We start from the raw sequence: 144,179 nt of genomic DNA on the forward strand, positions 1-144,179 counted from the left end.
GTGTATCTCTTTCCCCTTTGTTCTATTACCAAGTTACATGTGTCTCTGATATTTATTCAATTGCTGTTAATTTCCTTGGGGCTAGGAAATCAATACTTTAACCTTTCTCCCAGCCGCAGAATCACCACTTAATGATATTTTTTTCAGTCACTCGTTTAACTATTCTATCTTCATCTTAAAATGTAGTAAATGTCTGGCACCTCTTAATATTCCCTCCACATCTAAATAACCAGGACATCTATCCAGAAGGAACCTGCAGAAGGTTTTCAGTGAGGCTAGGGGAAAGAAAGTAGACTTGGAGACAGATATATCTGATTTTTGTTTTTCTTTTGGTTGACCCTAACTCTGTCCTTTACTCCCCTGGGCAAGTAACTTCACTACTCAGGGTCTGTTTTCTCATTTCAAAAATTAAGATAAAAGTATTTACTACATAGGAATGATTCCATAGATTCTTCAGGATGACAGGGCGGGTAAAAACCTGTTAACACATCATTGCTACTCACTGTATGTCAGTCTCTCCCATTAAGCCACTACCACTTGCTTTCTATTTCTGGTCCTGTCTTAAAGAAGGACTATGTTGATATCTTCAATAGTTAAAAATTTTTTAAAAACTAATTTATAAGCAAGTTAAATTATTGGGTTTCAGTACTGATCATTATAAACTCAATTTTTTAACCAACATTCTTGAATCATCTTCCATTATTCCAGGCCCTTAAGCTAAAAAATGAAATGCATAATGTCTACTCTAAAAAAATTTATGTAGTATTGCAATCTTAGGACCTCTCTGATATACTTGGTACCACCAACAACTTGCCCACTTATTGAAATAATCTCCTCTCTTAGCCTCTGAGACACCATTAATTTTTCTTGGGGCTCCTCTTACCTAACTGACCCCAGTAAGAGCTAAAAATATAAGGACAAATATTTGGGGGTTCCTGTTCCTGGGAAGCACATATTTTTATTGCCTCTTTTCCTTCCTTGCCCTGGTTCACTTCCTTGTTTGGCTTTGGAGCCTATTTTCAATCAATATAAGCATCGCTTTTAATCATCACTCTCCACCTAAGGTGCTGTGTAAATCTTTGCTCCAAAACATGATTGTTAGCATTCACAGCATTTCATTTACCTGTCTTTCTTGTAATTCCACACAAAAGAAATAGCCTGAGTCTGTCTTTATTTGCATGCCTTAGATGGTTCTGTGGCTTTGAACTTGTGGCTTCATTATATTTATAGGTAAAGATATTTTGAGAGAGAGAGATTAGTTGTGAGCACAGCTCCTAATTACTTTCAGAATGGTGACCTCACAAATACTATTTCAGAAAGTATTGTGCAGGAGGGGAACCAGCATTCATAGACTGCTTACGGTATGCAGGCATGTACACACCAGGCTAGGCATCTTCACAACTCCTATGCCATCAAATCTTCATCAACTCTATAAACCGTAACTGGTTTTTTTTCTAGAAACAGGGTCTTATTCTGTCACCTAGGATGAAGTGCAGTGGTATGATCATATCTCACTGCAGCCTCAAACTCCTGGACTCAAGCCATGCTCCTGCCTCAGCCTCCTGAGTAGCTGGGACCACAGGCATGTCTCATGATGCACAGCTGTTTTTTTTTTTTTTTAATTTTTAGAGATGGGATCCCACTATCCTGCTCAGATTGGCCCCAAACTCCTGGCCTCAATTTATCCTCCTGCCTCAGCCTTGAAAGTGCTGGGATTACAGGTGCAAAAATATTAAAAATTCATTCCAGGTATGCACTGCTTGGATTTTTAGAAATCCACTCAACTAATGCCAGCTTCACCTATTCCTCACCACCATTTACCACCCACCTTAAAACTTTAGACTCTGCTCTTCTTTCTCCTTGTCCTATTTTCCCCCACCTCCTAGTAATCAGAAACAATAATAGTGCTCCTGCCTTTATCCTCCTCCACCACTCTAGCATTTGTGACTAGAGAACAGCCCTTTCTTCTTAAGACTCTCATTTTTGGCTTTCATTGGGAAATTATCTTCTTATGTCTGAGCCTCAATGTGCCTATCTACACCATGTTCCCGTCTGACGTATTGGATTAGATAGGTTTAATGGCCAGCACTACAATCTAGGTGTTTAAAATCACACCCTTCCCCCAACTTTTTAAATCTCCTTGTCCATTCCTTCTCTGTTATTGGCTTATTTTCTTCCTCTTGTCCCTTAACTAGGAAACCCTCAAGGTCTATTTCTCAGTGTAGTTGTTCTTTCTCTACACTTGTTCCCTTGGAAAATTTATTCACTTTTTTTCATAAAGTATTTGGAAGCAGCAAAAGCTTTTTGATGTCCTACAGGCCTGGATTTGAATTATCTTGACTTTGTCAAAATGAGCTAATATTTCTGACTCCGCACAACACACTCATAAGGTTGTCAAAAAGATAAAATGAAGTAATGTATGATTTCCCTTTGCAGAAACTCAACACATGTTAAATTATCTTCTCTCTCTCCTCTCATAATTACAAATCTATGATATCAAATCTAACTTTTCACTCAAGGTATGAGCTAATATTTCCAATTGACTTGCTAGTACCTGAAATTCAGCCCGTCCAAACCAGGTTCATTTTGCAGTTAAGAAAATGGACATTCAGAAGGGAAATGGTCTGAGATCCTGCAGCTCATATTGCAACCCACATCTATCTAACATTTCAACTTTAGGACAATGCAGTAATCTAGTACACATGTTGCTTCTTGAGTCCTAACTCTTTCTTGGAGTCTTGTCAAACTTTATTTATCATCCCCTCTTTTGAACTCCAACAGCACTTAGTGTCCTTGCCATATGACTTGGCACTTTGTTATGTGCTGGCTTGTACTATTCAGTAGTTTTTCTGTGTGTAAATCTTGTATTCACAACCAGATAGTAAGGCAGCAGCACGTTATTCCTTTCTCATCCTTCATGGCTCCTGGCAGGGTGAGAGTGAGGCACGTAAGAAAGTAAACACTTATAGACTTGACTAGAAAAAACTGAGGGGCAACAACAACCAGCATGGTAGGAGCTAGCATATGATCAAAGTTTAAGGAGAAGAGTTGGATGTAAGGAGATGGATACTATGCTTGGCTCCAAGAAGCAGATGAAGTAAGCCAAAATAAATTCTTGCTTCCCTCACATATTGTCTGATAGTTAGAGAATTGCAAATTATGTCTTTCCATAGGTTGAAGTAATCAGGAAGAGGTTCTTCAATAGGGTTTTTGGTAGAATTAAGAGAGTGCTTCCAGTTAATGTCAGAAGATGGGGAAAATCTATTAAGGTGACATAAATATGAATGGATGTCCTCATACCCAGCAGTAGAACTTCTGGCTACTGCACTTGGCACACTTTTAAATCAACTAGCTTTGGAGGACCAGGAACAGCTAGAAAGAAGTAGGAGTGGAATGTGGAGAACACTGGAGTTCAAGAACTTTTTCAAATACAAGAATGGAAGTGATTTCAAAAAAATTTAACCAGATGTTGGAGGAGAGAGGTGAAGTTCCTTTTGCTGTTCATGTCTGCTGCTTTCCTAAGCTCTCCACTTTCTTTCCCTTTGATGCTTCCTGCTCATCGTCCCTCTACCTCTGCTAATTAGGTGAGTCAAGGCCACAAAAAATCAGCTTTGCAGCTACTTGGGTGAAAGCATATAAATAATGGACCTGATAATTTATCTGTATATGTGACTTTTCATATTTCCTTATTTGCCTTCAGATAAGGCACCCACTACTCCACATTGGTAGTTTATGGTAGCAAGATTAATAACTACAAAATCCCACTTATCAGAACATTCTGCAATAACCTCGCATGTGGCCTCATAGAGACAAAATATCTGAGTATTTGTCAATATGTCTCTTGATAAACAGTTTAAAGAAGGAAGAGTACAGACTTTGAAGTCAGGCCAACTTAGGTTCTAAGCCTGGTTTCACCACTGGATGGTTTTTTAACCATGGGAAAATTATTTAGTTTATCCAAGTCTCTGGTCTTTATAAAATGAAAGGTAAAAATATTGATATTTCATGGAAATTATGAGGATGAAAGCAAAGTATGCACAACTTCGCACTTAGTAAGAGCACAATACATAGTGTCAAATATTTATTATGTGTTTCCTCTTGTTCTAGCCACTTTAAGAGATCAATAACAATAATAGTAATGATAATAAATAGCAAATGTTGAACTCTGATAAAGTGTCAAGCACTAATTTAAACATGTTGATAATCTTAAGAGCTAACAGTTATAATTATCCCAATTTTATAGGTGAAGTAATTAAGCCACAAGGAGGATAAATAATTTGCTTAAGGAACACAGCAAGTGGTCAAGACGAGATTGTGAGCCCTGGTAATCTAACTCTAAGATTAAATTTTTAATCACTATAGCACGCTTTAAAGGTTCAGAGTTATAAAGCTGCTGCTCCATTCTCATCATACATTAAACAACTAAGACAAAAGTTAATGTTGAATTACTTAGTACTAATTCCAAATGCAAATGGAGTTTAGAGAAAGTAAAGCTCACTGTAAGCTGTAATGTAGCTATGGGTTTTAGGGAATACTTCATATTAGAAGGAGCCTTAAAACTATAATCAGAATTTCATAATTTTAAGATTCGATGGAGATTCTCAGTTATTTTAAACAATAGGAAATTGAGGCCCAGAGAGGCCAAGGGGCTTCATTGGAATCACAATGACAAAATCAGGGTAAAACAGTTTGGACAATAAGAATTATGGACCTTTTGAAAGACAGGGTAACACTTATGTTTTCAGAGGGTCATATAACCAAAATAACTCCAAAAATGATTTCAGAATTAAAAAATTCTTTAGCCAATGAGGCAAGATTGCTCAGTAGAAGTGGCACACGGACAAATGGATGACAACTAAGTCTATGTATTGGTACGTTTAAGGGTATTAATATCCTGAGCACCAATTTACCAAATGATTTTTACCCTTTTAAATACCATTGTCCTGATATTGAGCCTTGAAGGACAACTTGAAGTAGATAAATGACTAATTTAAAATAGTAGGGAATCCAGGGTTATGAGACAGGTATCAGAAGTGGGAAAAGAGGTTTATTAAAGACAGAGAGTCTGCTACAATTATGTCACAGATAGTGAATGTTGGGAAGACAAGTGTGGACATGTGTGGCCCTGAGCAGGGGGCAGGTTGGAGGGTTGTTCTTCAAGTGCAAAAATTTTACTCAACTAGCTGTAGATTCACATGCAATTATAAGAAATAATACAGAGAGATCCTAATACAGTGTAATATTTCTTTATATTTTCATCCAATGGTAACATTTTGGAAAACTGTAGTACAATATTACAACCAGGATATTCACACTGATAACATTCAACTAATCTTTTTCAGATTTCTCCAGTTTTAATTGTACTCATTTGTGTGTATGTGTACTTAATTCTATTTTTTTCACATATGTATGTTTATGCACTCACCACCACAGTCAATATACTGAACAATTCCATCACCACAAGGATCACTCATATTGCCTATCATAACACACCTCTCTATCTTCTCCACACTTCAACCCCTGCCACTCAATGGCCACCTAACCTCTGGCAACAAATAATCTGTTCTTCATTCTTATGATTTCACCAACTCCAAAATGTTATATTAATTGAATTGTACAGTGTGACTTTGAGGGATGAGTTTTTGTCACTCAGTCTAATACCCTGAGAAATACTCAACTTGTTGATTTTATCAACAGTTTATTCCTTTTTATTGCTAAACTGTATTCCATTGTATCACTGTAACAGAATTTGATTAACCATTCATCCATTGAAGGAATTTTGGCTGCTTCCAGTTCTGACTATTATGAATAAATCTCTTATGAATATTCACATACAAGTCTTTGTGTGAATGTAAGTTTTCATTTCTCTAGGATAAATGGCGAAGTGTGCAATTGCTGGGTCATATAGTAGTCACCTATTTTGTTTTATAAGAGACTGTCAAGCTGTTTCTTAGAGTGGCTGTGTTACTTTACATTCCCACCAGCAATGTATAAGTGATCCAGGTTCTTTACATCTTCACCAGCATTTAGTATTGTTTCTATTTTTATTTTAGCTTTTCTGAGAGATGTATAACGATATCTCACTGTGGTTTTAAATTTGCATTTTTTAATGACAGATGATGGTGAAATATTTTCATCTGCTTTTTTGCCATCTTATCTTCTTCAGTGAAATGTCTCTTCGTGTCTTTCGGCTATCGTTTATTTGGATTTTTTTAACTGATTTTTGAGAGTTTTATTTTTTTGTGTATTCAATATACTACTTCTTTGTTGGATATGCACTTTGAAAATATTTTCCTCAATCAGTAGCTTTTATATTTATGGGCTTAATATAATCTTTTATAGAACAAAAGGTTTTTTATTTTAATGAGGCAAAATTTATCAATTTTTCTTGTTATGTAAAATGCTTTTGGTATCAGTATAAGAATTCTTTGCCTAGCCCTAAATTTTCAAGATCTTTTTTTTTTTTTCCTGAATGTTTTACAGCTTTATGTTTTACACTTAAGTCAGTGATCTATTTTGATTTAATTTTTATAGAAGTTGTGATGTTTATCTCAATGCTCATTTTTTTCACCTATCTATGTCCAATTGCTCCAGGATCATTTGTTGCAAAAGCTATCTTTCTTCTATGGAATTGCTTTTGTAATATTTGTCAGAAATCAATTGAGAATATTTCTGTGTCTATTTCTGGGTTCTCTATTATGTTCCATTCTTCTTTATATCTATCCCTCTGCTGTACCACACTATCTTGATTACTGTTGATATATAATAAGCTTTAATATCAGATAGAGTGTTTCCTCTCATTTCATTCTTCTTTTCCAATATTTCTTTAGCTGTTCAAGAGCCTATACCTTTCCATGTAAATTTTAAAATAAATTTGTCTGTCTAAAAACAACTTACTCAGCCAGGTGCAGTGGCACACGCCTGTAGTCCCAGCACTTTGGGATGCTGGGGCCAGGAGTTTGAGACTAGCCTGGCAAACATAGTAAAACCCCATCTCTACTAAAAATACAAAAATTAGCCTTGAGTGGTGACTTATGCCTGTAGTCCCAGCTAGTCTGGAGACTGAGGCATGAGAATCGCTTGAACCCGGGAGGTGGAGGCAGAGGTTGCAGTGAGCTGAGATCAGCCACTGCACTCTAGCCTGTGCAACAGAGTGAGACTCGGAAAAAAAAATAGAGAAGAAAAGACAAAAAAGTAAAATAAAATAAAATAAAATAAAAACAACCTGCTGGAATTTTATATGCACTGACTTAAACCTGAGGTCAACTTGAGGAAAATTGACATCTTTAGTTTGTTGAGTCTTTCAATTCAGGACCATGATATATATTTCCATTTACTTAAGTCTTTGGTCTTTTTCACCAGCATTTTAAAATTTTCATAAAGATCTTTAGGTGATTTGTTGGCCTTGTACTGTTATGTTTCATTTTATTTGAAGTATGTGTACATGGTATATTTTTAAACTGTGATAAAATATACATAACAAAATTTTACCCTTTTAATCTTTTTCAGTACATAATTCAGTGGCATTAGGTAAATTCACAATTTGTACAATCATCACAAATATCTATTTTTAGAACTTTTTCATAATCCCAAATAGAGACTTTGTAACTAGCAGCTCCTTATTACCCTTCCCTCCAGCCCCTGACAAACTCTATTCTACTTTCTATCTGTATGAATTTGCCTATTTTAGGCACCTCGTGTAAGTGGAATTATATAATATTTGTCCTTTTGTGTCTGTCTTATTTCATTTAGCAAGTTTTTGATGTTTATTCATGCTGTAGCATGCATCATAGTTACATTCCTTTTTAAGGGTAAATAATGTTCCATTGTAGGTACATACTACGTTTTGTTTCATTCAAAATGAATCCGAAATCTACCTTGTACTGTATTAGTTTGTCTTTGGTATCAGGATAATATTAGCCTCATGAAATGAGATGGAAAAATCTGTCTTCTACTTTTGTATGTCTGGAAGATTGTATAACTTTGGTATTCATTCTTCTTTAAATGTTTGGTAGATTTTACCAGTGAAACCATATGGGTCTGGAGATCTGAAAGGTTTTTATTATAAAATTGATTCATTGAATGGTTATAGGCCGTTTTAAGTTATCTATTTCATATTGGATGAATTGTGGTAATTTGTCTTTTTGGAAGATATTTTTTCATTAAATCCAAGTTGTCAAGTTTATGAGTGTAAAGTTTTTCATAGTATTTCTTAATAGCTTTTTAAAGATACAATTAACATATAATGCAATCCAGCAAATTGAAGTGTACAATTCAACATTTCTAGTACAGTAACAGATATGTACAACCACCAGTATGGTCTATTTTGGAACACTTTTATCACCTCAAAACAAACCTCTTAGCCTGTAGCTATCACTCCCAATGTCACGTCTCTCTCAGCTCTAAACAATCACTAGTGTAGTTTCTATCTCCATAGATTTGTCTATTCTGGACATCCCATGTAAGTGAAATAATGTAATATGTGGTCTCTTATGACTAGCTTCTTTCAGCTGGCATAAAGTTTCCAAGGTCCATTCCCTTGTTTTAGAATGCTAAAGCATTCCCTTGTTTAGCAAGCATTCTCTTGTTTTAGCAAGTATTAATGCTTCATTCTTTATTGTTGCTGAATGCTATTCCATTGTATGAATATAGCACCTTTTATTTAGCCACTTGCCAGTCGATATATAGGTTGTTTCCACCTTTTGGTTATTATGAATAATGCCTTTATAAGCATTCGTGTACAAGTGTCTGTGTGAACATATACTTGAATTTCTCATAGGTATATACCTAGGAGTGGAATTCTGGTAGTATGTAGTAGTTTTATAGTTAACGATTTGAGGAACTGTCAGATTGTTTTCCAGAGTGGCTGCACCATTGTGCATTCCCACAAACAGAATATGAGAGTCACTGTTTCTCCACATCTTGACCAATACCTCATACTGTCTGAATTTTTTATTTTCACCATCCTAGTGTATATGAGGGAATATCTTATTGTGGTTTGATTCACATCAAATAGTCCCTGATGACTAAATATGTTGATCATCTTTTCATGAGTTCATGGGCCATTGGTATAATATTTTTGAGAAATGTGTATTCAGACCTTTTGCCCTTTTAAAATGATGAGGGTTTTTTTTGTTGTTGACTTGCAAGAGTTAAGAGTTCTTTATATACTCAAAATACAGATCCGATATCTAACACATTATGTGACGATATTTTTTTTCCATTCTGCAGTTTGTCTTTTCACTTTCTTAGTAGTGTTCTTTGCATCATAAAAGATTTTTTAATGGCATCCAATATATCTCATTTCTCTTTCGTCACTTGTGTTTCGGTGTCATATTTAAGAATCCATTGCCAAATCTGAGGTCATGAATACATATGCCTATGTTTTCTTCTAATTGTTTTATAAGTTAGCTCTTACATGTAGATCTTGATCCATTTTGAGTTACTTTTGTAAACGGTGCAAAGTTGGGATCATTCTTTTGAATATAGATATTTAGTTGTCTTAGTACCAGTTGTTGAAAAGAGAATTCTTTCCTCATTAAATTGCAATTAATGCACCCTTATTGACAATAAATTCACCACAAACATGAGAATTTAGTTCTTGAATTTCAATTCAATTCCATTGACCTATATATGTGTCCTTTATGCCAGTACCATGCTGTGTAGACTATTGCTTAGTAGTAAGTTTTGAAATTGAGAAGTGTGAGCCATCTGCCTCTTTTCTTTGTCAAGATTTCTTTGACTATTCTGGGCCTTTTGCAATTCCATATAGATTTTAGAATCTGCATGTCATTTTTTTTATGAAGAAGTGAGCTGAGACTCTACCTGGAGTTAACCAAACTCAAGGAAATAGGCACAGTCCCCACAAGAGTGTCCCACTTCAAACATCATCCACAAGTTTGGGGTTCCCTAAGTGCCCTTATTTCTGAACAGCTGGCTGCAAATTGAGGAGTTGTTACTACTCTCTTAGGTTTGATAATTCACTGCAATCACTCAAATAACTCAGAAATGTACTCTACTTATTATTATAGTTTCATTGTAGTAAAAGGATACAAATCAGAACCAGCCAAAGGGAGAAGCTCTGGGAGGGTCCTAAATATAAAGCTTCTTTCATCTTCAAGGGCATAATATCCTTCGATCAAATTGATGAGTGACAATATGCAGAGTATTGTTAATCAAAAAGCTTGCCTAAACTTTGATGTCTAGAGTTTTTAATTGAGTTTCCATTACACAGGCATGGCTGATTAAATTTTTGGCCATGTGACTCAATCTCCAACCTTCTCCCCTCTCCAGAGATTGTACTCAAACCCCCTATCCCGTCACATGAGTCATCTTTGTAGTATAGCCTGCTCCCATCCTGAGTCATTTTGTTATCATAACAATCAAGAGACCCACCAAGGCTCAACTCATTAGCATAAACCATCAAGTGTTTTTTGAGGGACCTAGCATGAATAACAGAGACATTCCAAATAGCTGGGAAGTTCCAAGTGTTTGGAGGTTACCTCCAAGAACCAGTACAAAAGCCATCCAAGTTTTTTATTACATGTATTCTGATAGGGATAGTGTAGAATTTGCAGATTGATGTAAGAAATATTGCCATCTTATAAATATTAAGCTCTCCAGTCCATAAACATGGAAATATTTCTATTTCTTAAGATCTTCGTTAATTTATTTCAAAAATATTTTGAAAAAAAGTGTTTCTATTCCTTTGGATATATATCCAGTAATGGGGTAGCTGGGTCAACTGGTATTTCTGCCTCTAGGTCTTAGAGAAATCGCCACACTGTCTTCCACAATGGTTGAGCTAATTTACACATCCACCAACATTGTAGAAGTGTTCCTTTTTCTTTGCAACCTTGCCAGCATCTGTTGTTTTTTGACTTTTTGGAAACATGGAGGGGGAACAACACACACTGGGGCCTGTCCGTGGAGGAGTGGGGGAGAGCATCTGGAAGAACAGCCAATGGACACCAGGTTTAATACCTAGGTGATGGGATGATCTGTGCAGCAAACTACCATGGCACACATTTACCTATTTAACAAACCTGCACATCTTGCGCATGTACCCCTGAACTTAAAATAAAAGTTGAAGAGAAAAAGAAATGTTCACAGTATAGGTTTTGCATCTAAAATTTACTCCTACCTGTTTTTTTTATTTTTGATGCTATTGTAAAATGAAAATTTTTAAATTTAATTTTCAGATTTTTCTTTGCAATTGTATAGAAACACAACTGAGTTTTTACATTAATATTCTATTCAGTACTACACTGACAGCACTAAACAGGTCATCAACACAGAAAGTCAACAAAGAAACAACGGACTTAAACTACACTTTAGAACAAATGGACTTAACAGATATTTACAAAACATTCTACCCCCAAACTGCAAAATATATGCTCTCTTCATTAGCCTATGGAACATTCTCCAAAACAGATCACATCATAGGCCACAAAGCAAGTCTTAATAAATTTAAGAAAATCAAAATCATATCAAATACTTTCTCAGACCAACTGGAAATTAACTCCAAAAGGAACCACAAAACTATGCAAATACATGGAAATTAAATAATCTGCTCTTGAGTAATCTTTGCTCTGACAATTAAATCAAGATGAAAATTTAAAAATTCTTTGAACCGAACTATAACAGTGTCACAGCTTATCAAAGCTCTCCAATACAGCAAAAACGGGGCTAAGAGGAAATTTCATAGCATTAAATGCCCACATCAAAGAGTCTGAAATAACACAAGTAGACAATCAAAGCTCACACCTCAAAGAACTGGAGAAACAAGAAAAAAACAAACCCCAACCCAGAAGAATAAAATAAATAACAAATATCAGAGCTGAAGTAAATAATTTAAAAAATACAAAAGATAAAATAAACAAAAAGCTTGTTCTTTGAAAAGATAAATAAAGTTGATAGACCGTTAGTGAGGTTAACCAAGAAAAGAAGAGAGAATGTTCAAATAAGCTCAATTAGAAACAAAAAGGGAGATATTACAACCAATACTACAGAAATACAAAAGATCATTCAAAGCCACTATGGACACCTTTGTACACATAAACAAGAAAATCTAGAGTAGATGGATAAATTCCTGGAAAAAATACAACCCTCCAACATAGAATCAGGAAGAAATAGAAACTCTGTACAGACCATTAACAAATAGTAAGATTGAAACAGTAACAACAACAACAACAAAATTCCCAACAAGACAAGTCCAGGACCAGTTAGATTCACAGCTGAATTCTAACAGACATTTAAAGAAGAATTGGAACCAACCCTACTGAAACTTTTCCAAAAGATACAAAAGAAGGGGATCCTCTCTAAATCATTCTATGAAGCCAGTATAACCCTAATAACAAAACCAGAAAAGGATATAACCAAAAAAAAAAAAAAAAGAAAAAAGAAAAGAAAACTACAGATCAATATCCCCTATGAACAAGGATGCAAAAATCCTCAGCAGTTACTCAGTTACTAGCTAACTGAATCCAACAGCATATCAAAAAGATAATACAACACAATCAAGTGAGTTTCCTACCAGAGATAGTATAACATATGCAAGTCAATAAATGTGATATATCGTTTAAACAGAATTAAAAACAAAATTCATATGATCATTTCACTAGAAGCAGAAAAAGCATTTGACAAAAATCCAGCATCCCTTTATGATTAAAACCCTCAGCAAAATTGACATAGAAAGGGTATATCTCAAATAAATAAAAGCCATTTATGACAAACCCACAGCCAACATCATACTGAATGGGGAAATATTGAAAGCATTTCCCTTGAGAACTGGAAAAAGACAAGCATGTCCACTTTTACCACTTCTATTCAACATAGTACTGGAAGTCCTGGCCAGGGCAATCTGGCAAGAGGAAGAAATAAAGGGCATCCAAAAAGGAAAAGAGGAAGTGAAACTGTTGTTTTTCACCAATGATATGATCATATACCTAAAAAACTCTAGCGACTCATATGAAAAGCTCCTAGATCTGATACATGAATTCAGTAAAGTTTCAGAACACAAAATCAATGTACACAAATTGACAGCACTGCTATACAACAACAGCCATCAAGCTGAGAATCAAATCAAGAACTCAACATTTTTTACAACATGTGCAATAAATAAAATGAAATAGGCATATATTTAACCAAGAGGTAAAAGATCTCTAAAAGGAAAAGTACAAAACACTGCTGAAAGTAATCATACATGACACAACAAATGAAAATACGTCCTATGACATCAAAAAGTGGGCAAAGGATATGAACAGACATTTCTCAAAAGAAGACATTCATAGAGCCAACGGACACATGAAAAAATGCTCATCATCACTGGCCATCAGAGAAATGCAAATCAAAACCACAATGAGATACCATCTCACACCAGTTAGAATGGCAATCATTAAAAAGTCAGGAAACAACAGGTGCTGGAGAGGATGTGGAGAAATAGGAACACTTTTACACTGTTGGTGGGATTGTAAACTGGTTCAACCATTATGGAAAACAGTATGGCGATTCCTCAAGGATCTAGAACTAGATGTACCATATGACCCAGCCATCCCATTACTGGGGATATACCCAAAGGATTATAAATCATGCTGCTATAAAGACACATGCACACGTATGTTCATTGCGGCACTATTCACAATAGCAAAGACTTGGAGTCAACCCAAATGTCCATCAGTGACAGACTGGATTAAGAAAATGTGGCACATATACACCATGGAATACTATGCAGCCATAAAAAAGGATGAGTTTGTGTCCTTTGTAGGGACATGGATGCAGCTGGAAACCATCATTCTTAGCAAACTATCACAAGAACAGAAAACCAAACACCGCATGTTCTCACTCATAAGTGGGAACTGAACAATGAGATCACTTGGACTCGGGAAGGGGAACATCACACACCGGGGCCTATTATGGGGAGGGGGGAGGGGGGAGGGATTGCATTGGGAGTTATACCTGATGTAAATGACGAGTAGTTGGGTGCTGACGAGTTGATGGGTGCAGCACAGCAACATGGCACAAGTATACATATGTAACAAACCTGCATGTTATGCACATGTACCCTAGAACTTAAAGTATAAAAAAAAAAAAAAAAAAAAAAAAAAGACTACTACAGGGGAAACAGAAAAAAAAAAAAAAAAAAAGAAAGAAAATTTAACTCTAGATCCAAGTCACTTCTGACCTGACAGAGCTGAGCAGGCTTCTCTTCCGAATGACAGTGAGAGAAAACCGGTACCTGGAGTCATCTGGGGTTCAAATCCCAAATCTCCCACTTAGTCTCATTCTCTAATTGATAATATGCTGACTTCTATTTTAGGTAATGAAATGAGATAACACTAATTTTTGAAGTACTAACCAGTTGAACAGTATTAATACCAAGCAGGAAAACAGAATGTGGATCTATCCAGCTGTGTTCAGGGACAGGCCAATCTAAACTAAGCATGTCCGGAAAGCAAGAGGTGACATGAAGGACAATGTTGAGCATGGGTGTGTCAACTATTTACCAAGCGCCTATGATATGCCAGGTACTGTGCTAGCAGCGAAGTGTACAATTAGCTGAACAGAATCCTTGCCTTCAACATGCTAACCATCTAGTAAAACAATATCATATGGCAGGTTTTCCGCAGAGTTTCAGGTTAATGGATGGTCTGCTCAAAGGTTTGAAGAATACTGCAGTAAAAAATAATAGCTCTCTTAGTGACCAGCACTGCTCTAAGTGTTTTACATATATTCACCCGTTTAAGCTTTCAAACCATCCAATGAAGTAACTGCTATTATTATCCCTGATTTTACTGACAGACACAGAGAGGCTGAGTAGCTTGCTCAAGGTCACACACAGCAAGGTTTTTCAGAACTTTGCATTTTGAATTTCTTAAAAAGATTGGAGGCCGGGTGCGGTAGCTCACGCCTGTAATCCCAGCACTTTGGGAGGCCGTGGCGAGCTGATCACAAGGTCAGGAGATTAAGACCATCCTGGCTAACACAGTGAAACCCCGTTTTTACTAAAAATACAAAAAATTAGCCAGGTGTGGTGGCATGTACCTATAGTCCCAGCTATTTGGGAGGCTGAGGCAGGAGAATCGCTTGAACCTGGGAGGTGGAGGTTGCAGTGAGCCAAGATCGCAGCACTGCATTCAAGCCTGGGCAACAGAGTGACTTTGTCTCAAAAAAAAAAAAAAAAAAAAAAAGATTGGAATACAAATATTTCCCCACTTTTTTGATTACAGAAAATTTTATCTAATGGACCATTTCATAGAATCAATGTTTTAAAGAAAATACCAAGGAAAAGATGACGAAACAAGTAAAAGGAAAGAATAAAACTTTATTTCCAATTCTACTTTGCTGTATGTCATCAGCCACATTAAAGACTTAGCTTATTTCATTCATTTAGAGAAAGTTAAAGCCTCAGTACACTACCTCTATTGTCTTGCCTTTGTGCCCAAGGGTTAGACTATCACTTCTAACAGATTTGGGACTGAAAATGGTACGAAGATAGCACCATGGAACAGAAGTCAAGGCTGGCTTTTCAGCACACCTAGTAATGACTGCATCCTGGAGACGGGGATCATTACAGAGCTATAACTTAGAGAAGAAAAAGAAATCTGACAAGTCTTTTTCATAACAAGATCAAAGAGATTGTGACAGATTGTGAAAATACAGCCTTATTTTTCAAGTTGCTAATTTGTCTCCTTGCTGCTTCCCCGAGAGAGGCTGCTTATGAAGGGCCCTTTCATAGAGGAAGTTTAACAAGTGGTTGAGGATGACCTTCTCAGCTGAATGGTTTGAATGGCTTAACCTTGGGTGAGCAAATAGGGCTTTCATTGATTTGCAAGTGACAAGGTGCAAAGGGGAAAAGAAACATTTTTTTATTTGGAACCTGAGTTTTTAGCAACACAATCACAGGTCATTATGGGTTTCTTGAAAGTAAAGTAGAAGGTTACATAGGCAATTATGTATCACCTATACTCAGTTCTCAAACCCAGTGAATAATACTTGAATTTGAATGTTCTTTTATCCCTCCCCCAAATATAAATATTCCAAAAATAATCAATGGCAAAATGGTCAAATTGCTCATTACCTTGGTCAGACTTAAGCAGCTCCTTTTGTGACTCATATGACACATTTTAATAAAGATAAATTTCATAATACTAAAAAAAAAAGAAAATACGTCCTATGAGCATGGATAGGTAGAATCTATCTATATATATACATTTATTATACTTTAAGTTCTAAGGTACATGTGCAAGACGTGCAGGTTTGCTATATATGTATACATGTGCCATGTTGGTATGCTGCACTCATTAGCTCGTCATTTATATTAGGTATATCTCCTAATGCTATCCCTCCCACCTCCCCCTCCCCACAGTAGGACCCGGTGTGTGATGTTCCCCTTCCTGTGTCCAAGTGATCTTATTGTTCAGTTCCCACCTATCAGTGAGAATATGCGGTATTTGATTTTCTGTTCTTGCGATAGTTTGCTGAGAATGATGGTTTCCAGCTGCATCCATGTCCCTACAAAGGACACAAACTCATCCTTTTTTATGGCTCCATAGTAATTCATGGCGTATATGTGCCACATTTTCTTAATGCAGTCTGTCACTGATGGACATTTGGGTTGATTCCAAGTCTTTGTTATTGTGAATAGTGCCGCAATAAACATACGTGTGCATGTGTCTTTATAGCAACATGATTTATAATCCTTTGGGTATATCCGCAGTAATGGGATGGACAGGTCAAATGGTATTTCTAGTTCTAGATCCTTTAGGAATCACCACACTGTTTTCCACAATGGTTGAACTAGTTTACAGTCCCACCAACAGTGTAAAAGTGTTCCTATTTCTCCACATCAATTTGACTTATTTTTCTAACTGAATATGCTTTATTTCTTTCTGTTGCCTGATTGCCCTAGCCAGACCTTCCAACACTATGTTGAATAGGAGTGGTGAGAGAGGACATCCCTGTCTTGTGCCAGTTTTCAAAAGGAATGCTTCTAGTTTTTGCCCATTCAATATGATATTGACTGTGGGTTTGTCATAAATACCTCTTATTATTTTGAGATAAGTTCCATCAATACCGAATTTATTGAGAGTTTTTAGCATGAGGGGCTGTTGAATTTTGTCAAAGGCCTTTTCTGCATCTATTGAAATAATTATGTGGTTTTTGTCTTTGGTTCTGTTTATATGCTCCATTAAGTTTATTGATTTGTGTATGTTGAACCAGCCTTGCATCCCAGGGATAAAGCCCACTCGATCATGGTGGATAAGCTTTTTGATATGCTGCTGGATTCTGTTTGCCAGTATTTTACTGGGGAGTTTTGCATTGATGTTCATCAGGGATATCGGACTAAAATTCTCTTTTTTTGTTTTATCTCTGCCAGGTTTTGGTATCAGGATGATATTGGCCTAGAAAAATGAGTTAGGGTGGATTCCCTCTTTTTCTATTGATTGGAATAGTTTCAGAAGGAATGGTACCAACTCCTCCTTCTACCTCTGGTAGAATTCGGCTGTGAATCTGTCTGGTCCTGGACTTTTTTGGTTGGTAGGCTATTAATTATTGCCTCAATTTCAGAGCCTGCTATTGGTCTATTCACGGATTCAACTTCTTCCTGATTTAGTCTTGGGAGAGTATAAGTGTCCAGGAAATTATCAATTTCTTGTAGGTTTCCTAGTTTATTTGCATAGAGATGTTTACAGTATTCTCTGATGGTAGTTTGTATTTCTGTGGGGTCGGTGGTGATATCCCCTTTATCATTTTTTATTGCGTCTATTTGATTCTTCTCTCTTTTCTTCTTTATTAGTCTTGCTAGCAGTCTATCAATTTTGTTGATTTTTTCAAAAAAACCAGCTCCTGGATTTATGGACTTTTTGGAGGGTTTTTTGTGTCTCTATCTCCTTCAGTTCTGCTCTGATCTTAGTTATTTCTTGCCTTCTGCTAGCTTTTGAATGTGTTTGCTCTGGCTTCTCTAATTCTTTTAATTGTGATGTTAGGGTGTCAATTTTAGATCTTTCCTGCTTTCTCTTGTGGGCATTTAGTGCTATACATTTCCCTCTACACACTGCTTTAAATGTGTCCCAGAGATTCTGGTATGTTGTATCTTTGTTCTCATTGGTTTCAAAGAACATCTTTATTTCTGCCTTCATTTTGTTATGTACCCAGTAGTCATTCAGGAGCAGGTTATTCAGTTTCCATGTAGTTGAGCGGTTTTGATTGAGTTTCTTAGTCTTGAGTTCTAGTTTGATAGCACTGTGGTCTGAGAGACAATGTGTTATAATTTCTGTTCTTTTACATTTGCTGAGGAGTGCTTTCCTTCCAACTATGTGGTCAATTTTGGAATAAGTGTGATGTGGTGCTGAGAAGAATGTATATTCTGTTGATTTGGGGTGGAGAGTTCTGTAGATGTCTATTAGGTCCACTTGGTGCAGAGCTGAGTTCAATTCCTGGATATCCTTGATAACTTTCTGTCTCGTCAATCTGTCTAATGTTGACAGTGGGGTGTTGAAGTCTCCCATTATTATTGTATGGGAGTCTAAGTCTCTTTGTAAGTCTCTAAGGACTTGCTTTATGAATCTGGGTGCTCCTGTATTGGGTGCATATATATTTAGGATAGTTAGCTCTTCCTGTTGAATTGATCCCTTTACCATTATGTAATGGCCTTCTTTGTCTCTTTTGATCTTTGATGGTTTAAAGTCTGTTTCATGAGAGACTAAGATTGCAGCACCTGCTTTTATTTGTTCTCCATTTGCTTGGTAGATCTTCCTCCATCCCTTTATTTTGAGCCTATGCGTGTCTCTGCATGTGAGATGGGTCTCCTGAATACAGTAAACTGATGGGTCTTGACTCTTTATCCAAATGCCAGTCTTTGTGTTTTAATTGTACCATTTAGCCCATTTACATTTAAGGTTAATATTATTATGTGTGAACTTGATCCTGTCATTATGATATTAGCTGCTTATTTTGCTCCCTAGTTGATGGAGTTTCTTCCTAGCATCGATGGCCTTTACATTTTGACATGTTTTTGCAATGACTGGTACCTGTTGTTTCTTTCCATGTTTAGTGCTTCCTTCAGGATCTCTTGTAGGTCAGGCCTGGTGGTGACAAAATCTCTAAGCATTTGCTTATCTGTAAAGGATTTTTTTTCTCCTTCACTGATGACCTTAGTTTGGCTGGATATGAAATTCTGGGTTGAAAATCCTTTTCTTTAAGAATGTTGAATATTAGCCCCCACTCTCTTCTGGCTTGGAGAGTTTCTGCCGAGAGATCTGCTGTTAGTCTGATGGGCTTCCCTTTGTGGGTAACCCGACCTTTCTCTCTGGCTGCCCTTAAGATTTTTTGCTTCATTTCAACTTTGTTGAATGTGACAATTATGTGTCTTGAAGTTGCTCTTCTCGAGGAGTGTCTTTGTGGCGTTCTCTGTATTTCCTGAATTTGAATGTTGGCCTGCCTTACTAGGTTGGGGAAGTTCTCCTGGATGATATCCTTCAGAGTGTTTTCCAACTTGGCTCCATTTTCCCTGTCACTTCCAGGCATATCATACACACGTAGATTTGGTCTTTTCACATAATCCCACATTTCTTGGAGGCTTTGTTCATTTTTTTTTACTCTTTTTTCTGTACACTTCTCTTCTCGATTCATTTCATACATTTGATCTTCAATCGCTGATACTCTTTCTTCCAGTTGATTGAGTCGGTTACTGAAGCTTGTGAATTTGTCACATAGTTCTTGTGTTATGGTTTTCATCTCTATCAGTTCTTTTAAGGTCTTCTCTGCATTGATTATTCTAGTTATCCATTCATCCATTCTTTTTTCATGGTTTTTACTTTCTTTGCACTGGTTACGTAGTTCCTCCTTTAGCTCTCAGAAGTTTGACCGACTGAAGCCTTCTTCTCTCAACTCATCAAAGTCATTCTCCTTCCAGCTTTGTTCTGTTGCTGGTGATGAGCTGCATTCCTTTGGAGGGGGAGATGTGCTCTGATTTTTTGAATTTCCAGCTTTTCTGCCCTGATTTTTCCCCATCTTTGTGGTTTTATCTGCATTTGGTCTTTGATGATGGTGATGTACTGATGGGGTTTTGGTGTGGGTGTCCTTTCTGTTTGTTAGTTTTCCTTCTAACAGTCAGGGTCCTCAGCTGTAGGTCTGTTGGAGTTTGCTTGAGGTCCACTCCAGACCCTGTTCTCCTGGGTATCAGCAGCAGAGGCTGCAGGAGATAGAATATTGCTGAACAGTGAGTGTTGCTATCTGATTCTTTCTCTGGAAACTTCGTCTCAGGGGTGTACCCCACAGTGTGAGGTGTGAGGTTTCAGTCTGCACCTCGTGGGGGATGTCTCCCAGTTAGACTACTTAGGGTTCAGGGACCCACTTGAGCAGGCAGTCTGTCCATTCTCTGATCTCAACCTCCGTGCTGGGAGATGCACTGCTCTCTTCAAAGCTGTCAGACAGGGTCATTTATCTCTGCCGACGTTTCTGCTGCTTTTTATTTAGCTATGCCCTGTCCCCAGAGGAGGAGTCTACAGAGGCAGACAGGACTCCTTGAGCTGTGGTGGGCTCCACCCTATTCCAGCTTCCTAGCTTCCTGGCAGCTTTGTTTACCTACTTAAGCCTCAGCAATGGTGGGCGCCCCTCCCCCAGCCTCCCTGCTGCCTTGCAGTTAGATCTCAGACTGCTGTGCTAACAATGAGGGAGGTCACTCTGATGGTAGTTTCTTTTGCTGTGCAGAAGCTCTTTAGTTAATTAGATCCCATTTGTCAATTTTGGCTTTTGTTGCCATTGCTTTTGGTGTTTTAGACATGAAGTCCTTGCCCATGCCTATGTCCTGAATGGTATTCCCTAGGTTTTCTTCTAGGGTTTTCATGGTATTAGGTCTAACATTTAAGTCTCTAATCCATCTTGAATTAATTTTCATATAAGGAGTAAGGAAAGGATCCATTTTCAGCTTTCTACTTATGGCTAGCCAATTTTCCCAGCACCATTTATTAAATAGGGAATTCTTTCCCCATTTCTTGTTTTTCTCAGGTTTATCAAAGATCAGATGACTGTAGCTGTGTGGTATTATTTCTGAGGACTCTGTTCTGTTCCATTGGTTATATCTCTGTTTTGGTACCAGTACCATGCTGTTTATGGGAGAAAATTTTTGCAATCTACTCATCAGACAAAGGGCTAATATCCAGAACCTACAGAGAACTCAAACAAATTTACAAGAAAAAAACAAACAACTCCATCAAAAAGTGGGCAAAGGATATGAATAGACATTTCTCAAAAGAGAACATTTACACAGCCAACAGACACATGAAAAAATGCTCATCATCACTGGCCATCAGAGAAATGCAAATCAAAACCACAATGAGATACCATCTCACACCAGTTAGAATGGCAATCATTAAAAAGTCAGGAAACAACAGGTGCTGGAGAGGATGTGGAGAAATAGGAACACTTTTACACTGTTGGTGGGATTGTAAACTAGTTCAACCATTATGGAAAACAGTATGGCAATTCCTCAAGGATCTAGAACTAGAAGTACCATATGACCCAGCCATCCCATTACTGGGTATATACCCAAAGGATTATAAATCATGCTGCTATAAAGACACATGCACACGTATGTTTATTGAGGCACTATTCACAATAGCAAAGACTTGGAATCAACCCAAATATCCATCAGTGACAGACTGGATTAAGAAAATGTGGCACATATACACCATGGAATACTATGCAGCCATAAAAAAGGATGAGTTTGTCCTTTGTAGGGACTTGGATGCAGCTGGAAACCATCATTCTCAGCAAACTATCACAAGAACAGAAAACCAAACACCGCATGTTCTCACTCATAGGTGGGAACTGAACAATGAGATCACTTGGACTCGGGAAGGGGAACATCACACACCGGGGCCTATCACGGGGAGGGGGCAGGGCTGAGGAATTGCATTGGGAGTTATACCTGATGGAAATGACGAGTTTATGGGTGCTGACGAGTTGATGGGTGCAGCACACCAACATGGCACAAGTATACATATGTAACAAACTTACACTTTATGCACATGTACCCTAGAACTTGAAGTATAATAAAAAATAAAATAATAAAAAATAAAAAAAAAAACAATGAGGGAGGCTCCGTGGGTGTGGGACTTTCTGGGCCAGGTGTGGGATATAATCTCCTGGTGTGCCATTTGCTAAGACCCTTGGTAATGTGCAGTATTAGGGTGGGAGTTACCTGATTTCCAGGTGTTGTGTGTCTCAATTTCCTTTGGCTAGGAAAGGAATTCCCTTCCCCCTTGCACTTCCCAGGTGAGGCGATGCCTCACCCTGCTTCAGCTCTCGCTGGTCTGGCTGCACCTGCAGACCAGCACCAACTGTACGACACACCCCAGTGAGATGAGCCCCATACCTCAGTCGAAAATGCAGAAATCACCCGTCTTCTGTGTCACTCACACTGGGAGCTGGAGACTGTAGCTGTTCCTATTCGTCCATCTTGGTCGTTCCCCAGGAGTTTTCTTCTTGATGAGAGATTTGATCATAAGTAGATGTTGGATTTTTCAAATGCTTTTTCTGTGTATTTGATATGATTTTTCTTCTTAACCCTATCAATATGATGTGTTACATTCATAATTTTGAGTGTGAATCACTCTTGCAAACATGTAACATATAGCACTTGGCCACATTGTCTTTTTATACTTTGTGAATTCTATTGTTAACATTTTGTTGAAGATATTTGCATCTATATTCACAAGATATAAGGTCTGTAATTTGCTTTCCTGTAATGTCCTTATGTGGTTTTTGTATTATGGCAATGCTGGCCTCATTTAATGCATTGGAATGTATTCTTTTCTTTTCTATCTTCTGAACGAAATTGTGTAAAATTGGTGTTAATTATTATTTAAATGACTGGTAGATTTCTCTATGGAAACCATCCGGGCTTGAAGTTTTCCTCTTGAGGAATATCATAACTACAAATTCGATTTATCTAATAGATATGAGTATTCAGGTTTTCTATTTTACCTTAGTTGAGATTAAGTAGATTGCAATTGTTGATAAATTGATCCATTTCTTCTATGTTGTCAGGCTTATTAACATAAAGTTATTTTTAGTATTTTCTTATTATTCCCTAAATGCCTGCAGAATCTGTACTGAAGATTATCCCCAGCTTTATATCTCATAAAAGCGATTTATACCTTTTTGAGTTTTTGTTGTTGCAGTAGTTATTGTTGTTGGGGTTGTTTTTATTATTTATCATTCTAGGTACGACTTTATCAGTTTAGTGATATTTTTGAAGAATTAGGTTTTAGTTTTGCAAATTCCCACTATTGTTTTTCTGTTTACAATATTATTGACTCTGCTCTAATTAACTTTGTTCTGCTTGTTTTGAGTTTATTTTATTCTTCCTTTTCAAGTTTTTTAAGGTAGAGTTCTGGATTATTGATTTCAAATTTTTTCTAAAATAAGCATTAAGTGCTATAATTTTAATCTTTTTAAGGAGAATACATTTATTTAAAGACATACAACTGTGGTCTACACACAGTATAGATTTGATACATATTAGCTATTATCATCATATAGGCACAGTCCATATTTTTGTTTGCTCATACTCTGCCTCTCTGTACACAGAGAAGAGAGGTATACCAAATATGTTTTCCCTTCGTTGTTAATTTTATAACTTCTATTAATGTCCCACAACACAAAAATGAGGAATATAAGAGTAGTTAAAAAGAAGTTTATGTATACACATTCAAGATTTTTTTCTTAAAACAATCTGCTTTAAAGCTTGGAGTTGAAGAATAAATTGTGCCTAGAAGAGTAAACCTCGGTTATTTCCTGTGTGTTCTGAATGTCTTCTCTGTTACGGTTATTCGTTTTTAGATTGCATAGAAATATAGCTTGCATAGCAGCAAGCAGTAATCAGTACCTAGAGAAAGAGTGCACATCTCTTCTAAAGGACTCCCTTTCTCCATTTCTTTTTAATTGTAACTTTTACTGTAAGTTCAAGGGTACATGTGCAGGTTTGCTATATAGGTAAATTGTGTGTCACAGGTGTTTGGAGTACAGATTATTTCATAAAGCAGGTGATAAGCATAGTACTAAATAGGTAGTTTTGTGATCCTTAACTTCCTCTCTCACTCTATCCTCAAGTAGGCACCAGGGTCCAGGGTCTGTTGGGTTTTTTTCTTGTGTCTATGTACTCGGTGTTTAGCTCCCACTTGTAAGTGAGAACATGCAGTATTTGGTTTTCTGTTCCTGTGTTCCTGTTCTTCGAAAACATCACTAAACTGATAAAGTCCTACCTAGATTGATAAAGCTGGAGGATAATGGCCTCCAGTTCCATCCATGTTGGTGCAAAGGATATGATCTCATTCTTTATTATGGTTGTGTATTATTCCATGGTGTAACTGTTCCACACTTTAGTCTACTATTGATGAGCATGTCTTTCCTATTGTGAATAGTGCTGTGATGAATATATGAGTGCGTGTGTCTTTATGATAGAACAATTAATATTCCCTTTGGCATATACCTAATAATGGGATTGCTAAGTCGAATGGTCGTTGTACTTTGAGTTCCTTGAAAAATCGCCAAATTGCTTTCCACAGTGGCTGAACTGTGTTATATTTCCACGGGCAGTGTAAAAGCATTCTCTTTTCTTGGCATCCTTACCAGCATCTGTTATTTTTTAACTTTTTAAGAGTAGTCATTCTGACTTGTGTGAGAGGATATCTTATTGTGGTTTTTATTTGCATTCCTGTAATGATTAATGATGTTTAGCATTTTTTTCATATGCTTCTTGGCCATGTTTCTATCTTCTTTGAACAATTGGTTGTTCGTGCCCTTTGCTCACTTTTTAATGGAGTTGTTTGTTTTTTGCTTACTGATTAGTTTAAGTTCCTTTTGAATTCTGGATATTAGGCCTTTGTTGGTTGTATAGTTCGCAAATATTTTATCTCATTCTACATATTGTCTGTTTACTCTGTTGATAGTTCACTTTGCTGTGCAGATGCTCTTTATTTTAATTACATCTTATTTGTCATATTTGTGGTTATTACAAATGCTTTTGGCGGCTTCATGATGAAATCCTCGCCATGTTCTGTGTCCAGAATGATATTTCCTGGGTTATCTTCCAGAGGTTTTCTAGTTTTAGGTTTTACATTTAAGTCTTCAATCCATCTTGAGTCAAATTCTGTATATGATGTAAGGAAGGGGTCCAGTGTCAACCTTGTGCATATGGCTAGCCAGTTGTCCTAGCAGCATTTGTTGACTAGAGATTTTTTCCTTCATTGCTTTTGTTGACTTTGTCAAAGATCAGATTTTTGTTGGTATGTTGCATTATTTCTGGCCTCTCTGTTCTGTTCCATTTGTCTGTATGTCTGTTTTTGTATCAGTATCATGCAATTTTTGTTACTGTAGCCTTGTATAGTTTGAAGTCATGTAAAGTGATTCTTCCAGTATAATTCTTTTTGCCTAGTATTGCCTTTGTTATTCAGGCTATTTTTTGTTTCCATAAAAGTTTTAAAAATTTTTTTCTAAAAAAATGAGATTACACTCTTTATTTGTCCCTCAACTTAGTTTTCTTTTTGATGTATAGGAATGCTACTGATTTTTGCATATTCATTTTGTATTCTGAAACTTTCCTGAAGTTGTTTATCAGATCAAGGAGATTTTGGGTGGAGAATATGGGTTTTTTTTAAATATAGAATTATATTATCTACAGACAGAGATAGTTTTATTTTCTCTCTTTTTATTTGGATCTCTTTATTTCTTTCTTTTCCCTGATTGCACTGATCCGAATTTCCAGTATTACATTGAATAGTTGATTGAGATACAGGGCATCCTGGCCTTGTTCCAGTTTTCAAGGGAAATGCTTCCAGGTTTTGCCAATTCAATACATTGTAGGTTTTTCATAGATGGCTCTTATTATTTTGAGATATGTTCTTTCAATAACTAGTTTGTTGATGGTTTTCAACATGAAGGTCTCTGATGGAAATGGAGAGCTTGTTGGAAACTGGAGTAAACATCACTCTTGCTATGCAAAGAGACTGGCAGCATTTTCACCCTGCCCCAGAGATCTGTGGAACTTTGAACTTGAGAGAGATGATTTAGGGTATCTAGTGAAAGAAATTTCTAAGGAGCAAAACATTCAAGAGGAAGCAGAGTATAAAAGTTTAGAAAATTTGTAGCCTGATGATGCAATAGAAAATAAAACCCTATTTTCTGGTAAGAAATTAAACCTGGCTGCAGAAATTTGCATAAGTTGTGAGGAGCCTAAAGGTAATCACCAAGGTAATGGGGAAAATGTCTCCAGGGCATGACAGAGACTTTCACAGCAGCCCCTCCCATCACAGGCCCAAAGTCCAAGGAGAGAAAAATAGTTTCCTGGGCTGGGTCCAGGGACCCCTGCTGTGTGCAACATTGGGACTTGGTGCCCTGTGTTCCAGCCATTATAGTCATGGCTAAAACAGGCCAACATACAGCTCAAGTCATTGGTTCAGAGGGTGCAAGCCCCAAACCTTGACAGCTTCCATGTGGTGTTTGGCCCACAGGCGTGAGGTTTGGAAACTTCCTGCCTAGATTTCAGATGATGCATGGAAAGGCCTAGATGTCCAGGCAGAAATTTATTGCCAGGGCAGAGCTACCATGGAGAACCTCTGCTAGGGCAGTACAGAAGGGAAATATGAGGTTGGAACCCTCACACAGACTCCCCACTGGGGCACTGCCTAATGGAGCTGTGAGAAGAGAGCCACCATCCTCCTAACCCCAGAATTGTAGATCCACTGAAAACTTGCACCATGCACCAGGAAAAGCTGCAGACACTCAACATCAGCCCGTAAATGCAGCCAGGCGGGGAACTGTATCCTACAAAGCCACAGGGGCAGAGTTGCCCAAGGCCATGGGAGCCCATCTCTTGCATCAGTGTGCCCTGGATGTAAGATGGAGTCAAAGGAGATCATTTTGAAATTTTAAGGTTTAATGTCTGTCCTATTGGATTTCTGACTTGCATAAGGCCTGTAGCCTCTTTGTTCCGGCCATTGCTTTTATTTGGAATGAGTGTGTTTACCCAATGCCTGTACCTCCATTGTATCTAGTAAGTAACTAACTTGTTGTATTAGTTCATTCTCATGCTGCTGTGAAAAAATACCTGAGGCTGGGTAATTTATAAAGAAAAGAGGTTTAATTAACTCAGAGTTCTGCAAGTCTAGGGAGGCCTCAGGAAACTGACAATTATGGCAGAAGGCACCTCTTTACAGGGTGACAGGGGAGAGAATGAGTGCCCAGCGAAGGAGGAAGCCCTTTATAAAACCATCAGATTTCATTAGAACTCACTCACTATCATGAGAACAGCATGAAGGTAACCACTGCCAAAAATCAATTACCTCCCACCCGGTTCTTCCCATGACATGTGGGGATTATGGGAACTATCATTCAAGATGAGATTTGGGTGGGGATACACCCAAACTACATCAAATGTTTAGCTGTTAATATGAGATCTTTATAATCTTTGATATGAGCATTTAGTTCTATAAACTTACCTCTTATTATTGCTTTAGGTATGTCCAAAAGATTCTGATAAGTTTTAACTTTGTTCCATTTCGAAGAAATTTCTGACTTCTAAATTTTGTTGTTTACTCAAAAGTCATTGAGGGACATGTTGTTTAATTTTCACGTAATTGTATGGTTTTGAAATAATTTTCTTAGGATTAATTTTTATTTTTATTGCACTGTGGCCTGAGATACTTGGTGTGATTTTGGTTTTTTAAAAAATTGCTAGGATTGTTTTATGCTGATTGTGTGGTTGATTTTAGAGTATGTGCCATAAATAGGTGAGATAAAAAATGTTTTGTTGTTTTTGGGTGGAACATTCTGTAGACGTGGTATTTTATTTTTTTATCTTTAATTTTTGTGGGTACATAGTGGATTTATACATTTATGGGGCACATGAGATGTTTTAATAAAGGCATGCTATGTGAAATAAGAACATCAAGAAGAATGAAATATCTGTCCTTTCAAGAATTTACTTGCTGAGTTGGAAAAAATCCAATTAAACTCTTTAAGTTATTTAAAAATGTACAGTTAAGTTATATTTGACCATGGTCACTCTGCTGTCCTATCAAATAATAGATCTTATTTATTCTTTCTATTTCTGTTATATCCACTAAGCATCCTACCTCTCTTCGAGCTCTCCACTATACTTCCAAGTCTATAGTAAGCATTCTTCTACTCTCTATGTCCATGAGTTCAATTGTTTTGATTGTTAGAGTCCACAAACAAGTGGAAATGTGATTTGTGTGTGTGTGTGTGTGTGTGTGCGCGCGCGCCTGGCTTATTTTACTTAACACAATGATTTCCAGTTTCATCCATGTTGTTGCAAATGACCAGATTTCATTGTTTTAATGGCTGAATAGTACTCCATTGTGTACCTCTCTCCCAGCTCTCCACTACACTTCCCAGCCTATAGTAAACGTTCCTCCACTCTCTATGTCCATGAGTTTAATTGTTTTAATTGTTAGATTTCACAAATAAGTGGAAACGTGATATTTCTCTTTCTGTGCCTGGCTTATTTTACTTAACATTATGATCCCCAGTTTCATCCATGTTGTTGCAAATGACCAGATCTCATTCTTTTAATGGCTTAATAGTACTCCATTGTGTATATGCACCACATTTTCTTTATTCATTCATCTATTGATGGACACTTAGGTTACTTCCAAATCCTAGCTATTGTAAACAATGGTGCAACAAACATAGGAGTGCAGACATTTTTTGAAATAGTGATTTTTTAATATATTATTTGCAGTGGAATTGCTGGATCATGTGATAGCACAGTTTTTAGTTTTGTGAGGAACCTCCAAACTGTTCTACAAAGTGGTGAAATAATTTACATTCCCAACAACAGGGTACAAGGGTTTCTTTCTCTCCATATTCTTATCAGCATTTGTTATTGCCTATATTTTGGATATAAGTCATTTTCACTAAGGGGAGATGATATTTCATTGTAGTTTTGGTTTGCATTTATCTGATGATCGGTGATGTTGAACACCTTTTCTTATGCCTGTTTGCCATTTGTATGTCTTCTTTTGAGAAATGTCTATTCAAACTTTTTGCCCATTTTTTAATTAGATTATTAAACTTTTTCTATAGAGATGTTTGAGTTCTTTATATAGTGTGGTTATGAATCCCTTGTCAGATGGGTAGTTTCCACATATTTTCTCCCACTTTGTGGGTTGTCTCTTTACTTTGCTGTAATTCTTCTTTTCTGTGCAGAAGCTCTTCAATTTGATGTGATCACGTTAGTCTATTTTTGCTTTGGTTGCCTGGGCTTGCAGGATATTGCTTAAGAAATCTTTGCCTAGACCAATGTTCTAGAGATTTTTCCTAATGTTTCCATGTAGAAATTTCATAGTTTGAAGTCTTAGATTTAAGTTTTTAATCCATTTTGATTCAATTTTTGTACGTGGTGATAATGGAAGTCTAGTTTCATTCTTCTGCATATGGATATCCAGTTTTCCCAGCACCATTTGTTGAAGAGACTGTCTTTTCCCCAGTGTATGTTCTTGGCACCTTTGTCAAAAACAAATTCACTATAGGTGTGTGAATTTGATTATTGGTTCTGTATTATGTTCCATTGTCTTATATGTCTATTTTTATGCCAGTGGCATAATGCTTAGCTACTATAGCTCTACAGTGTAATGTAAAATCTGGTAATGTGATTCCACCTGTTTTGTTCTTTTTGTTCAGGATAGCTTTGGCCATTCAGGGTCTTTTGTGTTCCATACGAATTTTAGAATTGTATTTTCTATTTCTTGTGAAGAATGTCATTGGTATTTTGGTAGTGATTGCATTGAATCTGTAGACTCCTTTGGGTAGTATGAACATTTTAACAATATTGATTTTTTCGGTCTCTGAACATAAAGTATTTTTCTTTTTTTATAAATTTCTCAATTTCTTATATCAGTGTTTCATAGTTTTTATTAAAAGATCTTTTACATTTTTGGTTAATTCTTATGTATTTAATTTTATCTGTGGCTACTGTAAATGGAATTATATTTCTTATGTCTACTGCAGATTGTTCACTGTCGGTGTATAGAAATGCTACTGATTTTTGTATGTTGGTTTTGTATCCTGCAACTTTTCTGAATTTGTTAATCAGTTCTAACAGTGTTCTTGTGAAGTCCAGAAAACTTTTGAATTTTTTATTTTTCAAATATAAAATTAAATCATCTTCAAACAAGGATAATTTTAATTCTTCTATTTCAGTTTGGAAGCCTTTTATCTTTTATCTTGTCTAATTGCTCTAGCTAAGACTTTCAGTACTATACTGAGTAATAGTAAACTAATAGTAAAAGTGGGCATCTTTGTTGTGTTTCAGATGTCGGAGGAAAGGATTTCCATTTTTCCCCATTTAGTATGATACTAGCTGTGGGTTTGTCTTACACGGATTTTGCTATGTTGAGGTATGTTCCTTCTATACCTATGTTTTTAGGGTTTTTATCATGAATGGATGCAGAATTTTATCAAATGCTTTTGCAGCATCAATTGAAATGTTCACATAGTTTTAATCCTGCATTCTGTTCATATAATATGACACATTGATTGATTTGTGTATACACACTTGTGTCTTAGGGGTAGATCCCACTTGGTAGTAATGAATGATTTTCTTTTTTTGTTGCTGTTGTTTTTTTTTTATTATTATACTTTAAGTTCTAGGGTACATGTGCACAACATGCAGGTTTGTTACATATGTATACATGTGCCAAGAGGGATAGCATTAGGAGATATACCTAATGAATGATTTTGTAATGTATTGTTGAACTTGGTTTTCTAGCATTTTGTTGAGAAAGTTTGCATCAATATTTACCAGATATATTGGCCTGTAGTTTTCTTTTTTTGATGTATCTTTGTCTTCTTTTGGTATCAGCTTAATGATGAAGCCTCTTAGAATGAGTTTGGAGGTATTCTATCCTCCTCTATTTTTCAGAATAGTTTGATTAGGATTGGTCCTGGTTCTTAAAATGTTTGATAGAATTCAGCAGTAAATACATCAGATATAATAATATTCTAGGGGAGTTTTTTTTTTTTTCTTCAGTGCTTTATTTATTTATTTACTTAATGAAATGGAGTCTTGCTCTGTCACCCAGGCTGGGGTGTAGTGGTGTGATCTCAGTTCACTGCAACCTCTGCTTCCTGGGTTTAAGTGATTCTCATGTCTCAGCCTCCATAATAGCTGGGATTACAGGTGCCTGTGATCACGTCTAGCTAATTTTTTTTTTTTTTTTTTTTTTTTTAGTGGAGACGGGGTTTTGCCATGTTGACCAGGTTGGTCTTGAACTCCTGACCTCAGGTGGTCCACCTGTGTCAGCCCCCCAAGGTACTGGAATTACAGGCCTGAGTCACCACACCCAGCCTCCTTCAGCACTTTAAATACGTCGTTCTACTCTCCTAGTCTGTAAGGTTTCCACTAAAAAGGCTGTTGTCAACCTTACTGGAGCTCCATTGTATGTTATTTGTTTCTTTTCTCTTGTTGCTTTTAGGATCCTTTCTTTATACTCGATATTTGGGAGTTCAATTATTAAATGCCTTGAGGTAGTGTTGTTTGGGTTAAATCTCCTTGATGTTCTAAAACCTCCTTGGACTTGGACACTGATATCTTTCTCTAGGTTTAGGTATTGCTCTGTTACTATATATTTGAATTAATTTTCTACCCCTATGTCTTTCTCTACCTCATTTTTAAGGCAAATAAGTTTTAAATTTGCCTTTTTGAGGTGATTTTCTATATCTTGTTTGTGCTTTATTGTTTTTCTATTCTTTTTTCTTTTATCTTTGACTGTGTATTTGAAAATAACCTATTTTTTAGCTCACTAATTCTTTCTTCTGCTTGATCCAATTTGTTATTAAATAACTCTGATGTATTCTTCTGTATGTTAGTTGCACTGTTCAGCTCCAGAACTTCTGCTTGACTCTTTTTGATTATTTCAATCTTTTTCAATGTATCAGATATAATTCTGAATTCCTTCTCTCTGTTACCTTGAATTTCTTTGAGTTTCCTCAAAACAACTATTTTGAATTCTCTTTCTGAATGGTCACATATCTGCATCTCCCCAGGATTGGATTATTTTGTTCCTTATTTAGTTTATTTGGTGAGGTCATGTTTTCCTGGATGGTGTTGATGTTTGTAGATGTTTTTCAGTGCCTGAGTATTGAAGATTTAGATACTTTTTGTACGCTTTATTGTATGGGTTTATTTGTGGCTGTCTTCATTGGGAAGGCTTTTTTTGATATTTAAAACGATTTCTGTTTTGTGATCTAAACCGTGTCTGCTTTAGGGGGCACCACAAGACCAAAAACACTGTGTTTCTTGCAGACCCTTTGATGGTTTTGGACAAAATCTGTGAGAATTCTCTGGATTATTAGGGAGAGACTCTTGTTCTCTTACTTTTTCCTAAACAAATGAAGTCTTTTTTTCTGTGCTGAGTCACCTAAAGGTGAGGATAGAGTGACACAAGCATTTCTTTGGTGACCACCACTGTGAGTGTGTTGGGTCAGACCTGAAGCCAGTATGGTTCTGGGTCTTTACCTAGGACTGCTCTAAGCACTCCCTGGCTACTGCCTATGTTCACTTAAGTTGCTAGGGCTCTACAATCAACAAAAGACAATGCCAGCCAGGATTATGTTTTTCCTTCCAGGGTGACAAGGTCCACCAGGCCCTGGGTGGTTCCAGAAGTGCAATCAGGGAGTCAGTGACTAGAATCAAAAACCTTAGAATTAAGTCTGGTATCCTGTTGTACTGTGGCTAAGCTGGCACCCAAACCACAAAAGGCAGTTCTTCCTACTCTTTCCTCTACTTTGCAAAATCAGAAGAGCCTCACTAAGTAGCCACCACCACCCCAGTCAATGAGGACTACTTCCAGACTACCACTGATGTTCCCTTAAGGCCAAAGGTTTCTTAAGTCAGCTTGGGTGACTGCTGCCTTGCCTGGGACTCATTCAGGGCAGTGAGTAGCCCTCTAGTCCAGGGTAGGTCCAGAAATGCCATCAAAAAGTCAAGTTCTGGAATGGAGGAATGCAAGTTTCCACTTTGTGTTCTGCCCCTCTGTGACTGTGTTGGTACCTGAGGCCAGCAATCCACAGAGGCTTACCAAGGCTGATGTTTTAGTACCTGGTTATTGCTGATGGTTATTCAGGGTCCAAAGGCTCTTCAGTTAGCAGGTGATGAATGCTTCTAGGATAGGGGCATTCCCTTCAAGGCAGCAGGTTTATTTCTTGCCCAGAGTGTGACTAGCAATGTCGTCTGGGAACTAGGGCCTGGAATGGGGGCCTCATTATTCTCACCACTGCCCTATACTGCTGTGACTGAACTGGTATCTTAGATGCAAGACAAAGTTCTCCCCACTATTCCCTCTTCTCTCCTCAAGCATAAGAAAGGGGTCAATTTTGGAGTGGAAAAAGGGGTCTCTTTTGGAGCCCTGAGCTGTAAAGCTGGAGTTAGAGGAGGGGTAATGCCAGTACTCTCTTGGCTGCCCCAGCTGGTGTCTCAGTATGTCAAGTGTTGTCCCCATTCCACTGTGTCTGGGCCAATTTCAGTCCTAGGACTTGCCTAATACATGCAGTAGTCCTTATAGCCTAGAATACCTTTCAAGTTTACTTAGTGACCAAGAGTACTTTGGCCCTCAGTGGTCAGTATGGCAGACACTTACGTTCAGATAGCCTGCATTGGTGATTCCCCTCTTGCTGGGGCTGATTTAAATGCTCTCTCTGTGGGCAGGCATCAGCTGAGTTTGGTCTGGCTTTTCTTTCTGCTCTAACAGAGCACCAGTGAGTTCAGTGCCTTACACTTTCCAGGTTCTGTTTCCCCCACTGCCCAGAGATGCTTCCCCAACAGGTCACCACTTCTGGGGGTGGGGAAGGTGTGGCATCCACAATTGAGCAGTGGTTTTTTTTTTTGTTTTTGTTTTTTTTCCTATCTCTTCAGTGCCTCTTTCAGCAATATAAAGTTAAAACCAGGTACTATGAGTGCTCACCTGATTTTTTGTTCTTATGAAGTTTCTTTTCTTCCTTTCTTTTTTTTTTCCCCCTGCATATAGATAGTTGTTAACCTGGTGTCTTTGCAGGGGAACAATTGGTGGAGTTTTCTATTTTGCCATCCTGCTCTTCCTCCTGTAGATGTCTATCGGTTGCATTTGGTCAAGTGTCACGTTCAAGTCCCAAATATATTTGTTTGTTTCCTGCTTCAATGATCTAATAGTGTCAGTAGGGTGTTGAAGTTTCCCACTATAATTTTTGGACATTGAAGTTTATTCCCAGGTATCTAAGAACTTCCATTCTGAATCTGAGTGCTCCTATGTTGGATGCATGCATATTTAAGAAAGGTCTTCTTGTTGAATTAACCCTTATAACATTATGTAATGCTCTTCTCTTTATTGCTTTTGTTGGTTTATCATATGCTTTGTCTGAAATTAGAATAACAACCTCTGTCTTTTCCTCTTTTCCACTTGTTTGGTAAATTGATCTCCATTTCTTCACTTTAAGCCTATGTGTGTCATTGCATATGAGATGAGTCTTACGAAGAAAGCATAACTTTGGGTTTTGCTTCTCTATACAATTTACCACTCTGTGCATTTTAATTGGGGCATTTAGCCCATTGACATTCAATGTTAGTATCGATATGTGCAGGTTTGATCCCATCATTGTATCTTTAGCCAGTTTTGTTTTACGTACATAATTGTGTTTTTGTAGTGTCAGGTAATGATCTCTTCATATATAGAACTCCTTTAGGGGCCTCTTATAGGGCAATTTTGATGGTAACAAATTCCCTGAGCCCTTCCTGGTCTGAAAAGACTCTGATCTCTTCTTCACTTATGAAGCCTAGTTTAGCTGGATATAAAATTCTTGGTTGTAATTTTTTGTTGTTATTAATGCTGAATATAGACCCCCAATCTTTTCTGGCTTGTAAGATTTCTGCTGAAAAGTCCACTGTTAGCCTGATGGGTTTTCTTTTGTAGGTAACCTGACCCTTCTCTCTAGCTGCCTTTAACATTTTTTCTTTCATTTCCACCTTGGGGAATCTGATGACTATTTGTCTTGGGGATGTTCTTCTTGTGTAGTATTTCACTGGGGAGATCTGCATTTTTCTAAATTTAAATGTTGGCCTGTCTGGTAAGGGTAGTAAAATTCCCATGGACAATATTCTCAAGTTGCTTGATTTCTCTCCCTGTTTTTCAGGAATGCCAATTTTCATAGATTTGGTCTCTTTACATAATTCCATATTTCTCAGAGGTTTTGTTCATTTTTGTTTGTTGTTTTTCTTTACTTTTGCCTAAGTTATTTCAGAAAACCTGTCTTGGAAATCTGAGATTCTTTCTTCAGATTTTGTTGATTCTGCTATTAGGACTTGGGTTGTGTTCTAAAATTCTTGAAGTGAGTTTTTCAGTTCTATCACTTCCATTTTCATCTTCTTTACTTTTTAAAAAATTTTATTTTTTTAAAAATGGAAACATAATAATTGTAACTATTTATGTCATACAGTGTGACTTTATTTATTTTATTTTATTTTATTTTACTGTAAGTTCTGGGATTCATGTGCAGAATGTGTAGGTTTGTTACATAGGTATACATATGCCATGGTGGTTTGCCACACCTATCAACCTGTCATCTAGGTTTTAAGCCCTACATGCATTAGATATTTGTCCTAATGCTCTCCCTCCCCTTTCCCCCCATACCCCCGACAGGTCTCAGTGTGTGATGTTCCCCTCCCTGTGTCCATGTGTTCTCATTGTTCAGCTCCTACCTATGAGTGAGAATACGTGGTGTTTGGTTTTCTGTTCCTGTGTTAGTTTGCTGAGAATGATGGCTTTTAGCTTCATCCATGTCCCTGCAAAAGACATGAACTCATTTTTTATGGTTGCATAGTATTCCATGGTGTTTATATACCACATTTTCTTTATCCAGTCTATCATTGGTGGGCATTTGTATTGGTTTCAAGTCTTTCCTATTGTAAACAGTGCTGCAATGAAAATACCTGTGCATGTGTCTTTATACTAGAATGATTTATAATCCTTTGGGTATATAAGCAGTTATGGGATTGCTGGATCAAATGGTATTTCTAGTTCTAGATCCTTGAGGACTTTCCACACTGGCTTCCACAACGGTTGAACTAATTTACATTCCCACCAACAGTGTAAAAGCATTCCTAATTCTCCGCATACTTGCCAGCATCTGTCGCTTCCTGACTTTTTAATGATCACCATTCTTATTGGCATGGGATGATATCTCATTGTGGTTTTCATTTGCATTTCTGTAATGACCAGTGATGATGAGCCTTTTTCATGACAGATTGCAAAATTTTTCTCCCATTCTGTAGGTTTTCTGTTCACTCTGATGCTAGTTTTTTGTGTTGAGCAGAAGGTCTTTAAGTTTAATTAGATTCCATTTGTTAATTTTGGCTTTAATTGCAATTGCTTTTGGTCTTTTAGTCATGAAGTCTTTGCCTATGCCTCTGTCTTGAATGGTATTGCTCAGGTTTTCTTCTTGGGTTTTTATGGTTTTGGGTTTTATGTGTAAGTCTTTAATCCATCTTTAGTTAATTTTTGTTTAAGCTGTAAGGAAGGGATTCAGTTTGTGTTTTCTATATATGGCTAGCTTGTTTTCCCAACATCATTTATTAAATAGGGAACCCTTTCTCCATTGCTTGCTTTTGGCCTGCCCTACAAGGAGGGGAAGAACTCCTGAAGGAAGCACTAAATATGAAAAGGAAAAACTGGTACCAGGCACTGCAAAAACACACCAAAACATAAACACCAATGACACTATGAAGAAACTGCTTCAACTAATGTGCAAAATAACCAGCTAGCATCACAATGACAGGATCAAATATACACATAACTATATTAGTGCTAAATGTAAATGGTCTAAATGTCCCAATTAAAAGACACAGCCTGGCTAATTGAATACAGTCAAGACCAATTGGTGTGTTATATTCAGGAGACCCATCTTTCATGCAAAGACCAACATAGGCTCAAATTAAAGGAATGGAAGAATATTTACCAAACAAATGGAAAGCAAAACAACAACAACAACAACAACAAAAGGCAGAGGTTGCAATCCTAGTCTCTGATAAAACAGACTTTAAACCAACAAATATCAAAAAAGACAAAGAAGGGCGTTACATAATGGTAAAGGGATCAACATCGCAAGAAGGGCTAACAAATCCTAAAAATATATGCCCCCAATACAGGAGTATCCAGGTTCATAAAGCAAATCCTTTGAGACCTACAAAGAGACTTAGACTCCCACAAAATAATCATGGGAGACTTTAACATCCCAATGTCAGAATGAGACAGAAATTTAACAAGGGTATTCAGGTCTTGAACTCAGCTCTGGACCAAGCAGACCTAATAGACATCTGTAGAACTCTCCACCCCAAATCAGTAGAATATACATCTTCACATTTATTCTAAAATCGACCACATAATTGGAAGTAAAACACTCCTCAGCAAATGCAAAAGAACAGAAATCATAATAAACAGTCTCTCAGATGACAGTGCAATCAAATTAGAACTCAGGAGTAAGAAAATCACTCAAAACAGCACAACTACATGGAAATTGAACCTGGTTCTCAATGACTAGTGGGTAAATAACAAAATTAAGGCAGAAATAAAAAAAGTTCTTTAAAACCAATGAGAACACTTGGACTCGGGAAGGAGAACATCACACACCGGGGCCTATCATGGGGAGGGGGGAGGGGGGAGGGATTGCATTGGGAGTTATACCTGATGTAAATGACGAGTTGATGGGTGCTGACGAGTTGATGGGTGCAGCACACCAACATGGCACAAGTATACATATGTAACAAACCTGCACGTTATGCACATGTACCCTAGAACTTAAAGTATAATAAAAAAAAAAAAAAAAAAAAAAAAAAAAAAAAAACTGTGAGAACAAAGAGACAATGTACCTGAATTTTTTGGACACTGCTAAAGCAGAGTTAAGAGGGAAATTTATAGCACTAAAATGCCTGCAACAGAAAGCTGGGAAGATCTACAATTGACACCCTAACATCACAATTAAAAGCACCAGAAAAGCAAGAGCAAACAAATTCAAATGCTAGCAGAAGACAAGAAATAACTAACATCAGAGAAGAACTGAAGGAGACACAGACATGAAAAACCCTTCAAATAAATCAATGATTCCAGGATATGAATTTTTAGAAAGATTAACAAAATAGATGGACCACTAGGTAGACTAACAAGAAAAGAGAGAAGAATAAAAAAGACTCAATAAAAAACGATAAAGGGAATATCACCACTAATCCCAAAGAAATACAAACTTCCATCAGAGAATACTATAAACACCTCTATGCAAATAAAGTAGACAATCTAGAAGAAATGGATACATTCCTGGACACATACTCTCTCCCAACACTAAACCAGGAAGAAGGCAAATCCCTGAATAGATTAATAACAAGTTCTGAAATTGAGGCAGTAATTAATAGCCTACCAACCAAAAAGAGCCCTGGGCCAGACGGATTCACAGCCGAATTCTACCAGAGGTACAAATAGGAGCTGGTGCCACTGATATTTTCATATGGATTGCATTGAATCTGTAGATGACTTTGAGTAGTGTGAGCATTTTAACATTGTTTATTCTTCCAATCCATGAATATGAAATATTTTTCTACATCTCGTGTGTTCAATTTCTTTCATCAGTGTTTCGTCAGTGTTTCATAGTTCTCATTTTAGAGAACTCACTTTAGCTAGTTTGTAGGTATTTAGTTTTATTTGTGGCTATTTCAAATGGGATTACTACTTTTTTTTTTTTCAGAGTGCTCATTGTTCACATATATAAATGCTACTGATTTTTTGCATGCTGATTTTGCATCCTGCAACTTTACTGAATTTGTTTATCAGTTCTAACAGTGTTTTGGTGAAGTCTTTAAGTTTGTCCAAATGTAAGATCACATCATATGCAAACAAGGATTATTTGAGTTCTTTCTTTCTAATTTGGATGTCCTTTATTTCTTTATCTTGTCCAAGTGATCTAGCTAAGACTTCCAATAATATGTTGAAAAATAGGGTGAAAGTTTGTATCCTTGATGTGTTTCAGCTCTTGTAGGAAAGGCTTTCAGTTTTTTTTCTATTTGGTATAATACCAGAGATTGGTCTGTCATATACAGCTTTTATGTGTTGAGGTATATTCTTTTGAAATCCAGTTTTTTTTTTTTTTAGGGTTTTTATCATGAAGGCATGCCAAATTTTATCAAATGTTTTTCAGCATCAATTGGAATGTTCATATGGTTTTGTCCTTAAATCTGCTGATATGATTTATCACATTGATAGATTTACATATATCGAGCCATCCTTGAGTCCCAGAGATAAATCACACTTGGTCATGATGAATGATCTTTCTAATGTATTGTAGACACTAGTTTGCTAGTATTTTGTTGAGAATTTTTGCATCAATATTCATCAGAAATATTGGCATATAGCTTTCCTTTTTGATGTGTCTTTTCTTTGCTTTTGATATCACAGTAATACTAGGCTTGCTGAATAAGTTTGGAAGTATACCCTTCTCATCTATTTTTCAGAATAGTTTCATTCCTCTTTAAATATTTGTGGAATTCAGCAGTGAAGTCATTGGGTCCTGGGCTTTTCTTTACTGGGAGACTTTATTATGGCTTCAATCTTGTTATTATTATTGGTCTGTTCAGGTTTTGAATTTCTTCGTGGTTCAGTCCTGGTACATTGTATGTGTCTAGGAATTTATTCATTTTTCTCTAGATTTTCCAATTTATTGGCATATAGTTTCTCATAGTACTCACTAATCATCGTTTAAATGTTTGTGGTATCAGTTGTAATGTCTCTGTTTTCACCTCTGGCTTTATTTACTTGAGGCTACCCCTTTTTAAGAAGTTAATCTGACTAGAGGTTTGTCTACTTTTAAAAGTCTTTTCAAAAAACCAACTTTTCATTTTATTGATATTTCTAATTTTTATTGAATTTTATTTGTTTATGCCTGATCTTTTAAATTTCTTTTCTTCTATTAATTATAGGTTTGGTTTTCTATTGATTTTCTACTTCCTTAAGGCACATTAATAGGTTGTTTGTTTGAAGTTGTACTTTTTTTGATATACATTTTTATAGCTATAAATTTCCATCTTAGTACTGCTTTCACTGTATCCCATAGGTTTTGGTATGTTGAGTTTTTATTATTTAAAGAATTTAAAAAATTTCTTTCTTAACTTATTCATCGATCCATTGTACATTCAGGAGCATATTGTTTAATTTTCTTGTGTTTGTAGAGCTTCCAAAATGTCTCCTGTTATGGATATGTAGTTTTATTCCATTGTGGTCAGAGGAGGTACTTCATATTTTTTAAAATTGTTTTCAGCATTTTAAGACTTGTTTTTCCATATGGTCTACCATTGAGATTGATCCATGTACTGAGGTGTAGAATGTGTATTCTGCAGTTGTTGGATAAAATGCTCTGTACATATCTAGTAAGTGTATTTGTTCTGAAGTATAGATTAAGTCCAATGTTTATTTATATATTTTTTGTCTAGAAGATCTGTCAAATGCTGAAAGTGGTATGCTTAAGTCTCTAGTTATTATTGTATTGAGATTTATCTTTCTCTATATGTCTAATAATATTTCCTTCAAATATCTGAGTGTTCCAGCATTGGATAATATAAATGTACAATTGTTATATCCTTTTGCTGAATTGACACTTTTGTCACTATATAATGACCTGTCTCTTATTACAGTATTTGTTTTGAAATGTATTTTCTCTGATATAGTACAGCTACTTCTGCTCTTTTTGGTTTCCAATAGCATGGAATATATTTTTTCATCTCTTTATTTTCAATTTACGTGTATCTTTACAGGCGAAGTGTGTTTACTGTTTACTAGAAATTATTCGGTCTTTTTTTAAATTCATTCGGACATTTTATCTCTTGATTGATTATTTTAATCCTTTTACATTAAATGTTATTATTAATAACTAAGAATTTTTTCCTGCCAATTTTTTTTTGTTTTCTGGTTGTTTTGTACTTTTTTTCTTCCTTCCTGTCTTCCTTTTATTAAAGGTGATTTCCTTTGATGATGTGACGTGATTTCTTGTTTTTATTTTTTGTGTATATGTTGTATATTTTGATTTGAGGTTGCCATGAGGCTTGCAAATACTATCTTATAACCCATTGTTCTGAACTGATGAAAACTTAACACTGATTGCATAAGCAAAAAAGCAAAAAGAAACCTAATAAATACTCTATATTTTATCCCCATTTCCAAGCTTTTTAACTTTTCGCTATTTCTCTTTATGTTTTATTATACTGTGTATATGTGTTGAAAAGACGTTGTTATACACTACAATTACAGTGTTATAACATTCTGTGTTTTTCTCTGTGCTCTTACAAGTGAGATTTGTACTGTCTGATGATTTCATCTTGTTAATTAACATTGTTTACTTTCAGATTTAAGAACTCCTTTTAGCATGTCTTAATAGGACAGGTCTGGTGTTGATAAAATCCCTTAGCTTTTGCTTGCATGGTAAAGTCTTTATTTTTCCTTCATGCTTAAAGGATATTTTCACCATATACATAAACTTCTTATACTTGCATGTTGATATATTTTTGTAGGTTTGGGAAATTCTCTGATATTATTTCTTTGAATTAACTTTCTACCCCTATCTTTTTCTCTACTTCCTCTTTAAGCCCAAAAACTTAGATTTTGCCCTTTTGATACTATTTTCTAGATCTCGTAGCCTTGCTTTGTTTTTTATTTTTCTTCTTAATGCCTTTTTCTTTTGTCTCCACTGACTGCATATTTTCAAATAGCCTGTGTTTAAGCTCACTAATTCTTTGTTCTGCTTGATCAGTTCTGCTATAAACCAATTCTGGGAAACAGGGCCAACATGGTCGATTAGTAGCAGCCGTGGTTCGTGGCACTCATGGTGAGGAATGAAAGGGAAGAGTCAATACAGCACCTTCAACTGAAATACCCAGGTTCTCAGATTGGGAATAATTAGGGAAACAATTTGACACATGGAGAAGGAATAAGAACAGAGTGGGACGATGGCCTACCTGGGAGAAACATGGAGCCAAGGGAACCCACACCTCCAGCCAAGGGAAGTGGTATGGGAGAAATTGAGGCAACTAGGGTCTGGAGCGGATCTCCAGCAAACCGAAGCAGTCCTACAGAAGAGTGGCCAGACTGTTAAACAGAAAAACAAGTCAACAGAAAACAACAACAACAAACACAAAAAACCCCATCAAAAATCAGAAACCTTGAAGATCAAAGGTATATAAGCCCATAAATATGAGAAAGAACCAATGCAAAAACACTGAAAACTCAAAAAGCCAGAGTGCCTCTTTTCCTCCAAATCACCACAATACCTCTCTGGCAAGGGCTCAGAACCAGGCTGAGGCTGAGATGGCTGAAATGACAGAAGTAGGTTTCAGAAAGTGGGTAACACCGAACTTTCCCAAGCTAAAGGAACATGTAGTAACCCAATGCAAAGAAGCTAAGAATTATGATAAAACAATACAGGAGCTGAAAGCCAAAATAACCAGTTTAGAAAGGGCAATAACTGACCTGTTAGAGCTGAAAAACACACTACAAGAATTTCACAATGCAATCACAAGTATTAATCACAGAATAGACCAATTAGAGGAAAGATTTTCTGAGATTGAAACCTATCTATCTTTCTGCAATAAGACAAGCAGACAAGAGTAGAGAGAAAAGAATGAAAAATAATAAAGAAAATGTCCAAGAAATATGAGATTATGTAAAGAGACTTAATGTAAGACTGAGTGGGGTGCCTGAAATTGATGGGGAGAATGGAACCAAGTTGGAAACATACTTCAAGATATCATGTAGGAGAACTTCCCCCATGTATCAAGACAGGACAGTGGTCACATTCAGAAAATGCAGAGAACCCCAGGAAGATACTCCATGAGAGCATAATTCCCAAAACTCATAATCATCAGATTCACAAAGGTCTAAATGAAATAAAAAAATATTAAGGACAACCAAAGAGAAAGGCCAGGACTCCTACAAAGTGAAGCCCATCAGACTAACAGTGGACATCTAAGTGAAAACTCTTCAAGCTAGAAGAGATTAATATTAATATTTAATATTCTTAAATAAAAGAATTTTCAACACATAATTTTATATCCAGGCAAACTAACCTTCATAAGTGAAGGAGAAATAAGGTCCTTTTCAGACAAGGAAATGCTGAGAGAATTCGTGACCACCAGACCTGCCTTACAAATCTCCTGAAGGAAGCAGTAAATATGGAAAGAAAAACCTATTACTAGCCACTTCAAAAACACACTGAAGTACACAGATCAGTGGCACTATGAAGCAACCACATAAACAAGTTTGAAAAATAACCTGCTAGCATCATGATGACAGGATCACCTCTACACATAACAATACTAATCTTAAATATAAATTAACTAAATGCCCCAATTGAAAGACACAGAGTGGCAAGAAGGACATTACATAATGGGAAAGGGTTCAATTCAATAAGAAGAATTAACTATCCTGAGTGCATATGCACCCAACGCAGGAGCACCCAGATTGTAAAGCAAGTTCTTAGAGACCTTGAAAGAGACATAGACTCCCACACAATAAAAGTGAGACTTTAATACCCCACAGACAATATTAGACCGATTACCAAGACAGAAAATCAACAAAGACATACAAGGCTTCAACTCAGCTTGGAATGACGTGGACCTAAAAAATATATACAAAACTCTCTACCACAAAACAGCAGAATATATGTTCTTCTCATCACCACACAACACTTACTCTGAAATTGATCACATAATTGGAAGCAAAAGATTCCTCAGCAAATGCAACAGAACTAAAATTATGACAAACAGTTCCTCAGACCACAGCACAAATTAGAAATCAAGATTTAAAAATGTACTAAAAACCACACAACTACATGGAAACTGGACAATCTACTCCTGAATGACTCTTGGGCAAATTATAAAATTAAGGCAGAAATCAAGAAGTTCTTTGAAAGTAATGAGAACAAACAGACAATGTACCAAAATCTCTGGGATGCAGTTAAAGCAGTGTTAAGAGGGAAATTTGTAGCACTAAATGCCCATAACAAAAAACTAGAAAGATCTCAAGTTAACAAGCTAACATTACAACTAAAAGAACTAGAGAAACAAGAGCAAACAAACCCCAAAGCTAGGAAAAAAAAAGACTTAACCAAGATTAGAGCTGAACTGAAAACGATAGAGACCCAAAAAACACTTCAGAAAATTAATGAATCCAGGAGCTGTTTTTCTGGAAAAAAACTAATAAAACAGATTGGCCACTAGCTAGACTAATAAAGAAGAAAAGGAGGGTGAAGCCATTGCCCCACCCTGCTTTTCTTTCTTATCCATGTGTCAAGTTGTTTCCCTAATCATTTCCAATGCAATATTCTATATATTTCAGTTGAAGGTGCTGTATTCACTCTCCCCTTTCATTCCTGTCCATGAGAAGATTCAAATAAACACAATTAAGAATGATAAAGGTGGTATAACCACTGAACCCACAGAAATACAAACAGCCATCAGAGAATACTATCAACACTTCTATTTACATAAACTGGAAAATCTAGAAGAAATGAGTAAGTTCCTGGACACATACACCCTCTCAAGACTGAACATGAATGAAACTGAATCTCTGAATACACCAGTAACTAGTTCTGAAATTGAGGCAGTAACAAATAATCTACCAGTCAAAAAGAAAAAAAAAAAAAAAAAAGCAACCCAGGGCCAGATGGATTCACAGCTGAATTCTACCAGAGGTACAAAGAGGAGCTGGTTCCATGTCTACTGAAACTATTTCAAAATAATGAAAAGGAGGGACTCCTCCCTAACTCATTCATTGAGGCCAGCATCACTCTGATACCAAAACCGGGCAGAGATATGACAAACACAAAAACTTCAGGGCAATATCATTGATGAACACTGATGCAATAGTCCTCAACACAATACTGGCAAACCATATCCAGCAGCACATCAGAAAGCTTATCTACTACAATGAAGTAGGCTTCATCCCGGGGATGCTACGTGTGTTAAATACATGCAAATCAATAAAGGTGATTCATCACATAAACAGAGGTAAAGACAAAAACCACATGATTATTTCAAAAGATGCAGAAAAGGCCTTTATTTATTTATTTATTTCCCATTTCCATAGGTTACTGGGTCACAGACAGTGTTTAGTTACATAAGTAAGTTCTTTAGTTTTGATTTATGAGATTTTGGTACACGCATCACCTGAGCAGTATACACTGCACTTAATTTGTAGTCTTTTATCCCTCACCCCATTCCCACTCTTTCCACCAGAGTCCCTAAAGTCCATTTTGACATTCTTATGCCTTTGCATTATCATAGCTTAGATCTGACATACCAGTGAGAACATACGATGTTTGGTTTTCCATTCCAGATTTACTTCACTAAGAATAATAGTCTCCAATCTCATCCAGGTCACTGTGAATGCCAGTAATTTATTCCTTTTCAAGGCTGAGTAGTATTCCATAGTATAAATACATACCACAGTTTCTTTACCCAATCATTGATTGATATCCATTTGGGTTGGTTCCATGGTTTTGCAATTCCAAATTGTGCTGCTATAAACATGTGTGTGCAAGTATCTTTTTTTCTTAAGGGGAATATCATGTGCTTAATTTTAATTATCATTGAATATAAGGCACTACTCTAAGAAGTGAAAAGAAACTCAATAGTTCTTCATGTCACTATGAAATAGGTATTATTGGCCTCATCCTCATTTTACAGAGCAGAAAATGGGAAAAGGAGATAAACTGATTTTTTGTAAGACCAAAAGATAATTATATGAGCTTGAGGTTGAAGCCAGGTAGTCTACCTGAATACATTTCCTTAGCCCATGCTACAATCCCTCTGCTATAGTGTGCTGCCTAACTGGCTCACTCATCTCTAAAAAATTTTCAGATCAATCTTGGAATAAAATTCAGTTTTAGATCACAAATCAAGTAAAACCCATCAAACATGATTTTACCCTGTACTGTAAAGTTGAAGCACTTATTCTTCAATTTCTCTTTCTGCTTATCAAAAAAATAACTGGATAAACATTGGACAAAATCAAAACTGGTGAATAAAATTATTATTATTTTAAACAAATAACTTTTTTTATTATTTTACTTTAAGTTCTGGGACACATGCAGAGAATGTGCAGGTTTTTTACATAGGTATATCTGTGCCCAGGTGATTTGCTGCACCCATCAACCTGTCATCTATAGTAGGTATTTCTCCTAATGCTATCTCTCCTCTAACCTGCCCACCCCCTGACAGGCCCTGGTGTGTGATGCCCCCACCCCTGTATCCATGTGTTCTCATTGTTCAACTTCCACTTATGAGTGAGAACATGGGGTGATTGGATTTCTGTTCCTGTGTTAGTTTGCTGGGAATAATGATTCCCAGCTTCATCCATGTCCCTGCAAAGAACATGAACTCATGTTTTTTATGGCTGCATAGTATTCCATGGTGTATATGTGCCACAGTTTCTTTATCCAGTCTATCCTTGATAGGCATTTGGATTGTTTTCAAGTCTTCGCTAATGTGAACAGTGCTGCAATAAACATATATGTGCATGTATCTTTATAATAGAATAGTTTATAATCCCTTGGGTATATACCCAGTAATGGGATTGCTGGGTCAAACAGTATTTCTGGTTCTAGATCCTTGAGGAATTGCCACACTGTCTTCTACAATGGTTGAACTAATTTACACTCCCACCAACAGTGTAAAAGAGTTCCTATTTTTCCACATCCTCACCAGCGTCTGTTGTTTCCTGACTTTTTAATGATCGCTATTCTGACCGGTGTGAGATGGTATCTCACTGTGGTTTTGCATTTCTCTGATGACCAGTGATGATGAGCTTCTTTTCATATGATTGTTGGCTGCATAAATATCTTCTTTTGAGAAATGTCTGTTCATATCCTTTGCCCACTTTTTGGTTTTTTTTTTTTTCTTGTAAATATGTTGAAGTTATTTGTAGATTCTGAATATTAGCCCATTGTCAGATGGATGGATTGCAAAAAATTTTTCCCATTCTATAGGTTGCCTGTTCACTGTGATGATAGTTTCTTTTGCTGTGCAGAAACTCTTTAGTTAAATTAGATCCCAGTTATCAATTTTGGCTTTGTTGCCATTGCTTTTGGAGTTTTAGTCATAAAGTCTTTGCCCATTCCTATGTCCTGAATGGTATTGCCGAGATTTTCTTCTAGGGTTTTTATGGTTTTAGGTCTTGCATTTAAGTATTTAATCCATCTTTTTGTATAAGGTATATACAGTTAATTTTTTGTATAAGGTGTAAGGGAGGGGTTCTGTTTCCGTTTTTTGCCTTTGGCCAGCCAGTTTTTCCAACACAATTTATTAAATAGGGAATCCTTTCCCCATTGCTTTTTTTTTGTCAGGTTTGTCAAAAATCAGATGGCTGTAGACGTGTGGCATTATTTCTGGGGCTTCTATTCTGTTCCATTGGTCTATATATATGTTTTGGTACCAGTACTATGCTGTTTTGGTTACTGTAGCCTCATAGTGTAGTTTGAAGTCAGGTAGTGTGATGCCTCCAGCTTTGTTATTTGTGCTTAGGATTGTCTTGGCTATACGTGCCCTTTTTTGGTTCCATATGAAATTTAAAGTATTTTTTTTTTCTATTTCTGTGAAGAGAGGCAGTGGTAGCTTGATGGGGATAGACTTGAATCTATAAATTACTTTGGGCAGTGTGGCTATTTTCATGATATTGATTCTTCCTATCCATGAGCATGGAATATTTTTCCACTGGTTTTTGTCCTCTCTTATTTCCTTGAGCAATGGCTCATAGTTCTCCTTAAAGAGGTCATTCACATACATTGTATGTTGTATTCATAAGTATTTTATTCTCTTTGTGGTAATTGTGAATGGGAGTTCACTCATGATTTGGCTCTCTGTTTGTCTCTTATTAGTGTATAGAAATGCTGGTGATTTTTACATGTTGATTTTGTATCCTGAGACTTTGCTGAGGATTCTTATCAGCTTAAGATTTTGGACTGAGATTATGGGGTTTGTAAAATACACATTCATGTCATCTGCAAACAGAGACAATTTGACTTCCTTTCTTCCTATTTGAATGCCTTTTATTTCTTTCTGTTGCCTGATTTCCCTGGCCAGAACTTCCAAAACTGTGTTGAATAGGAATGGTGAGAGAGGGCATCCTTCTCTTGTGGCAGTTTTCAAAGGGAATGCTTCCAGCTTTTGCCCATTCAGTATGATATTGGCTGTGGTTTTTTATAAATATTTTTATTATTTTGAAATACGTTCCATCAATACCTAGTTTATTGAGAATCTTTAGCGTGAAAGGGTGTTGAATTGTATCAAAGGCCTTTTATGCCTCTATTGAGATAGTCATGTGGATTTTGACATTGGTTCTGTAATGTGATGGATTACATTTATTGATTTGCGTATGTTGGACCAGCCTTGCATCCCAGGGATGAAACTGATTTGATTGTGGTGCATAAGCTTCTTGATGTGTTGCTGGATTTGGTTGGCCAGTATTTTATTGATGATTTTTTCATTGATGTTCATCAGGGATATTGGCCTGAAATTTTCTTTGTTGTGTCTCTGCCAGGTTTTGGTACCAGTATCTTGCTGGCCTCATAAAATGAGTTAGGAAGGATTCTTTTTTTTTTTTTTTCTATGCTTTGGAATAGTTTCAGAAGGATTGTTACCAGCTCCTATTTGTACCTCTGGTAGAATCTGACTGTGAATCGTCTGGTCCTGGGCTTTATGTTGGTTGGTAGGCTATTAATTACTGCCTCAATTTCAGCACTTGTTACTGGTCTATTCAGGGATTCGACTTCTTCCTGGTTTAGACTTCAGAGAGTGTATGTTTCTATGTATTGATCCATTTCTTCTAGATTTTCTAGTTTATTTGCACAGAGGTGTTTACAGTATTCTCTGATGGTAGTTTGTATTTCTGTGGGATAAGTGGTGATATCACCTTTATCATTTTTTATTGTGTCTGTTTGATTCTTCTCTCTTTTCTTCTTTATTAATCTGGCTAGAGGTCTATCTATTTTGTAATCTTTTTTTAAAAAAAAAAACAGCTCCTGGATTCATTGATTTTTTGAAGAGCTTTTTCATGTTTCTGTCTCCTTCAGTTCTGCTCTGATCTTAGTTATTTCTTGTCTTTTTCTAGCTTTTGAATTTGTTTGCTCTTCCTTCTATAGTTCTTTCCATTTTGATGTTAGTGTGTCAATTTTAGATCTTTTCCACTTTCTCCTGTGCCTATATAGTGATATAAATTTTCCTCTTAACACTGCTTTAGGTGTTCCAGAGATTCTGGTATGTGTATCTTTGTTCTCATTGGTTTCAAAGAACTTTTTTATTTCTGCCTTAATTTTATTATTTACCCAGTAGTCATTCAGGAGAAGGTTCTTCAGTTTCCATGTAGTTGTACAGTTTTCAGCGAGTTTCTTAATCCTGAGTTCTAATTTGATTGCTTTGTGGTCTGAGAGACTGTTCATTATGACTTCCATTATTTTGCATTTGCTGAGGAGTGTTTTTCTTCCAACTATGTGGTCAATTTTAAAATAAGTGCAGTCTGGTGCTGAGAAGAATGTATATTCTATTGATTTGGGGTGGAGAGTTCTGGAGAACTCTATTAGGTCCACTTGATCCAGAGCTGAGTTCAAGTCCTGAATATACTTGTTAATTTTCTGTCTTATTGATTTGTCTGGTATTGACATGTGTTGTTAAAGTCTCCCACTATTACGGTGTGGGTGCCTAAGTCTCTTTCAAGGTCTCTAAGGACTTGCTTTATACATCTGGGTGCTCCTGCATTGGGTACATATATGTTTAGGATACTTAGCTCTTCTTGTTGCATTAATCCCTTTACCATTATGCAATGCCCTTTTTTGTGTGTTTTCTGACCTTTGTTGGTTTAATGTTTGTTTTATCAGAGACCAGGATTACAACCACCACTTTGTTTTGGTTTCCATTTGCCTGGTAAATATTCCTCCATTTCTTTATTTTAAGCCTACGTGTGTCTTTGCTTGTGAGATGGGTCTCCTGAATACAGCCCATCAGTGGGTCTTGACTCTTTATCCAATTTGCCAGTGTGTGTCTTTTACTTGGGGCATTTAGCCCATTTACATTTAAGGCTAATATTGTGTGAATTTCTTCCTGTACTTATGATGGTAGCTGGTTATTTTGCCTGTTAGTTTATGCAGTTTCTTCATGGTGTCGATGGTCTTTTAAAATTTTGAATGCATTTGCAGTGGTTCTACTGGTTTTTCCTTTCCATATTTAGTGCTCCCTTCAGGAGCTCTTTTAAGGCAGGCTTGTTGGTGACAGGACCTCTCAGCATTTGCTTGTCTGTAAAATATTTTATTTCTCCTTTTCTTGCGAAGCTTAGCTTGGCTGGATATTAAATTCTTGGTTGAAAATTCTTTTCTTTAAGAATGTTGAATATTGGCCCCTACTCTCTTCTGGCTTGTTAGGCTTCTGCAGAGAGATTCGCTGTTAGTCTGATGGGCTTCCCTTTGTGGATAACCCGACCTTTCTCTCTGGCTGCCCTTAACATTTTTTCCTTCATTTCAACCTTGGTGAATTTGATGATTATGTGTCTTAGGATTGCTCTTCTCGAGGAGTATCTTTGTGGTGTTCTCTGTATTTCCTGAATTTGAATGTTGGCCTGTCTTGCTCGGTTGGGGAAGTTCTCCTGGATAATATCCTGAAGAGTGTTTTCCAACTTGGTTCCATTCTCTCTGTCACTTTCAGGTACACCAGTCATAGGTTTGGTCTATTCACATAGTCCCATATTCGTTGGAGGCTTTGTTTGTTCCTTTTTATTCTTTTTTTCCTAATCTTGTCTTCATGCTTCATTTCATTAAGTTCATCTTCAATCTCTGATATCCTTTCTTCTGCTTGATAAATTTGGCTATTCATTCTTGTATATGCTTCACAAAGTTCTTGTGCTGTGTTTTTCAGCTCCATCAGGTCATTTATGTTCTCCTCTGAACTTGTTATTCTAGTTAGCAATTTGTCTAACCTTTTTTCAAGGTTCTTAGATTCCTTGAATTTGGTTAGAACATATTCCTTTAGCTAGAAGGAGTTTTTTATTACCCGTCATTTGAAGCCTACTTCTGGGAATTCGTCAAACTTGTTCTCTGTCCAGTTTTGTTCCCTTGCTTGTGAGGAGTTGTGATCCGCTGGAGGAGAAGAGGTGTTCTGTTTTTGTTTGTTTGTTTGTTTGTTTTGTTTTTGAATTTTCAGCCATTTTGTGCTGCTTATTCCTCATCTTTGAGGACTTATCTACCTTTGGTCTTTGACGTTGATGATCTACAAATATGTTTTTTATGTGGATGTCTTTTTTGTTGATATTGATGCTATTCCTTTCTGTTTGTTAGTTTTTTCTTCTAACAGTCAGGCACCTCTGGTGTAGGTCTACTGGTGTTTGCTGGAGATCCTCTCCAAATCTTGTTTTCTTGGGTGTCACCAGCAGAGACTGTAGAACAGCAAAGATTGCTGCCTGTTTTTTTCTTGGAAGATTCATCCCAGAGGGGTACCCGCCAGATGCCAGCTGGAGCTCTCTTTTATGAGGTGTCTGTCGACCTCTGCTGGGAGGTGTCTCCCAGTCAGGAGGCATGGTGATCAGGGACCCACGTGAGGAGACAGTCTGTCCCTTAGAAGAGCTCGAGCACTGTGCTGTGAGATCCTCTGCTCTCTTCAGAGTTGGAAGGTAGTAAAGTTTAAGTCTGCTGAAGTTGCACCCGCAGCCGCCCCTTCATCCAGGTGCTCTGTCCCAGGGAGATGGGGGTTTTATATTTAAGCCCCTAACTGGGGCTGTTGCCTTTCTTTCAGAGATGCCTTGCCCAGAGAGGAAGAATTTAGAGGGGCAGAATGGTTATAGCAACTTTGCTGCACTGCGATGGGCTTCACAAGTATCTTTTTTTATAATGACTTATTTTCCTCTGGGTAGATACTGAGTAGTGGAATTGCTGGATTAAATGATAGTTCTACTTTTGTTCTTTAAGGAATCTCCACACTGTTTTTCATAGTGGTTGTACTAGCTTAGATTTTCACCAGAAGTGTAGAAGTGTTCCCTATTCACTGCATCCATGCCAACATCTCATTTTTGATTTTTTGGTTGTGGACTTGCATGAGTAAGTTGGTATCACATCGTGGTTTTGATTTGCATTTTCCTGATCATTAGTCATGTTTATCATTTTTATGTTTTTTTTGGACGATTGTATATCTTCTTTTAAGAATTGTCTGTTCATGTCCTTAACACGCTTTTTGATGGGATTGTTTCTTTCTGGATGATTTGTTTGAATTCCTTGTAGATTCTGGATACGGCCCTTTGTTAGATGTATAGATTGTGAAGATTTTCTGCCACTCTGCTCACTGTTTCTTTTGCCATGCACAACTTTTTAGTTTAATTAAATTCCAACTATTTATCTTTGTTTTTTATTTTTTGTTTTGTTTTTTGTTTTTGCTTTTGGGTTTTTGGTCATAAAATCCTTGCCTAAGCCAATGTTTAAAGGGGTTTTTCCAGTGTTATCTTCTAAATGTTTTAGTTTCAAGTATTAAATTTAAGTCCTTAATTCATCTTGAGTTGATATTTATATAATGTGAGAGGTGGTGATCCAGTTTCACTCTCTTACATGGGGCTAGCCTGTTATCCCAGCACATTTGTTGAAAAGGGTGTCCTTTCCCCAGATTGAGTTTTTGTTTGCTTTGTCAAAGTTCAGTTGGCTGTAAGTACTTGGGTTTATTTCTGATTTCTCTATTCTATTCCATTGGTCTGTGTGCCTATTTTTATACCAGTACCATGGTGTTTTGTTGACTATAGCCTTATTTTATAGTTTAAAATCAGGGAATGTAATGCCTCCAGATTTGTTCTTTTTGCTTAGTCTTGCTTTGGCTATGCCGTCTCTTTTTTGGTTCCATATGAGTTTTAGAAATTTTTTCGAATTCTGTGAAGAATGATGGTTGTATTTTGATGAGAATTGCATTGAATTTGAAGGTTGCTTTTGGCAGTATGGTCATTTTCACAATATCGTGTCTACCCATCCACGAGAATGGGATGTTTCTATTTGTTTGTGTCATCTCTAATTTATTTCAGCAGTGTTGTGTAGTTTTCCTTGTAGAGGTATTTTGTCTTCATGGTTATGTATACTCCTAAGTATTAAAAAAAATTTTGCAGCTATTGTAAAAAGGGTTGAGTTCTCGATTTGATTCTCAGCCTGTTCGCTGTTGGTGTATAGAAGAGCTACTGATTTGTGTACCTTCGTTTCATATTGGGAAACTTTGATGTATTATTTTATCTGTTCTAGGAGCATTCTGGAAGAATCTTTTGAATTTTAAAAGTGAAGAATCATATTATCAGCAAACATTAACAGTGTTACTTTCTTGTTACTGGTTTGGATGCCCTTTATTTCTTTTGGTTTTCTGATTTTTCTGGCCAGGAGTTCCAGTACTGTGTTGAAGAGGAGTGGTGAGAGTAGGCATCCTTGTTTTGTTCCGGTTCTCAGAGGGAAGGCTTTCAACTTTTCCCCATTCAGTATTATGTTGACTGTGGGTTTGTCATAGATGGCTTTTATTACCTTGAGGTATTTTCCTTGTAAGCCAATTTTGATGAGAGTTTTAATCATAAAGGAACCTGGACTTTGTCAAATCCTTTTTCTGCATCTGTTGAGATGTTCATGTGATTTTTGTTTTTAATTCTGTTTATGTGGTGTATCACATTTATTGACTTGTGTATGTTAAACCATCCCTGCATCCTTGGTATGAAACCCACTTGATCAAGGTTGATTATCTTTTTGATTTGTTGTTGGATTTAGTTAGCTAGTATTTTGTTAAGGATTTTAGCATCTATGTTTTTCAGGGATATTGGTCTATAGTTTTCTTTTTTGATTGTGTCCTTTCCTTGGTTTGGTATTAGGGAGATGCTAGTTTCATATAATGATTTCAGGAGGGTTCCCTCTTTCTCTATATTGTGGAATACTGTCAGTAAGATTGGTACCAATTATTCTTTAAATATCTGGTAGAATTCTACTGTGAATCCGTCTGGTCCTGGACTTTTATTGTTGATAATTTTTAAATTGCCATTTCAATCTTGCATCTAGTTAGTGGTCTGTTAAGGGTATCCAAGTCTTCCTGATTTAAGCTAGGAGAGTTTTATCTTTCCAGGAATTTATCTATCCCTTCTAGGTTTTCTATTTACATGTGCATAAAGGTGTTCATAGTAGCCTTGATTGATATTTTGTATTTCTGAGATGTCAGTTGTATTATCTCCCATTTTATTTCTTATTGAGCTTATTTGGATTTTCTTTCATTTCTTGGATAATCTTGCTAATGATCTATCAATTTTATCTTTTCCAAATACCAGCTTTTTGTTTCATTTTTCTTGTGTATTTTTTGTTTGTTTATTTGTTTTAATTTTATTTAGTTCTGATCTTATCTTGGATACGTTTTTTCTTCTGCTGGGTTTGGATTTGGTTTGTTCTTGTTTCTGTACTTTCTTGAGGTCTGACCTTAGATTTTCTGTTTGTGCTGTCTCAGACTTTTTGATGTAAGCCTGTAGGGCTATAAACTTTCCTCTTAGCACCACCTTTGCCATACCCCAGAGGTTTTGATAGGTTGTGTCACTAGTTAATTTAGAAGAATTTTCTAGTTTCCATCTTAATTTTATTCTTGACCCAGTGCTCACTCAGGAACAGGTTATTTAATTTTCATGTATTTGCATGTTTTTGAAGGTTCCTTTCGGAGTTGATTTCCAGGTTTATTTTACTGTGGTCTTAGAAAGTGCTTGATATAATTTCAATTTTCTTTAATTTATTGAGGCTCATTTTATGGCCTATCACATGGTCTACTTTGGAGAAAGTTCCTTGCATTGTTTAATAGAATATGTGTTCTGTGGTTGTTGGATGAAATGTTCTGTATATATTGGTTAATTCCATTTGTTGCATGATGTAGTTTAAATTCATTGTTTCTTTGTTGACTTACTGTCTTGATGACCTGTCTAGTGCTGTCAGTGAAGTATTAAAGTCTCCCACTATTATTGTGTTGTTGTCTGTCTCATTTCTTATGTCTATTAGTAATTGTTTTATAAATTTGGGATCTCTAGTGTTATTTGCATATATGTTTAGAATTGTGGTATTTTCCTGTTTGATGAGGACTTTTATCATTTTATAATGTTCCTCTTTGTCGTTTTAAACTGCTTTTGCTTTAAAGTTTTTTTCGTATGATATAAGAATAGTTACTCTTGCTTGCTTTTGCAGTAGATAGTTGGTTAGTGAATTCTTACCCATTCTGCAATTCTGTATCTTTTAAGAGGAGCATTTAGGCTATTTACATTCAATGTTAGTATTGAGATACGAGGTATCATTCTATTCATCAGGCTATTTGTTGCCTCTATATGTTGGTTTTTTGTTTGTTTGCTTTGGTTTTTTAAATTGTATTTTTGTTTTATATGTCCTGTTAAATTTATGCTTTAAAAAAGTTATGTTTTGATGTGTTTCCAGGATTTGCTTCAATATTTACAGCTGTTTTTAGCAGTTCTTGTAGTGCTGGCTTGGTAGTGGCAAATTCTCTCAGCATTTATTTGTTTGAAACAGTCTGTATCTGTCCTTCATTTATGAATGTTATTTTCACAGGATACAAAATTATTGGCTGATAATTGGTTTGCTTTAAGAGGGCCATAATCCTTTCTAGTCAGTAGGGTTTCTGCTGAGAAATATACTGTTAATCTGGTAGCTTTTCCTTTGTAGGTTACCTGGTGCTTTTGTCTCACACTTCTTAAGATTCTTACCTTCTTCTTAACTTTAGATAACCTGATGACAATATGCCTAGTTGATGATCTATTGGTGATGAATTTTCCAGGTGTTCTTTGTGCTTCTTGTATTTGGATGTCTAGGTCTCTAGCAAGGCTGAGGAAGTTTTCCTCAATTACTCCCCCAAATAAGCTTTTCAAACTTTTAGATTTCTTTTCTTCCTCAGAAATGCCAATTGTTCTTAGGTTTAGTCATTTCACATAATCCCAGACTTCTTAGAGGCTTTGCTCATATTTTCTTATATATATTTTTTGTCTTTGTTGGATTGGGTTAATTCAAAGACCTTGTCTTGGAGCTATGAATTTCTTTCTTCTACCTGTTTGATTCTATTGCTCAGACTTTCCAGAGCATTTTGCATTTTTATAAGTTCAATAACTGATTTTATATAACTGATTTTATAATAACTGATGGTATTTTGACACTAGTATGTGGTTCTTGGAAACTCTTAGGGTGTCTGATGTAGTTTTCCAAGCTGAACTCTATGAGAGACTCAATGGAATAAACATCCTCTTTTTTGAGGCCTGTCTTAAGGAGGCAGCTATGGTATAGTGGACAGTGCTGGGCCTCAGAGTCAGACAGTCTTGGGCTGAAATTCAGCATATCACTTGTGGCTGTATATTCACAGAAAAATTATTAAACCTTTGTGAACTTCAGTTTCTTCTTTTGTTAAATAAAGATTGTAAAGGATGCCTACCACCTAGGAATATCATGAGTATTAAATAAGACAAAGTATGGAAGTACAAAAGCACATGAGCAATAATCACTAAATATTGGTTTTTCATCCACCTTCTCTTTCACTGCACTACTCCTTAGAAAGGCGCTCTTAAGGAAGGTAATTCGCTCCCACTGGAAACCACAAGGAAGAAAGGCTTTGTAGAAGATAGCCAGATGACCGCACAGCTGCCCTCAGTGGGGATCCATTTTGTCCATACAGGCAGCATGTGAACTCCTAACACTCATGTGTACACAATTTCTGAGGACTTAAAAGACTAACTGCTGGGTATACAGAAACTTGCCAATCACACTGAGAACATAAAATGCAGCAGTATCATACCAGCCCAGAAATATGCAAGTGTTTTTAGTCCCCAGTGAAAAGGTTATTAACAATCACCTAAGAATCTTGTTTGACAGTTTGATAACTTGTCTGCTGCTTTGATCTATCTATTCACAGAGATCTGATTCCCCATGTCCTTCTGGGGTATAGAGTGGGGACTCACTGCCTTTTGACAGGCACAGACACACACTGAAATGAACTCCAAAACAGACAGGGGTTGCCTAAATGCTAACCCTTTCTATGCCTTTATTGTCATTTATAAATCAGAAGATTCAATTTCTCCTACTGTACCACTATTCATAATTTTATCAAATGAGAATGCAAGGCCCAGTTAGGATTTTAAAAATGCCTTTTCTCAGAGGCATGATAAATACACAAGCCCTGGCCTCTTACCGCCTGGTAATTCCAGTCACTTCTCCCCCATTCTGTAGTGGTTCCCTCAACAAACCCTTCTACAGCCTGTGATAGTATTTCCCAATATATCTTTTCCTATACACACCCCTAAGCCTTAGTGGTTTCCTCTGTCCTTTCTCCTTTGGTTTGAGTGATACCTTCTAAGTCTTCCTCCTCTAAGTTCTGCCTAGATGCTTTCTCTCCCTCTTTTCTCTAGGCTATGTAGGGTGTAGAGAGACTAAAAAGAAGAGAACTGAATAGGACTCAAGTTGTGTCTCTTTCTTTTGCACTGAATTGAGCAATTAAGTGGTGTGTGTGTGTGTGTGTGTGTGTGTGTGTGTGTATGAGAGAGAGAGAGAGAGAGAGAGAGAGAGAGAGAAAGAGAGAGAAAGAGATTGATTATGGAATCAACCCTGGTTATGAATGTTTTTTAGAAAGTAAATTAGTAAAGCAACAGTAGTCTACTCAGAGATGAGTAATCATAGAATATTTTTTAAAACAGCTTTATTGAGGAATATTCTACATATTATAAAATTCATTCATAATTTCATGTATACAAGTCAATGATTTTTATACACTTTATTGTGTGGGGCAGATATCACCATAACTAAATTTTAGAACATTTTTATCCTTTAAGTAAGATCCATCATGCCTACTAACATTTAATTTTTTCTCTCATGGCCATTCCAAGGCAACCATTAATCTACATTCTGTCTTGATTAGCATGCTTTTTATGGACATTTGATATAGATGGAATCATACAATATATGGTCTCTTGTATCTGACTTATTTTACTTGACATGATTTGAGGTTCATCTACAATGTATCATGTGTCAAAAGTTCAATATTTTTTACTGCTGAATAGTATTCTATTATATGTATATACCACAACTTTTTATCTATTCATCAGTTGATGGACACTTGGGTTGTTTCCACTTTTTGGATATTATAAATAATGTTTTTATATTTGTATACAAGTATTGTGTGTACATATGTTTTTGATTATATTGAGTATATATCTAGGAGTGATATTACTGGACCATACTCTAGCTTTAGCTTTTAGAGAAACTGCCAGACTGTTTTCAAAAGTGGCTATGTCATTTTATAATTCTACCAGCAATATATGAAGTTTCACATTTCTCCATATGCTTGCCAGCATGTGTTGTTGTCAAGATTATAGAATATTAAAGATGGAAGGAAACTTGATTTTCCTACCTCTTAAATTATAGTAAAGTATAGCATTCAAAATTAAATAGTGTCTCTTTAGGTGGTCTCTTTCACTTGGTAAGATTATCAACACAAATACAGGCCCTGAAAGGGTAAGGCAGTACTCTTAACAAGTCTAGCTAGAATATGCTTGTATTTTAAGAAATTATGAACAAAATGAACATACACACACACACACACATACAATCAAATTCCTAAAGATTTTGCAGACCTCAGAAGACGTACACAGTTCCCTTAGGACCATGGAACCCTGTGTGATAAGTATTAGTTTAGAACACAACAGTTTCTAGGAGATTCTTATCTCAGAGAAGAATATAAATGGCATAAACAATTTCAGAAAAAGAAAGAGAGCTTGTACTATAACCCAGATCTCCTGTGTGACAAGTCAGTGAATTCCATCACTACTGATGTCACGTCCAATGATCAGAAACACATTTTTTGCTGTGCTCACTGAGAAAAGACACACGAGCAAAATGATTCACCAGGTTCTCTGAAAGTAGAGGAATAAACAAGGTGTTTGGATATATTTATGTTTATTGGCCAATATGAAATGTTTGCAGAGTATCATAAACAAACACAGCCATGTCACTATCTACACATGTATATAGCTCAAGATTTAACAAAATCTCTATAAACCATTTATGAGAAAAAAATAATTAAAATGTACCAATATTCAATGTAAAACACCGAAGACCTAGCTAGTAAGGTGAGGTTGGTAGGGAGGAGGGAGACAGAAGGGATTATGATCTCAATGTGACAGGGCTGTATGTTGTGGAGGGGTATGCTGTAGTGCTGAATCCTTTCCTAGCCTGGATCTGAGAATCTTGGAGGAAAAAATTGTTTTCCCAGACTCACTCCTGTCAAAATTCAAGTCAAAGTATATGGAGAGAAAAACAGTAATCCAAAAAAAAAAAAAAACAAAAAAAAAAAACAAAAAACAAACAAACAAAAAAAACAATTCATTATCAGCAAATACCTCCCCTTCCTTACAAACAAAAACTACATTTTTTTTTTTTTTTGGCTAGTTCATTTAGAGACAACTTAACTACTGTTTAGGCTCAAGGTATGTTGAATATGTTTTTATCAAATGTACTTTGTGCTTCCACTAATAACCCCTTTGTAGAAAGATACATAAAAGCACAGTGCTCAAAGAAATAAGTCTCAGCATTGAAAAGGAAATCTGTAAAAAAAAACTCTCCTGAAGCAAATACTCAACTATGACATTTGCCCTGGCCAAACAGAAATTATAAAGAAAAACATCCTTCAATTCACCTTTACCCAAAATACCCTAAAATGCAAAGCCAATTGCCGCCTCCAATTGCTGAACCTCAAAAAGTTGGCATTAAGGTGATGCTGGGTATGACTTGGGCTGTTCACATAACATTCATGCCATGAGCAAGCACACTGAAGAAGGTTTACTCTGTCACTTTATCACATTTTTGTTGTTATTATTATTATTATTACTGTGTTACAATCATTATCTTTCCTCTAGAGTGGCAGTGTTAAATGTGAGCTTGAACCACTGCCAGCCACATGGCAACCTTTGAATACCTGCAGTCTGCTCAAATCCAATAATCCTCTGTCTGGATACTACTTCTACCAGAAGGTATAAACACGATCAGTGTAAGCCAGTGAGATAAGAATAACCTGTTGCTGTTGCAGAAAAAAAAAAAAAAAAAAAAAAACAAACCCAAAACAGCAAACCTAAAGGCCAAGGCCTAAAACCTTGGTTACCACATATTTGCTAATACCTGTGTGGGGCCAGACTGCTTGCTTGGTACCGGCTTGTATTTCAATTGCATCTAATCCTCAGTCCAGTACAATGGGACCTTTTTGCTTTTTCTCAAGTGCTTTTAGTAATCTGATCAACTGGTTGCCCCAGGGGCCCTTAATCAGTGTTTGCAGATGGACTAACCCAAAAGATGTATTTAATAAAATTCTAAAAGCAAAACTCTTGCTGTAGAGAACACTCTTTTGCCAGAGCGAGAACCTGGTGATGAAGTGCACATTCTGTCTAATGTACTTAATAAACCACCTAATACTTGTGGGACAGGAACTAGCTGTACAAGTTTCAGACAGATTCTCAGGTAATAAAGAATACAACCTCCAAGGAGCTTGTTTTTCTCTGAGCATGAGATGTATAGGTGGGAGCTAAAGGCAAAAAGACGATTGAGAAAGAATCAAAGGGGAACAGTGGTGAGAGAGCTGGGATTGAATTGACATTTCAATAGAAAGATGCATACTCAGATGTCCTTAAATGGATTGGGGGCTGTCTTTGAGGGACTGCTTGGGTGTAGTTTGGGGAACCCAGGCCCCAGAAGGAAGATTATTTTGACTCAGAAATGTTCTGTAAGGTTCCAAAATGGCAAACTTCAACCCTTCTCCCTGCTGAGGGTGGTGAGCACCTCAAATACAGGGTGAGGCCCCGGGGATCTAAAGGGAAAATGTTTGCCCTGCCTCATGCTGCAACGCAGCAGTCTGAGACATGAGCTTGGGAATTATGGCACCAGCCTCCCCCAAGATAGATATTAATACGTGTGTGTGTGTATGTATATGTGTGTGAGAGTGTGTGTGTGTGTGTGTGTGTGTGTGTGTGTGTGTGTATGTTGAGGAGGGAGGCTGTGTGGAGGAGCTAAAAGGGGAGAAGGGCTTGATTTTGTCCCTAAAGTGCTAGGTAGATGTGCTGACACAATTTTGAGAGGCTTACCTGACCAAAAATGCGGGCATGGAAACTCTACCTCATTCACTGTCCTCTCTCCTCTTCTCTATAATCAAGTTGAGCTAGGAACATGTCTGGTAGTCCCATGAATGTGGAATCTGGCTCCCCAGACTACAACAGGGAAGCAAGAAATGCTCCAGATCAGTCCTGGTGAATGGGACAGGATATGCCACATCTGTAGAGTATTCTGGTGGTATGGGACAGGATATGCCACATCTGTAGAGTATTAGCTCTTGCGGACACCCCATTTCAGGCCCCTGCTGCTGTTGTGGTATAGCAACAAGGAAGCAGAGTCCAGAGAGAACAACTGGCTGCCAGGAGCCAAAGAGACTTAGGGAGGGAGCAGATCAAGTTAGAAACATGTGGGTAAATGTCACGAGTACCCTTCTCTCTCTACCCCTCCAAATATCACAGGTTAAGCCAATGGTTGAGGATGTAATAGCAGAAACACATTACTTAGATAGGGATATGACAATTCTACCCTATTCTACATTGGTGAAACCATTTATCCTGAAGATGGGTTTAGTTCTAAGCTCCACATACTTTAGAAGAACCTAAAGTGGTATTCTCCAGAGAGGCAATGTTGTCTTCAAGCCTCTGCAGGGCTATCTTAAAGCACAGGAAACTGATGAGGTCTGTCTGGCACAAGGAACAGAGCCAGGATGGATAGGCGGGTACTATAGGGAAAGCTCTTTCTTACATTGAGCTCAAATCCACCAGTCACAATTGTATATGTTGTAATATACATTGAGTAGTAGTCAGCCCTCTGCCACCTCAAGTATGTGAGCAAGGACTACACAAACTCTTAGTGGGGATATTATAAAATGAACCCAAGCCTTGGAAAAAGAACTGGACTAGATAACCTTGAAGGTACCTAAGTTGACTGATTTGATATCAGTTATAACTTTCAAATTTGATATCACTTGTGACTTTCAAATGTACATTTGTTCACATTTTCTTAGGTTGGATGCAGGGAGCAGGGAAGACATTGGGAGAGCTGAAAATGTATTAACTGAAGAAATACAGAATTGAACAGTGCAAGATATTTGGTTAGTTGAAAACTGGGAATCTACCTACTCTTCTACCTCATGCTACGTAAGCCTTTGAGAAACCAACATTGGCTATCAAATGGTTGCAATGGTGGAGTTGGACCAACTCTAAAATGTAGTTCTTGCCCAGTTCTAGCCCACTAATTTGCTCTGTGACTTTGAGAAACTAACTTTCCCTCTCTGTGTCTCAGTTCCTGCCTCTGTAAAACGTAAAATGAAGGGATATACGCACAAGGTTTGTATAGTTATTAGGGAATGGAGGTTGATTTGAAATGTAGGGTTTCCAGATGACAAGGCTTGTATATTTTTTTTTCTACTGTGCCATATTGCTTGTACACATAAAGGGAGATACCTGAATATGACCATTAGATAGTGGCGCCCTGAGACAGCTTGAAAAAGGCCAGAATGGAGAGACTGGTGTCATGACAACCTTGCCAGTTCCCTGACAGCTGCAGACCCAGAAGTGTGATATCTATCTGACTTAAAAGTATAGCATCACCACTGTTGCCCCTCCACCCACAAGTGTTCCTAGCTTGCTGCTGTTCCTCCACTCCTAGTAAACAATAATATTCCAGAGGGGAATTCCTTGAGGCTAGTCCTTAATTTCTGTTTTGTTTTCTGTTGTTGTTTTTATTTTTTCTGATCCACCTTTCCAGCTCACCTCATTAGAGTTAAGGGCTGGGAACTTCAAAGGTCACATTGAGCTCCAGTCTGTCTCCAGTGCTTTCGGTTGTGTTTCCCCTCAAGGTCTCAGCTCCAGTATAGGAGGCAGAGCTGGAAAACTTTTGCAGGTCCAGCTCTGTGCATTCGATGGGGTTGTGGACCCAGTGGGAGTGGCTCTCTGAGGCGCAGGAGGCCGTGGTAAAGGAATCCTGTGTGGGGAAGCCACTAGTCGAGCTGCAGTCGTCCTCGAGGATAGGGTTAAGTGGCTGGGTCTGAAAGATGCTCTCACTCATTTGGGGCTCAGGACTGGTCTCCTTGCTGGGTGCCATGGGGAAGAGAGATTCCTCCTCTGCTGTTTTATCAGCCTGAAACTTCAGCGAACCTCCTGCACCTCGAAGCAGAAAGCCACTGGGTTACCCAAAAGCAGGGGCTCTTCTCAACTGGGCACTCGGTACTGAGCACAAGATAGGGAAAAGTCTGGGAGCTGATTCTTCCCTTCCTCTCCCTGGGCACTAGAGCACGTAGCACCAGGCTGAGGTGACACAGTTCAGAAACATACTTACATTCGGGTATCAGATTGAGGCTACCTGGTACTGGATCAGGTAAAATAATCAATTTCTCTAGAGAAAGGGACACCTTTGTGGGAAACAGGAATTTGATACCGTCTCCCTTGCCATTTAGTCTGGTCTTATGTCTATGTACATTAAGTTATATGGCAAACTAGACTCTGCAGATGGAATTAAGGTTATGGATCTCAAAATAGGTAGAGAATCCTGGATTACCTTATGGATCCAATGTAATCCTGTGTCCCTAAAAGCAGAAGAGGAAGGCAGAGGAGATAGAGAGTATCAGAGAGATGTGGCATGAGAAGAACTCACCATTGCTAGTTTTGAAAATAGAAAGGGGCCATGAGTCAAAGAATGTAAGTGGCCCTAGAGGCTTACAGCTGGCAAGGAAATGGGACCTAAGTCCTTTAACTGCATAGACCTGAATTCTGCCACCTTTGTGCATGATCAAGCAAACAGATTCTCTCCCAGAGACTCCAGAAAGAAACACAGCCCTGCTAATATCTTAATTTTGGCATTGTTTGAGACTCTAAACAGAGACCAAATTGAGCCTACTGAACTTCTGAGCTATGGAAACTGTGAGATAATAAGCTACTAAATGTGTGGTAATTTGTTATGGCCATGATAGAAAAGTAATACCCCCTTTATGCATGGGTCCAATTCAACATCAGGTCACAAACTGAGAACCTATGGGATGTGTTTGGCCTCTTTGCTTTGGTTGTGATTTTGTTCTTTATTCAAATTCATTGACTATGTTTTACACAATTTCAGTAAAAAAAAATCCAGATTTCTAAATTCTCTTGAAAATGTAGAAGATCTTGCAACATTAAATTTTTCCACGTGGTTACAAAGAGCTGGAGCCAAGTAGTGGGATTCCCCTTTTGATAAGGGATGTGCTCTCTAGTTTGCCACAGTTGCTACTTTTCTCTCTTGCAATCTTACATTGGATCTAATTCACACATACATCTCATCCCTGTATGTGTGTAAGTCAGTGACTCCTGAAAAACAGTTTTCCAAAGTGAGGAAATGTTTAGCCTTCCTACCCCTTATAAAAACAGTGAGGAAACTGCCTGCCTTCATATTCCAAGCAGGTTACCACATTATTATCTTCAGGATACAAGGAGAGCAGAAAAGGGTTACCCATCTCTCCTCTCCTGAAGCAGCTCTCTGATATTCTCTCCTTTTCATCTTCTTGACCCTGGAGTCCAAATGCTTCATTGTTCATGTTTCATGTCCACACATCCAGGGCCTAAGCAACAACTCTTATCTGGGACACTGGCCTCCAAAGTCAGAAACAGGAATGTCTACCCTGAGTCACAGTATCCCAGGAGCTAGCAAGAAGTAGACTTTGAGAAAAATCATAAAGGGACAACAGTGTTCCCCGTGTATCCTGCAGCCCATGAAATGCTATATTCATCTCCAATTAAGCCAGGGCACAACCAAATATACCTCTTGGGCTTTTCAAGATCAACTGCTAGGCCCCAGAGCCAAACTGACTAAGGCAAATTTACGTTAGCAGGATCTTCCCACACAAATACTGCTGCTTTGGACACAAAGATGAAAAGGAGTCCTTAGCACTCTTTTATCTAGTGAACTTTATCCTCCCTCTTATAAATCAACTTCATTCTCTGATCTGAGTTCCTGTTTCAGTGTCCCTGCCTAACTCTCAGTTCCCTTAATGGCACTGAAGCTGCACTGAACCTTGGTACTCTTGGCTGGAGTTCTAACTCTTTGCCTGGTCCTGACCAGCCACCTTCCCACCTCCTCCATCTTTTCCCTCAGTGAGCTGGATTTTCTGTCCCCCATTCTTGTCTAGTAGCTAAAGTTGTGCTTAATAGAAATAACAATGTTATTGTGACTTTAAATATGATTTTCCATCTGGAATTTTGCATGGCCATCTGATACGGACTGGACTAGACCTCTTGGACATCAGTATTATCTGAGGGAAAAAGTCTAGGTTTGCCGACTCCTCTGGACATAGGGCTTTCAGTTATCCCCATTTGTGAAGTTATTATACTAATAGCAGTTGCCTTAGGCCTCAATCACTTTTATTACAGTCGTATCTCAGATATAGCCGAGCCTTCCTCATTCATTACATGCTTTATAATTTATACCTACTAGTATAGATATAAAGAATTGGAAAAAATCTCAGAAATCAACAAATCCAATCCTGTCTCTTATCTTAAAGATTAAGAAGAAAGAGGTCTGAAGAGGCTAGATGACTTGTCTAAGGTTTCATGGTGATTTAGAGGTAGACGTAGAACTTAGGTCTCCAGATTCCTTTCCTGAGGGGTTTCCCACCATACCATGTTCCTTTAAAAACCCCTGAAACATAATGAACCAGGTCTTCTAAACTCTCAGGGTTGGCTTCAGTAATCTCTGAAGTCCCATGCTTTCTATTGCAGCCCCAGATAGTTCCCCAGGCCAACAGAAGACTATTCATGGGGTTTTCAAGCATAGTAGAAAAGGCCCATTATCTCTCAACCCCAGAACATTCCTCTATTCTGCCAATAAGAGCCTTGTTCCTGATTCATGTGAAACATGAAACAGCCACCCTTACCACGCTGGCAATGTCTGTTGAAGAACTGCTTGCAGTAGAGGAAGAAGAGCCCCAGGAAGGCCAGGGTAAACACCACTAGCAGGCTGCTCACCAGTGCAACAAGTGCGGCCTCCTGAGGGGGCACTGTGGGTGCATCTGCCTCCACTAAGCTCAACTGGAAGGCACCTGTGAGACAGAAAAATGGGGGAAGTCAGTTAGTGTGGGCAGTAAACAATCACACTGACCCTGGGCCTGGACTTCCTCAGGCTGTCACCCTTCTCCCTAGGGACTTCCCCAATTAGGGTGGCTATGCTCATTTTGCTTCTTTCTAGAGCAGACAAAATCATGAAGAACAAGGCAAAAGAATTTGTATATACTGCTGGTATGTACAAATTAGTACAATTAATCGAAGATGCACATATCCTATGATATTTCTATGCCACATCTAATTATACAATCCAGATCAATGGAAAGAAGCTAAAACATTCATCAGTAGAGCACAAGATAAACAAATCATGATATAATCCTAAAATCTTACAACACTTAGAGACCTTTATGGATCAGTATGAATAATATAGAGGGGAAAAAGAAAGTTGAGAAACAGAACATAGAGCTTGATATCGCTTCTATAAAACATTATAAAATACATAATAATAGCATATATCGGTTATGAATATGCACATATATCACAAAAGAACCCAAGTATTAAAACATTAGTGGAGAGTATGGCAGAGGCATGGTGCTCACCAATTATCCACATACTCCCATGTGTTCCCCTTATGCCCTTGCAGTAAGGCCATAAGAGTACTTCTGGCCAATGAACTGTGAGTTGAAATGACATGTGTCACTTCCAGACTGAGGCAGTTAAGAACCAATATGTCTCCTCCATCTCTTCCCCTGTATCATCGACCTGGAAGACATATGGTCTAGAGTGCATGGTCAAATGATGTAGGAAGGCCTTTGCACAGTAAAAAGAATAAACTTTTATTGTATAAATTCACTGAAATTTTGCAGTTTGTTTGTTACTGTAGCATAGCCTACCAACAGAATACATACAATTTCAGGATAGTGGTTGTATCTGAGGAGGTAGGGAGGTAACAGGACTCTGCGAGAATCTAAAAGAGAATTCCATTACCTCTGTGGAATCTTCATTCTTTTAAAAAATCTGAAGCAAATATGCAAAAATGCTATGATTTATTAACTTTGGATAGATGCTGGGTAATTGCATTTTAATTTTACATTTTTCTGCACTTAAAAAATATTTCTACATGTTTGAAATTTTTCATGATTTAAAAAATATATCACTAATTTTAAAATAGTAAGTAAGCAAATAGATGGTAGACAAAAAAGACAGACGACCTGATAAATGGATAGTGATATAGGCATAGATTGGACCCTGGTTCTTCATTCAGCCTCTTACAATTCCTCAGCTCTAAGGGCTCCTATATACTTTGTATAATAGTAATACCTCATAAGTGTACAAATATTATAATTTGTAAAGTGCTTCCTAATATCCATTTTATCATTAGACCTAGACACCCACCACAGAAAGTATGAAGAAAAATGATTATCATGACTCACCCTTTTTTCAGAGGTGGGAACGGAGGTTCAATGAGATTGAATGATTTGCACAGAGTTGCAAAAATCGTATGTTGTAAAACGAGAATTCTAATCTGATTGCCTTGCTACTCTACTCTACATGAAAAGGTATGAGGGGATAGGGGAAGTATTTACTACCCTATCTTGATGCCACCCCATGGAATGTGGAGAAAAGGGAAGAAGAGAACTGGGTACACACATTGAACTTCAGAAGTGGGAGTCTGCTTCGTGCACGGGATGCACTCTTGCTCCTGCAGGCCTCCAATGCGTGTCTTTCGGTAGAACCTGTGTTCAGAGCAATTAGGAATGGCAGGGTGATCAAACAAGCAATGCACGTGGACCAGTTCGTCCTGGGAAAGCAGCTCCTAAGAATCTTGCCAACCTGAAAGTAAGTGCCCACCCCTCATTCTGAGTTATCTGCCTCTGTGTCTTATTCTGACTCAGAGACCCAGACAGACACTCTACTTCTTCCCCCATTCATCACACCTTGTAGCCAAAAGGAGACCTAATTCCACAAGAGAGGGGTGCACTGCTTTGCTACCAAGTACATCATAGCTTCTTTTAAGTCTACAGTGAGATTTACCTTGAACTTTGGTCTTCGGCTGAGAATGATGATGAAAAAGCTGTCAAGTACTCATCTGTGACTGACAATGTGCTAAGCACTTTATAGAGGGATCTTGGGAAGACACCACTTCTCTCTTCTTGGAGCTTAAACTGAATATTATGTTGATAGGTAGAATACTTCAACTAGGTTCTGAGAGTTCAGGATGGGAGAGATCTCCAACAGCTAGAAAAGCCCAGACAAGCTTGGTCTCATAAAGCAGGCTCACCTGGGCAGACAGTCCCCACAGACAGCATTAGAGGTAGCTGTGCAGTTGACCTTCTGAACACGATTGATGACAGCACAGGTGATGCAACTCTGACATCTGTGGTGGCCCCAACTGCTTTTGTACCTGCGAGGAGGGCAGGCTGTGCAGTAGGCATCTCCACCCTCTCCATAACCACAATCCTGTAGAGAGATGGGAGGTGTTAATATTGCTTTATAGGAGCTTGGAGATGGGATCACCTGTAGGACAAGTGAACATGCACAGAGTAGTATTTTTCAACTTGCAACCCCATTACTAAGTCATAAAACCCATTCACTAGCTTCCAGCCAGCATTGAAAGATAAAATAAAACAAAATAGAATAATATCAACTATAAGAGTATACAGAATGAAGTAAAGCTAAGTATTTGTATCAGTCAGCATAAGCTATGCTGTAGTATGGCAAAAATCAAACCCTAAATCTCAGTGTCTTAAAGGAATAAAAGTTTATTTCTCACTCATCATATTTGCCTACCAGGGGGTTCCTGAGGACTCTGCTGTACATCATCCTCAATGGGGTACCCAGGGTTACAGAAGCTTTATTTTTGTGCTTTTATGATTGAAACATTCTGAACTGTGTACAAGCTCTTAACGTTTTCCCCAAAAATGACCCATATTGCTTTACTCACATGTCCTTGGCCGTACATATCACATCATCATTAATAACTACAAAAGGTACAAGAAAATGCAATTCTACAATGTGACAGAATGTGGGGAGCTGAAATATTTGACAAATAGTCATAAGCACTACCCACATCAGTACTGTTTTATAAAAGTTTTCTAGATAAAATGCATGAAATTATACATTGAGTTGTGACAAAAAGTTATTTCTTACTCTAGGTCATGGTAAAAAAATGTTTGAATGCCAATGGTATAGATGAGAGGCAAACACTCTAGTTGGCTGTTATCTCAGCTCTGGTACTAAGTTTGGCCATACTCCTTCCCCCCAACCCCCAATTTCTGGGCATCAGAAGTCCCAACACTGAGTAAATTGGAATAAATCTTGTCTAAAGATTATTAAAGCTGACAGCCTAACCCCAACAGGAACAAGGTGCCTGCCTGATACCAGTCACAGCTCTTTCTCAAAGAAACAACTCTAGTTGTAGAAGGATATTAATTGTATGCTAGTTGTAGCAGAAGCTGGCTGGTTGTTCACTTAACCTATTTTTTTATTTCTCCTGGGAACACCACTAGCCTAAATTCTTTAACTCCACTGCAATGAAGTGGGGGCATGTGCATCATTTTTAGCCAATGAAATACGGATACTAATATTGTTTGCATTCCCAGGCCTGACTCAAAAACATGTCCTGTGTGATACTTAAATTTTCTTCATACATTCATTTTCCAGTGCCTGCTGACACCGCTGGAAACCTTGGAATAAATATATTAAGAATGATAGAGGAAACCAGATAAAATGGAGGAGTGGGCAGCTTCAAGCTCTTATGCCCCCAAGGAAACACAGAAAAACAAGCAGGAACTGGCATAATCAATGTTGTCAGAACTCTGGAAAGCATTCAAAGGCTTACATGAATCATGTAAATGTTAAATCAAGAAAAAGCCACTTGAAAATAATAGGAAAGTAGTTTTCTGCTATTTTTACTTGTACTTGTTACATCCCTCACCGCAGAGCAGTGGCAATCCTAAAGTAGTGTAAGTCTTAAAGTAGTCTCAGCCTGTATTCCTAGTGTGAGACCTCAGTACCTGATTCCAGAGTGAGCTAAGCAAAACTTATTGACAAATTACTGTGTATGTCTGTCCTAACCTCTTTGAGGGCTATTTGACGGCCTGATATAAGGTATTTATGTATGTTCTACTCGATTCAGAATGCAGATTGGAAAAGTGATGGGCACTCTTTCAAGATGCTGCAAGACAAACTAACAAACCACAATGCCTAAGGCAATGATTATGGATTAAGAAATAAAACAGACTGTCTGAATCTGGAAGCAAAAGCTGGACGGGGGTTCCTTTAGAAATAAGGACATTCAAAAGTATCCACGTGGAGGAATTTAGAAAGGTATGTGCATACAAGACACATGCTCACAAAATACTAGTGGAGACCTAAAGCTTACATGTCAGGCTGATCCCTAAGTTAAGTGCACATCTGGCTAACTGTTTAAGGAGTGCCTCAGCACAGAGCCAATCTAAAAATGTGATAGAAGTGTGTGACTATTTTTTCTTTTGGTGGTTGTTGTCATTTTTTAACTTTTAACATTCAATGAAATTGCTGTCCAAACATTAGCTGAACATGAGCTAAATTAGCATAGGTTTCAATGACGATGCACGACAAAAAATAGTCCCTACAAAAATAGTTTGGAAAAACACCTAAACAAATGGAGTGCTAGCCTAGGCAACATGGCAAAGCCCTGTCTCTACCAAAAATACAAAAATTAGTTGGGCATGGTGGCATGCACCTGTGGTCCCAGCTACTCAGGTGGCTAAGTTGGGAGGATCGCTAGAGCCCAGGAAGTGGAGGCTGCAGTCAGCAATAACCATGACACCACACTCCAGTCGGGGTGACAGAGTAACACCCAGTCTCAAACAAAATAATAATAATAATAATAATAATAATAATAACAGAAGGACTACTATAGCCTTCAACAACACAAATCTAGAAAAAAAAAAAAACAAAAATAAACAAAAATGAAACAGGTAAATGTGAGGAAAAGGGGGAATCTAACTTCCAGAGTTACTTCATTACAATACAAAACTGCCCAGTTTTTAACAACAAAAAGTAAATCACACAGTGTAAAAAGAAACAGGCAACTGTGGCCCATTCAAAGGAACAAGAAAAAGAAAGAACTGAGACTATTCTTGAGGAAGCCCAGACATTGCACTTAGTAGACAAAGACTAAAAGAACCGTCTTAAATTTGCTCAAAGACAAACATGGACAAAGAATTAAAAGAAATCAGGAAACAAATGTATAAACAAAGTGAGAATATTGGTAAAGAAAAATTTTAAAAAGGAACCAAACATAAATGCTGGAGCTAAAAAGTAAGATAAATGAAATGAAAACTTCACTAGAGAATCTGAGTAGGTAAAAGAAAAAATGAGCAAACCTGAATGTAGGACAATTTAAATTATCAAGTCTGAGGAGAAGAAAGTAAACAGAACATAAGGAACTTGTGGAACATCATGCAGGTGACCAATATATGCATTACGGGATTCCCAGAAAAAAAATAGGGAGATGAGGAACGAGAATGACTATTTGAAGAAATAATGGCTTAAAACTTCTCAAATTTGATGAAAGACATAAATTTACCCATCCAAGATGCTCAAGAAACTCCAAGCAGAGTAAACATAAAGAGACCCGTGCTGAGATACCCTATCAACAAAATGTTTATAGTTGAAAACAAAAAGAAAATATTGAAAATGAAGAGTGAAATTATTTGTCAAGTAAAGGTATTCTCAGTAAGATTCAAAGCATATTTCTCATCACAAAGTGCAGAGACTTAAAGTCCGTGAGATGACATATATAAGTGCCTAAACAAATAAACTGTTAACCAAGAACTCTACATATAGCAAAAAACTTCTTCGAAAATAAAGGAATAATTAAAATATCCCTAGATAAACAACAGCTGATTGATATCACTAGACCTGACTATAAGAAGGGAATCCTTCAGGCTGAAATGAACAGACAATGGACAGTAACCCAAAGCCATACAAAGAGTAAATATCTCTGGTAAAGGTAATTGCATGAAAAAATATGATTCCACTTATATGAAATATCTAGAATAGGAAAATTTGTAGAGATAGAGAGTAGAGGCTATCAGGTACTTTGGAGAGGGAGAAATTGGGTTATTGCTTAACACATATAGAGATTGTATTGGGGTAATAAAAAGTCTTAGAAATAAAGGGGTGATGGTTGCATAACATTGTGAATATGATTAATGCTACTGAATTATACACTTACAGTGGCTAATACAGCAAATTTGAGATTATATATTTTACCATAACCTTAAAAATCATAATGCAGTATACAAAAAAACATGAATTGTAAACTTACATGGGTGAATTGCCTGGTAGGTGAACTGTAGTTTAATAAGGCTGTTTAAAAAATACAGAGCTCCCATAAGCCTGGCTTCCTCAATGGCTGAGAAGAATCCTCCTACTCCCCAACATGGATTGGAATTACATTCAGGAATAAACCCTTAACCTGTTATGTCACCAAACTTTAGTATTTGTTACAGCAGTTAGTATTACCTGAACTAATATTTAAGTTATACTTTCCCAGGAAATGGAAAAAGTGAGCATCAGGCAGGCTCTAAATACTCCTGCCATTCTGTCCCTGTGTTTGCCCACTCAGGTTTTACTCAATGCCTTGCAGCCTCACTCACAATGATCCCATCTGCCAATGGGATCTGATATGAGCGCTAGCCATTTTACTCTAAGTTTCTTGAAAAGGCAAAGGGTTTCTTGTAATCTCTGCTAACTTATGTGCACCATTGGAATGCTGATAGCTTCCATATCTGCTTAAAACAGTGAGCTGAGGGTCAAACTATTAGGAAATATAATGTAGTGACGAAAATCCCTGATCCACGGTAATGAAGACCTATCTGTAACTCCCACTTCTATCACTGACCAGCAATGTGACCTTGGACAAGTCATTGGGCCTGAATTTTCTCATCAATCCAATTGTAAACAATGCTATCTAACTTACAGGTTTGTTAAGATTACATGAGCTGACCAAATGAACAAAGGGAATATCTCAAAGCAATGGAGAATAGCTGGTTTTTTAAATAGGTTATGTTGTATATCTGAATGACAGTATGAAAAATGATAAAATTAGATACATTCCTCACACTATACACCAGAGTAAATTCAAAATAGATCAGAAATTTATAGATAAAAATTAAAACCAAAAAGTACCAAAACAAAATATAAGTAAATTTCTCTTTAATCTGGGAGTGGAGAAATTTTCTCTAACTGCAATTCAAAGTCCAGAATCAATAAAGGAAAGATAGATAGATCTAATTACATAAAAATTTTACAAAGTTTCAGGGTAAAAGATTCATAAGCAAAATTAGAAGATAAATAACGAACTAGTAAACAGATGTACACCATATCACAGACTAAAGATTTATATTCCTAAAATACAGAGCTAGTATAAATTAACAACAACAACCTTATAAGAAACTAAACGTACATTCACAGAAAAAGAAACACAAACAGCTCTTATTTAGATAAAGGATGTCTCTTAACCAGATACACACACACACACACAAACACAGAGATACATATATAGCTCTGTGTGTGGGTTGTGTGTAGTGCTTGTCACCATGCCTAGAACATAATAATCCTTCAACGAACAGATGAACTTTAGGTATTGTTCTTCTGGAAAGCAAGTTTTTATTCTGTCTATAGCAATGGAATCAGAAGACCTGTGCCTGACTCCTGACTTACTCACTTGCTAGAGAAGGAAATGACAAAAGCAAGCAAGCATTTATTGAAAGTTAACCAATAAGTTAAGTGACTGATTGATTGATTAATTGGTTAGCACTCCCTTTTATTTTATTGGTTAACTCAGAAAACATTTTTGAAGCAACTACAATGTGTGAGGATGCTATTCTGAATATTGTGACTAAATAATTGAATCAATCATACAAAACTCCACACACTCATGAATGTATATACTTGTTTATTTATAAAACCTTATAAGGGTGCATTATAATCCATGTTTCACAAATAAGCAAAATTGAGGCACAAATTGTTTGCCTGAGAAGCCTCTTCCCCATGGGCCTGAGATTCCCCACCCACAACTAGAGACAATAGGCTACAGGGGGCACCAGAGATTCTACCATAAGTACCCAGCTCAAATATTTCTTTGTCCTGTGGGTCTGAGATTCTTTTCCCCCACATAGGAACAGGTGGCTGGGGTATATTGGCAAGTGGTATCCTACTAATAATAAGTAGTACAGTATGGGAAATGTTCTTTGACTCCACAACTCAGACACTTCTTTATGCTGACCTAGATGGACCAGTGACCTGGCCCAGGAAATCTTCTATACCTGAGGCAGCAAAGATAAACCCCACAGATTACAAATCACACTACAAAGGTCCTGGAAATTAAATAGTCTTTAGAACTGCAGCTCACAAACATAGGCTAAAACCTGTATGCTAAACCTAAACAGATGGCTGCCTGATAAAGTAAAAGATTTAAATAGGACCCTGAGTCTCCTGACATAAATGACAAAATGTCAAGAACTCAATGAAAAAACACCCATGAAAATAAGAATAAGGAAAATCACAACACGAATGAGAAAAGTCAATTAACTGACAGCAACTCTTAGATAAAGCAGATGTTGGAATGATTGAACAAGGATTCTAAAGCACGTATAATAACAATGTTTTTAAAAAACAATTTAAAATTCTCTTAAAAATAGAAAACCTCATCAAAGAAATAGAAGTATTTTTTTTAAAATAAGCAGATGGTAATTATTGAAAATAAAATGACAGAAATTTTAAAAACTCACTGGATGGGCCCAGTAGTAGAGAAGAGACAGATGACAGAAACAGTGAACTTGAGGATAGAACGATAGAATTTATGCAATATGAACAACAGGGAGAAAACGGCAAAATAAAACAAAATGAACAAAGCCTCAAGAACAAAATATAAAACAATCATATTCTCAGAATCTTATGAAAATAAAAATTTTAAAAATGTTTATCTAAAAATATTTTCAAACAAATTGGTAGAAAACTTCACAAATTTGGTAAAAGACCTACAAGTTAAAGAGGATTAACAGACCCCAAATAGAATAAATCCAAAGAAATGCACACCAACACACATCATAATAAAACTTTTGAAACTAAAGAAACTAAAAAATATTGAAAATAGCCAAGAAGAAATGACATCATCTATAGAAAAACATCCATTCAAATGATACGACAGTGTGTTTCTATCAGAAACCATGGAGGCCAGAAGGAAGAACTACATTTTTAAAGTACTGAAATAAAAAATACCGCCAACTGCAAATTTATATCCAGTGAAAGTATCCTCAGAAATGAAGGTACATAAAAACATTCTCAGGCAAAGGAAAACTAACATAATGAGTTGCTAGTAGGCCTACCCTTAAATAATGCTAAAGGGAGTTCATAAACAGAAATGAAATGATTTAAAAAACAGTGGAAGCGATAAAAGAAGAAATCTTGGTGCATCAGGAAGGAAGGAACACTGGGAGAGAAAAAATATGGGTGTATAAAATGCACTGTCTTTCTCTTCATACATTTTATAAATCACAGTTGATGATTAAAGCAAATTTAACAAAAATTATATCTGATATTTGTGACAATGATATTTAAAAGTGGGGAAAGTAAAGGAATCCAAATGGAACAGATATTTCAATACTTCACTTGAAATGGCAAAATGTTAATACCAGCTGACAATGAAAAAGTAACGTGTTAGTTTTTCATGTAATATTCAGAACCACCTCTAATAAAATGATATAAAGAGATACACTCAAAAAAACTACAAATAAATCATGATGAAATCTCAAGCAAAATGTTCATGTAACACACGAGGAAGGCAAGAAAAGAAAAATAGAGGGACAAAAAACAGAGAAAACAAACACAGAAACAGAGAAAGCATTTTTTTCATGTGTCTGTTGGCTGTATGCATGTCTTCTTTTGCGAAATGTCTGTTCATATCCTTTGCCCACTTTTTGATGGGGTTGTTTGTTTTTCTCTTGTAAACTTGTTTGAGTTCTTTGTAGGTTCTGGATATTAGCCCTTTGTCGGATGAGTAGATTGCAAAAATTTTCTCCCATTCTGTAGGTTGCCTGTTCACTGTGATGGTAGTTTCTTTTGCTGTGCAGAAGCTCTTTAGTTGAATGAGATCCCATTTGTCAATTTTGGCTTTTCTTGCCATTGCTTTTGGTGTTTTAGACATGAAGTCTTTGCCCATGCCTATGTCCTGAATGGTATTGCCTAGGTTTTCTTCTACGGCTTTTATGGTATTAGGTCTAACATTTAAGCCTCTAATCCATCTTGAATTAATTTTCGTATAAGGAGTAAGGAAAGGATCCAGTTTCAGCTTTCTACTTATGGCTAGCCAATTTTCCCAGCACCATTTATTAAATAGGGAATCCTTTCCCCATTTCTTGTTTCTCTCAGGTTTGTCAAAGATCAGATGGCTGTAGATGTGTGGTATTATTTCTGAGCACTCTGTTCTGTTCCATTGTTCTATATCTCTGTTTTGGTACCAGTACCATGCTATTTTGGTTACTGTAGCCTTGTAGTATAGTTTGAAGTCAGGTAGCGTGATGCCTCCAGCTTTGTTCTTTTGACTTAGGATTGTCTTGGAGATGCGGGCTCTTTTTTGGTTCCATATGAACTTTAAAGCAGTTTTTTCCAATTCTGTGAAGAAACTCGTTGGTAGCTTGATGGGGATGGCATTGAATCTATAAATAACCTTGGGCAGTATGGCCATTTTCACGATATTGATTCTTCCTATCCATGAGCATGATATGTTCTTCCATTTGTTTGTGTCCTCTTTTATTTCACTGAGCAGTGGTTTGTAGTTCTCCTTGAAGAGGTTCTTCACATCCCTTGTAAGTTGGATTCCTAACTCTTTTATTCTCTTTAAAGCAATTGTGAATAGGAGTTCATTCATGATTTGGCTCTGTTTTTCTTTTATTGGTATATAAGAATGCTTGTGATTTTTGCCCATTGATTTTGTATCCTGAGACTTTGCTGAAGTTGCTTATCAGCATAAGGAGATTTTGGGCTGAGACAAGGGGGTTTTCTAAATATGCAATCATGTCATCTGCAGACAGGGACAATTTGACTTCTTCTTTTCCTAACTGAATACTCTTGATTTCTTTCTCTTGCCTAATTGCCCTAGCCAGAACTTCCAACACTATGTTGAATAGGAGTGGTGAGAGAGGGCATCCCTGTCTTGTGCCAGTTTTCAAAGGGAATGCTTCCTTTTTTTGCCCATTCAGTATGATATTGGCTGTGGGTTTGTCATAAATATCTCTTACTATTTTGAGATAAGTTCCATCAATACCAAATTTATTGAGAGGTTTTAGCATGAAGGGCTGTTGAATTTTCTTAAAGGCCTTTTTCTGCATCTATTGAGATAATCATGTGGTTTTTGTCTTTGTTTCTGTTTATATGCTGGATTATGTTTATTGATTTGCGAATGTTGAACTAGCCTTGCATCCCAGGGATGAAGCTCACTTGATCATGGTGGATAAGCTTTTTGCTGTGCTGCTGGATTTGGTTTGCTAGTATTTTATTGAGGATTTTTGCATCGATGTTCATCAGGGATATTGGTCTAAAATTCTCTTTTTTTGTTGTGTCTCTGCCAGGCTTTGGTATTAGGATGATATTGGCCTCATAAAATGAGTTAGGGAGGATTCTCTCTTTTTCTATTGATTGGAATAGTTTCAGAAGGAATGGTACTAGCTCCTCCTTGTACCTCTGGTAGAATTCAGCTGTGAATCCATCTGGCCCTGGACTTTTTTTGGTTGGTAGGCTATTAATTATTGCCTCAATTTCAGAGCCTGCTATTGACCTATTCACGGATTCAACTTCTTCCTGGTTTAGTCTTAGGAGAGTGTAAGTGTCCAAGAAATCAACCATTTCTTCTAGATTTTCTACTTTATTTGCGTAGAGCTGTTTATAGCATTCTCTGATGATAGTTTGTATTTCTGTGGGGTCGGTGGTGATATCCTCTTTATCATTTTTTATTGCATCTATTTGATTCTTCTCCTTTTCTTCTTTATTAGTCTTGCTAGTGGTCTATCAATTTTGTTGATCTTTTCAAAAAACCAGCCCCTGGATTCATTGATTTTTTAGAGAATTTTTTTTTAGTGTAGTTTTATTATTATTATTATTATTATTATTATTATTATACTTTAAGTTCTAGGGCACATGTTCATAACGTGCAGTTGTGTTACATATGTATACTTGTGCCATGTTGCTGTGCTGCACCCATCAACTCGTCATTTACATCAGATATAACTCCCAATGCAATCCCTCCCCCCTCCCCCCTCCCCCCTCCCCATGATAGGCCCTGCTGTGTGATGTTCCCCTTCCCGAGTCCAAGTAATCTCATTGTTCAGTTCCCACCTATGAGTGAGAACATGCGGTGTTTGGTTTTCTGTTCTTGTGATAGTTTGCTAAGAATGATGGTTTCCAGCTGCATCCATGTACCTACAAAGGACACAAACTCATCCTTTTTGATGGCTGCATAGTATTCCATGGTGTATATGTGCCACATTTTCTTAATCCAGTCTGTCACTGATGGACATTTGGGTTGATTCCAAGTCTTTGCTATTGTGAATAGTACCGCAATAAACATACGTGTGCATGTGTCTTTAGAGCAGCATGATTTATAATCCTTTGGGTATATACCCAGTATTGGGATGGCTGGGTCATATGGTACATCTAGTTCTAGATCCTTGAGGAATCGCCATACTGTTTTCCATAATGGTTGAACTAGTTTACAATCCCACCAACAGTGTAAAAGTGTTCCTATTTCTCCACATCCTCTCCAGCACCTGTTGTTTCCTGACTTTTTAATGATTGCCATTCTAACTGGTGTGAGATGGTATCTCATTGTGGTTTTGATTTGCATTTCTCTGATGGCCAGTGATGATGAGCATTTTTTCATGTGTCTGTTGGCTGTATGAATGAGAGAATAAAATACCTAGGAATCCAACTTACAAGGGATGTAAAGGACCTCTTCAAGGAGAACTACAAACCACTGCTCAGTGAAATAAAAGAGGACACAAACAAATGGAAGAACATACCATGCTCATGGATAGGAAGAATCAATATCGTGAAAATGGCCATACTGCCCAAGGTTATTTATAGATTCAATGCCATCCCCATCAAGCTACCAACGAGTTTCTTCACAGAATTGGAAAAAACTGCTTTAAAGTTCATATGGAACCAAAAAAGAGCCCGCATCTCCAAGACAATCCTAAGTCAAAAGAACAAAGCTGGAGGCATCACGCTACCTGACTTCAAACTATACTACAAGGCTACAGTAACCAAAATAGCATGGTACTGGTACCAAAACAGAGATATAGAACAATGGAACAGAACAGAGTGCTCAGAAATAATACCACACATCTACAGCCATCTGATCTTTGACAAACCTGAGAGAAACAAGAAATGGGGAAAGGATTCCCTATTTAATAAATGGTGCTGGGAAAATTGGCTAGCCATAAGTAGAAAGCTGAAACTGGATCATTTCCTTACTCCTTACACGAAAATTAATTCAAAATGGATTAGAGACTTAAATGTTAGACCTAATACCATAAAAACCCTAGAGGAAAACCTACGTAGTACCACTCAGGACATAGGCATGGGCAAAGACTTCATGTCTAAAACACCAAAAGCAACGGCAGCAAAAGCTAAAATTGACAAATGGGATCTCATTCAACTAAAGAGCTTCTGCACAGCAAAAGAAACTACCATCAGAGTGAACAGGCAACCTACAGAATGGGAGAAAATTTTTACAATCTACTCATCTGACAAAGGGCTAGCATCCAGAACCTACAAAGAACTGAAACAAATTTACAAGAAAAAAACAAAGAACCCCATCACAAAGTGGGCAAAGGATATGAACAGACATTTCTCAAAAGAAGGCTTCTCTAGGTCTTTTAATTGAGATGTTAGGGTGTCAATTTTAGATCTTTCCTGCTTTCTCTTGTGGGCATTTAGTGCTATAAATTTCCCTCTACACACTGCTTTAAATGTGTCCCAGAGATTCTGGTATGTTGTATCTTTGTTCTCATTGGTTTCAAAGAACATCTTTATTTCTGCCTTCATTTCGTTATGTACCCAGTAGTCATTCAGGAACAGGTTGTTCAGTTTCCATGTAGTTGAGTGGTTTAATTGAGTTTCTTAGTCATGAGTTCCAGTTTGATTGCACTGTAGTCTGAGAGACAGTTTGTTATAATTTCTGTTCTTGTACATTTGCTGAGGAGTGCTTTATTTCCAATTATGTGGTCAATTTTGGAATAAGTGCGACGTGGTGCTGAGAAGAATGTATATTCTGTTGATTTGGGGTGGAGAGTTTTGTAGATGTCTATTAGGTCTGCTTGGTGCAGAGATGAGTTCAATTCCTGGATATCCTTGTTAACTTTCTGTCTCATTGATCTATGTTGACAGTGGGGTGTTGAAGTCTCCCATTATTATTGTATGGGAGTCTAAGTCTCTTATATCAATGATTTTTTAAATACTCTGTTATCTACTATATGTCTGTCTACTTAGGTTTCTTATGTGAGTAGACAAAGAACAATAAATCATAAGTAGAAAGAATAGAAAGAGAAACAATCAGAAGCAGATCACAAAATTGGAAAGGCAAATGGGCAAATAAACACAGTAAAGTTGGTACATTTCCCCTATCAAATAGAAAAAAAAGTAAAACCAAAATTCTCATAAAGTCCTCATAAATTAGTAATTAATATTAAAAGGAAGGCATAAAATTAATTGATGATGAAAATATGTATTATTCATTTGCGGTTAGGCTTCTGGGACATAGGGATTTGTTGCGGGAAGCCAGGGACCCCGAACAGAGGGTCGCAACAGGAATTCTATGCACTGTTGAAAATAAATGTAATGGTAGTGGAAACTGTCATAAACAAAATTCAGAAGTATTATCTGCTGATCTATTTCAAGAGTCTTAAAATCGTATGCATTATTTAGCTCGGCAATTATATGTCAAGAAAAATGTCCTGAGGAAATGGTGTTAATTTTCTGCAATGATTTACTTACGGTGATGTCTATAATTCATAAATAAAATTTAAAAGTAAATAAAAGTAACTTTGAAAAGGGCTGTCAGATGCTTCTAGCTGCTTATTCGAACAATTGCCCCTCTTTCTCCTTACTATGAAAACACTGATTTCATTCTAGGTAGCATGATGACCAGCCTCCAGAACGGATTCTTGATTGGTCTTAATCATACAATCCCATTCTCATTGGCTAGATACTTATTTCCCAAACTCTATTCCAGTTAGAGATAGCTACATCACCCAGTTCTGGACCATAAGATATAAGGAAAAATCTGTTGGACAGCTTCTGGGAAAAGACTTCTTCCCAAAAAAAGGCAAGCTATTTTGACCTTGCCCCTGATTCCTGACTTTGACTATTGTATGAAGATATGATGCTTTGAGTTTTGCAATCATGAGGCCACAATAATGAGAACAAAACAGCAAGAGGTCCAAAATTAAGGATGAAAAGGGGCTGAGTCCTTGATAACATTGCTGATCTGTCCAACAAGCAAAAAGACTGCCTGTCTCCAGACTTCATTATGTAAATAAATATACTTATGGTTCGTGTCATGGTTAAATTTTATGTTACTTTCAAGTTACTACATCTTAATTGATTCTGAGGTGAAATAATTGGCCCACAGCAAAGATGGGACTCATGCCCATGTGTATCTATATTACATATATATAAGCTTTAATATCTATTTTAATGTCCAGCATGACCTAACCTCTGGCGATCTTTCCTTGGTACTGTGATCCTTTATCAATCATGTGGGTACCCCACTGTGGGACATATACCATGTGTAAAAACTTAAAATTAGTGCTTGTATCCCTTGATATGCCTGTGCCTTATTCTCTTCATTTTTAAAAATACGAAGGTAGGAATAAAGTGGGCTAGATAATTACTATGTTGTTTTCCAGCCACAGGTTCCTGTAACTGCCCAACCCAAAACCCTCCAAAGAGCTCCTAGTGCACTTAGAGAAAAAGGAAAATTTCTCAAAGACCTCAAGCCGCTATCTGGTCTGGTCCATACTTTTCTCTCTGATCTCTTTGTATACCACCGTCCCTCTCATTCACCATACACTCATTGCACTAACCTTTCTCCTTTTCCTTCAAAATGCTTAGTTCATTTTCACCTTGGGACTCTGCACTAGTATCCTCTCCCCAGAAGGTATCTCCTTAAGGAGACCTTTCCTTGTTTCATAATCTGAAGTAGCCACCCAGTCACCCTAATTTTATTATTCTCACATCTTCACATCTAGATTCTTCATTTATCTTTGTATGTGTCTCAATTATTATTTTTTCACTAATAATAGAAGGTAAGGTCCATGATGGCAATTAATTTTGTCTGTTTTGCTATATCCATGGGGTCTACAACCATGCCTGCCACTTTGTAAGTGTTCAGTAAGCAACTGCTGAATGAACAAAAATTGCATAAAATAGGGTGTGAGTATGCAGAAACCATCTGATAGCTGCTTGCTTCTGGCCTCTGTAGCCCCAGCTGCAGCCAAAATTTAATACCACCCCCAGGTTCAGGGACCAACAAGGGACCTGAGGAAAGAACAGTTAAGCAGATCCAGACTTGAAAACAAGTAAGTTACATAAAGTCTCTGCCTTGCTGCTCATTTTGTTCTGATCTTTACCTTTAATTGGGATTTTAGACCCTCCCTGGTTCCCTATCCCTAAATTCTCCATTGCACAGCTTCCTCAGTAGTGCAGACCCTCTAGAACAGAGGCCTTCTTGATTCTTCTCTCTTTCTCATTTCTAAGACCTGATATCTGGCTCTTGAACACCATGTGGTTGTGCCTTGCTTTAGTTGACAGATTTCCTTAATGCTGAACAGTCCTCATGGGTCTCTGCATTACACATCTCTTCTTGAAATACTCTGTTATCTCATGGAAACTTCCCTTGACCCTGATCCTGCTAGGCTGACTTCGTGCTGGAATCATGACTGCTATTGCATAATCTGTGGATCCCAGGTTTTACCTGCTAAACTGGATTAGTTATAAGTAAGGCTGACTCCCCTAATCTTGGTCTCTTTCAGTTGCCGGGCTGGTTCCTAAGATGCAACAAAAATAAGTGTACTGAATAGGAGAACTTACCTTGGATAGCTCCTGTCCAGGACCACACCGTTGGCAGGTGACACACCGTCCCCATTGGTCCCAGTACTCATTTTCTTGGCAATCCATGGTGGGAAGGCTGTGGGTACAGAACACAAGAACTAGAAAGCTAGTGGGAAGGGACTATAATTAGTGATTTCCATGTCACTTGGCTTCTGGGTCCACTTAATCTAGTATCTAGATCTGAGATAGTAGGGCCGAGGAAGCCAACACAAAGGAGTTAATGCTTATATAGCTCTGACCATGTGACATGAGCTCTAGTAAATGCTTTGCATGTAGTAACTCATTCAATTCTCAAGACAATCATATTAAGAATTATTGTTAGCTACATTTTACAGATGAAGAAACTGAGGCAAAGAGACCAAGCAATTTGCTCAAATTCACAGTCAGTGGCTATACCAGAAGCTGAATTTGTAAAGAGAATAATAAGACAAGGAGTTGGCTTCTGCCCAGGGGGTAAAGAATAATCACAATCCATCATGTGCAAACAGATCATAACAATTTAGAAAGTACTTTCACATCCATTATTATTTGATCTACACAACATCCATGTGAGGTAAGCAGTATAGGGATTATCATCTTTATTTTATAATTGAGAAAGCTGAAACATGGTTTCTCTTTGCCAACAGTGGCCTCAGTCCCTCTGAGGACCAATAGCTGCCGTAGCTTCTGTCTTAGGCAGAATGGGAGAGTAGAATGGCCCAGCATGTAGACATATTTTGGTGCACAAAGGTGCACAGAAAGGGAAACATTACTCAGATAATAGTTCTTGGAATACAGATGTATATAGCAGTAGAGCTGGCCTTGGACTGAGAATTAGGATATATAGATTCTAATCCTGGCTATAGGACAGCAAATAATCCTGTTGCTCAGGAGGAAGGGGTTTCCTAGTACATGGAACTTTCAGTACTAAAACTGGAATAGTTCTGGGCAAAGTGGGATGGCTGTTCACCACACCTGGCTCTTACCCTTTCAATCTACAATCTGGGATGGATCACTTTATCTTTTCTGGCCTCAGTTACTTAATCTAAGCAAAAAGGATAGTATGTTCTTCACCTACCATATATAGCTCTTGGGAGGGTTAAAGGAGCTAAGGTCCATCAAGCCATTCTAAAGAGCTATACAAAATAAGACAGAGTTAAGTATGCAGAAAGGTTATCTTTTACAAAGAGGAATTTTAATGAAGGGGCTCAAGTAATTCATACAAGGGACGTATCCTACTCAAAGAGAAATGCAGCATGAAGTTCTTTTACTTACTCATGACTTCATACTAGGGTGAATTTCAAGTGGTTTCCAAAGGTGCCAAAGTCCTAAATGTATACTCTTAGTCAGAAGAGAGGAGAGTGTACATGTGTACCTTGAGAGACCACCACTCCTCCACTCAAAGGTCCCCCAAAAGCGATAGGTTAAGTAATTCTAGCTGGCATTCCATAAGTGCACCTTTTTTCCATCATCAACTTGGCCATTCTTTCCCATTCCTTCATTCCAAAGAAAGTGGGCTACAAGATCCATATTTGCATAAGATAAACATACTGTCTTCTGTGCTGATTTGATCGCTGGCCCATGGTGGTGTCCTCAGTAGGCATGCTTCCCTCCCCTTGCTATGCACTCTTCTCATTGAGAACAAAAAACATCTGTATTCTCATAGCCTTCATGACCAGGAAGTTAAGCACCACAGTAACAGGGCCAGGATACTGCTCTGGACAACTTTCTCATGTCCCTTTTTGCCCACAAAACAAAAAAACATTGGTAAGAACCAAGAAGTAGCCCTCCTCTTGAGCTAGGTTCCCAGCATAGGCATTTAAAATATCCAGCTGCTGCTGGCATTTGAGGGTCTGAGACATCCTATTTCATTTGGTTTCTAGAGCTCCACCCACCTAATAAACATCATGTGTCCTAAACTCTGACATGTCTCTCTAACCATGGCTTTGAAACCTCTGTGTAGGCAAGGCAGGCTCAGTGCCAAAACCCCATATCAAGACTTAGAAAATGAACAGATGGCCTTTCCCTCCTGTCTGTCTGTCTGTCTTTCTTTCTTTCTTTCTTTCTTTCTTTCTTTCTTTCTTTCTTTCTTTTTCTTTCCTTCCTTCCTTCCTTCCTTCCTTCTTTCTTTCTCCTTCCTTCCTTCTTTCTTTCTTTATTCTTTCATTCTTTCTTTCCCTTCCTTCCTTTCTTCTTTCTTTCTTTCTTTTTTTTGATGGAGTTTCGCTCTTGTCACAGTGCAATGGTACAGTCTTGGCTCACTGCAACCTCTGCCTCCTGGGTTCAAGTGATTTTCCTGCCTTAGCCTCCCCAGTAGCTGGGATTACAGGTGCATGCCACCATGCCCAGCAAATTTTTGTATTTTTAGAGACAGGGTTTCATCATGTTGGTCAGGCTGGTCTTGAACTCCTGACCTCAGGTGATCCGCCCACCTTGGCCTCCCAAAGTGCTGGAATTAAAGGAGTGAGCCACTGTGCCTAGCTTTCCCTCTGTTTTTCTCATACTGTTTATTCAAAGCATACAAATTAAATTATCTTTCATTAGAAACTTAACAAATTGACTTTGTTAAAGACAACAAAATCATAGATTCTGGACTCTTTTGAAGAGGTCGAGGAGTATGTGTAAAACTACCTAATAAGGGTTAAATGTCATTACCTAGGGACAAAGTCAGACCTTACATGAATTTTTCCCTGTAATCAGCAGTTTCCTGTAGTATATGTAACTGCTTTTAAAACGAAAAAGTAAGAGAGAGTAATTATGTTTTCAGAAAATTAGAGTTACTCTGAGGTATTCCATACCGCAGCTAGACACTCTTCCAAAGTATCACAAAGGATGTGGCTGAATCCTCTAAACTTCTGGCTAAGTTGGCAATATACACAGACCTATACAATTCCCAAAAGTAGAGACCGCTGCATGTCCAGTGCCTAGCCCTGCACCTGGCACAGAGTGTGTACCTCAACAGTGCTTACTAATTGTTAGCTTGTCAACATGCCACATTCCCTGGACTATGGTTAACTATGCATATGAATCTAGCAACATAGATCATTTCTCTTTCAGATAATGACTTTCCAAACAATAGTAGTAATCTCATATCAAGAAAAGAGCAAAGCTTTTAGTTAGGAACATGTCAACTTGGGTTTGAATCTTAATTCTGCATCCTCAAACAAACGGTTTTACCTTTGTCAGCATCAGTTTCTTCATCTGCAAAATGGAAGTTTAAATAATATACTACACAGTAATTTATAAAATTAAATGCAATAACACATGTTAAAGGACCAAGTATAGGGCTTGATACATATGAGACATTTGGTAATTAGCAGATTCCCTTTCTTCTTTCCTCTTCAGAAGAGTGAGGTTTATAGTAAAAGGAGTGCACATTTGTCATTCTTGGGATGTGTGGGGAAGAAAAGGGAAAGGCACCGAAGCTTCTTCATTGACCTTTCCAGCTGGAGCATGAAGGCCATGTTTAAGATGGGTGCCACTATAGCAGTTTCCTCCTTATTAATCGCAACCACCAGTTACCTGATGCTTAAGGAAAAGATTCTTTATGATACCCTCAGTACCTAAGCCATCTTGGCTAAAATAAACATTGTTTGTTCTAAGTGTTTGCTGGATTTTTTTCATCAACGCATTTCTGTATAGGATTAACTTGGTCGACAAACATTTGGAAACTTTTCTGAGACAATTGCCTTTGAAATGGAAGTGCAAAAGAAATAAAATCAGATTTGCAAATAAGTGAGGATGTTATTATGGACTTTATGAAATAGCACATCATGTTCCACAGAACAGTCCCTCTCACCTCCACAACCTAAGGTTGTGGCTGCTCAAGAAAATTTTTTTCACCCCAACTCTGACATGGGGTTGTATTCTCTTTACATTACTGAGGGTTGGGGAGAGGAAGGGAAGTGGCAGATGCCTCTTGTCTCAATCCCATGGAGTATAACACATGATGGAGTTCTGATTCTGCTAAAGTCCATCACCCACTAAGTTGTACTGTTTGTCAGCTACACCCTGAAATACTTTCTCCAACTTCCCAACTTTCCCAGAGAATATCTGATCTGTGTAACTCAGAAGTTACACAGATGAGGTAATGTGGAAGTGCTCTAAAAATTAATGTGGGTAACATGCCGAGATTTTTTGTCTGTCTGTTTCTGATTGCAGTACAACATATACATAGTAAGAAGCACAAAGATTAAGTAAACTAATAAATTTTTACATATGTACATGCCCATGTAAACACCACCCAGATAAATACACAGAACCTTTCTATTACCCCAGCAGGCTCCCTCATGCCCCTTCCTAGTCAATATCGCCTCCTCCCCAGGTAATTACAGCACTGGCTTCTATCATTACAATTAGTTATACCTGTCCTTGAAATTCACATAAATTTAAATCATACAAGATGTGCTCTTCTGTTTCTGGCTTCTCTTGCTAAATATAATGTCTGTGATAGTTATCCATTATGTTTTGTGTAGAACATTTGTTAATTACTATTGTTGTGTAGTATCCTATTGTATGGATATACCACAATTTATATATATTTTTTGCAAATATTGGGCTGCTTTTAATTTGATCATTATAAATTGAGTTGCTATACTATGGCTGATGGATTTTTTAAAGAATGCCAAGAAAATTCATTGAGAAAAAAAGTCTTTTCACAAAAGGGTGTTGGGGAAACTGGATATCCACATGCAAAAGAATCAAACTGGACCCCAACCTCACATCATATACAAAACTAAGTCACAATAGACTAAATCCCCAAATGTAAGAGTTAAAACTATAAAACTCTTATAAATGTTTTCTTATAAGAAAATATAATAATTCTATAATTAATATTTTTCTTATAAGAAAATATAGGTATAAATTTTTGTGACACTGGCAGTGGTTTCTTAGATATAGCAACGAAAGCACAAACAACAAAAGAGAAAAACAGAACAATGACATGTCAACAAAATTTAAAAGTTAAAAATGTTTGTGCTTCAAAGGACACCATCAAGAAGGTGAAAAGACAATCCACATAATGGGAGAAAAAAATTTTCATATCACATATCTGATAAGAGACTTGTATCTAGAATATACAAAAAGCTCCTGCAAATGAAATATAAAAAAGACAGATAATTTAAAAATGAGTAGAGAATTTGAATAGATATCACTCTAAGACTTACAAATGGCCCATAAATACATGAAACGATGGTCAGTGTTATTACCAAAATAGGGAATGCAAATGAAAACCACAATAAGATAGCACTTTATATCCACTACCAAAAACAAAAACAAAATAGCCTGCCAGGCATGGTGGCTCACTCCTGTAATCCCAGCACTTTGGGAGGCCGATGCAGGTGGATCACCTGAGGTCAGGAGTTCAAGACCAGCCTGGCCAACATGGTGAAACCCCGTCTCTACTAAAAATACAAAAATTAGCCAGGCATGGTGGCAGGCACCTGTAATCCCAGCTCCTTGGGAGGCTGAGGCAAGAGAATCACTTGAACCCGCGAGGCAGAGGTTGCAACGAGCCGAGATCGTGCCATTGCACTCCAGCCTGGGGGACAACGATGTGGAGAAGCTGAAACCCTTGTGTATTGCTGGCAAGAATACAAAATGATGCAGCCCCTTTGGAAAATAATTTTGTAGTTCCTCAAAATGTTAAACATCATGTTACAACATGATCCAGCAATTTCACTCCTAGGTGTAGATACCCAAAAGAATTGAAAATATATGTCCATACAAAAACCTGTAAACAAATGTTCCTAGCACATTATTTATAATAGCCAAAAAGTGGGGAAAATCCACATGTTCATCAGCTGACAAATGGTAAACAAAATGTGATCTATCCTACAATGAAAATTATTCAGTCAGAGAAAAGAATGATGTGCTTAACATATGCAGTAATATGAATGAACCTATGAAATGTCCAGAATAGGCAATCAATCATAAACTAGCTTTAGTGGTTATCAGGGCCAGGGGAGAAAGGGAAATGGGAAGTGACTACTTAATAGGTATAAGTTTCTTTCCAGGGTGGTGAAAAAGCCCTGGAATTAGATAGTGGTGATGGTCATGTGACTTTGTGAGTATGCTAAAACCAGTGAATTATATACTTTAAAAGGGTAAATCTTATAGTATGTGAATTATATCTCATTTTAAAAGATGGTTCTTTAGCTTCATTTAATACTTTGAATTTATTATTCCAATAGGATACGTTTAAGTTAGCCCCCACAAAAAATGTTAAAGCTGCTATGAATATTTTTATATAGGCCCCCAAATATAATTTGATTCACCCAATTTCTCACCCAAACTTATCCAAGTATGTATTGTATATACACTGATTGTGTTTACAAGGGGCAACAAGTGGCAATGTGACTAGAGTTATCTCCTTATTTTGCCTGTCTGTCATGTGGCTGCTCTTCACACCCATCCCCCGTCCTGATTCCTCAAAAAATAATGTAGAAGATTAAGAATGCAAGCAGACAGGGAAGAGGAGAAACAATACAGCTGACATCAATACTAATCCCCAAATTAGTTCATCATGCACTGAATAATTGATGTCGGCCAAGTTTCTGCTGGATGTGAGGTACCCAGGCTGCTGGGGGTGCAGCTGCTTCTTGCTGCAGCTTGTGGCTGTTGCTCTTCTCAACTTGCACACCTGCCTGTAGGGTGAAACATGCTCTTTCTATATAGTATGGGTAGGCAGTACAGAAGGACAAGTCTAAATTAAGGACTCAGCACTTCAGGATAGTTGCTTTGCCTGGACAGTGCAGGAGGTGTGAGATTAAAAAGGGTGATGAAGACAGCAGATGGTCTCCTTGCCTTGCCCATTCCTCTCCTGTGAGCCCATCCATCCACCCATATGCACAAGACAAAATCAATGCAGTTGCTCAACCTAGCCTTGAGAGCACTGCTTGCTGGAAAATCAAGCTTCTAAAATGTACAGTGTCATCATTTCCAGATGTCTGGCTTGTAATTCAAATGTTGCTTTACCTTTTGGTGTTGGCACTCAGCCTTTCCCTTTTCTGATCTGACCCAAGGTCACTTCTATCCAAAGTTTATATTGTCTATAACCTCCTTCCAAACTATCAAACATCATATCTTCCTTCTGCCCCACTATTTGTAAAGTTTGCGTTTCCTGTATTATCTCGGCATAGTGGATGGTCCTAGTCCCAGCTCTGCCACCAGGAGAATATTCCTTCCAAATGCTGGAGTCAAGTTCCCCATTCATACCACGAGGGAGTTGGTTTGGCTAATCTCTTCTCAGTCTTGGTTGCACCTTAGGAGTACCAAAAAACAGTGACACCTGGGTCCCTCCCCTAAGATTCTGTTGTAGTTGGTCAAAAATGTGGCATGAGCACGTGACATTTTACAGTTCACCAAGTGATTCTCATGGGCAGTCAATGTTGAAAATCACAGTTTTAAGGGCTCTTTTAGCTCTGACCTTGTCTGTTTCGCCTGAAAATAAAGTGCAGTCAGAAAAAAAGGTTTTTCTGTGTCTCTCTCCCATATTGAGAGAGAATCTGTGCAGGGAGAAACCTGGGGCCTACCCATTTTTTTCTAGGGAGAATAGAAAATAAAGATAAAGGGGATAAAACATGTTAGATCATGTCATTTCCAGCCTCAAAAGCCATTGATGGCTCCGCTTTCATTCATAATAACACACAAGTCCTACACAGTTTTGGTTGTAACTTCAAAAATGAATGGGTATGTAAAAACATAAAATATACACAGTGATGTATGGCATATAAAATTAAGTTCTTATAATGGCCAATGGAGACCTTAGATGATATGCCTACCTCAACTTCCCCCATTATTTCTTGACCTTATGTTCTACTACTCTTTTCCTTATTATCTTCACTCGAGCCATGCTGGCCTCCTTGTTGATCTTCAAACTAACCAGAAATGCCTTCACCTTAAGGCCTTCACATCTGCTGTTCACTCAAGCGGGAATGTTTTTCCCCAGATATCTGCATGGCTACCTCCCTCATCTTCTTCAGTTCTTTGTTCATATACAGTCTTCTCAGTCAGGCTTCTCTGAGCACTCTTTCAAATTTTCACCTTCTTTCCAGAATTCCTATCCCCATTTCCCATTTTATTATTTTCCATAGCACATATGACTTTCTGACATATCATACATCTTATGTACTTTATTGCTTGTTTCTTCCCCAGTTAGAATGTAAATGCTGTGAGACCATGGTACCTATTTTGTTGGCTACTTCATCATCAGTGCTTACAATAGTGCCTGGCACACAGTAGGCATTAAACAAATATTAGTTGAATGAGAAAATGTTGAGAATCTACAGAATACTGGGTGGATCACATGAGGTCAGGAGTTCAAGACCAGCCTGGCCAATATGGTGAAACCACGACTCTACTAAAAATACAAAAATGAGCCAGGTGTGGTTGCACACACCTGTAATTCCAGCTTGGGAGGCTGAAGCACAAGAATTGCTTGAACCCGGGAGGTTGAGGTTGCCGTAAACCAAGATTGTGCCACTGCACTCCAGCCTGGGTAACAAAGCGAGACTCCATCTCAAATAAATAAATGAATAAATATATTAAAGAAGAAGATCACATGTTGAGGAAGGAACAGACAGATCTGAGATCTTTCTCAAGATCTCGGTAAAGAAGTAGAGCTGGGGCATCATCATGGCAGATGGGAGGCAGGACTAGATTGAAGTTCCAACTCGGATGGACAGAGCCGTGTCAGGAGATTTTCATCGTGCATTTTAGCTCCAGGACGACTGCAAGAACAAACCAGGGATCTCGAGAGGACCCACAGACACTCTTAAGGAAGTGGACTGCTCCTGCAGGACTCAGGAGACACTCCAAAACTGTGAGTACTCCAACAGCAGAAGTGGGAAAGGGAGATCCTCCATTCCTTAACACACACCTACACTGAGGAAACTGAAGGTCTAATTTGTAGAAGAAGTTTCTGACTTTACCTGGAGCTGAGTCAATTTAGAGAGCCAAGCAAAATACAGGGGTAGAGGAAGCAGCGAGAAAAGCCCCAGGAGTTTGCTGGGTCCCCAAGCAGGACTGTAACCACAGGGAACCTTCACAAGGGTGGCCAGAGGCACAGGGGAAAATGCCACAGGGGAAAATGCCACAGGGAAAAGGAAGTCTCCAGCTGAACTTTGTAACAATTTGAACCAGGAGAGAAGCATACTGGCCAGAACTTTGGGTAGGGCATGAATCTGGTGTGAAGACTCTACAGGAGGGGGAAGAACCAAAGCCTTTTTCTTTCACAGCTGAGAGGTGGGTAACCTGGGGCAGGTTCTCAAGCCCTACTCACCCATTGCCTGGAAACAAACTTGGGACTGTTAAGGGGGCACAGTGGGAGTGAGACTGGCCCTTTGGATTGCATGGGAGCTGGGTGAGTCCTGTGACTGCTGGCTTTGATCCACTTTCCTAACCACCTGCATGACTCGGCAGAAGCAGCCATAATCCTCCTAGGTACACAACTCCATGGATCTAGGAACTTCACCCCCACAACAAGACCTGTCCAAGGAGAGTCTGAGCTCAGACATCCTTAGCCCTACCCCCACCTCATGGGCCTTCCCTACCCACCATGGTAGCTGAAGACAAAGGGCATAAACTCTGTACCACTGATTCCTCTCCATACTACCAAAGCTGATGCTCTCTGAAAAGCACCACCTCCTGGCAGGAGGCCAACCACCACAAAAATGGAATATTAAACCACCAAAGCTAAGAACTGTCACAGAGACCATTTCATCTCCTAACACCTGCGCCAGAACAGGTGCTGGTATCTACAGCTGATAGACCCATAGATTGTTCACATCACAGGGCTCTGTGCAGACAACCCCCAGTACCAGCCCACAGCCAGATAGACTTGCTGGGTGACTAGACTCAGAAGAGATATAGCAGTCACTGCTGTTTGGCTCACAGGAAGCCATGGACAAAGGTAAAGGGGGAGAGTATTACATCAAGGGAACACCCCATGGGACAAAAGAATCTGAACAACAGCCTTCAGCCCTAGACCTTCCCACTGACAGAGCCTATGCAAATGAGAAGGAACCAAAAAACCAACTCTGGTAATATGAAAAAACAAGGCTCTTTAACACCCCCCAAAAAATCACACTAGCTCACCAGCAATGGATCCAAACCAAGATGAAATCTCTGACTTACCTGAAAAAGAATTCAGGAGGTTAGTTATTAAGCAAATCAGGGAGGCAACAGAGAAAGGTGAAGCCCAATGCAAGGAAATCTAAAAAATGATACAAGAAGTGAAGGGAGAAATATTCAAGGAAATAGATAGCATAAAGAAAAAACAATAAAAACTTCAGGAAACAATTGACAAACTTTTAGAAATGCAAAATGCTCTGGAAAGTCTCAGCAATAGAATTGAACAAGTAGTAGAAAGAAATTCACGGCTCAAAGACAAGGTCTTCGAATTAACCCAGTCCAACAAAGACAAAGGAAAAGCAGAATAAGAAAATATGAACAAAGACTCCAAAAGTCTGGGATTATGTTAAATGACCAAACTTAAGAATAATCAGTGTTCCTGAGGAAGAAGAGAAATCTAAAAGTTTGGAAAACATATTTGTGGCAATAACAGAGAAAAACTTCCCCAGCCTTGGTAGAGATCTAGACATCCAAATACAAGAAGCACAAAGAACACCTGGGAAATTCATCTCAAAAAGATCATTGCCTAGGCACATTGTCATCAGGTTATCTAAAGTTAAGACAAAGGAAAGAATCTTAAGACCTGTGAGATGGGAAAGGAAAGGAAGAGGAGGGAAGGGAAGGGAAGGGGAGGGGAGGACAGGGGAGAGGAGAGAAGAGGAGAGGGGAGAGGAGGGAAAGGGTAAAAGCACCAGGTAACCCACAAAGTAAAACCTATCAGATTAACAGCAAATTTCTCAGCACAAACCCTATAAGCTGGAAGGAATTTGGGTCCTATATTCAGCCTCCTAAAAATATACAACTATCCAACTATCAGCCAGGAATGTTGTATCCACTGAAAGTAAGCATCATATATGAAGGAAAGATACAGTCTTCTTCAGACAAACAAATGCTGAGAGAATTCACCACTACCAAACCACCACTACAAGAACTGCTAAAAGGAGCTCTAAATCTTGAAACAAATCCTGGAAACACATAAAAACAGAAACTCTTTAAAGCATAAATCACACAGGTCCTATAAAACAAAAATAAAATTCAAAAATAACAAAAAAGCAAGATACACAGGCAACAAATAGCACAATGGATGCAATAGTACCTCACATCTCAATACCAACATTCAATGTAAATGGCCTAAATGCTCCACTTAAGAAATACAGGACTGCAGAAAGGATAAAAACTCACCAACCAATTATCTGCTGCCTTCAGGAGACTCACCTAACACATAAGGACTCACATAACCTTAAAGAAAAGGGATGGAAAAAGGCATTTCATGCAAATGGACACCAAAAGTGAGCAGAGGTAGCTATTCTTATATCAGACAAAACAAACCTTAAAGCAGCAGCACTTAAAAGAGACAAAGAGGGACATTATATAATCATACAAGTCCTTGTCCAACAGAAAAATATCACAATCCTAAACATATACGCAAATAATACCAGAGCTTCCAAATTTACGAAACAATTACTAACAGACCTAAGAAGTGAGATACACAGCAACACAATGATAGTGGCAGACTTCAATACTCTACTGACAGCACTAGACAGGTCATCAACAGAGAAAGTCAACAAAGAAACAATAGATTTAAACTATACCTTGGAATAAATGGAATTAACAGATATATATAGAATATTTCATTCAACAACCACAGAATACACATTCTATTCAACAGCACGTGGAACTTTCTCCAAGATAGGCCATATGATAGGCCTTAAAACGAGCCTCCATAAATTTAAGAAAACTGAAATTATATCAAGCACTCTGTCAGACCAAAGTGGAATAAAACTGGAAATCAACTCCAAAAGGAACCTTCAAAACCATGCAAATACATGGAAATTATATAACCTGCTCCTGAATGATCATTGAGTCAAATACAAAATCAAGATGGAAATTAAAAATATTCTTAGAACTGAATGACAATAACAACACAACTTATCAAAAGGATACAGCAAAGGTGGTGCTAAGAGGAAAGTTCATAGCCCTAAACACCTACATGGAAATGAATGAAAGAGCACTAACTGATATTCTAAGGTCATGCCTCAAGGAACTAGAGAAACAAGAACAAACCAAACCCAAACCCAGCAAAAGAAAGGAAATAACCAAGATCAGAGCAGAACTAAATGAAATTGAAACAACAACAACAAAAACACATGAAAGATAAATACAACAAAAAGCTGGTTTTTTGAAAGACAAATAAAATTGATAGACCATTAGCAAGATTAACCAAGAAAAGAAGGGAGAAAATCCAAACAACCTCATTAAGAAACAAAAGGGGAGATATTAGGACTGACACCACTGAAATACAAAAGATCATTCCAGGCTACTGTGAACATCATTACACACATAAAGTAGAAAACCTAGAAGAGATGGATAAATTCCCAGAAAAATACAACCCCCCTAGCTTAAATCAGGAAGAATTATATATCTTGAACAGACAAATAACAGGCAAAGATATTGAAATGGTAATTAAAACATTACCAACAACAACAACAAAAAGTACGGGATCAGATGGATTCACAACAGATTTCTAGAAGACATTCAAAGAACAATTGGTACCAATCCTTTTGACACTATTCCACAAGATAGAGAAAGAGGGAAGCCACCCTAATTCATTGTATGAATCACCCTATTACCTAAACCAGGAAAGGACATAACCAAAACAGAAAACTACAGACTGATATCCCTTGATGAACATAGATGCTAAAATCCTAACACAATACTAGCTACCTGAATTCAACAACATATCAAAAAGATAATCCATCATGATCAAGTGGGTTTCATACCAGGGATGCAGGGATGGTATAACATACACAAGGCAATAAATGTGATATACCCCATAAACAGAATTTGAAACAAAAGAAATCACATGATCATCTCATTACATGAAGAAAAAGCATTCAACAAAGTCCAGCATCCCTTTATGATTAAAACTCTCAACAAAATCAGCATACAAGGGACATACCTCAATGTAATAAAAGCCATCTATGACAAACCCACAGCCAACATAATATCGAATGGGGAAAAGTTGAAAGCAGAGGACTGGAAAAAGACAAGCATGCCCACTCTCACCACTCCTCTTCAACATAGTACTGGATGTCCTCTCCAGAGCAACCAGACAAGAGAAAGAAATGAAGTGCATCCAAACTGTTAAAGAGGAAGTCAAACTGTCACTATTTGCTGATGATATGATCATTTACGTTGGAAACCCTAAAGACTCCTTCAGAAAGCTCCTAGAGCTGATAAAATAATTCAACAAAGTTTCCAGATACAAGATTAAAGTACAGAATTCAGTAGCTCTCCTATACACCAACAGAGACCAAATGGAGAATCAAATCAAGAACTCAACCCCTTTTACAAAAGCTGCAAAAAATAAATAAATAAATACTTAGGAATATATCTAACCAAGGAGGTGAAAAACCTCTACAGGGAAAAATGCACAACACTGTTGAAAGAAATCAAAAATGATATAGACAAATGGAAACATCCTATGCTCGTGGATGGGTAGAACCAATATTGTGAAAATGACCACACTGCCAAAAGCAGTCTGTAAATTCAACTCAATTCCCATCAAAATACCACCATCATTCTTCACAGAATTAGAAAAAAAAAAAACGATTCTAAAATTCACATGGAACAAAAAAAGAGCCCACATAACCAAAACAAGACTGAGCAAAAAGAACAAATCTGGAGGCATCATCACACTACCTGATTTCATACTCTACTATAAGGCAATAGTCACCAAAACAGCATGGTACTGGTATATAAATAGGCAAATATACCAATGGAATGAAATAGAAAACCCAGAAATAACCTCAAATACTTGCAGTCAACTGATCTTTGACAAAGCAAGCAAAAACATAAAGTGGGAAAAGGACACCCTTTCAACAAATGGTGCTGGGGTAATTAGCAAGCCACATGTAGGAGAATTAAACTGGAATGTCATCTCTCACATTATACAAAAATCAATTCGAGACAGATTAAGGACTTAAACCTAAAACCCGAATCTATAAAAATTCTAGAAGATAACATTGAAAAAACCCTTTGAGACATTGGCTTAGGCAATGATTTCATGATTAAGAACCCAAAAGTAAATGCAATAAAAACAAAGATAAATAGCTGGGACTTAATTAAAGTAAAGAGCTTTTGCATGGCAAAATAAACAGTCAGCAGAGTAAACAGACAACCCACAGGGTGGGAGAAAATCTGCATAATATATACATCTGACACAGGACTAATATCCAGAATCTATAATGAACTCAAAAAAATCAGGAAGAAAAAACAAACAATCCCATCAAAACGTGGGCTAAGGACATAAATAGACAATTCTCAAAAAAAGATACACAAATGGTCGACAAACATGAAAAAGTGCTCAACATCACTAATGCTTGGGGAAATGCAAATCAAAACCACAATGTAATACCGCCTCACTCTTGCAAAAATGGTCATAATCCAAAAATAAAAAAACAGTAGATGCTGGTGTGGATGTGGTGAACAGGCAACACTTCTACACTGCTGGTAGAAATGTAAACTAGTACAGTCACTTTGGAAAACAGTGTGAATATTCCTTAAAGAACTAAAAAGGATCATATGTGTATATATATACACACACACATATATATGTATATATACATACATATATGTGTATGTATATATACACACATATGTATATGTACAGACACATATGTGCATATATGTGTACATATATGTGCTTGTACACATACACAGATGTGTCTGCACATATATGTACACATATATGCATATATGTGTATGTGTATGCACACACATATGTACATATATGTGCATGTATATATGTATATATGTACATATGTGTGTACATATGCATATATGTGTATATATATGGATGAGATTTGAGACTATTATTCTTAGTGAAGTAACCCATGAATGGAAAACCAAACACTATGTTTCCACTGATATGTGGGAGCTAAGCTATGAGGATGCAAAGGCGTAAGAATGACACGGTGGACTTTGGGGACTTGGAGGGAAGGAAGTGAGGGGAGACGAGGGATAAAATACTACAAATAGGGTGCAGTGTATACTGCTCGGGTGATGGATGCACCAAAATCTCACAAATCACCACTAAAGAAAGTATCCATGTAACCAAATACCACCTGTACCCCAATAACTTATGGAATTTTTTTTAATTAATAGATTAAAAAATACTGAGGCTCAGAGGGAATGTATACGCCTATCTTTATTTGGCTAGTAAGAAGCAAGACAGAACTCAAAGGTAATTTAGAAGCTATGAGTCTGGCACACTTTTCAAGGCAGTATTGAACTCTAAAATAGAGAATGGAGGTCCCCCCAGTCTTCACTGAAATTTTTTTCTCAGTGATATTTTAGGATGGGCAGAAAAGCATTTTGTGAATGTTAACCTGAGTGCATTTTAAATAATGATTTGAGAGTGTTACTGCCCAAGCCTGAGGAGATAAGGGCCAGGTCAAAGGTGGTTACAATAGGAACAGAGAGGAATGATGGTGGGAGATACAAACCTTACAAAAGTGAGGACAAACAGAATGACCAGAGTCAGAGAAGATTCTGAGAGCTCCTGCCTGGGAAACCAGAAGAATCCAAGTGCCATGAGAAGCGTGAAAGGAGAGCTGCTTGGTAAAAGAAAAGAAAATGCACTGTTTTTCAACTATTTTCTGTATAGAGAAGTTGAAGCGGACAGAGGTCATGCCCAACAAGCATATACAATATGTGAAACATAAGGTTCAATGGTCATGCCCAACAAGCATATACAATATGTGAAACATAAGGTGAAGTTGGAGACGTGTCAAATGCATAAAAACACCAGAATAACAGTTCTTGCTTATAGCAGCACATCAGAATCATATGGAGCACTGAAAAAAATCCTATGCTGCAGATTAATTAAATAAAAACCTCTGGGGTTTGATAACCACTGGCCTAAGTAAATCCTGGCAGAAGTTAAATCATGGGTAAAGAAGAATGGCTGGGCACAGTGGCTCCTGCCAGCAATCCCAGCACTTTGGGAGGTCGAGGCAGGTGGATCACTTGAGGTCAAGGAGTTCAAGACCAGTCTGGCCAACAACGCGAAACACCGTATCTACTAAAAGTACAAAAATGAGCCAGGCGTGGTGGTGCACGCCTGTAGTCCCAGTAACTTGCGAGGCTGAGGCAGGAGAATCGCTTGAACATACTTGAAGCTGGAAGTGCAGAAATACATGAGAGCAACCAAGAAGGGGAAGCCAGAGAAGAAAAAAAAAAAAAAAAAAGAACCCTGATAGGGTAATATAGGACAAAGCTTTAGGAAGTAAGGGATGAGCAATGTGTCAGCTATTGATACTGGGAGGTGGAGGAGGCCAGGACTGAGGATGTGTCATTTTGATTTTATTTCATGGGCATGTGATAAAAGTAAATTATCTTTTTATGTTTAAGTATACTAAAATCTGTGCCTGGAATAGACATAATTTAGAGACCACAGGTGGGTACTACAGTTTTTAGTGAGCTACTTTCAACATTTCCAAAGTGGCTGAAGAATTTTAACTGTTAGTGATAGCAACATCTGGCCCAGCAATGTCAGGAATGGTATATCAACAGAGGAGAATGAACCTTTGCAAAATTAAAGAAGTCTCATCTATTGTTTGTCTTTTATTCTAGCACACAGAGCAAGAGGTAATGCCCCAGCTGGGGAAGAGAAAGAAAAAAAAAATCCTTACTAAAAGCTGTTGTCACTGTACAGACAGAATTAATGACCAACTGAACTAGGCTGCTTCTACTTGGCCAAAAGTAAATGCTAACCATATGAGTCAATTATTTTGTCTTCAAAACATTTGTGTATATGCACACACACAACAAACAAAGCACAAACCTCAAAAGACAAATAAAACTTAGAAGACTGTAAATTAAAAATATAAATATTTGGTTAGTGTTTGGCAACTGCTGAAAAATAATTGTTAAAGGAATGGGGAAAAGAAATTGTGTAGCCAAGAATACAAAGATACCATTATAAAAGAAATAGGATGAAATTAAGAACAGCAAACTCTGGGCTGATTTTGAGGGAAAACGTTCTTCTACTGACTGCTAAAATACTCTTTCCAAGTGGGAGCAAAAGCACAGAAACTACCCTGGATTATGTTGAAGGGAAAAATGAGATAATGTATGTGAGAGTGCTGTGGAAACTCCAGATTGTGCTACGCATGTGAGGAGTTGCTATGATTGTTGTTACTATCCCACCCAGAGCTGGGGAACAAAGGGTATTGGAGACAAGCCACAAGCCAGACCAGCACTCAGCTAACACCCGAAACCTCTTGCTTTGCTCTGCTGTTACCCTAGCCAAAGTGAGTCACTGGTCATGTACCAATCACCACAAGATTCCATAAAATTATGGTATCATAAAAAAAATTAGTTACTCAACCAGCAGTACTGGAAGGGGAGATAAGTTGACTTCCCAAGAAGGCTTTTGGCTGAGTTGTCCCAGTTGGGAATTGAATTCATGGTATGATTTATTTGCAGGGCTGGGACTGGATAAAACTCAGTCAAGTACTCCAATTTCTGATTTCTGTTAAGTTTGATGGTCTTGCCCCACACTTCCTCCACCCTGTCCCAATTACCAAGCAATCTGGAATAGCTGTATCTGAAGATGTCAATAAGAAGAGTTTATTTTTTTTCCCATGGCAATCAAGTACTCCATCCCATCCTCATAGGCCAGGGAATAAAATATCCTAAAAGAGCAGAGATACAAACCAGTGGGCATTTGCAAGCACAACCCAGGTCCACATCTTTACCAAAGGACTGGAAGAATAGAATGAGAACTATAGAATGAGGCTTGTCTGTAGAAAATGAAATGCTGCTGCCAAAATATTTCTTTACTTTTTCCTTAAATGCCCAAGAAAAGGGAGAAAGGTATAGGACTTTGTGAGGTTGTGGAGGGAAGATGAGACTGATAACAAGAAGCCTATGACCTCATATGTAAATGCACATTCTTTGAGACCATTTTTAGACTCTGACAATCTTAGAGTCAAAGGGAGGTTTAAAATTAATCTTCGTCCCAGTGGCCTTTTGCCCAGTAAAGAAATACCATCCAGCTCTACTTGAAGTCCTTTAGTAACAGGCACCTTAGTACTAATAAGACAGCACATTCCATCGTTTTTTTTGTTGTTGTTGTTGTTGTTGTTGTTGTTGTTTTCCTTCTCTTTGGCAACCAGTTAAAACTTCAAACTATCAGATAATTGAAAACATATAGTCATGGGATCCTAAAAGTATTATTCAGGACAACTTAACCCCATTCCCTGATGATCCAGGATGAGGAAACTAATGCTCAGAAAAGGGATAGAACTTTCCCAAAGTCACACAGTGTTCAATGGTAGAGCTAAAAGCAAAATTCAAGTCTGCATATTCAGGGCCCAGTGGCTTCTCTACTTCCCATATACGAAGAAAGGAGTTGGCCCAGCTTTAGGACCAGTTACTCAGTGACTATACTACCAAGACTCCAGCTTCTTTTTCCTACCTCCCACAGCCCAATAATGGCTCATTTTATCCTCAACAGAAACAATTCCAAAGGGTAGGCTGGGTCATGGAGAGGTGAATCGTAGAAGGGAAGAAGTGCTGCCCACTCTTTTTGGCTTATACACAATGGTGACTAGCAATCTCCTGGAAGTAGGACATCTCACTGTTTGATTCCACCATATATTACATGGAAATTCCTTTCTTTTTGAGAATAGCATGATGTCTTTTGGTGGTGTTTGGAGGATATAATAACTGTTGTCATTCCAAAATAGGGATAATTAATTTATGGTCACTCAGCAACCACTTGATGAGTACCTTCTATGCTAGGCATTCTATTAGAACTTAGTGGCAAGAGAGAAAAACAGAGGTGAATCAACTATATTCTCCAAATTTAGGAGATTGCAGGTCTGGTGGGGAACACAGAAAATACAGACAGTAAACTCTAATCCAAGAGAGAGTATAGCCATCCTCCTATCTATGTGCACAAAATAATAATAGTCGTATTTTATGTACTGATGGTGAAACTGACCCATATCTTTCCTGTTAAGCTCCCAAGAAAAGAATACATGGGTGGAGCTAGTTTCTAGAAAGAAAGAGGTGAAAAGCAACTTCTGCTTCAATATGAAGCTTCAGCACTGAGGAATGGCTCCAAAAGATGACTCACTCTCTGCAGGAGGCATTTGAGGGGAGCAGGTTAAGAAGACATCTAAAGAAAAGAATTCTCTCAAAAAGGGAATAACTGGTATAAGTTAATTGGAGGATCCATCTTTCTTTTGACTGATTCTTTAGTGCCAGAGTTTGCATAATTGCCCAGCTATCTATCACCTTAAACCCTAACAGCTGTGGAAAATGAAAAGCCCTACTGAACTTGGAGTAAGAAAAATATGTCTTGCAGTTCTGGCACAGATGCTTACTAACTAAATGATCTCTAGCAAGTTTCATTTTCTTGAGACCTGTTTGGCCACCTGTATAATATATATATAAACAAATCTGCAATTCCCTCAGTTGAGGATAAGGAAGCAGTGGGATGATGGATTTGAAAGTATTTAGCACATAGTGGAAAAAAATGATTTATGTTAAGTTTTTTCTTTTTTTTTTTTTGAGATAGAGTCTCACTTTGTTGCCCAGGCTGGAGTGTAGTGGCATGATCATAGCTCACTACAGCTTCAAACTCCTGGGCTCAGGAGATTCTCCTGCCTCAGCCTCCCAAGTAGCTGGGACTACAGGTGCCCAGTGTCCAGTGCCCAGCTAATTAAAAAAAATTTATATAGACAGGGTCTTGCATGTTGCCCAGGCTGGTCTTGAACTCCTGGCCTCAAGCCTTCCTCTCGCTTATGCCTCCTAAAGTGCTGGAATTACAGGAATGAGCCACCCTGCCTGACCAGAAAAAAATAATTAAAAAATAATAAATTACAAGGAAATTTGTCACATTTACCCATCCTGTTCCTTTTGCAGTATTTCTCATCACTATGAAGACATATTCATACCCCAATTTATATACTTCGAAACCACAGAGTCATATTTGACTTGATTCCATGACAGATAAGAAATGATACAATAATGTGAGCTGTTTGATCTGGGAGCAGAAGATGCAGGGGGATCTGATTTCTGGTCTTCAGATCTCTGAAAAACTGTCATGGAAGAAAAAGAACAGACTGCTCTAGGTGGCCTCAGGGAGAATGACTAAGATATCCAGGTACAAGCTTTAGGAAAACTAAGTTCAGCTTAGCAAAAGGAAAAACTTTTAACAGTCCAACGCTTTCCCTGAAGAGAATGGGCGCTCTCAGAAAGCAGTAAGGAACCTCCCTCTAGAAGTGTTCAAGCAGAGACTGGCAAGGATATTTTAATGTGGAGCCCATTAGGGTAAAGGAAGATTACAATTCATGAAATTCTACTTGTCAGGCACTGTGCTAGACCCTTGACAGGAAATATCTCTTTTAATCCTCCCAATAACACCATGATGTGAGTACTATTATCCCTCTTTTTCAGGTTAGAAAGCTGAGGCTTAAAGAATTTGACTACTTCTCATTGGGCTAACTACTGGCATGGTGGATGGGAGGAACAATTATTTGTTGCATCTGTTTGGCAACACGCACACACACACCACATACTTCTAAATATTTTGTGGAAATGCTGATCCTAGTTGGGAATGTCAGGTACATAATGTGCTTCGGATCACAAACAACAGATAAATAGCCGACCCAGGACTTGAAAATAGATATGTCTAGCTCAGAAGGTCCACACCCTTTCTATTGCATTATCCACAGAAGTGAGATGGGAATGCACAACATTGTAAGGTCTAAGCCAACCCAAAAAGATTCTGATTTTCTCATTTGTCCTTTTTCAATCCCATATAATTTATGAATTACAAAGTTCTGTAGATTCAAGTTTTGTGATGGCTTGTTAAATTCATCACCTCCTTTCTATTCCCACAGCTACCACCTCAGTTTCAGGACCTTGTTCCCTCTCTGCCCCTAGTTTATCCACCTCTTGTGTTCTCCTGTTCCAATCCAGCTGACTAACCTTTTACCAGATTACTCTTCCTAAAGCAGAGGATCTTTTTTTTTTTTTTTTTTTTTTTTTTTTTTGTATTTTTAGTAGAGACAGGGTTTCACCGTGTTAGCCAGGATAGTCTCGATCAGCTCAGAAACTTTCAATGGCTTCCTATTGTCTGCCAAATCAAATCAAAACTATAGCATCCACTGTCTTTTGCAGTTTACCACCAATCTGCCTTGGCAAGTTTAACTTCCATTTTCCCACTAATTGTACTCTAAAATCCACCTCAGCTGGTGTTCTTTTCATATGCCCTGAGCTTCCCTGCCTTAAAGCAGTTGTTCCTGTTATTTTCTCTGCTTAAACTGTCTTCTCTATCTCCACCTGTTGAAATTTTATCTGTGTGCCACAGTCTACCTTAAATAATAATAGTTAATATTTATTGAGTGTTTATTTTGGGCCAGCCACTGTGCTAAGTGTGTGCAAGTATTTTATATGGATTATCTCATCTAATCCTCACAACAGCCCAATGAGGTGGGTGCTATTATTATCCTCTTTAGCCTGAAGTTAACAGAAACTCAGAAAGGGAGAAGTAAGTTTATTTGTCCATGGTAACACAAATTAATAAATGGTGAATATGGGATCTGACCTCAAATAGTCTAGCTCTGGAGGCCTGAAAGGCGTTACAATTTCAAAAAAACAATTAAAAAAAAAAAACAATAAAAAACCTTTTTCTGATTTCGTATCGTTCAACTTGATATGATCCTTACTTGGCAGCATCTAAGCATTTTGATTTAACTTTTAAAACCTTTCTTGTGTTATATTAATATTTATCTGTGTTTTTATATCCAGGATGAGACTGTCAGGCCCCAGTGGGCACAGCCTAGGTCTCAGACAGACATCTCAGTGTCTCACACATGGTGGCACAGACTAGGTGCTCAGTTAGTCTGCTGAGTTGAAGGTAAGTTGGGGTGAAGGAAAGAACAGAGGAGTTATCTAGGGAAGATGTTCCAAACTTTCCTGCCACAGCCACCCAGCATGATACTGGCCAACACTGCCAACACCTGTCTAAGTCAGACCCTGAAGTCTTTTCCTAGCCTGGTCTCTGCCGGGTCCCTTCTTGTCCCCCAGTTCTTGCAGCTTGCTGGGTCTTGGCCAGTGTTTGGGGTGAGGCAGGATCAAAATAACACTGCCAGGGGCTCAGCTTCCAGGAATGAGATATCAAGTGAAACCAAGCTCGGCGGGTGAGGGGGTGGATTGAAAGCCCCCAAACAGAGCCAGCATGCTCTTTACACAAGCCCTGACTTGCCCTCAAGCCACGCGGGCTAGCAGTTCTGCTTTCCTCAGGATGCTCCACAAGTCTGATTCACTGTCCCCGCCTTCACTAACACCCAGCCTCCTTCTCTTCTTCATCTCCCAACCCTAGATGCTCAAGGTTGTTGGACACGTCCAGGCATGTTCCCAGTGGCAATGCAGGTCCAGTAAGAGCCTGCAGGAACTGGCTCGCCAAGATGCTAGAGATGTCAGCCCAGATCCCGGCACCTCAGAAAGCGCTCTCCGGACACAAATGGATGGACTGACAGCCAGCCACGGGGCGCCTTCCCAATTGTTCTGATTTTGCGATACCCTATAACAATCATCCTGACCTGATTCTGTACTTCTGCATCTAGATGCCGCAGGTCCCAGCCGCCTTGCTACACCAGGGGGTGTTCCCACACTCACCCGGTAACGGAGGAGTAGATAGCTCTTGCTCCGAAATGGAATTCCCGTACAAACCCACCTCAGCGCAGAGCAAACATCTCTTCCAGCCCCCGCCCGTCACCCCCTGCCGGTCACCCCGCGCCTCTCAGCCCCCGCCCCTCAGCCCCGCCCCTCAGTTTCCGCCCCTCAGCCCCCAGCCGGCATACACACTCACAGCATATGAAATTCCTTGTAATCAAAGTTCCGCTTGACTCATTTCACATCTATGTGTAGCAACAACATCCCAAACCTTCCTTTCATGGTAAGCTTACCTTTTCCGCCCCCCCCGTGAAGTTCCTAAAGCAGCTATTGGACTGTTTGAGTGCCTAGGCGTGGCTACGAAAAAGAAACTGCCTTTGAGAGGCATATGTGAGGCTGAAGAACAGTGACTGAGTCACTGGTATGGCAGGAGCTGCAAAGCTCCCGGGACTGAAACGGGGGCCAGAGAGTAGAGGGCCAGGGAGTTGGGTCCAGAGAAAGCATCAAGTTGTCTCTTTCACAGCTGAATGCAGCTCAGCTCATCAAAGTTTGTTCGTGACTTAGCAGGCTTGGAGTTTGACAGGGAAAATTATTGTTGGAAAAGCCAAGATTTTCAGACACATGGAGAAGCCACTTTCCAGGTCTGGGTCTGCCTCAAAAAAATACTCCTCCATTCAGAAGGGTAGGTAGGATTGTGACCGGAGGAAGAAAGCAGAAATGAAGCAGAGAAAAAAACCACTACAAATAAAGGAAAACTGGATTCGGCACTCAGCTTTGATCATCCACCTTCTCTGGGCCCCTGAGTGTCTGTACAAGGAGGGGGTTGAGCTACATAGTCTCTAAGGGCACTTCAAACAATGACAGTTTGGGAGTTTATTAATCTATGGTCTCAGAGCCAGCAGTGGATAAATCCTGAAACGTTACTCGTCTCTGACCTTGAAGAGCTTGCAGAGTTGGGAAGATAAAATAGACTGGACAGAGACAGAGAATAGCACACAGTATAGAATTGAGGGCCAAACTATGAGGTGCAGACTGGAAGGGTTTGGGGGCGGGTAGGAAGAGAGAGTAAAAAAAAAGAGTTTGACAGGGAAAGCAAATGTTTTTCAATAGATTAGGAGGTTTTAAAATAGGTCAAAGAGGAAATAGTTTAATGCTTAGAGGAAAAGGAAAGCTTGAGCCAAGGTATGGGGGAGAGGACCAAGAAACGTGCCATTATCAGTCTCTGAGGGGCCCCTCCTGTACTGGGCAGAGGCTATATGCCAGCTCAGGGTGGGGTCTCAGTAAAGCAGCTGAAAAGTCTTTGGTGAGAAAGGGCTGAATAGGCCCTAAGCTGAAGTAGAAAAAGTCCTAAATGAACTTCATATCTGTCCCCTTGCTAGAGTTGAGACCAGAATAGGCTACTGTGGGCTCAGACCTAGTAGGAGGGAAAACTGCCAGAATTGGAATCCTAGGTCTGCCCCTTACTGGCTTTGTGACCTAAGGCAAGTTACTTAACCACTCTGTGGCTCAGGATTCTCTTCTGTAAAATAGGGAAAGTAACAATCCCTAACTCATAGAATTGTTTTAGGAATTATATGAGTTAATATACAAAATAGTGCTCATATGTGTAAGGAGCTTAGAACGATTTCTGGGACATAGTGGTATAGAAGTGTTTATTAAATATAAATAAATAAATAAATAAAATAAATAAATAAATACATGAATGTACTTTAAGGCCCTCTGAAATCATCTGTGAGATTAAAATGAAAATAGATACCCTGGGTACCTCCTAATTCTGTTCTGTCCTTTCCTAGAAAATAGGACCTCTTCTTTTTCTCCATCCTTTCCTACCCAGAGAGGCTGAGTTATAGACAGTTCTGAAACTTTAGTGTAAAGAACCCTAGCTTGGAATGTAGATGTCTTGACAAAACTAAGTGTAACATCATGTAAATCTCTTCCTCTCTCTTAGTCTTCCTTTCTGCATCTGTACCCTGAAGAGACTGTTGGACTGGATGACCTTGAAACTCTAGAGCAGTGCTTCTCTCAGATTAATGTGCACACAAACCACCTCAGGATCTTGTTAAAACACAGATTCTGAGTTAGCAGCTCTGGTATGGAGCTAAGACTCTGATTTTCTAACTGCTTCCAGGTGATATTGTATTGATGGTGCTGGGCCACAGACCATAGTTTCAGTAGCAAAGGTCTAGATGATGGACAAGAATAACATTTACTGAGCATCTATAAATCATCCATGTGTGTCCCTTTATACCTTACAACCATCCTATGAGGTTGAGGTTACTATCCTCATTTTGTAGATTAAGAGGCTCCTTGTACTCTGTGATTCTGCCTGGAAATACAGGAGGAAACTTGAGATAGAGGTACCAGGGATATGTCAGAGTTCACAAGCTATTGTGGAAAGTGATTGTAAGCAGCAAATATGAAACTACTGTCCTCCACCATAACTTATCCAATAATACTATAACAGCTGGCCCTCACTAAGCACTTGCCAGGCACGGTTCAAATTTTTTTCATGAATTAATTCATTTTATCTTCACAATCTATGAAGCCACAATCATTAGAATCATCCTCCCCTCTCCTTTTGCTCACACCTCACGTTCACATGTTCAACCCATCAGCACATCCTATCAGCTCTGCCTCCTGCCTCAGAGATAAACTCTGAATTTCACCAACTTCTTAGCACCTTCACTGCAACCACTCTGGTGCAAGCCACGATTACTTTTCACCTGAATTATTGCCATATCCTCCAATAGCTCTCCTTGCTTTTGTCCTTATCCCACTCCAGTCAATTCTCAGCAGAGCAGTCAGAGTGATCCTTTTAAAAGTACATCAGTCTAAGTCTGTCCAAGCAATTCTACTGGTTGGCTTCTTATTCAGAGGAAAACCCAAAATTCTTAACTATGGTCTATAATAGTCTACAACCTATCCCATGCCATCCCACCCTCACTAACCTGCCCCTCTATCTCTGATCTCATCTCTTACCACTCCTCTTGACCACCATACCCAAGCCAAACTGGCCGCCTTGATATTTCTTCCAACACTCAAAGCGTGCTCAAGACTCTGGTCTTTGCACTTGCTGCTCCTTCAGCCTAGCCAATTCTTCCCCCAGTTATCAGCATGGCTCCTTTTCTCACTTCCTCCATATCCCTGCGTAAATGTCACCTTATCAGAGGACTTTCTTAAATACCCTATCTAGTACAAGCCAATGGAACTGCCTAGGTCTTTTGAAATCCACTGTGTAGGTGAGCTTTTTCTCAGCATAGCCCCAGGACCTGAGATGCAGTGTGGTGGTGAGTAGGGTTAAGGCTCTCAACTCTGCTCTCTATGGGGGAGTCACTCTAGCTCCATGTGCTTGTGCAGCAGAACTAACTTGGATCAGCTCATTTCATGGGGACTTTCCACAGCCCCTCTTTTTATGATAAACAGGAATCACTTCATGAACGCAAACTGAGTACTACCAGTACTGAGTTTCTCTGCCTACACTCTACTGCTGGAACCAGCCTAACCAGATAGCAAGATAAGCAGGACCAGCCTCCACTCTGCTCATCTCTGGAGCCAGACAGATTCCATGGCTCAGTGAGATTCAGGACTCTCTGATGCCACCCCTCAACTCTCTCTCAGAGGTTATTTAGGATCACTCAGGGGAATACTGGCCTTGGCTGTGTCTCAGAGAATCCTGAATAGCCTCTAATTCTAGTGTCCAACAAAGGCAGGCCAACCTTTCATGAAGGAGCTTCATGGTTATCCAGGCAGAGTGGGGCCCTTATAGCTCCTCTCAAGACTGGGACCAGGGGACATAAAAAGAGGCTGAAAGACTAAGGGGATGCTGAGGCCTGTGGGGCAACCCCTATAAACTCAAACATTGCTAAGGATGTCCCTGAACACAATACCAGCTTCTTGTTCTCTTTAGTCAGCCTGTGAGATGTGTGTAGATAAACTTGGCCATAAATGTCTGATGCAGTGGTGTATAGAGGCTTATGTCTTCTGAATTAGAAAGCTGGGGTATAAGAGTTACTTCTAGCCATGGGAATTTCCAAACTTCAGTTAGATTCTACCACAGTCCAATAGTGTTATCTCTCATTTTAAATAATCTTCTATTCCACTTGCTCAATATGGCTTTTAAAACTCACTCTTCTTAAGTCAAGTGCTCAGAACAGCTCCCAAACTCCTAGCAGATGACTTCAGCTCCAGTTTCACTGAGAATGTAAAAGGGCACCAAACTTGAAGTCTAAGCAACTTCTGACCTCTCCACATTCAAGTTCATCCTGTTTCGTACATCAGAGTTTCCTCCTGTCCCTCCTGTCTCCATCTGTGTTTACTCCTGTCTATTCAATTTTGCTTTATTTGTATCTTAATCGTCTTTCTTCCTCTGGCTCTTTTTCCTAAATTGTCTTTGCATTCTGAACTAAGACTTATTCCTTTCGTATCCTCACCTCCACCTCTTCATTTCCAAACTCACTGCATTTTGCTCTTCTCAAGGTCACCCATGAATTCCATGCTATCAAACCCAAGGATTCTTCTGTTTTTTTATTTGAATTGTCGAAAACATCCAACATTGTCTGAATTGTTTTCTTTCTGACTCTCTTTCCTTGACTTTCATGGAACTAATGTCTTCTAGTTTCACTTATTTCTCTACAGCATTTTCTGGATTCTCATTCTCCACTTGCCCCTCAAGTGTCGGGATTTTACAGAGTTCCTCTCATCCTCCATTGGCCCTCTGGCCTGATTCAAATTCTCTTGCTGGAGTGTGAACCTATGTGGCAGGGACCTTATATACCATTTCAAAAATTTCCACATGCAAAACAGTACCTAGAGTATTTTAAGTGCTCAATACATTTTTACATATTTTATATATGAATACATCTGTTGAATAAATAAATGGGTGAGTCCAAGGAGGAAAATGTTCACAATTGAATGTATCCTCCTATAATGAGCTCCCAGGCCTCAGGTGTGCCACAATAAAACTAAGATGGCTAAAAAAGAATTGAAGCCCACACCCACAATAATAATAATAGCCAACACTTCATCATTGCTTGATGAACTCTGTATGTCAGGCCCTATGCCAAATGTTCTATATGCAATAGCTCATTTAATCATCACAATAATCCTATGAGGCAAAACCCACGACATCACTCTTATTTTATATATGACAAAATTGAGTCACAGAAATGATAGGTAACTTATCTATGCCATCTATCAGTGCCACAACCAATATGGCAATTGACCCAGGATTCTCAAGTATAGGTGATGCCTAAATTATTCACTGACACACTCAAATGTACAACCCTTTCTTTCCCTTCTAATCAGAGGCTCCTCCCATCCTCTCTGGAGAGCTATTCTAAACCTCTACCTTTAGAGGTAAAGGTTAAATTCCTACTCTAGCACTGAATTCTTAGCCCAGAAACATTGACTCTTTTCTTCTTCATCAATATAACAGATTCCGTTAAGCATTTAGTGCCTATAACTTCTTCCCTAATTTATATAAGGTTCTCGCTGTCTTCACTCATCTTGGCCTTTCCTCTTAAAGAAGAAGAGAGAATACCTCCCTTGATCTCTATGAATCTTTCTCCATCAATTACCCCTACTCTCTATGGCATCATTATTTACCTGCCTTCTTGTGCCCACCCCTTTTATCTGTAAACATATTTGAATTCCTCCTACTACAAAATAAAATCAACCTTTCTACCATATTTCCTCTTTCTCAAATAACAGCCTCATCTCATTTTCTTTCTTAGCCAAATTTCTGGCTAGAGTTGTCTCTGATAACTGTTTCCATGTCTTCACTTTCCATTAGCTCCTCAACCTACTATAATCTGGCTTCTAGCCCCATTTGTTCTCCCTGAAGCTACAGGGGACCACTTTATTGCCAAATTTTAGGAAACATTTTCACTCATCTTCTTACTTGATTTATCCACAGCTTTTTCCAGTATTAGTCACTCCTTTCTTTGGAAAACACTCTTTCTAATGTTGAAAAAAAAAAACCTGTCCCCTGGTTTCCTTCTGTTTTCTTTTTCTTTTTCTTTTTTATTTATATTTTTTAAATTAATATTTTCCATAAATTATTGGGGTACAGGTGGTATTTGGTTACGTGAGTAATTTCCTTATCATTACTTCTTGTTATTGTCTGTTCTCACCTTACTCAAACCACTTCAAATGTAATTCTGACTCAGACAAGTAGCCAGACCTCCGTGCCTACTCTATACCTTAGCAGGCCTATGCTCAAAAGCTCAGCACACACTGACCAGAAGGCTCTGCAATACTGACTATTCTACGCATGTATTTATTAATAATATTACTTTAAAGTAATGTGGGACAAAACCCTTTAAAGTCCTGTACACACATACCTCATTCAATCTTTATAATCACAGGAAAGTGGAATTACTATTATTATAGCAATTTACTAATTGGAAAGGGCAGAATTGCTATCTGTTGGATGTGCATTGTATACAGGCACTATATTGGGTAATTCATGGAAGTTATTTCACTAACCCTTCCAGAGCAGTTCCATAATTAGCTCCATTTTTAAATGTGAAACAAGTAAACATATAAAACATTAATTGGGAGTGACAGCAGCAGCATCGATGGATAGAACTTTTCAGCATTCATCCTCTTGCAGAAACATCAATTTGAAAAACAATCCATAGCCTGGGCAACAAAGCAAGACCCAAATCTCTACCAAAAAAAAAAAAAAAGTAATTAGCCTGTTGTGGTGATACGAGCCTGTAGTCTCAGCTACTTGAAAGGCTGAGGTGGGAGGATTGCTTGAGCCCAGAAGTTTGAAGCTGCAGTGAGCTATAGATGATGCCACTGCATTCCAACCTGGGTGATCAGAGCAAGACTCTGTCTTAAAAACCAAAACAAACAAGCAACAACAACAATGACAATAATAAAAAATAAAACTATCCATAAACAAAAATATGTTCACAAGAGTGACAGAATCCAGGTGAGTGATTACGGCACCTGGACATAGCACAGAAATAAGAAAAGACACATCAAAGAGGGAAGGTAAGAAAGTTTTACATTATTCATATTACACCTCCCCCAAGTCTCAGCAAAAACCATGACATCACTGCTATTTTATAGATCAGAAAATTGAGGCACATAAATGATAGGTAACTTATCTATGATCATATATCTGGCCTACTTACCAGGCCCATCACAGCTATAAGCCAGTCCCTATATATTCAGGTTCCAGGCCTATCCCAGACTCTGGAGAAGCCCCAGCACTAAGCTAGTTCCCACAGCATTAGACTCCATGCTGGCATCCACAGACCCAGCTTCCAGGCCTGCTAGAGTGTCAGAACAGAACTCACAGATCCCAGCTCCAGTTTGGCTTACATGGCACCAGGAATGAGGCCAGCATGCACACACCAAGGTGCTATGCTAGTCCTCATGGCCCCACACTCCAGTGGACACCAAGACCAGACCTGCTTCAGTAGGCCCCAGCACCAGGTCAGCCTATGGCCTTAGGCTGCAGAACCACCCCCCACAGCCTGAGGATACAGGCTTAGCCCACAGATTCATCCTTTAGACCCAGACCCAAACTAGGCCTGCTCCCACAGATCCAGCATCCAGGCCAGCCCCTATAGACCTAGCCTCCAGGCAACCACCTGCAGACTTAGAATATAGTATGCCACCTGCAGACCCAAGACACTAGGCCTGCTACAATGAACCCAGGATCCAGGCCTTTTGTGGTGGATGAGTGATATCAGGAAAGCAATACTTGAACAAAATGAGACATTTGACAAAGAGATAGAAAGCATAAAAAGGAACCAAATAGAAATTCTGGAGCACAATGACTGAACTAAAAATTTCTAGAGAAAGCTGGAAATAGCAGGCTCAATAACACAGAAAAATAAAGCAATAACCACAAGACAGATTATTGGAAATTGCCCACTCAAAAGCAACAGTAACAAAAAGAAAAGAAAAAGGTGATGAAAGCATGTGGGACTTATGGGATACCATCAAGGAAGCCAGTATACAGTTAGCCCTCCATATGTGTAAGTTCAGCATCCAGATAATCAACTAACCACAGATCAAAAATATTTTTAAAACTGAATAACAATAAAACAATACAAATTATGCGGCGGACCAAGATGGCCGAATAGGAAGAGCTCCAGTCTCCAACTCCCAGCACGAGCGACACAGAAGACCGGTGATTTTTGCATTTTCTTTTTTTTTTTTTTTAATTTATTTATTATTATTATACTTTAAGTTCTAGGGTACATGTGCATAACGTGCAAGTTTGTTACATATGTATACTTGTGCCATGTTGGTGTGCTGCACCCATCAACTCGTCAGCACCCACCAACTCGTCATTTACATCAGTTATAACTCCCAGTGCAATCCCTCCCCCCTGCCCCCTCCATTCAGTATTGATGGAACGTACCTCAAAACAATAAGAGCTATTTATGACAAACCCACAGCCAATATCATACTGAATGGGCAAAAACTGGAAACATTCCCTTTGAAAACTGGCACAAGACAGGGATGCCCTCTCTCACCACTCCTATTCAACATAGTGTTGGAAGTTCTGGCTAGGGCAATCAGGCAAGAGAAAGAAATCAAGGATATTCAGTTAGGAAAAGAAGAAGTCAAATTGTCCCTCTTTACAGATGACATGATTGTATATTTAGAAAACCCCATTATCTCAGCCCAAAATCTCCTTCAGCTGATAAGCAACTTCAGCAAAGTCTCAGGATACAAAATTAATGTGCAAAAATCACAAGATTTCTGCATTTTCAACTAAGGTACCGGGTTCATCTCACTAGGGAGTGCCGAACAATCGGTGCTGGTCAGCTGCTGCAGCCCGACCAGCGAGAGCTGAAGCAGGGCGAGGCATCACCTCACATGGGAAGTGCAAGGGGGAAGGGAATCCCTTTTCCTACCAGGGGAACTGAGGCACACAACACCTGGAAAATTGGGTAACTCCCACCCCAATACTGCGCTTTAAGGAAACGGGCACACCAGGAGATTATATCCCACACCTGGCTGGGAGGGTCCCACGCCCACGGAGCCTCCCTCATTGCTAGCACAGCAGTCTACGATCTACCGGCAAGGCAGCAACGAGGCTGGGGGAGGGGCGCCCACCATTCCTGAGGCTTAAGTAAGTAAACAAAGCCACTGGGAAGGTCGAACTGGGTGGAGCTCACAGCAGCTCAAGGAAACCTGCCTGTCTCTGTAGACTCCACCTCTGGAGACAGGGCACAGTAAACAATAACAAACGCAGCAGAAACCTCTGCAGATGCAAAGAACTCTCTCTGACAGCTTTGAAAAGAGCAGTGGATCTCCCAACACGGAGGTTGAGATCTGAGAAGGGACAGACTGCCTGCTCAAGTGGGTCCCTGACCCCTGAGAAGCCTAAGTGGGGGACATCTCCCACTAGGGGCAGTCTGACACCCCACACCTCACAGGGTGGAGTACCCCCCGAGAGGAAGCTTCCAAAGCAAGAATCAGACAGGTACACTCACTGTTCAGCAATATTCTATCTTCTGCAGCCTCTGCTGCTGACAACCAGGCAAACAGGGTCTGGAGTGGACCTCAAGAAATCTCCAACAGACCGACAGCTGAGGGTCCTGACTGTTAGAAGGAAAACTATCAAACAGGAAGGACACCTACACCAAAACCACATCAGTACGTCACCATCATCAAAGACCAGAGGCAGATAAAACCACAAAGATGGGGGAAAAGCAGGGCAGAAAAGCTGGAAATTCAGAAAATAAGAGCACTTCGCCCCCTGCAATGGAACGCAGCTCATCACCAGCAACGGATCAAAGCTGGACGGAGAATGACTTTGACGAGATGAGAGAAGAAGGCTTCAGTCCATCAAACTTCTCAGAGCTAAAGGAGGAATTACATACCCAGTGCAAAGAAACTAAAAATCTTGAAAAAAAAGTGGAAGAATTGATGGCTAGAGTAATTAATGCATAGAAGGTCATAAACAAAATGAAAGAGATGAAAACCATGACACGAGAAATACATGACAAATGCACAAGCTTCAGTAACCGACTCGATCAACTGGAAGAAAGAGTATCTGCGATTGAGGATCAAATGAATGAAAAGAAGCGAGAAGAGAAACCAAAAGAAAAAAGAAGAAAAAGAAATGAACAAAGCCTGCAAGAAGTATGGGATTATGTAAAAAGACCAAATCTACGTCTGATTGGGGTGCCTGAAAGTGAGGAGGAAAATGGAAACAAGTTGGAAAACACTCTTCAGGATATCATCCAGGAGAACTTCCCCAACCTAGTAGGGCAGGCCAACATTCAAATCCAGGAAATACAGAGAACGCCACAAAGATACTCTTTGAGAAGAGCAACTCCAAGACACATAATTGCCAGATTCACCAAAGTTGAAATGAAGGAAAAAATCTTAAGGGCAGCCAGAGAGAAAGGTCGGGTTACCCACAAAGGGAAGCCCATCAGACTAACAGCAGATCTTGCGGCAGAAACTCTCCAAGCCAGAAGAGAGTGGGGGCCAATATTCAACATTCTTAAACAAAAGAATTTTCAACCCAGAATTTCATATCCAGCCAAACTAAGTTTCATAAGTGAAGGAGAAAGAAAATCCTTTACAGATAAGCAAATGCTTAGAGATTTTGTCAACATTAGGCCTGCCTTACAAGAGACCCTGAAGGAAGCACTAAACATGGAAAGGAACAACCGGTACCAGCCATTGCAAAAACATGCCAAAATGTAAAGACCATCAAGGCTAGGAAGAAACTGCATCAACTAACGAGCAAAATAACCAGTTAATATCATAATGGCAGGATCAAGTTCACACATAACAATATTAACCTTAAATGTCAATGGACTAAATGCTCCAATTAAAAGACACAGACTGGCAAACTGGATAAAGAGTCAAGACCCATCAGTCTGCTGTATTCAGGAGACCCATCTCACATGCAGAGACATACATAGGCTCATAATAAAGGGATGGAGGAAGATTTACCAAGCAAATGGAGAACAAAAAAAAGCAGGGGTTGCAATACTAGTCTCTGATAAAATAGACTTTAAACCATCAAAGATCAAAAGAGACAAAGAAGGCCATTACATAATGGTAAAGGGATCAATTCAACAGGAAGAGCTAACTATCCTAAATATATATGCACCCAATACAGGAGCACCCAGATTCATAAAGCAAGTCCTTAGAGACTTACAAAGAAACTTAAACACCCATACAATAATAATGGGAGACTTCAACACTCCACTGTCAACATTAGACAGATCAACGAGACAGAAAGTTAACAAGGATATCCAGGAATTGAACTCATCTCTGCAGCAAGCAGACCTAATAGACATCTATAGAACCCTCCACCCCAAATCAACAGAATATACATTCTTCTCAGCACCACATCGCACTTATTCCAAAATTGGCCACATAATTGGAAGTAAAGCACTCCTCAGCAAATGTACAAGAACAGAAATTATAACAAACTCTCTCTCAGACCACAGTGCAAACAAACTAGAACTCAGGACTAAGAAACTCAATCAAAACCGCTCAACTACATGGAAACTGAATAACCTGCTCCTCAATGACTACTGGGTACATAACGAAATGAAGGCAGAAATAAAGATGTTCTTTGAAACCAATGAGAACAAAGATACAACATACCAGAATCTCTGGGACACATTTAAAGCAGTGTGTAGAGGGAAATTCATAGCACTAAATGCCCACAAAAGAAAGCAGGAAAGATCTAAAATTGACACTCTAACATCACAATTAAAAGAACTAGATAAGCAAGAGCAAAGGCATTCAAAAGCTAGCAGAAGGCAAGAAATAACTAAGATCAGAGCAGAACTGAAGGAGATAGAGACACAAAAAACCCCTCCAAAAAATCAATGAATCCAGGAGTTGGTTTTTTGAAAAGATCAACAAAATTGACAGACCACTAGCAAGACTAATAAAGAAGAAAAGAGAGAAGAATCAAATAGACGCAATAAAAAATGGTAAAGGGGATATCACCACTGACCACACAGAAATGCAAACTACCATCAGAGAATACTATAAACACCTCTATGCAAATAAACTGGAAAATCTAGAAGAAATAGATAATTTCCTGGACACTTACACTCTTCCAAGACTAAGCCAGGAAGAAGTTGAATCCCTGAATAGACCAATAGCAGGCTCTGAAATTGAGGCAATAATTAATAGCCTACCAACAAAAAAAAGTCCAGGACCAGATGGATTCACAGTTGAATTCTACCAGAGGTACAAGGAGGAGCTGGTACCATTCCTTCTGAAACTATTCCAATCAATAGAAAAAGAGGGAATCCTCCCTAACTCATTTTTTGAGGCCAACATCATCCTGATACCAAAGCCTGGCAGAGACACAACAAAAAAAGAGAATTTTAGACCAATATCCCTGATGAACATCGATGCAAAAATCCTCAATAAAATACTGGCAAACCGGATTGAGCAACACATCAAAAAGCTTATCCACCATGATTAAGTGGGCTTCATCCCTGGGATGCAAGGCTGGCTCAACATTCACAAATCAATAAACATAATCCAGCATATAAACAGAACGAAAGAAAAGAACCACATGATTATCTCAATAGATGCAGAAAAAGCTTTTGACAAAATTCAACAGCCCTTCATGCTAAAAACGCTCAATAAATTTGGTATTGATGGAACGTACCTCAAAATAATAAGAACTCTTTATGACAAACCCACAGCCAATATCATACTGAATGGGCAAAAACTGGAAACATTCCCTTTGAAAACTGGCACAAGACAGGGATGCCCTCTCTCACCACTCCTATTCAACATAGTGTTGGACGTTCTGGCTAGGGCAATCAGGCAAGAGAAAGAAATCAAGGGTATTCAGTTAGGAAAAGAAGAAGTCAATTGTCCCTGTTTGCACATGACATGATTGCATATTTAGAAAACCCTCTTGTCTCAGCCCAAAATCTCCTTAAGCTGATAAGCAACTTCAGCAAAGTCTCAGAATACAAAATTAATGTGCAAAAGTCACAAGCATTCTTATACACCAGTAACAGACAAACAGAGAGCCAAATCATGAATGAGCTTCCATTCACAATTGCTTCAAAGAGAATAAAATACCTAGGAATCCAACTTACAAGGGATGTAAAGGACCTGTTCAAGGAGAACTACAAACCACTGCTCAGTGAAATAAAAGAGGACACAAACAAATGGAAGAACATACCATGCTCATGGATAGGAAGAATCAATATCCTGAAAATGGCCATGCTGCCCAAGGTTATTTATAGATTCAATGCCATCCCCATCAAGCTACCAACGAGTTTCTTCACAGAATTGGAAAAAAACTGCTTTAAAGTTCATATGGAACCAAAAAAGAGCCCGCATCTCCAAGACAATCCTAAGTCAAAAGAACAAAGCTGGAGGCATCACACTACCTGACTTCAAACTATACTACAAGGCTACAGTAACCAAAACAGCATGGTACTGGTACTAAAACAGAGATATAGACCAATGGAACAGAACAGAGTCCTCAGAAATAATACCACACATCTACAGCCATCTGATCTTTGACAAACCTTAGAGAAACAAGAAATGGGGAAAGGATTCCCTATTTAATAAATGGTGCTGGGAAAATTGGTTAGCCATAAGTAGAAAGCTGAAACTGGATCCTTTCCTTACTCCTTATACGAAAATTAATTGAAGGTGGATTAGAGACTTAAATGTTAGACCTAATACCATAAAAATCCTAGAGGAAAACCAAGGTAGTACCATTCAGGACATAGGCATGCGCAAAGACTTCATGTCTAAAACACCAAAAGCAACGGCAGCAAAAGCCAAAATTGACAAATGGGATCTCATTAAACTGAAGAGCTTCTGCACAGCAAAAGAAACTACCATCAGAGTGAACAGGCAACCTACAGAATGGGAGAAAATTTGTGCAATCTACTCATCTGACAAAGGGCTAATATCCAGAACCGACAAAGAACTCAAACAAATTTACAAGAAAAAAACAAACAACCCCATCAAAAAATGGGCAAAGGATATGAACAGACATTTCTCAAAAGAAGACATTCATACAGCCAACAGACACATGAAAAAATGCTCATTATCACTGGCCATCAGAGAAATGCAAATCAAAACCACAATGAGAAACCATCTCACACCAGTTAGAATGGCGATCATTAAAAAGTCAGGAAACAACAGGTGCTGGAGAGGATGTGGAGAAATAGGAACACTTTTACACTGTTGGTGGGATTGTAAACTAGTTCAACCATTATGGAAAACAGTATGGCAATTCCTCAATGATCTAGAACTAGATGTACCATATGACCCACCCATCCCATTACTGGGTACATACCCAAATGATTATAAACCATGCTGCTATAAAGACACATGCACACGTATGTTTATTGCGGCACTATTCACAATAGCAAAGACTTGGAATCAACCCAAATGTCCATCAGTGACAGACTGGATTAAGAAAATGTGGCACATATGCACCATGGAATACTATGCAGCCATCAAAAAGGATGAGTTTGTGTCCTTTGTAGGGACATGGATGCAGCTGGAATCCATCATTCTTAGCAAACTATCACAAGAACAGAAAACCAAACACTGCATGTTCTCACTCATATGTGGGAACTGAACAATGAGATCACTTGGACTTGGGAAGGGGAACATCACACACTCGGGCCCATCATGGGGAGGGGGGAGGGGGGATGGATTGCATTGGGAGTTATACCTGATGTAAATGACGAGTTGATGGGTGCTGATGAGTTGATGGGTGCAACACACCAACATGGCACAAGTATACATATGTAACAAACCTGCACGTTATGCACATGTACCCTAGAACTCAAAGTATAATAATAATAATAATAATAATAATAATAATAGAAATTGTATGTATGCATGTACACATAAACATATAAGTAACATGTGTGTGCATGCATGTGCAAACATATTTCTAGAGAGAAGGTCTTTCATCACATTTTCAAAAATATCACAATCTCCAGAAGTTTGTTTATTGTGTGTGACCCTAAATAACTTTGACTCAAACTCAATTATAATTAAAGTTAAAATCATAAGATTTTCAGAAAAACTCATGGAAGTAGAGTAGACTGGTGATTACCAGGGACTGGCTGGGGGGTGGTCCTGGGGAGGTTTTGGTCAAAGGATACATTTCATGTTGACAGGAGCAGTAAGTTCAAGATATTCATTGTAAAGCATGACTATAGTAATAACAATGGTTTGTATACTTGAAAATTGCCAAGAGAATAAAGTTTAAGTGTTCTCACCACAAAAAAAATACAAATTTTAAAATACAATATAACAACTATTTACATAGAATTTACATAATATATATTATGCTTACATCTAGAGATGATTTAAAGTACATGAATAGTTATGTGAAGGTTATACGCAAATAGTACACCATTTTATATAAGATGTATATTGTAAGTCTATGGTAACTACATTAAAAAAACAATATTAGATACACAGATGATAAAGAGAAAAGAATCAAAACATGCTGGTAAAAGTCATCAAATCACAAAGAAAGACAGCAAGAGAGGAAGAAATGAAAAGAAGAATTACAAAAGAGACAGAAAACATAATGGCAGTAGTAAGTTCTTAGTATCAAAAATTATGTAAAATGAAAATAGATCCAATTTTCTAATAAAAAGGAATAAAGTGACTAAATAGAAAAACAAGATCCAACTTATATTTTCTATAAGAGTCTCACTTTAGCTTGAAGGATGCAGATAGGCTGAAAGTGAAGGTGTGGAAGAAGATACCTCAAACAATGGGTAATCAAAAAAAGATCAGGGATATGTCTACTAATATCAAACAAAATATAGATTTTAAGTCAAAACTGTGACAAAAGACAAAAAAGCATTATATAATGACAAAGGGATCAGTTCATCAAGAAGGCATAGCAATTGTAAATACATATGCAACCAGCATGACAGCAACTGAATATATAAAGCAAATATTAACAGAGCTGAAGGAAGACACAGACAGAAATGCAAAAATAGCAGGGAACTTCAAAACCATATGTTCAACAATGGATAGATCATCTGGACAGAAAACCTATAAGAAAACAGTGGATTTGAACAACTGGCTCAATACACATGTACAGAACATTTCATCCAACAGCAGCAGAATATACATTCTATTCAGCACACACAGAACACTCTCCAGAATAGACCATATGTCTGGCCACAAACAGTTCTTAATGAAACATTTAAGAAGATGAAATCACATCAAGTATTTTTTTTCTGATCACAATGGAAGAAGACTAAATATCAACAAGAGGAAAACGAGAAAATTCACTAATAAGTCAAAATTAAACAACTGACTTCTGAACAAGGAGTGGGTCCAAAAAAAAAATTAAAGAAAAGTCTTAAGAAAAATGAAAATGGAAACAAAACATAGCAAAACATTTATGCAGCAGAAAAGTAATTTTAAGAGGGGCATGTATAGCAATGTAAGCCAACAATAGGAAATAAGAAAGATCTCAAATAATCAACCTAACCTACTTCAAGGAACTAGAGACTTCAAGGAACTAGAGAAAGAAGAAAAAATGAAGCTTAACTTCAGCAGAAAAAAAGAAAATAACACAGAACACAACAGAAACAAATAAAATAGATACAAGGAAAAGCAATAGAAAATATTAATGTAACTAACAGTTGCTTTTTTGGAAAAGATAAACTAAATTGACAAACCTTTAGCTAGATTGAGATAAGAGAGAACAAACAAGTAAAATTATAAATTAAAGACACGACATTAAAACTAACACCATGGAAATAAAAATGGCCATAAAAGATTACTATGAACAACTATATGCCAACAAACTGGATAAACTTGAAAAAATGGTTAAATTCCTACAAATATACAGTCTATCAAGACTAAACCATTGAGAAATACAAAATCTGAACAAATCAAAATGGATAAAAATATTGAATTGGTAATCCAAAACCTCCCAAGAATGAAAAGCTCAGAACTGGATAGCTTCACTGGTTAACTCCATCAAACATTTAAAGAATTAAGGCCAATCCTTCTCAAATTATTCTAAAAAATAAAATAGGACGGGAGACAAGCAAACTCATTTTACAAGGTTAGCATCAACCTCATTCCAAAGCCAGACAAACACTCATATATATAAACCAAATATTATTATAGCTAAAGAGAGAGAGAACGATAATGCAATAAAAGCTGAGACTTCAACACTCCACTTTCAGCACTGGACAGTTCTTCCAGACAGAATATCAAAAAACAAACATGGGACTTAATCTTCACTATCGACCAAATGGATCTAAGAGATATTTACAGATCATTTCATCAAACACCTGCAGAACATGCTTTTTTCCCCTTAGCACATGTATCATTCTCAAATATAGACCATCTGTTAGGTCACAAAACAAGTCTTAAAATATACAAAAACATTGAAAAAATATTAAGCATCTTCTCTGACCACAATGGGAAAAAAACCTATAATTTGTAACAAGATAGATTTTGGAAATGATATGAATAAGTGAGAATTAAGTTCCTGAATCACCAATGTGTCAATGAAGAAATTAAGAAGAAAATTGAGTAATTTCTTAAAAAAATGATAATGGAAATATGACATTCCTGTGGAATACAACAAACTCAGTAATAAGATGGAAGTTTATGACTATAAATGCCTACACTAAAAAAGAAAGAAAACTTCAAATAAATAAACTTAAAGATGCATCTTTTAAAAAAATGAAATAGCAAAAGCACATCAAGCCAAAAATTAGTAGAAGAAAATAAGTACTAAAAATCAGAGAATAAATAAATGAAATTGGACTGAAGAAGACAATTTTTAAAAAATCAATGAAATAAGAAGTTGTTTTTTTTAAAAAAAATTAAACAAAATTGACAAACTTTAGCCAGACTAAATAAAAAGAAAGACAGAGAGCAGTTCCAAGCAAATAAAATTAGAGGTGAAAAAGGAGACATCACAACTGACACCACAGAAATTCAAAGGATTACTAGTGGTTTTCTGAGCAACTATATGCCAATAAATTAGAAAATCTGGACAAATTTTTAGACACATGCCACCTATCAGGATTGAACCATGGAGAAATCCAAAATCTGGACAGATGAATAATAAGTAACAAGATTGAAGCTGTAATAAAAAGTCTTCTCTCAAGGAAATAATACCAAACCTAGTGAACTTATTCTGAAAACTAGAAGAGGTAAGAATGCTTCCACACTTATTCTATGAGGCCAGTATTAGCCTGGTACCAAAAACAGACAAATACATATCAAAAAAGGAAAGCCACAGGCCACTATCACTGATGCATATTAAAGCAAAACCCTCAACAAAATATTTGCAAACTGAATTCAGCAGCACATTACAAAGTTCATTCATCATGACCAAATGGGATTTATCCCTGGAATGCAATAATAGCTCAACATATGCAAATCAATGTAATATATTTTATCAACAGAATGAAAGACAAAAAACATTATCATTCCAATTGATGGTGAAAAAACATTTGATAAAATTCAACATGACGTCCTGATAAAAACCCTCAAAAAAAAAAAAAAAAACTGGAGATAAAAGTAATACACCTATACATAATAAAACACAAATGGGAAAGACCAACAGCTAGTATCATACAGAATTGGAAAAAAATGAAAGCCTTTTCTCTAAGACCCAGAACACAAAATGGATGTCCACTGTAACCACTGCTATTTAACATAGTACTGGAAGTCCAAGCTAGAGCAATCAAACAAGAGTAAGATATGAATGGCATCCAAATTGAAAAGTAATAAGTCATATTATCCTTTTTTGGAGATGATGTGATATTATATTTGGAAAAACATACAGATGCCAAAAGAAAGCTATTAGAACTGATAAACAAATTCAGCAAAGTTACATGATACAAAATCAACGTATAGAAATCAAGAGCATGTTTATATGCCAACAGTGAACAACGTAGAAAAGCAATTAAAAAGTCATCTCATTTACAATAGTTATGAATAAAAATTACCTGGAAAACAACCAATATAGTAAAATATATTAGCAATGAAAATTATAAAACACTGATAAAAGAAATTGAAGAGGACCAACAAATGGAAAGATATCCATGTTCAAAAATTAGAATAATCAATATGTTAAAATGTCCATACTACCCAAGGCAATCTACAGATTTAACCCAACCCTTATCAAAATATCAACATTCTTCACAGAAATAGAAAAAACAACCCTAAAATTTATATGGAACCATAAAGGATGCACTATATCCAAATATATCACAAGCATAAAGAACAAAACTGGAGAAATCAAATTACCTGACCAAGTTATACTACAGAGCAATAGTAACCAAAAAAGCATGGTACTGGAATAAAAATAGACACATAGACCAATGAAACAGAATAGAAAAACTCAGAAATAAATCTATACACTTTTAAGAGCATACTTTAGAATAAGGACAATCTCTTCAACAAATGGTGCTGGGAAAACTGGATATCCATATGCAGAAGAATGAAACTAGACCCCCATCTCTAGCCATATCCAAATCAAAATGAATGAAAGACTTAAAGCTAAGACCCCAAACTATGAACCTATTACAAAAAACTTTTGGTAAACTCTCCAGGATATTGGAGTGGACAGAGACCTCTTGAGCAATATCCCACAGGCACAGGCAACAAAAGAAAAAATAGACAAATGAGATCGTATCAACTTAAGAAGCTTCTGCACAGCAAAAGAAAGAATCAACAAAGTGAAGAGACAACCCACAGAATGAGAGAAAAATATTTGCAAACTACTCATTTAACAAGGGATCAACACCATAATATACAAGGAGCTCAAACAGCTGTATAAGAAAAAAAGTCTAATAATATTATTTTAAAATGGGCAAAAGATCTGAATAGACATTACTCAAAAAAGACATACAAATGGCAAAGAGGTATATGAAAAGGTGCTCAACATCACTGATCATCAGGGAAATGCAAATCAAAAGTACAGTGAGATATCATTTCACCCAAATGCCGGATGTGGTGGCTTACACCAGTAATCCCAGCACTTTGGGAACTTGAGGCAGGTGGATCACCTGAAGTCAGGAGTTCAAGATCAGCCTGGACAATATGGTGGAACTCCATCTCTACTAAAAATACAGATCTTAGCTGGGCATGATGGTGGGCGCCTATAATCCCAGCTACTTGGAGGCCGAGGCAGGAGAATTGCTTGAACCCGGGAGGCAGAGGTTGCAGTGAGCTGAGTTCATGCCATTGCACTCAGCCTGGGTGACAAGACCAAAACTCCATCCCCCCAAAAAATGCTTTTATCTAAAAGACAAACAATAACATATGCTGTCAAGAATGTGAAGAAAAGGAAGCCCTCATACACTGTGGGCATATACATTAGTAAAACTGGTATGGAGAACAGTTTGAAGGTCCCATAAAAAATTAAAATAAAGTTACCATATGATCCATCTATCCAATGCCTAGGTAAACACCCTAAAGAAAGGAAATCAGCATATTGAAGACTTATCTTCAGTCCCATGTTTATTGCAGCACTATTCGCAAAGATAAATTGATAAAGTCAATGAGGTACATGCACAAAATGGAGTACTATTCGGTCACAACAAATAATGAGGTACTGTCATTTGCAACAATATGGATGGAACTGTAGCGCATTATGTTAAGCGAAACAAGGCAGGCAGGCACAGAAAGACAAACATCACATTTTCTCAGTTATCTGTAGGTGTTACAAAACAAAACAATTGAATTCATGGATTTAGAGTAGAAGAATTGTTTACCAGAAGCTGGCTGGAGTATTTAGGGTTGGGGAAGAGGAGATGATTAATGGGTACCAAAAAAAGTTAAAAAGAATAAATAAGACCCAATATTTGCTAGAATAACAGGGTGGCTATAGTATGAACATGATTTAATTGTACATTTTTAAATAATATCTTATGTTCTAGGGCACTTGTGCACAACATGCAGGTTTGTTACATATGTATACATGTACCATGTTGGTGTGCTGCACCCATTAACTCGTCATTTACATCAGGTATATCCCCTAATGCTATCCCTCTCTCCTCTCCCCACCCCACAACAGGCACCGGTGTGTGATGTTCCCCTTCCTGTGTCCAAGTGTTCTCAATGTTCAGTTCCCACCTATGAGTGAGAACATGCGGTGTTTGGTTTTCTGTTCCTGCAATAGTTTGCTGAGAATGATGGCTTCATTTTAAAATAACTTAGAGAGAAGTGGAGCAAGATGGTGAACTTGAAAGCTCCACAGACCATGCCCACAACAAGGACACCATGTTGACAACTATCTACACATGAAAAAAACAAAACAAAACAAAACAAAAACAAAAACAAAAAAAAACAAAAAAACACACCTTCATAAGAACCAAAAATCAGGTGAGCATACCACCTGGTTTTAACTTCATGTCACTGAAAGAGGTACTGAAGAAACAGAAAAAATAGTTCTGAATTACAGATACCATGCCAGCACCAACCCAGGAAGCAGCAGAATGGTGTGGAGAGCATCACTGGGTGCTGGAAGTGGGAGAACACAGAAATTGTGAGGCATGGAAGTCAGTGCTGTCCTGTTAAACAAGAAAGAAAAACCAGACAAAACTCAAATGATGCCCCCTCATGGAAGGAGCAACAAATAGTTAAAAAAGCAGGGAAATAATGTTGTGGTCAAATTGTTATAAGTTTTCTTTTTACCTATTTGTTTGCTTATGCAAATAGTGTACGTTGTTATCAAGTTGAAATAATGAGATACAAGACAGTATTTGCAATCCTCATTGTAACTTCAAAGAAAAATCATGCAGTGGATACACATACACAAAGCAAGAAGCTAAAAAACGTACCAGCAGAAAAAACACCTTCAAAAGAGGAAGACAGGAAGGAAAGAAAGAAGAAAGAGAAGACCAAAAACCAACCAAAATCAAATAAAATGGCAGCAGTAAGTCCTTACTTATCAGTAATAATGTTGAGTGTAAAAGAACTGAGCTCTGGAATCAAAAGACAGAGGCTGACTGAATGGATGAAAAAACAAGAACCATTGATCTCTTGCATACAGGAAACACACTCCACCTATAAAGATACACATAGACTGAAAAGAAAAGGATGAAAAAGGATATTCCATGCCAATGGAAACCAAAAAAGAGCAGGAGTCTCTCTTTTTTGCAGACAAAATAGATTTCAAGACAAAACCTATAAGAGACAAAGAAGTTCACCATAAAATTATAAAAGGGTAAAATCAGCAAGAGATTTGAAAAATGGTAAATATATATGCACCCAACACTGGAGCACCTAGATATATAAAGTAAATATTATTAGAGCTAAAAAAAAGATAGGTCCCATTACAATAATACCTGGAGACTTTAACATCCCACTTTCACTATTGGACAGATCTTCAAGAGAGAAAATAAAGAAAAATTAGACAGGCATGGGCAAGGACTTCATATTTAAAACACCAAAAGCAATGGCAACATAAGCCAAACTTGACACATGGGATCTAATTAAGCTAAAGAACTTCTGCACATCAAAAGAAAATACCATCAGAGTGAACAGGCAACCTACAGAATGAGAGAAAATTTTTGCAATCTACCCATCTGACAAAGGGCTAATATCTAGAATTTACAAAGAACTTAAACAAATTTACAAGAAAAAATCAAGCAACCCCATCAAAAAGTGGGCAAAGGATATGAGCAGACACTTCTCAAAAGAGGACATCTATGCAGCCAACAGACACATGAAAAAATGCTCATCATCACTGGTCATCAGAGAAATGCAAATCAAAACCACAATGAGATACCATCTCACACCAGTTAGAATGGTGATCATTAAAACGTTAGGAAACAACAGGTGTTGGAGAGGATGTGGAGAAATAGGAACACTTTTACACTGTTGGTGGGACTGTAAACTAGTTCAACCATTGTGGAAGACAGTGTGGCAATTCCTCAAGGATCTAGAACTAGGAATACCATTTGACCCAGCCATCCCATTATTGAGTATATACCCAAAGGATTATAAATCATGCTGCTATAAAGACATAAAGACACAAGCACACGTAAGTTTATTGTGGCACTATTCACACTAGCAAAGACTTGGAACCAACGCAAATGCCCATCAATGATAGACTGGATTAAGAAAACGTGGCACATGTACACCTTGGAATACTATGCAGCCATAAAAAAGGATGAGTTCATGTCCTGTGTAGGGACATGTATGAAGGTGGAAATCATCATTCTCAGCAAAATATTGCAAGGAAAGAAAACCAAACACCACATGTTCTCACTCATAGGTGGGAATTGAACAATGAGAACACTTGAACACAGGAAAGGGAACATCACACACCAGGGCCTGTCGTGGGGTGGGGGAGGGGAGGGATAGCATTAGGAGATATACCTAATGTAAATGATGAGTTAATGGGTGCAGCACACTAATATGGCACATGTATATATATGTAACAAACCTGCACGTTGTGCACATGTACCCTAGAACTTAAAGTATACTAATAAAAAAATGTTTAAAAAGAAATATTAGACTTCATCTCTACTGTAGATCAAGTGAATTTATAGATATTTACAGAACATTTCACCCAAGAGCTGCAGAACACATATTCTTTTCTGTAGTACATAGATCATACTCAAGGATAGATCATATGTTAGGTCACAAAACAAGTCTTAAAGCATCACAAAATTGAAATAATATTAAGAATCATCTCTGACCACAATGGGCTTAAACTAGAAAGTAACAAGAGGAATTTTGGAAACTATGCAAACATGAAATTAAACAATATGCTCCTGAATGGCTAGGATGTCAATGTAGAAATTTATAAGGTAATTTAAAATTTTCTTGAAAAATTGGATAATGGAAAGACAATATACCAAAACCTATGGGATACAGCAAAAGCGGTATTATGAGGGAAATTTATCAGTAAAATACCTACAGCAAAAATGGGAAGACTTTAAATGAACAATCTAACAATGTATCTTAAAGTACTGGAAAAGCAAGAGAAAATCAAACCACAATCAGTAAAAGAAAAGAAATAATACAGATCATGGCAGAAATAAATGAAATTGAAATGAAAAAGATAATACAAAATACCAATGAAACCAAAAGTTGTGCTTTTAAAAAGTTAAAGAAAATTGACAATCCTTTAGCCAGGAAAACTAAGAAAAGAATAAGATTACAAATAAATAAAATCATGTGTCTGTTGGCTGTATGAATGTCTTCTTTTGAGAAATGTCTGTTCACATCCTATGCCCACTTTTTGATGGGGTTGTTTGTTTTTTTCTTGTAAATTTGTTTGAGTTCTTTGTTGGTTCTGGATATCAGCCCTTTGTCAGATGAGTAGATTGCAAAAATTTTCTCCCATTCTGTAGGTTGCCTGTTCACTCTGATGGTAGTTTCTTTTGCTGTGCAGAAGCTTTTTAGTTTAATTAGATCCCATTTGTCAATTTTGGCTTTTGCTGCCGCTGCTTTTGGTGTTCTAGACATGAAGTCTTTGCCCATGCCTATGTCCTGAATGGTACTACCTAGGTTTTCCTCTAGGGTTTTTATGGTATTAGGTCTAACATTTAAGTCTCTAATCCATCTTGAATTAATTTTCGTATAAGGAGTAAGGAAAGGATCCAGTTTCAGCTTTCTACTTATGGCTAGCCAATTTTCCCAGCACCATTTATTAAATAGGGAATCCTTTCCCCATTTCTTGTTTCTCTCAGGTTTGTCAAAGATCAGATGGCTGAAAAAATGCTCATCATCACTGGCCATCAGAGAAATGCAAATCAAAACCACAATGAGATAGTATCTCACACCAGTTAGAATGGCGATCATTAAAAAGTGAGGAAACAACAGGTGCTGGAGAGGATGTGGAGAAATAGGAACACTTTTACACTGTTGGTGGGATTGCAAACTAGTTCAACCATTATGGAAAACAGTATGGCGATTCCTCAAGGATCTAGAACTAGATGTACCATATGACCCAGCCATCCCATTACTGGGGATATACCCAAAGGATTATAAATCATGCTGCTATAAAGACCCATGCACATGTTTGTTCATTGCGGCATTATTCACAATAGCAAAGACTTGGAATCAACCCAAATGTCCATCAGTGACAGACTGGATTAAGAGAACGTGGCACATATACACCATGGAATACTATGCAGCCATAAAAAAGGATGAGTTTGTGTCCTTTGTAGGGACATGGATGCAGCTGGAAACCATCATTCTCAGCAAACTATCACAAGAACAGAAAACCAATCACCGCATGTTCTCACTCATAGGTGGGAACTGAACAATGAGATTACTTGGACTCGGGAAGGGGAACATCACACACTGGGGCCTATCATGGGGAGGGGGGAGTGGGGAGGGATTGCATTGGGAGTTATACCTGATGTAAATGACGAGTTGATGGGTGCTGACGAGTTGATGGGTGCAGCACAGCATCATGGCACAAGTATACATATGTAACAAACCTGCACATTATGCACATGTACCCTAGAACTTAAAGTATAATAATAATAATAAATAAATAAATAAATAAATACATAAAATCAGAAATAAAAAAGGAGACATTACGACTGATACTGAAAAAACTGAAAGGATCATTAGTGGCTACTATGAGAAATTATATGCCAATAAATTAAAAAATATACAAAAAATGGACAAATTTCTAGATTCATGCAACCTGCCATGACTGAACCAGGAAGAAATCCAAAATGTAAACAGAGGACACAAAATCATGGAAAAATTTTTTATGTTCATGGATTGGAACATCAATATTGTTAAAATTTCTGTAATACAGAAGGTAATCTTCAGATTCAATGCAATCCCTATCAAAATACCAATAATATTCTTCATAGAAATTTTAAAAATCCCAAAATGTATATAAATCCCCCCCCACACACACACACACACAAATAGTCAAAGCTATCCTAAGCACAAAGAACAAAACTGGAGGAATCACATTACTTTACTTCAAATTATACTACAGAGCTATAGTAACCAAAACAGCATGTTGCCATAATGACATACATGTAGTCCAATGGAACAGAGTAGAAAACTCAGAGGAAAATCCACACACCTACAGCAAACTCATTTTCAAAAAAGACAGTCTCTTCAATAAATGGTCCTGGGAAAACTGTATATCCATATGAAGAAGAATGAAACTAGACCTGTATCTCTCACCATATACAAAAATCAAATCAAAATTAATTAAAGATTTAAATCTAAGACTTCAAACTATGAAACTACTGGAATAAAACTTTTGGGAAACTCTACAGGACACTAGTCTGGGCAGAAATTTATTGAGCAATACCCCGAAAGCACAGGCAACCAAAGCAAAAATGGACAAATAGGATCACATCAAGTTAAAAAAACTTCTGCACAGCAAAGAATACAATCAACAAAGTGAAGAGACAACCCACAGAATGGGAGAAATGTTTGCAAACAGTTCATCTCACAAGGGATTAATAATTAGGATATTTAGGAAACTCCAACAACTGTATAGGAAAAAATCTAATAATTTGATCAAAACTTGGGCAAAAACAGCTGAATAGATATTTCTCAAAAAAAGACACACAAAAGGCAAACAGGCATATGAAACGGTGCTCAACATTATTGATCATCAGAGGAATGCAAATCAAAACTACAATGAGATATCATAGCACTCCAGTTAAAATGATTTCCATCCAAAAGGCAAAAACAAATGCTGGCAGAGATGTGGAGAAAAAGGAACCCTTGTACAGTGTTGAGAAACTATATTAGTACAACCACTATGGAGAACTCTTTGGAGGTTCCTCACAAATCTGAAATTGCACTACCATATTGATATGTTTTGGCTCTGTTCCAACCATATCTCATGTAGAATTGGTAATCCCCACATGTCATGGGGTGGGGACCTGGTGGGAGGTGATTGGACCATGGGGGCACATTTACCCCATGCTGTTCTCATGCTAGTGAGCTCTCATGAGATCTAATAGTACAAAAGTGTGTCACTCCCTGCCTTGCTCTCTCTCAGTCCACCATGTGAGATATGCCTTGCTTCCCTTTCACCTTCTACCATAATTGTAAGTTTCCTGAGGCCTCCCCATCCATGCAGAACTCTGAGTCAATTAACCTCTTCTCATCATAAATTACCCAGTCTCAGGTAGTTCTTTATAACAGTGTGAAAACAGAATACACATGTGATCCATCAATCCCACTACTGTATATATACCACAAAAAAAGGAAATTGGCATGTCAAAGAGACAACTGCACTTCTGTATTTGTTGCAGCACTGTTTACAATAGCTGATTTGGCTAACCTAAGTTTCCCTCAACAGATGAATGGATAAAGACAATGTGGTACTTACACACAATGGAGTACTATTCAGCCATAAAAAAGAATGAAATCCAGACATTTTCAGCAACATGGCTGGATCATCATGTTAAGTTAAATAAGCCAGGCACAGTAAGACAAACATTGCATGTTCTCACTTATTTGTGGGATCTAAAAATCAAAACAATTAAACTCATGGACACAGAGACTAGAACGATAGTTACCAGAGGCTGGGAAGGGTGTTGAGGGGCTGGTGAGGAGGTGGAGATGGTTAATGGGTACAAAAATATAGTTAAAAATAATAGATAAGACCTGCTATTTGGTAGTACAATAAGGTGACTATAGCCGATAATAACATAGCAGTACATTTTAAAATAAAAAGTATAATTGAATTGTTTGTAACTCAAAAGATGAAATGCTTAAGGGGACAGACGGACCCTTCTACATTAATGTGTTTATTTCACCTTGCATGCTTGTATCAAACATCTCATGTACCCCACATACACATGTACACCTACTATGTACCCACAACATTTTTTAAAAGTAATACACAGAAAAAATAAAATAACTTAAAGAGTATAATTGGGTTGTTTGAAACACAGAGGAAAAATGTTTGATGTAATTATTACACATTGCATGCCTGTATCAAAATATCTCATGTAACTCATAAATATACACACCCACTATGTACCCATGCAAAGTTTTTTAAAAATTAAAAAATGATGAAAAACTAGTGTTGGCATGAATGTTGAGAAAGAGGAATCCTTGTACTCTGCAGCTGAAATGTAAATTAGAGTATAGACATTATAAAAATATGGAAATTTCTCAAATAATTAAAAATAAAACTACCATGACTCAATAATCCCACTAGTTAGTATACATCTAAAGGAAACTCATTCATTACTGGCAAACCTGAGAGATATTGTGGGTTCAGTTTCAGACCACTGAAACCAAGCAAAAGGAGCAATAAAGTATGTAACACACATTTTTTGGTTTCCTAGTGCATGTAAATGTTATATTTATGTTATAATATATTCTATTAAGAGTGCAATAGCATTATGTCTTTAAAAAGTACATAGGTTAATTTAAAAATACTTTATTTCTAAAAAATTGATTATGATTATCTGAGCCTTTAGCAAATCATTATAATCTTTTTACAGAGGAGGATCTTGCCTTGATATTCATGGCTGCTGACTAATCATAGTAGTGGTTGCTGAAGGTTGGGGCGGCTGTGGCAACTTCTTAAAATAAGACGACAGTGATGTTTGCCACATCAATTGACCTTTCCTTTCACAACAGATTTACCTGTAATATGTGATGCTCTTTGACAACATATTACCCACAGTAGAACTTCCTTCAAAATTGGAGTCATCTTCTCAAACCCTGCTGCAGATTTATCAACAAAGTTTATGTAATATTCTACATTCTTTGTTGTCATTTCCTCAATGTTCACAGCATCATCGCCAATAGTAGATTCCATCTTAGGAAACCACTTTTTTTGTGCTCATCCATAAGAAGCAATTCCTCATTCATTCAAGCTTTATCATGAGATTGTAGCAATTAAATCACATATTTAGGCTCCACTTATGATTTTAATTCTCTTGCTTTTTCACCACATCTGCAGTTACTTCCTCTACAGAAGTCTTCTAAATCTCAAAGTCATCCATGAGAGTTGTCATCAACTTTTCCCAGAACCCCATTAATGTTGACATGACCTCTTCTAATAAACCACACATATTTTTAATGACATTTAGAGTGGTAAATCATCTCCAGAAGGTTTTCAATTTACTTCACCCAGATCCATCAAAGGAATCACTATCTATGGAAGCTATAGCCTATGAAATCTATTTTTTAAATAATAAGACTTGAAATTCAAAATTACCCTTTAATCTATGGGCTGCAGAATGGATATTGTGCTAACAGGCATGAAAACAACAGTAATTTCCTATACATCTTCATCAGAGTTCTTGGTTGACTAGGTGCATTGTCAATGAGCAATATTATGAACTAAATCTTTCTGAGCAGTAAGTATCCAGAGTGGGCTTAAAATATTCAGTAAATCATTTTGTAAACAGTTGTGCTGTCATTCAGCTTTATTGTTCAATTTATAGAGCACAGGCCGAGTAGATTTAGCATAAATCATAAGGTTCCTAAGATTTTAAGAATGGTAAATGAGTATTGGCTTCAACTTAAAGTCACCAGCTGCATTAGTCCCTAACAAGAGAATCAGCCTGACTTTTGAAGCTTTGAAGACAGACATTGAGTTATCTCCAGCTTTGAAAGTCCTAGATAGCAACTTTTTCAATATAATACTTTTTCATCTATATTGAAAATCTTTTGTTTACTGTAGACCCTTCATCAATTATCTGGGTTTATCTGGGTAACTTCCTGCAGCTTTTACATCAGCACTTGCTGATTCATCTTGTACTTTCATGTTATGGAGATTGCTCCTTTCCTTAAACCTCATGAACCAACCTCTGCTACCTTCCTACTTTTCCTCTGCTACTTCTTCACCTCTGTCAACTTTCACAGAATTAAAGGGAGTTAACGCTTTGCTCTAGATTAAGCTCTGGCTAAAGAGAATGTTGTGGCTGTTTTGATCTTCTATACAGACCAATAAAACTTTCTGCCTATTAGCAATAAGGCTGTTTGACTTTGTTATCATTCATGTGTTCACTGGAGTAGCAATTTTAATTTCATTCATAAATTTTTTCTTTGCATTCACAACTTTACTGTTTGGCACAAGAGGCTTAGCTTTTGACCTATGTCAGCTTTTGACATGCCTTCCTCAGTAAGCTTAATCATATCTAGCTTTTGATTTAAAGTGAGAGACATGTGACTCTACCTTTCACTGGAACACTTTTGGCCATTTTAGGGTTACTAATTGGCCAAATTTCTATTTTGTTTTGTTTTGGGGGATAGAGAGGGGCAAGGAGAGGGAAAGCAACAGGGAAGTGGCCAGTCAGTAGAGTGGTCAGAACACACATTATCAATTTTGTTCACTGTCATATGGGCATGGTTTGTGGTGCTCCAAAACAATTACCAGAATAATATTAAAGATATCTGATCATAGATCACAGAAGAGAAGACTTAAGAGGTAGATGGTATAGGAAACAAATCGGTTGCCACCTTCAGGTGTCAGAGGACCTGTCATGAAGAATGGGGAAGATAAGACTTGTTCAGTGTTGCCTTAGGTAAAGGAATGAGGACAATTGTTTAGCATGTATAGAGATAAGACTACCCACGTGGTCTCCACTGGTAACACAGTAGAGGTCACTGGTAACGCAGTGGGTGGTGTTAAAAGCTCAGGGCCCCCACCTAGCATTCTAGAACTAAATAAGGTATACTCACGGTGGAGGAGGGGAGTTGGGGGGCACCTTGTTAGAGCCTGGAAAGGATGAAAGTCTATGCTCCGCATCTGGCCATTGCCACAGTAGTTGTTTTTCCTCTGGTGTTTGGTTGTAGTAGAGCTGTCATTTAAAAATGTTGTGTGTTGATGGGCTGCTACTTTGGATGGCTTTTGGAGGGGCTTTTTCTATCTCCTTTGGCATTACCACATTGTTAGATTCTCCATTATCCAGTCTGGGATATGTGAGGCAAAAAGAAAACACAAAGAACTTACTGTGCTGTCACTCTTTAGATTTCAAAGACACTAGTCATTCTTCCTTTCTTTCTCCACCTTTCAGAGTCTTCTTATCCTTGTTTTATATATAATGTCCAGAGTATTTAGCTGTACTCACTGGGAGAAATAGAGAAAAGTATGCCTACATATCTAACCCTTTCACAAAACTGTCCATTGATCAAATGGGCAACTGAGAGATAAAACAAATTCCCTTTTATTAGAGATATTCAAACAGAGTTGGGAACAGTCGATTTGGCTAGTAATGCTATAGACATAAGTTAAGCATTAAATGGTGAGTTGAACAGAAAGATCTCAGAATTTATTTCTAATCTATAGGTTTTATGCTACCATCATTTTATACACATTTAATCCTTTCAATCAAGTATTTACTTAGTGGGTTCTGTATGCCAACCATTGTGCTGAGTGCTGGGGACATAGCAGTGAATAAGAACAAAAAATTTCTCAATTCTCACATAATTTGTTCTAGAGAGGGGAGGCTGACAAGTAAACAAATATTATCAAGATAATTTCAGATATAAGTTGGGGGAAGGGGCGGAAAAAAGCCACTTTAAATGGGGTAGTCCACAAAGATCTCTCCAGGAGGTGATATCTTAGCTAGTATTTTAATAATAAGGAGGCAGTCCTGTGAAATTGAGGGGAGAAGGCTGCATACAGATGAAATAGCAATTTGCAAAGGTGGGAACAAGTCAGCTGGGTTAAATGAACAAAAGAAAGCCAATGTGATTTTAGCATAGTAGATAAGTCGAGAGATCATGTTGGGCCTTATGTACCAAGATAAAGGATTTTTATTTTATCCTGAGTTAGATGAAAGACACTTGGAGAGTTTTGAGAAATAACATGATCTGATTCATGTACAGCAGATTTGGTGAACAGTGCTACTTGGCAGAATACAAGTATAAAACAGTTTTGCTTTTCTTCACTACCTTCTTGTTATGTCAAATCCTTTATTTGCTAAGTAACAAATCTCTTCTTAATATCTTGGGCAGATTCCACAACTACCTGGTCACATTTCTTATTAAAAGTTGACCCAATCTAAAATCATAATTTCATATGAGGTGCAAATCTTTCTCTTCTGTATCACATGCCAGATCTGTAGCTTGAGGTGTCTAAATTGTAAAGATGATCTGGAATCATTTCTCGTCTGTCTCCAGTAGTTTGGAATTGTGCATGTGTGTATGCCTGTGTGTGTGTGTGTGTGTGTGCGCGCGCGGACGCATGTGTGGGGGGCTGTGTCAAGTTCTGTAGTTCCCTTTTCTCCACTTTCCTTTTCAGGACCCAACTACTCTGGTCTTAGGGGAATGGGAAAAGGGAACAGGGAAGTAAAGGCAAACATCTCCTAACTGCTAGTATGTGTGGTTCTCTCTGCTGGTGTTCTTGTCTTCTCAGGATAATTGAATATTGATGCCTTTTGAGTTAAAAAGGTTCTCCTATGAGTATTGGGCGCTTCCCTACTGTTTTATTTCCTAAAGTGGGAAATCCAGCTGCAGTTCACCCTCTTCAGCCTCTCTCAGATGTTACTCCCACCGCAAACCCCAAAGTTTTCTGCTGCCGGGGAACACTTGCCTTGTAGCAAGCCCTCTTGTATAAGGACCCAGCAAAGCAGCTCAAGTTTAGCCATCCTCTGGGGTGACCACTAGATACACAGGAAACATATTTATCCTTGCAAACTGAGTAATAAAATGTTAGGTTTTTGTTTTGTTTTGTTTTGTTTTGTTTCTCTATTTTGAAGGCTCCCACAATTGCTTTGAGTGATTCTCTTGTCTTGAAGAACACCTCCTCTTGGCTCAAGGGTAAGGACACTTTTACAACTGACCTGTAAAAGTGAGAAAAAAAAGCACTATATTGTCCATTAGGCCAATGATGCACAAGTCTCAGAGTCCTTCCTTCTACCCGTTATATGCTGCTAACATGCTAGGTGGTAACCGAGGTACTTGGATGGATTGTGACAACGATGGTGTTGCTACTTTCCAGAAAGCCTTTGGGAGAGTATTTGGTCCCAGTTGTCAGCAATATTCTTTAGCGTGAAGCACTTCCCATCCCTCCTTATTCTTCACCTCATCCTTTCTCATTTTCTTCATGTTCTTCTTCTTTCTTTTCTTTTTTAAAGTTCCTTATCTAGGCAATCATTATCAAAGTCAGGGCAACAGGAAAATTCAAACTCACCACACTGTAATATATTTTTATTTTTTAAAAAAGATTACTCTGACTTCTGTGTAGTGAATGAATTGTAAGGGAAAAAGTGGAAGTAGGGATATTATTAGGGAGCTGGTGCAGTAATCCAGATGAGATGTAATAGAAGCTTGGACCAGGTTGGTAGCAGAGTTGATAAGGATTAGTAGTAGTTATATTCAAAAGACATTGTATTTTGGATGTACAGTTGGCCTGACATGTCAATAGAATGCATATAGTAAAACACAAATAAAGATGACTACTAAGTTTTTGGCTTGAACAACTGGCTGGAAAGTGGTGCTAATTACTAACATGGATAACAATAAGAGAAGAACTGGTTTGGGTGAGAGCTGTGTTTTGGCCATGTTAGGTTTAAGATGTCTATTAATCACCAATGAGAGATATCTGAATAAGAAGAATGGAACAAAACTAGATTTTTGTGTCACTGAGGTGGCTACAGCAGAATCTTTATAAGTATCTGGCTAATCTGTAATGAGATACCCATGTGGTACCTAGTTCAACCTGTGAGCCAGAACTTCAGTCTTTACGATGACCTATGCCATGTTTTCTTCACAAATGCAACCATTCTGGCTCACCATAATACCTAACAAAAAATCTTCTGTGAAATAGTAAATATCAATACATCGAGGAAAAGGTTATTACAAACCTCAGTGTAAGGACACCTTGAGAATGGCATTACTGAATATAAACCACCCTTATTTTTAACTGCCCTTCCATCCACAGCATAGAACTTTGCTCAGCTGTAGAAAGACAAAGGCATAAAGATGGTCACCGGGGACAGCTAGAGATGAGACAATCTACATAGTGGGGCCAGGTGGACAATGATTGCCAAATAAATTTGTTGGGTATGTGAGAGTCAATCAGCTCTACAATGGCTTCCCTTATGACTCCTTTATAAGTAGTCCTGGTTCCAAATATCTTCCAGGGTGTCAGCTTCAGATAAGCCGATCCCATCAATTAGGTCATCAGGTACATAGAGCTGGAATCCTCTGGCAATATTTTCAATTCTGGAGGCCAGAAAAGCAATAGTAAATACTATTACACCGAGCAAGAGACTCTGGCAGATCTCAGGCAATAGAAGATCTCCTCTGCTAAAAGTTTTCTCTTTGAGTATCTTTCTGACTATAGTGTGTTGTATGATGATCTCCCAAAAGAGGAAAAGTATTAAGTTAAGGATCTTCAGATGAGATGAAGATTATCCAGGTGGCCCTATCTCCAGTGGCAAATGTTTTTATAAGAGACACACAGCAAAAAGGAAAACGCCAAGTGAAGGCTGAGGTAGAGATTGGATTTATGCAGGCACAAGCCAAGAAACACCTGGAGTCACCAGAAGCCAGAAGAGACAAGGAAGGTATTCTCCCCTAAAGCTTTCAGAGAGAATGCATCCCTCCTAACAACTTGATTTCTGACATCTAGCTAACCTCCAGAACTGTGAAAAATATGAATTTCTGTTGTTTTAAGCCACCATGTTGTGGTAGTTTGTTATGTTACCCTAGCAAATACTGACTCACTTTCTTTGTCTCCCTTATTAAAACATAACATACATGCATAAACATATACATAAGTGTACAGCTCAATAAATTTTCACAAACTGAACATGCTCAAGTAATCAGCACCCAGATCAATGTACAAAAGCTTCAACACCCTAGAATTCCTCCTTGTGCTCCATTCTAGTCTACCCACCCTAAGGGTAACCGCTATTAGAACGTCTAATAGCATAGATTAGTTTTAACTCTTTTTGTGACTTATATGAATAGAAACATACAGTTTACATTCATTTCTGGCTTCCTTTGCTTGATTGTGAAATTATTCCATATTGTTGCACATATCTGCAGAGGTTTTTTTTTTATTGATGTAGAGAATTCCTCACACAGAATGTTTTCTTTTTCTTTTTTTTTTCTTCTTTATTTCATCTAAAAAAACCAAAACAAAACAGGATATATGTGCGGAACGTGCAGGTTTGTTACATAAGTCTATGTGTGCCATGGTGGTTTGCTCTATCTATTGACCCATCCTCTAAGTTCCCTCCCCTCACCCCCACCCCCCAACAGGCCCTTGTGTGTGTTGTTCCCCTCTCTGTGTCCATGTGTTCTCCACGTTCAACTCCACTTAAGAGTGAGAACATCCTGTGTTTGGTTTTCTGTTCCCATACAGAATGTTTTTATCCATTTTATCCATTCTACTGTTGCTGTGCATATGAGGAATTTCTAGGTTTGGGCACTACAAATAGTGCTGTTATGAACATTCTTGAACGTGTCTGTTGATGAGCATATTTCTGTTAGATACCTAGGAGCAGAATCAGTAGGTCATAGGGTATGCTTATGTTCAGTTTTAGCAGGTATTGTAAAACAGTTTTCCTATGTGGTCATACCAATTTGCATTCCTACCAATACTGTATGAGAGTTTCAGCTGTTCCACACCCTCACCAAAACTTGACATTTTCCAACTTTTTAATTTTGGTAATTCTGATGAGTGTCGGTGTTACATTACCATGGCTTCAATTTGTATTTCTTTGATGGCTAATGAAAGTGAGCACTTCGTATGCTTATTGGGCATTTGAATACATTTCAGTCAAATATCTTCAAGTCTCTTGTCTATTTCCCTAATAAATTGTCTTTTTGTATTAACTTGTATATGTTAATCATATATTCTGCATATGAGTCCTTTGCTGGATGTATTGCAAATATCCTCTCCAAGTTGGTGAGCTGCCTTTTCTCTCTTGGCATAACATCTTTTAAAGAGCAGAAGTTTTTGATTTTAATTTAGTTGGCATGATCAATTTTACCTTTAAAAATGGGGCTTTTGTGTCCTGTTTTAGAAATTTTGGCCTACTCCAAGGTCATAAAAATGTTTCACATATTTTTAAAAAAGATTTATTGTTTCGCCCTTTACTTTAGATCTGTATATATCTGGAGTCGGTTTTCAGTTATGGTGTGATACAAATTAAGATACAGTTTTCAGTTGGCATGGTGGCTCACACCTGTAATCCCACCACTTTGGGAGCCTGAGGCAAGAGGATCACTTGAGGTCATGAGTTTGAAATGAGCCTGGGTAACACAGTGAGATCCAGTCTCTACAAATAGATTTGAAAAAAAAAATATATATATATGGGCATGGTAGCACACTCCTGTGGTCCTAGCTATTCAGGAGGCTGAGGCAGGATGATGACTAGAGCACAGATTTCAAGGCTGCAGTGAGCTGTGATAGTACCACTACACTCCAGCCTGGGCAACACAGGAAGGCCCTGTCTCTTAAAAAAAAAAAAAAAAAAAAGAGATACAGTTTTCCCCATATGGCAACCCAATTGATGTAACACCATTTATTTAAAAGACCATTATTTCTCTGTTGCACTGCAGTGTTACCTTCAGCGTAAATCAGTCGACTATAAATATGTGGATCTGTTTCCGAATTTTACATGCTCAATTGATCCGTTTGTTTATCCTTGCACCAGTATCAAACAGTCATATTTATCATAGCTTTGTACAGAAAATGAAATCTGGTAGTATAAGATTTCCAGCTTTGTTCGTCTTAAAGATTGCCTCGGTTGTTTCTGGCCCTTTAAATTTCTATATGACTTTTAGAGTAAGCTTGAAAATTTTGGCCAAAACCACTTTTTGCTTAAGATTCTGTTAAATGTATTTGTTAATTTGGGGAGAACTGACATCTTTATAATACTGAGTCTTTCAATCCATGAATGTCCTCATTTATTTATGCCTTCTTTAATTTCTCTCAATCATGTTTTGTTAGTCTTGCAATTCTTTCATTAGATGTGCTCCTAGGTATTTGATAGCTAATGTAAATGTCATCTTTTTAAATAAATTTAAATTCCTATATGTTGCTGCTATGTAGAAATAAAAGTGACTTAGTATACTGACCTTGCATCCAGTGACCTTACAAATTTTACTTCTTAATTGTAATAATTTATAGATTCTTTTGAATGTTATACATATGCAAATATGTCACCTGAGAATAACAGTTTTATATATTTTTCTAATTCTTATGCCTTTTATTTTTCTTATCATAATGCACTGGCTATAACTACAGTATAATGTTGAGTAGAAATGCTGACAGTAGGCATTTGTCATTTATTCTTGATTTCAAGAGGAAGGCTTTTGATACTTCATGACTAAGTGTGATGTTTGCTGTAGGTTTCTGTAGATAATCTTTATCAGATTAAGAAAGTTCCCTTTTATACCTACTCTACTAATAGTTTTTATCTTGTATGGGTGTTTAATTTTTTTCAAAAGCTTTCCTGCATCTCCTTAGATGATCATATAATTTCCTACTTTTTATGTTAATGATTTTGAATGCTAAACCACACTTGCATTCCTAGAACAAGCCCCACTTGCTTGTGATGCATATTCCTTTATATAAAGCTAGATTTGATTTGATAATACTTTTAGTGTCTCAGCATCTATGTTCATGAGAGAGCACTTTGTAGATGTGTTTTCTTGTAATGTCCTTACTGCTTTGTTTTCCATGTTGATCCAATGGCACAATAACTAAGTCAATGAAGCATATCCTAAGGAAGGCTGCCTCATCCTTGGAATGTCAGGCCTTACTCTATAAGCATCTTTGGACTCCCACACTTTCTGCCTCAGGCTCAGCAACTTGATCAGTAAAGGGCTTTGCCTTTGTGTTGGTCACTCCCTCTCCCTACCTTTTATATGGCTAATGGGAATGCTAGGCTCTTTTGAAATCTCTTGGGTTGATTTTCTCCCTCCTGTAGGTAGGGAGAGGGTGAAAAGGCTATTGTTCTTATTCCTGTCTTCTGTGTAGAGGAGCCCATCTTCTTTTTGGGGGCAATATTGAGGTTGGGTTAGCTTATCCCTTGCAAACTTCCTACATATCCTCCCCTGAAGAGTTGCACCTGAGTCTAACCCTCAGGTTTCAGTCAAGTAGTCCAAAGTAAAGAGTTTTGCTGACCC

General features: G+C 37.8%; 1 protein-coding gene across 5 annotated transcripts; it reads right to left on the minus strand.

Annotated features, from left to right (window-relative positions):
- Window positions 1-59,023: 59,023 nt before the first annotated feature.
- EDA2R (ectodysplasin A2 receptor) lies at window positions 59,024-106,452 on the minus strand. 5 transcript variants are annotated; one of them, XM_028841807.2, is made up of 6 exons: window positions 106,354-106,452; window positions 83,331-83,427; window positions 68,470-68,648; window positions 67,839-67,924; window positions 66,062-66,226; window positions 59,024-63,326 (listed from the first exon to the last, which is right to left on the minus strand). In XM_028841807.2, exons 1-6 carry the CDS (start codon window positions 106,356-106,358, stop codon window positions 62,944-62,946), a joined length of 915 nt encoding a protein of 304 aa, XP_028697640.1. In that variant the 5' UTR covers window positions 106,359-106,452; the 3' UTR covers window positions 59,024-62,943. The 5 variants fall into 5 exon arrangements, with proteins under 5 accessions (XP_028697640.1, XP_028697642.1, XP_028697641.1 ...); XM_028841809.2 differs by lacking the exon at window positions 106,354-106,452 and adding an exon at window positions 106,161-106,311; XM_028841808.2 differs by having other exon boundaries at window positions 59,574-63,320.
- Window positions 106,453-144,179: the final 37,727 nt, after the last annotated feature.

The sequence above is a fragment of the Macaca mulatta genome, chromosome X, assembly GCF_049350105.2.
Source record: "Macaca mulatta isolate MMU2019108-1 chromosome X, T2T-MMU8v2.0, whole genome shotgun sequence".
Classification (NCBI taxonomy): Eukaryota; Metazoa; Chordata; class Mammalia; order Primates; family Cercopithecidae; genus Macaca; species Macaca mulatta.

Coding starts and splice junctions, on each gene's coding strand:
- EDA2R (XM_028841807.2), bottom strand. Junction 68,649..83,330: donor CTGGACAGGAGCTATCCAAG/GTAAGTTCTCCT, acceptor ATCTCTCTACAG/GATTGTGGTTATGGAGAGGG. Junction 67,925..68,469: donor TGTGGGGACTGTCTGCCCAG/GTGAGCCTGCTT, acceptor CTCTGAACACAG/GTTCTACCGAAAGACACGCA.